This window comes from Nylanderia fulva, unplaced genomic scaffold (genome assembly GCF_048542155.1).
Source record: "Nylanderia fulva isolate GAGA-0341 unplaced genomic scaffold, ASM4854215v1 Scaffold96, whole genome shotgun sequence".
Taxonomy (NCBI): Eukaryota; Metazoa; Arthropoda; class Insecta; order Hymenoptera; family Formicidae; genus Nylanderia; species Nylanderia fulva.
The window spans coordinates 23,809-162,642 of record NW_028191090.1 but is presented as its reverse complement, the minus strand read 5'-3'; the positions used below and the strand labels follow the sequence as shown (position 1 = coordinate 162,642).

At 31.9% G+C, this 138,834-nt stretch overlaps 3 protein-coding genes and 1 long non-coding RNA gene across 12 annotated transcripts; 1 reads left to right on the top strand and 3 right to left on the bottom strand.

The window, feature by feature from the left end:
- Positions 1–28,817: 28,817 nt before the first annotated feature.
- On the bottom strand, positions 28,818–113,560 carry LOC146719518 (uncharacterized). Of its 3 annotated transcripts, XR_014926495.1 has the most exons (6): positions 113,322–113,560; positions 113,106–113,231; positions 112,973–113,004; positions 112,771–112,877; positions 100,436–100,673; positions 28,818–30,011 (listed from the first exon to the last, which is right to left on the bottom strand). It is a non-coding gene; the product is annotated as an uncharacterized LOC146719518 (long non-coding RNA). The 3 variants fall into 3 exon arrangements; XR_014926494.1 differs by having other exon boundaries at positions 112,973–113,231; XR_014926496.1 differs by lacking the exon at positions 113,106–113,231.
- LOC114930270 (uncharacterized) lies at positions 46,963–103,817 on the top strand. The gene is made up of 2 exons (XM_029302016.1): positions 46,963–47,881; positions 101,182–103,817. Exon 2 carries the CDS (start codon positions 101,370–101,372, stop codon positions 103,458–103,460), a length of 2,091 nt encoding a protein of 696 aa, XP_029157849.1. The 5' UTR covers positions 46,963–47,881; positions 101,182–101,369; the 3' UTR covers positions 103,461–103,817.
- Positions 113,561–113,964: 404 nt separating the features above from the next.
- LOC114939150 (uncharacterized) lies at positions 113,965–122,235 on the bottom strand. 4 transcript variants are annotated; one of them, XM_029313375.2, is made up of 7 exons: positions 121,580–122,235; positions 119,253–119,952; positions 117,527–117,654; positions 117,321–117,469; positions 116,911–116,970; positions 116,348–116,510; positions 113,965–115,724 (listed from the first exon to the last, which is right to left on the bottom strand). In XM_029313375.2, the coding sequence occupies exons 2-7, from the start codon at positions 119,695–119,697 to the stop codon at positions 115,587–115,589; spliced, it is 1,083 nt and encodes a 360-aa protein (XP_029169208.2). In that variant the 5' UTR covers positions 119,698–119,952; positions 121,580–122,235; the 3' UTR covers positions 113,965–115,586. The 4 variants fall into 4 exon arrangements, with proteins under 4 accessions (XP_029169208.2, XP_085346194.1, XP_085346195.1 ...); XM_085490068.1 differs by having other exon boundaries at positions 119,253–119,791; XM_085490069.1 differs by lacking the exon at positions 121,580–122,235 and having other exon boundaries at positions 117,527–117,651; positions 119,253–120,112.
- Positions 122,236–126,343: 4,108 nt separating this feature from the next.
- Positions 126,344–136,470, bottom strand: LOC146719517 (aminopeptidase N-like). Of its 4 annotated transcripts, none has more exons than XM_085490079.1 (9): positions 136,256–136,470; positions 131,056–131,134; positions 129,555–129,883; positions 128,495–128,772; positions 127,622–127,812; positions 127,181–127,480; positions 127,004–127,070; positions 126,792–126,857; positions 126,344–126,637 (listed from the first exon to the last, which is right to left on the bottom strand). In XM_085490079.1, the coding sequence occupies exons 2-9, from the start codon at positions 131,121–131,123 to the stop codon at positions 126,530–126,532; spliced, it is 1,407 nt and encodes a 468-aa protein (XP_085346205.1). In that variant the 5' UTR covers positions 131,124–131,134; positions 136,256–136,470; the 3' UTR covers positions 126,344–126,529. The 4 variants fall into 4 exon arrangements, with proteins under 4 accessions (XP_085346205.1, XP_085346204.1, XP_085346207.1 ...); XM_085490078.1 differs by lacking the exon at positions 136,256–136,470 and adding an exon at positions 131,455–131,596; XM_085490081.1 differs by lacking the exon at positions 136,256–136,470 and adding an exon at positions 131,455–131,595 and having other exon boundaries at positions 126,345–126,637; positions 129,555–129,676.
- Positions 136,471–138,834: the final 2,364 nt, after the last annotated feature.

The following is a 138,834-nucleotide window of genomic DNA, read 5'->3' as shown; positions in this document are numbered from 1 at the left end:
ACTTTCCTGGCCGCAATTAAGAGCGCGCAAAATCCAAAGCGAGCGGCCAATTAGATGAAAATGGAACACGCCGCCATCGGCCGATTACGCATTCTTCTCCCGCGGAATTCCGCAACAACGGGCCGAAACGCAATTCCGCAATTTCCCCGATCGTTCGATTTCAATTTGATTGCAATTAACGACAAGGACATTATATATACCTTCGATGTTAACAATTTCGTATGCATACATGACTTTGCATTAAAATTATGAAATTATAAATTTCTAAATTGTATATTTGTGATAGATTTTATACTTCAATTGTATATTTTTAATGCAAATTTTATTTTATTTTATATAGGTTAATTATATTTTATATAATTTTATTTTATTTTATTTTATTTTATTTTATTATATTTTATATTATATTTTATTTTTTATTTTATTTCCTGTATAATAAATTATAAAATTTAATAAAAATATAAAATATATATAAAATATAAAATATAATAAAAATATAATATATATATATATAAAATATAAAATTATAAACCAAAACAATAAATGTTTTTGTAATTTGAATTAAAATTACAAATAAACATATTTTTTTGGCGAAAAAAATTGCAGGATTAAAAATTAAATAAATTAGTCGCTTTCTCAAAGACATGACTTTTACTTTGAGAAGGTCGTTTACTCGAGAATTTCTTTTAAGGTCTTAGCTGAGGTCATCAATGGTTAGGTTCAAGGTTCCTCGATATAATAAGCGATGGAACGAGGCTCTGGTCATTGAGGAAAAAGGAATCATTAAGTGGCTCATCCTGTGGAACAGGGCGCGCATGAATTATTCACGTGTTCTCCTCTCTTCCCCAATAGTTTGCTCGAGGAAAGTGAAACCTTCGGTCAAGTTCAACGACATCGACAACGAACCAGTCAAGATTGACGTATCATCATATCGCGTCTCCTCTTGTCTTTCATTTCTTTTTCGTTTAAAAAAAAAAAACAATGCATCGGCCCCGAGATGACAATATATTTTTCGACATTTTCAAAAAAATATTTTTAGATTAATTTTTATAAAATATTGCGATTGGGAAAAATTTGTTGACCCGAGAAAAAAAATTTTAGATGATTGATTTTTAAAAAAATGTCAGATTAATATAAATTACGTTTTGAATATAGATAGATTCAATTTTTATCTTCTGCATATAGAAAGTCGCGTTCCAATTTCGCATAGGCTTAGCACGGAAGATTATTTTCACACATACACACACACACACTCTGTTGGCATAACTTATTTTACTCATAATAAATCTTTTTTCTAAAAAAAAAAAAAAAAAAAAAAAAATAGCATGTTAGCTGTTAATGGGTCAAAGCGCGAGGCGAGAATATACGCGAGAACCCCGGCGGCTGTTTTACTTTCATCTAAGCGTCGGGGCCGAGAGAGGATCCGCGCGATTTTCTACGAGTTCGCTTGAATTGATGTAGCTTCGTACAAGCGGCAATTCGCTCGCGCGCGCACAGCGCGATTTATCGAAATCGCGCGACCGTGAAACGCTATACGTGAGCAGCTCGAGCGTTTCTTTTTAATCGTCCTGCGCGCGGGTTCTGTCTCGATACACGAACAAGATGCACCTTCGCGACCCGTCTAGAAAATTTCCCAACATTTTTCCAGATACGTGAATTCCGATTAGAACGTCCGAATTTATATCAAATATATTATAATAAAAAAAATTATATGGTTATTACAATTTACGATATTAATTAGGAATCTCATTTAAATAAGATTAGAAATAGAAATAGAAGAATGGAAAAAGATTTAGATTTATCTTAATTATTTTTTTTAATGTGAAATAAAATTTGGGTCTAAATATAGAACAAAAAGATTTCATTAATATATTTCTTGATTCTATTTAATTTAGATCTTCAACAAAAATAAAATAATGATACGAAGAAGAGAGATTTCTACAATTTATCTAAAAATTTTTCAAGATTTTCCCAGAGCATAGTTTCCAAATTATATTTATTAGAAATCCCATTTAAGGTGATCCTAAACGTCCTTGAGAAGTCTGTCCTATTTTATCGACAAAATGTGAGGTTAGATAAACTACGAATCTATTTATTGGCTATTGTGTTTTTCTTGAAATTAGAACGCTTTGCCCTTTGTTAATATTAATACTTTAATTTGTACAGGAAAAAGATTTATTAATCTGTATAGTCTCATATATCTTCGTTACAAAACTATGAATTCTAAACATTATAATTCTCTAACCGAAATGTATGAAACTATACAGAATGATAAATCTTTTTCCTCTACAAATTAAAGTATTAATATTATCAAAGAGCGAAACGTTCTAATTTCAAGTAAAAAACGATCCGTATAGCCCATAAATAGATTTTTATATAGTTTATCTAACTTCACATTTTGTCGATAAAACAGGAAAAAAACTTAATTTAGGCTTCTCTTAAATAGGATTAAAATAGAAATAAAGAATAAGAAAATATTCAAATTTATCTTAATTTGTTTTCAATGGAATAACATTTTATTCTAAACATAGAATACTTTTATAACAATAAATTCTTGACTCTATATTTATACCAGATTTTTTAGAGAAATTAAATATCAATCAACATTACTTGGGTTGTTAAATTTTCTCTATGCGCAGTGTTTTAAATAGTCTGCTTAATTGGATGGAAATTGGAAAAGAAATTAAAAAAAAAGCATCAGAGAAAGCAAATAAGATTTCTAAAATATTACATTTCCATTCTAGTTCTTTTATAGATTTTTCACTCGAAATCTATAATTCTTTCGGACAATCTGACACTGGATTACGAGTCAAATCCCAGAAATTTTTCTACACGCATTTCAGATGCACTTTTATAAGATGTTTACGCGATCTCTCGTGCTCGCACGATGCAAATGAAAATTTCAATGCGTAAATAATAGAGTAACAGAGGAGCGGAAAGTTTTTACAAGCCGCAAGTATATATTAGTTCGCATTTATATATCGCGCGGTTTAATTCTCTCTCTGCGCTGCGTGAAATACGGATTCCGATAATAGAACCATTAATTATATCCGTTATTATATCGCGGAGCAATTTAATTTTCGCGCGAGCAAATCTTCGTGACAAGTTCTCTCAATACATATTTATAACCAGGCTAGCCCGGCTAGTCCCGGTTATGTAAATCGAGTTGTATTTATAGTCACGCATAGTAACAAGTTGTAACTATTGTACGCCGTGCGTTTAGTGGGACAACAACAAGTATTGACTTCGATATAATTTATTTAAATGCGATTTAATACCTACATAAAGTCAGCCTCCCCCCAACATTCGAGATAATTAAATTTTAATAAATGTCATTCGCTTAAGTATGTTTTCTATTAATAACTTTGTTATTAAAGGTGTACAAGTAAACATCTATTGATCAAAAGTTAATTAAAAATTAATTTTTAAAGAGTTGAGACTACTGAAGCTTCTCTAAATTTTTTTATAATTATTTTTTAGAGATATGCAAATAAAAATTCAAAAAGGCCGCAAAACAAAAAATGTGCAAATAAATGACGTATAGAAATTTCATTATTTCGAATCTTCAAGCTATAACTTACATGTCGATCGATTTAATCTCCCTTGAAATTAGCGCTGGCGAAAGTAAAATATTAAAAGATATGTTAAACTCTTAAATTAAAAGATATACATCAAATATCGTGTTAAATCGCATAAAAAATGAAATACAAGCATTGCAATTACGATAGATCAATGTGCTCTCTTGTTAATATGTCTTCCATATATTTAAATCTAAGTATACGAATAATATATAATTTCGTTGCGCTCGTAAAAGACGTGCATTAAAGGGCACGGTCGTGCGATACGTTCGATAAGCTTATTCACACGTTGTGTCCGTGCGGCGATTTAATTTCGCTAACTTATTTAACCGGGATTTAAACGGCGATATCGATTACGACATACGCATACCGACACAGGAGCCTCTGCGCCGCGCGTTGATATCTCTAGAAGCGCGTAGCGGACACCTCGATGCTTCGGGACCATGTCAACCGTGCGGCCGATGACGTAAGCGACGCTCCCTATGCGTTTCGCGGAGAGACTACAACGTGTGGTTGGGTCGCTCGCGTGGAAACTTCAACGCTTCGCGTCGGCGTTATTGCATGCATGCCGCGTGTTGCTTCGTCCGCGTAATTGCATTCGTGCTGTGCAATTTCGTGAAAATAAATTCGCAAAGAATCTAAATTTCGAGATTCTCAATCTAAGAGTTAAATTCGAAATCTAATATTACATAAAATAATATCTTACAAATATTTTTATATTCTATTATATTATATTATATATAATTTTATATATATAATAAAATTAAATATAAATAATATAAGTATGCTGTCTTCTAAGCTGGGCAATAGAGCCAAGGAAACGAAACGAAAAATTAATTAAAATTAAATATAATTTAATTGTTATACATATATATGTATTACTTTTTATATATTATTTATATAAATAAAAATATTAATAAAAAATATTGTTGACTATATAGATGAGTCTTTTACATATTTTTAGATGAAATTTATAATTCAAGATAATGCGTTGTGTCTTAATAAATAAATTAATAATTTAAAATTCCAACATAATTATTATTATTTGCTTTCTAGTTAAGTAATATTCCTATCCTCCCTATTTAGCGCATTATATGTCACGGCTTATTGACGCGTTATATGTGACGGTCGTAAAACGTGACAAACTCATTTAAATAACACAGAATCGATTCCACGTAATCGTAACTTTCCCCGCATCGGCGAGGAAAATGTTTAATTTCAGCTTATCTCGCGCGCATCATTGGCCGATAAAGTTTATAATTTTTCTTTGTAGTATTTTTTTCAAATTTTTAAAATAAAACTCGAGAGTGTAATTTCGAGTTTATCGAAACAATCTCTCAGAGTTCCAATTATACGTATCGCTAGAAAATTGTAAAGATCTAATTTCTCTCCTGGAATGCTATTAATTTATGTAAAATAAAGTACAGAAATTGATATTTTATTAATTTATTCAAAAAGATAGAAGGACGCCTGCAAAAATGACAAGAGACTTTTACAAGCCTTCACTGGAAAAGTCCATGTACTATTACATGGAAATTACTTGTTCAAAACTGGAAAAATTACTTTATTATCACTGTAATTTTTTTCTAAAATTTTTAAAGTGAAGATACATATTAATGTAAATATATTATATATATATATATATATAGGATATATATATATATATATATATATATATATATAATATTATGCAAAAATATATATATATATATATATATATATATAATATTATGCCAAAATATATATATATATATATATATATATAATATTATGCAAAAATCATATGTAATTTTAAAAAATTAGTATTTTTACTTTATTAGAATTTTATTTTATAAACATTTATCTATTATATATAACATTATTTTATAACATTTATGCATTACTAGTATTTCCTATGTGTAATTCCATGTTCAGTGAAATATTTTTAATCTTGAAAATATATAAGAATATATTTCATATGAAATTACATATAATCTGTAATCTTCCATATGAGTACCAATATTGCATAATTATGCTGGGTCGGAAAAAAACCCAGCATAATCATATAATTTTGCACAAGAATTTTTTTCAGTGGTTGTTTAAAAGATTTTCACATTTATAAATTATTGTTCAATGGTTCTCATTCCAAAAAAGCAGCACACTTAAAATTTGGAAAAAAATAAAATTTCAAACGACGGTAACTTCGTAAATAATAAAGATAGAACGGTTTCTAAAAAACAAAAATAAAGCTTCGAACCTCTACTTTAAAGATCTACTTATTTCAATGTTGCGAGATAAATTTAGTAAAAATGGCAGATGATGAAACGAAAACACGCAAAATTGAAAATAATGGCTCGAGTTTGCCAAGGCACATGGCGTGAGTCAAATGTCACAACTCAATAAGATAAAAAGCATATTATAGTACAGAGTTTCTTCTTTAAAATGCTTTTTTATTCATCTTGGTACGGTGATTTTTCTCAGAGTTATTCACATTTAAAGTAAAAAACTGCCTTTTTAGTCAAATGCGAATATCTTGGCGAAAAATCATTGCATCGAGATGAATAAAAAAGCATTTTAAAGGGGAGACTCTGTACTTTCATATGCTTTTTAGCCCATTGAGTTGCGACATTTAACTCACGCCATGTATCTTTGCAAACTCGAACCATTATTTTCAATTTTGCATATTCTCGTTTTGTCATCCGCCATTTTTAATAAATTTATCTCGCAACATTGAAACTAGTAGAGCCTTAAAGTAGAGATTCCAAGCTTTATTTTAATTTTTTAGAAACCTTTCTATCTTTATTATTTATGAAATTATCGCCATTTGAAATTTTATGATTTTTTCCAAATTTTAGTGTACCGCTTTTTTCTAAGTGAGATGTATATAAAAATGTTAACTTATTAAATTCAATAAATAACGACCAATTGCTTTTGTTGTATTTATAATTTTGTTGTATTTATAATTTCAGAATTATTTAATAAAAACCTAAAACACAGGTCATGAATTAAATTATTAAAAAATTTTTTTAGTTCAGAATTGGTTATTTTATGAATTTAATAAGTTTTAATTTTAATTTTTAATGGCGACTACGATACACTGTTAATCAAGTAACAAATACATCAAAATGAAAAATTTTGTTGTGATATGAAATAAAATATGAAAATTCTCCTTTTTTCTCTCTTAATAGAATCTCTCTTGCGTGAGAAATTCAAATGGAGAGATATCGAATCGTCTCGCGATTATAATCCGACATTTTGAAAAAAAAAAAGAATGTTAAGTAGCTCGGACATATATCCCGCAATTAATTTCTCGCTCGCGGCGTGCGAGAATAAGTATCGGAATAAGTGGATATTTCGCTATATATATACTATAACGCTGCGATTCCTCGCGCTCGCCCGTTTTAGAAATCGCGCGTCGTTAATTCAACGCTGTTCGCATAGTTGGGCAGAGACTATTTGAAAGTGGCGATCGTGTGTAAGCTCGAGGTATGATTTGTAGACCGATATGAGGGAGAGAAACAATGTCCGGCGGCTGCCATCCGATTGGAATTGCAAACCGTTTTCGTCTATTTGGTAAAAAAAGCCCTAGGCATTTATCTCGCTTCTAATTTGTGGAAATTATTCCAGGAACTTTTGCATTTATGTCGAAAAAAATTTTATTCTCGAAGTAAGAGAACTGTATACTAGAAAATTCTTCTTAAATGATCTTAAATGTTTCTAAAACATAGTCAGAAATTAAGAATAATGTATTTTTTGTTAATAAGTGGCTCAGAAAAAAGAGGGAGAAATATTAGTAAATAATATAATAGTTTAATTGATTCAGGATCAATAATGTCTATATTTTCTTTATAATTTTTCCTTGTTTGTGTTGTAAAATAATGTATATACTTTTATGTTAATGCAAAAGTGAATTGCATTTATTTATATTTTTATAAATTAGAAATCTAATCTTTCAAGGATTAGAATAAGAAAATCTTTTTAGCATCCATCTATTTTATAAAACAAGATATTCTAAAAATAAGGAAACCATTTAAAGTGAAAGAATATAATTTTTGCAGTCTAAGTGTCGTAACTTGGAAAGCATGTTTTGCTAAAAGAATTAATTTGTGATCATAAAAGCAAAATTTTATGAAGTCATATGCGACCACCACAGTCTGGATCTTTATGAAATTTTATTTCGTGCGCATTGGAAGATTCTTCGCGGGGCGGAGTAAGAAGTTATCGGCGACCCGATTCCGCCGACGATAAAAGGAGATAAATTGCGGACGCAGGAGGCTACGGTTTACGACGAGTCCCGGAATGATCTCTAAATGACTGCAGAGCGATCCGAGACTTTCTCTCTTATGCGTCTCGTAAAATCGCGCGTTTTATGTAAAATCGCGCCGCTCTCGCGTTAAAACGCCGGCGCGAGCAATAACGTACACATCAGGATCATCGAAAGCGCAGCTCTTTCCCTTTGTCTCTCTTTCTCTCTCCGTATACGCTCTTTCAACTCGTGTACAGCTTCCGCCCCTATATATATATATATACAGATATATAAAGAAGTGTCCCAAGAGTAGCGCGCATTCTCCTCTGGACGGCTTGCATTTTGCGATTTTCACGCAGGATATCGCGAGAGTATCTCCTTGACAACCGGTACACACCACTCAAGATGTGTACTTGCTTCCAGGAAATCTGAGGAACGCCGCGAGCTATTTGAAAGAGAGAGAGAGAGAGAAATGAATCTTCGAAACGGTGTGATAATTTTTTCAGTCGTTTCTTTCATCTTTCGTCACGCTTTCCCATAAATAAATAATCAAATAAAAATTAATAAAAATATAAAGGTATAATTAATATAATATCAATATAAAATATATTTAAAATAATAGTATTGATTTAAAAAGTAATTTGCTATTAATATAATTAATTGAATCAATAGTAAATAATATAATAAATGATGTAGTAAATATATATATTATATAGTCACTATTATTAATTTATTATTATTATCAATCAATTAATATTATTTTTATTAATATCCAATAAAAACTATTCCTAAAAAGGAATCAATAAAAAGAAATAATTTGATATATATTTGATTTGATTTTTCAAAAATGTTATTTCTTTAATTTACAATTATTTTCTAATGTTAAATTAAAATGACTTGATTAAACATTATTTATTATTCTTTTTGTTTTAACAACATTATTATAAAATATTAGCATTTTCTGAATTAATACTATCAATATTTTTTTTTTTAAATTAATACTTTTAATATTATTCATTAATTAATTTTTAAGTAATTCTGACAGAAGCAAGAGTCGAGAGCTCTTCAAGAACAGCTGATTATGAACTCAACAAACGCGATTACCTTCTTCCGTTTCACGAGAGGTTTCGATTTGAAGAAGATAGAGAATTGGTGATATTCGCAGATCACTATTTATCTTTGTCAAATTAAAATTGTTCTTATTTCTTTGATTTATTACTATTTTTTCTAATAAGTCTAATATTATACTCTAAAATTGCTTGAAAATCGATATTAATTATTATTCTTTGCTGTCAATCATATTATTATAAATACTAACGTCGTCAAAAAATTAATGCCATTAAGGGGACCCTAAACGTCCTTGAGAAGTCTGTTGTTTCTTTCTTGTTTTATCGACAAAATGTGAAATGTTAAATAAACTATAATTCTATTTATTCTTTTTATTGACAGTGTGTACATGCAAAATAAGACCAGGGCGGATTTGATATTGGATAAAGGAATATAAGTGAATGTTTAGATATCATTTGAAAGCCTAGAAAACGAGAATAGCTCATCTTACATGTACACACATATGCATGAAAATGTAAGATGAGCTATTCTCGTTTACTAGGCTTCCAAATTGATATCTAACCATTCACTTATATTCCTTTATCCAATGTCAAATCCATACTGGTCTTATTTTGTATTATACAAATTGCCAATAAAAAGAATAAATAGATTTATAGTTTATCTAACCTCACATTTTGTCGATAAAACAGGAAAAAACAACAGACTTCTCAAGGATAATGTTTAGGATCCCTTTAAGAGGATGCTGTTTTACCGATTTTGAGTTCAACTCCTTCTCCACAATTAAAGTACTGATAATAATAAACAAGGAGCGCTGTAATTTCGTATAAAAAACCAATAAAAATTGAAAAATTACAGTTTTTTTTATTAGCCTCTTGCATCAGCTCGTAACAATACTTATTTAATACAAAAGTTCTGCAGTTTATTTGTGCACAAAATATGGCGCTCCCAATAGAGATGACGTGAAAGAATAATCCAGAAGTAATAAAAATGAGATTAAAAGCCTGTATCAAAAGATTCGTACTTGAATTAATTACGTAGGTATATTTAAAGTCGGTAAAACAGAACAACGACAGCATCCCCTTAATATTATTAATAAACATTTTTAAATAATTATGAAATGCGACACGTCGAGAGAATTCTGAAGGAAGAGCCGACCCCAACAAACGCGATTACCCTCTTCCGGTTTACGAGAACGTTGATTTGACAAAGATGGATAGAGATCAGCGATAGACACAATGTTGATTCTCGGGGCAGAGACGACGCAATCGGACCTACGGATGAAATCATACGTTCGTCTCTCTTTCAGCGTATGCGGTCGTACATATACGTATATAGTGGTGGTGCAACGTTGCACGCTGCATTTCAATGATGAATGGTTGCGAGCTCTCACGGATGGGCGCGCGAGTTCGTCTCGCGGAAAAGAAGGCGGAAGAAAAAAAAAAGAAAGAGACGGAGAAAGAGAAAAAGAACGAGATGGAGGAAGGAAAGAAGGAAACGCGGACCCGGAGTCGCGATCGACGACTTACATCGTAATTGCATTGAATGCAATTCGCGCGCGGCGAACATTGTACGTGTATGTTTATGTATATGTTGTTCCGCGGACAGACGGAATATTACGGCGATTATGGTATGCGCGTATTTGCACCTTGCGGGCACGAACGTGATCGCCCAATTCCTGTCTCGTTCGGAGTCCTAATATATGACCAGGGAATAAATAAATCCCTCTGTAACTTCGGCGCCTTGCGCGAGAGGCCTTGAGAGAGTCGCACCGCGATTCTAATTCCCGAGATAAGCCGAGAGGCGGTTCGCCGCAAAACTAACTGCGTCTCTTTCTCTATCTCTGTGAATAAGGGTCAGGCGTTAAATAGTATACCGATTTAAGTGGAGCAATTTGTCGGCTCGCTGCGCACGAAACGTCCAATTCTGAAAGTTTCAGATTTATACGGATCGATATGCAAATTATATATCTGTTGTAAGAAATATATTAATTAATATTATTAATTTTTGTGTGAATATATAAATAATATATATAAATAGAAATCATTTTTATACAAATATACATATATATGTATAATATCAATTAAATTTTAATATTAATATTAAACATAAATAAAATACTATAATATAATAATGTCTAGGGAAATTATATTTAAAAGAGTAAGAGAAATCGATTAATTCTTAAAACCTGATTGAAAATTCAAATATTATTTTGTACGTTTACTCCTAGATACATAAATTATATTTCAAAATTATATTACCGAAATGTAAAGGTAAAATTAATTATTTCGATTTTTAATTCTTTTTATTTAGTATTAATTGAAAAATTGAATTAGAAAATTTATTCTTCTTTTAAAAGATATAAAAAAATTTTTATTATTTTAATTTATTTCACTTGAAAAATAGAGTTAAAAATAGATTCTTCCTCTGAGAAACAAAAAATATTAATGAAACACATTAAAAAGAACGTTCCGTTTCGTCGGAAATTGCCTGAAAAACGCCGACATAAAAGATCGACATACAAATTCCTTTCGTGAAATTTTTTGTATTCTAAATATAATAAATTATCGATTATTGCATGTTTTCCCGGGAGAACGATCGGCTGAACGATCGGTTAAACTAAGCAACGATGTGTTAAAATCATCGTAACCGCGAGTGTTTAGCGGCATGCAACACGATCGGCGTTTACGTCACTCGCTGTTCGAGTTACTAAATTGTGGAAAAAGTGAAAGGTCACGTAATCGCCGCAAACTCCTCCTTTGATAAAGACCCGATAATTGCTCCGTCGAAGTCTATACCCTAGTTCTGCAATTCCGTTACTCCACCCACTATTATACCGGAAAATTATCCGAATGACTCTTCTACCGATCCTAAGTGGTTATTCAAATCCGAGCTTAATTGGGCTCCGTCGAATCTCCTCATATTTTTCATGACCGCATTCCGAGACATTTAACGTCATTAAAATGTTGCTTCTGACAAAAAAAAATTTTCACGTCAGAATATCGTAAATCTTATTTTCTGAAAAATTACGGAAATGATGAAAAAATCGCGTAGGATATTTTATATAACGATAAAATAAAATTCGAAAATTTAAATATTTAATAACATCGGTTTATCTCGCGATTTATCTCCGTTTTGTGTTCCCGATTCTTTTTCTTAGCACAGAATCTCTTTGTGCGAGCAGCTCGAATCGTCCGTCGAGAATCGCGAATCGATTCGAGTGTTTATAATTCGCGCTCTGTGAATGTTGAAAGGAAGGATAATTAGATTTTCGATCCGATCTCTCAAAAGCGCCGATTGCGCGCGCGCGCGCGCGAGAGAGAGCAAGATCGACGGATCGAATTCGTTATCTTTTTATTCCCGGACGCGCGTGCGCCTTCGCGTCGGTCGTTCATTAAGTTGCAAATGAACGTTCAAGGTTTCGCGGGCGCGCGCGCGATCGATATCCGCCGCGGAAAATCGATTATGCGCGCCGTATGAATTGCACCATGCCGTATTGTCAGTTTATAATTGTGGTTGCAAAGTCACCGTTTATTCGATTATTCATTTATTTGGAGTGCAAAACGTATGTAAAAATCGTGATTCAATCTCAAAACCGCATGTTGCGGCAGTCAACAAAATTATCTCGGCTCTTCCCGAATTCCAGAAATTTTTTTCTGTGACTCAAATGTGTTCTCTATTTTTTTATTTTTCGCATAGGATTTTTTATTCACATTTTTATATTATCTCGATATGCAAGATCTATTTTATTAAATTCTCTTATCAAAGCATTATTATATATTTAATATTTATTAAATAAATTTAATTTTAAAACAAAATTGTTACTAAATCAAATAATATACTATATTGAATTGAAGTCTTTTTTCAATATTATTAAATGTATCTATTAGTAATAATTTTATGTAAAATAAAATAATTATGTCAGATTCGATTTCTCTAACAAAAAGATTTAAAACCTTTGTCATATAAAAAAACCGTGCTAAAAAGAAATTAATTATCAATGACTATTTTAATCCATAAAAATTATTCTGTAGACCGCAAAATTAATTCGATTATTCGCCAATTTATGTTTGCCTTCCAATAACGCATAAATATAAATCATTCGGAACAGAGAAAAGGAGAGAGGAAAGAAAGAAAATAGTCTTTACGCCACGAGAAGGACACGCGAACCGAAAGGGTATCCGTGACTGCGTTATTAACGATATTCCACGGGACACGATCAAATGTATTATGCTAATTCCCGGGAAACCTACTTCTCTCGCAGAGTCCCTGAACCGTGCGAGATCATTGTCCTGCGAGACCCGCCCCCGCGAGATTTTCAGGATCTGCGTAAATGTAAAATCGGGCGAAAATTCATCGTTAAACCCGCTTTATCTCGAACCTTGTAAAAAAACATTGTCTTTTTAACTTAAAAAAAATCTTCACTCATCACTGGCGACTTCATTAATTTTATCGGTATTAAAAAAAAAAATAATTAAATTACGATCATATCAAAGTTTCAATGAAAAAAAATTTAATTGATAATTAATTTTAATTAAAAGATGTGTTTAAATATTTTAATTATTTTTCTTATATATTATTTGATCAATATTAAATGATTTTAATGTATAAGAAAAATAATGGTTTTGGTGAATCAATCAGACGGCAATTCTAAAAAAAAATCTAGGAAGGATTAATTTATAATCGAAGTCAATCATGCCTTTTTCTTCATAATGACATAATTTAATTATGAAACAAAGCTGAGAGATAACCGAATAAAATTTCAACGTCATGTCCTATTAAGTTAGTAAATCAGTCGTGGACTGTTAATTATACGAAACTCACATTAACAATAAGTGCGCTTATACTCGTTTGAATTCTCGAATACATCTCGCAAGACGATCGTCGCCGTTTTTAATAAATATTCTGCATGTTAAATAAAGTATATCTACATTAAATTTTAACTTTTGTATTATTATATACTATTATGTTCTAGCAAAGCTGAAAATATTCCTTATTTCGAAATTCACGTTTATTCATCATCTAAAAATATATATTATATTTCCATAATCGTTTTATTCCGATTTATTTATCTAGATAATTTTAAATATATTAATATATTAATATATTAGCATATTTAAATATATATATATATTTTTTTCTTATTTCGTTTAATCTAACTGAATATTACGCGCACGAAACAAAGTTATATTATTTTTTAATAATAAAATCTTAAAAATTGCAGCGCATGCATACAAATTATTGCAATCAATGCATAAATAATATATTAATTAATTATGCAATGCATAAAAAATATATTAATTATATGCAATGTATAAAATTCAAACAAAAAAATACTTTAACAAAAAATAAAATTATCTATAAGAATCTTGATTAAAATACCTATACGCTCTCATTAGACACACGCGTCTCCATACGCCTGCAAGTTGCGCGCCTCGCGCGAGACTGATCATGTGATCATCAGTCTCGCAATCGCGATATCTCGCACGAGAATCAGTCCCGCGCGAGATGCGCAACGTGATGGACGTGAGGGATGTACTGATCTAATGGAGAAGATAGAAAAAGAGGGATGTATTTGTCGGGTTTGCTTCGTTTTTAAGAGGATGCTGCCGTTGTTCTGTTTTACCGACTTTAAGTTAGGTTAGATTCACTTTTTATTGATAAACAGATTGAAAAATTTTCCATAATAAAAGTACTGATAATAAATGGAGAACGCTGTTCTGCAAATAATTTTTGCTGTTTTATGCCTTGACATCGACTCCGCATGCAAATATACGTACATAATTAATTCAAGTACGAATCTTTTGATGCAGGCTTTTAATCTCATTTTTATTACTTTTGTATTATTCTTTCATGTCATCTTTATTGGAAGCGCCATATTTTAAGCACAAATAAACTGCAGAACTTTTGTATTAAATAAGTATTGTTATGAGCTGATGCAAGAGACCGATAAAAAACTGCAATTTTTTTACCTTTTATTGGTTTTTTATACAATTGTGGAGAAGGAGTTTTCAATCTGTATAGTCAATAAAAAAAAGCCCTTGAACACAAAGTCGGTAAAATAGTCATGACCAGCATCCCCTTAACTGTGAAAGTTCGTCCTTTACTGTGAAGTCAGGTTTCGCCGTTAGTTGGCGACATCGTTGCGCAGAGTCTTGCAGTCAGTGATGAGGATTAGTCTCGTGCGCGACATGCAGCGTGTATGTACAGACGTGCGCATTTAATGAAAGCGTGTATGTAAATATGTATATATATATATATACTTTTTTTTTTTTTTTTTTCAATTGAAAGATTCTTGTAGAAAATTCTATTTTTTATTAAAGATGTTAATATTAAATTTTATGTATTGCATAATTAATTAATATATTTTTTATGCATTGATTGCAATAATAATTTTTGCATGCGCTGCAATTTTTGATGCGGATATATTGATTGAAAGATTCTTGTAAAAAATTCTATTTTTTTTTGTTCTCTGTAAAAGATTTAATTATTGAATTTTTATGCATTGTAGAATTAATTAATATATTTTATACATAAAAAGAGATGTACATATGTACATAAAAAATTTAGAATATAATAAGGCAAAAATGTTATTTTCTGCAATATAAAAGAGAGACAGCTCTTTAATATATTTATAATATATATATATATATGTATATGAATTTTTTACATTCTATTTTAAAAATTGATTATTCTTTCATATTTAAATATAACATGATAGAGATTTGTATGTGTATCCTTAATTTTTTTTATGAATGCATAATTTTTTATCTTTTTATTAGTGTAAGATTACGCACTATCAACTGCATATTTCTAACACATTTTTAACATTTAAAATTGCTTTGAAGATCAGGGAACCTCGTTCATGACATTGACAGAAGAATTAAATTCAATCGGAGCAATTTGCCGAAATTTCTACGCTGCGGACATATTTTTTCCAAGGAAAAACGATACGCTCTTATCGCACTTGGAAGCTTTGTACTTTGATACATTGCGTAAAATTGCATCGGTTAGAATTGAGTGGATCGAGTTAGCGCAATCATCGACGCGGCGACGAACGACACGGCGAGACGCGCGCAAAAAGAGCCGGCTTCCGGAATTATACCGCAAATAACCACCGTTATTTTTCTTGCTAACGCGTCACGTGGATGTGCGCGTTAATTTGCTCGACTTGTTCCTTTTTTCCGGTTTCTTTTTCCTCTCCCGCGAGAGAGAGAGATAGAGAGAGACTAACGCCTCCGGTCGCGCGTTCCACCAGGAAGATTTAATCATCGCGCGCACATTTGCATAACGACGATAATTATTTCGATCGCATTTATATTCGCTTGCATAACTCGCGCGACCTCATCAGCGCGAACACGATGTCTTGTTTTATTGCCACCTTCGATCAAGAATTTTGGTTACTCTCTCTCTCTCTCCTTATTTCTTGTCCGCAATAAAAAAAAAAAAATAAAAGTTTAATATATAAATTTTTTTTATATGTATATACAAGTATTTGGTTTCATATCATTTCAATAAATTAGAATCTGTAATATTTAAATTTATCTTAATTTATATATTTAAATTTTAGATTTTAATAGCATATTTACAAGTTACTTTTACAATATAACAAACATTTTTCTTTAATATAATGTATACATATACTGAAAAAAATTAAGAAATATTTATTTCAGTACTGTCTTATAAATCATTTATTTGAAACAAATAAATATTTATCTGTCTTGAAAAGGATTTTATTATATCGATAAATATTTTTTCATATCAAATCAATATTATTAGTTCCAAATAAATGATTTATAAGGCAGGATTGAAATAAATATTTATCTGAATTCAATAATTTTTTTGCACTGTATGCATAGAAATAATAATTTATAATTTATTATATTCAGAAAAGACACTTCAATGAATTGTAATCTAGAATTCAAATATAAGTAGTTTAAAAAAAATTAAAAGAGAAAAAATTAAAATCTTTTTTTACGATAATATATAAAGACATTGTTCTTTAATAAACTATTTATTAATAATTTATTTGATCAAAAGAAGCTTTTTTGATAGTATCTTTCTTTCTAAAAAATTATCTAAGAATACGACAGTCATGTATATCTTTGCTCAGGCGAATCTTATTGTGCGAGTCTCCGAAGGAGAGCGCCCGATCGATTCTCGCAGCATGATTCGATTCAGGGTTCGCGAACCCGCGCGTTTCGTAATTGGCATCGCTTCGTTTCGAGAGAATCGGTCACGCTAATCGGATCATTTGTGGAGGAGACGCGCGATGAGCGAACGTCGAGGAGCGATCTCCTCCGCTCTCGGTTCTATACTGGATCTCCTCTGCGTTCCACTATCGACTATTATCGTGACCGATAACTAATGCAACCGTCCCGGAATTAACCGGGGACCGTTCTTCTCGACGCTCCCCTTCATCACGTCACCGTCGCGATTTTGATTCTAGGAGAGCGCATTCCATTCGATGCATGATCGCGCGATCATTAATCTTCTCCATTGTTCTTGTTTCAACATAAGTCGGGATCGAGAGATATGAATATATAATAAAAGTACTTTTATTTCCAATTCATTGATTTATTTTTCTTATTGAACTAATGGCGATTTTAATAATCTAGTAATTTACGAGCAGAATAAAAATATTTTTTTGAATTTTTATTATTAATATATATATATATATTCAATTTGTTCAAAATTATTGTTGCATTTTTTAATAAAAATATTATTGAAAAGTTTTCCTCAGAGACAAGTTTTTATTCGCGGAGATAAATATTTTCTCTAAGCTAATTTAATTTTTATTAAGGTTTGATTCTTTTCTTGCAAAATTTTTTTAATTTCTGTTATCAATATATTTAATTATTTTAAAGCAAGTGTTACGCTTTTCAATCTTCAGTAACGATTTTTATATCTGAAAATTTCTCTTTGCAGACATTCGCGATAATAAATTCTTTCCAATAAGCTAATTTAATCTCAACTAAATTTTCTTTCTCTTGCAAAAATGTCAACATTTTAATTATTATTATGAATATACAAAACAAGTGTTACGTTTCTCAATATCCACTATTTATATCTAAGAATTTCTCTTTGCAGATGTTCACAAAAATAAATTCTTTCTAAGCTAATTTAATTTCAATTAAATTTTCTCTCTCTTGCGAAAACGTTAAAATTTCCCAAAAGATTTCAGCTTCTGTATTATAAATTTAAGTTCTTTAATTCTTTCATACAAATTGCAAGAAATTTTATTAAGATATAAATTTCCTACACAGTTGAAAAATTTCTGCTAAATTTAACAGATATCACATGTCCCAAAAATTCCACAGAAATTTCTGTATTAATCTAACATAATACAGATATATGTATGTTAAATGGAGACATAAATACTGTCTTCAATACATAATAAATGCAAAAACTTAAAGTAATTTAAAATAAATTTGGTGTCAAATGAACATACATAGTTTTAATGTAAAAATTAACTATAAAATAAAAAATCAACATTTTTTCAGTAAATTTTAACAGATAAATCTTGTCACTAATAAAACAGAACATATTTATGTAAAATTAAAAATAGATGCATATTGTGTTATTTTTTCAGTTGTTTTAATAATTTAACATTTAAATTTAATTATAACCCAACAGTAATACAAATGTGTAATATAAATATTTAACGCAAAAATTTTAACGGCGACCGTTTTCAACAGGAAGACAAATTTCTCTACTGTGTAAAATCTTGGTTAAAGTACATTTTAATTTTCGGATGACAGTATTTTTTGCACGTGTCATCCCGAGCGCGAACGAACAGCTGACAGGTGCGCGCTCGCGTTGCCGCCTCTCGTAGGAAAGGTCGGTCATTTTATGGAACGACGAAACAGCCTGATCCTGACGAGGCGAATAATTAACGGGGCGCGGTCATGATCGCCTCTCCGAGTCTGTAATAATGGCGCGACGTGCACACTTTCGACGCGAAGATGAAGATGCGGTCGCCGCCCGTCCATCCCGTCGCGTAATTTCGCGTCCAGCTTTCGCTTAGATAATCTCGAGACAATTATAAATAAATAGAAACGGGATTAATGGAGAAGAAATCTAGAAACTGTATCTTGCAACCGGAGCCGATTTTTCTCGAGCGACATTGTTCTTTTTTTTTTTTGTAATTTCCGACGCCAGTAGGTATCTTTTATAAGTGCGTCTTGAATTTATCAAGAAAATTAAATGCTGCAATTTAATGACTTACTGTTTAATTTTTTTTATTTCTAGAAAAATTTATGAATTTAATTTTATCAAATTAAATTCTAATAGAAATGAAGAAAATTAGAAACTGACAGGTAAATCAGTAAAACAGAAACTGATAGGTAATTAAATGGCAAAATTATGATTCTATGTCTTCAGAAACTATAAAGATTTTTTTCTTTTAAGAGAAAAGGATGTGATTTCTCTCACGTATTGTTAAAAAAAAAAGATTCTCTCAAATGTTCAAGCTGTTTTCTCGACTATCCCATACGATAGTTTGCTCTAAAATTGGATTTGTGCTGCGGGATATAAGAAAGAAAGGTGGTATGCATTTTATTTAAATGTTATTACTATGTGACTCGCACAGAGATATCTTCTATACGGCCGAAAATAATTTGTGAAATCGGCCGAGGAGGCTTCATGCATCGCTGATTGTTGGTCGGACCTGTTTTCTGCATCTCGAGAAGAGGCGCTTTTGTGTTTGCTCAACCACGCCTGAGGATCCGAGCCGCTCGATCGGACCGTTTCTACTTATAAGTATGCCCCACGATATATCAAATGTACTTCACCGTCTTTTGCATTGGCGTCGCTTATGGCTTTTGGATTAGATGCACTAAGTATCTAAGTAAAGTGCACATCTAAATTAATGCAATTTTCTTTATTAAAAGAAAAATTTTAATAAAAATAGGCTGCCAATAATATTTTCCAAACGGACAAGAAAATTTTGCAGAAATTTATAGCACGTACATCAAAATATCTATATAAAAATTTTATTTGTTGTTAATAATTAAATTAATAACATTAAATATTATTATGTTTTTAAAATTAAATTAGAAATATATTCTACTTCAATTTAATTTTATATTTTGTGTCAAACTATATCTCTCTTTTTATTTAGACATAAGAGTAATTAATAAAACCAAATGTAATTAAGGGGATGCTGACCATAACTGTTTTACCGACTTTGAGTTCAAGCGCTTTTCTTTTTATTGGCTATACAGATTGAAAAATCCTTCTTTACAATTAAAGTACTGATAAAAATTAACGGAGAACGCTGTAATTTTGCATAAAAGAATAAAAGTTAAAAAATTACAGATTTTTTATCGACTTCTTGCATCAGCTCATAACAATACTTATTTAATACAAAAGTTCTGCAGTTTATTTGTGCACAAAATATGGCGCTCCCAATAGAGATGACGTGAAAGAATAATACAGAAGTAATAAAAATGAGATTAAAAGCCTGTATCAAAAGATTCGTACTTAAATTAATTATGTATGTATATTTGCGTGTGGAATCGATGTTGAGGCATAAAACATCAAAAATTAGTTGTCGGACAGCGCTCCCCATTCAGTATTATCAGTACTTTTATTGTGGAGAATTTTTCAATCTGTATATTCAATAAAAAGTGAATCTAACCTAATCTAAAACAGTCGGTAAAACAGAACACCGGCAGTATCCCCTTAATAACATTTTTTTTCTTAAAAGCTATTGATTTTACGAAAAAAATAAAAGATATAAAAAAGTTTCTAAAGTAATCAAACTTTTTAACACATATTTTTTGATGATCATATTCCGGTCTGTTAAAAAGTTCTGGCAAAAAATAAAATAAAGGTTATCAGCTTCATTTCCTTATAACGATACAGGGAGATAAAAAAATTTTACATATTTTTTTACAGTGGTAAATCTGATTGTGTAATTTTACATATTTTTTTTACAGTGGCAAATGAGAGCCGCACTTCTCCGCCAATGCGAAGGCAATGACTCGGTGACTATCTAACCGGGGCCGATTTCAATCGTTAATAGCGTCTAGCTAGCTAGATAATAACAATAACAATGATAACAATGAGAACGGTAATGGCGGAGGCAAGCACGGTAACGACGACGACGACACAACGGGGTCCTATTGTGCGTCGCACAACACGCGGGCACCGATATCAAGCACGAGCTAGCTCGAACAATCGAAAAACGCGAGAAGGCATCGACGACGACGATGGTCACACTCTGCTGCTTCGATACATAAAGAGAAGGGGAAAGGTGCTCCGAAATTGTAGAATGTTCCCTTTGTGTTTCTCTCAGACTACTTCCGTCAATTCTCGCGATCGACTTCTCTCGACAAAGATTTCAGCTATCGAAAATCAGAGATTTTTGGTGAATTCGGTTTCACGAAAAACGGAATTGTTTTGAAGATTTTTGTGGGGGTAATTTTTATAATCAATTGAAAAATGATGAAATACTTTTACAGAAGTGCTTACGAAATATTTTTGATTTCTCAAGTCATAGTAAATTGATAGAGATAAAAAACACTGGAAAATTATATGAAACATTGTTCTGTGTCTTTAAAAAACAGACACAATAATATGAAATTCTTAATTAATGATATATGATTTAATAAAAAAATTATTTTAAAGTCACATCATATTCAGTTAATATATGTCAATATCAATGTTTAATATTAATATTGAATTTAAGAAAAAATATGTAACAATCATATTAAAGTTATATATTAATATTTAATATTTAAAAATTTAAAGTTATTATATTATAATATTAATATTCAATTAATTCAATATTAAAGAAAAATATATAAATCAAAATAAATCCAATAAAATAGATCATGAAATTAATATTAAATAATATTAAATTTAAAAAATATATATAATAATATACAAAAATTAACATCTTTGCGACCTTAAATCTGAGAGCGTATGCCTATCTGATTACCATCTTTACGCTTCTTACATTTGATGATAATGGGAAAAAAATGGCTGCTCATTCTGAAGAAAATTACCGTGAATCTTTTCAATCGTATATTTTTTTCAGGAATTACTTGCACAGATCTGTCATTAAAATCTATGCGATTCATACAATAAGCAATGAAAGAAAGATTCGCCAAAATAAAATCATATTCGAATTAGCCGTCGTCTCTATACATGTCGCCGATTCTAGGACATCCTGACGGTGACATCGCACGCCGTTCACCGTGCCAACATATTTTATCCTCCCTAGTCGTCCCGATTCCTGAGGCCAGAACTGCCCTAGACATCTCTGTTCGTAAATCAAAAGGCGGAAAGATCAATTACGCATTCAAATATCTTCCCGACGCAATTCTGCGAGCTGCCGACTAGCCGAATCGTCGAAAGCTAAGTCCGTTATTCGGTGATCGTCGCACAATACACCCGGAACGATGCATTGGACTTGTGATTAATCGGAAGGCGAGTCCTCTATATAATAGTTACACGGCCAGGAATTTCAGACGACGTCGAGTCAGACATGACAGACGCTCTTTGCCTATATTAACTCGTAATTAGCCGCGTAGTGGACTCAATCCAGGACTATAGTTCTTAAATTCGCTTTGATTCGATCCGCTTTTTTTTATTCAATTTAATAAGCATAGCGTGTCCTCTAAATTTTTTTTCTTTACTAATTCTGATTAAATATTTTAATTATATTTATTGTACGTTGAAAAAACGTTTATTGAATTCGAATAAGTATTTATTTCACCTAATAAATCATTTATTTGAAACTATAATAATATCGATTTGATATAAAAAAATGACTCAATCCAGAACTTTAATTCTTCAATTTTGGTCCGATTCACTTTTTTTATTCAATTTAATAAGCATAACTGTGTCTTTCAAATTTTTTTCCTAATTAAATCTGACTAAATATATTAATTATATTTATTGTACGCTGAAAAAAAATTATTGAACTCAAATAAGTAATTATTTCAATATTGCCTAAATAATAGTAATAAATCATTTATTTGAAAATATAATAATATTGATTTGATGTGAAAAATATTTATTTGGTATAAGAAAATCCTTTTCAGCACGGATAAATATTTATTTGTTTCAAATAAATGATTTATTCGGCAGTATTGAAATAAATATTTATTAATTTAATAATTTTTCAGTGTATTAATACTGTATAAAATTATTTCACTGTCACTTGTATTATAAAATATACTAATCAAAAATAACATAATTTTGTTAAAAAAGAAAAATATACAAAACCGATTATTTTGTGAAAAATTAAATCGCCATACAATTCTCTCTGACAAAGAGAAGTCCAGGATCCGGAAGAATTCGCGGACTCGATGGACTCGTCTCGAATTATTGGCTCGACACGGGAATCGATCGATCGATCGGTCGATCGGTAACGAAGAATCGGCTTTTAGAAACTCCCGAGAGAAAGAGAGAGGAGATTGCACGCGGCCGATCATCGTCGTCGGCTATTGGTTTTGACGAAAATTGTTGTTATTAGGTCGACGCGAGATAGCGATCGCGCAAAGGTCTCTCGCGGACTCCTCACGAACTTTCTAGGCTGGCGAGCGTCTCGTCGCGAGACCGATACCGAACCGAGACCGATATCGGTGGCAGAGATCTCTCGCAAAAATCCTCCCGTGCGCTCGAGCGCGTAATTAGCTGTTAGTTAAAGCCCAGCTAATAACGTGACGACGTTAACGCGCCGATCGAGAATCGATCGCGATCGGTACTCACCGATATATCGAGCGCGCGCGGTGAGTAGACGAGAGTCACGTGACTTGCGGAGGCTCGCGAAGGACGGAAGTGATGCGCCGTTAGTCGTCACGCGATTTATTCTCTCTTCTTCTTTTTTTTCTCCCTACATAATTACGTATATCGTCCTTTATTTCTTCTTTGCGCTATAATTACGTGATAAAGCGAAGATTAGCGCGAGAACGAAGGATGTCGAAGATACCACGGCATGTCCGCGACAGCGTGGTGTCGATAATGCCACGTTATCTAGAGATCACCTGCTAGTCGTGAGACAGAATGTAACCGTAAGGTAAAAAGTCGATTAATGAGAAAGTGCTAAAGGATGTTGCGATGACTAATAGATTGATATATGATATTATCGGATATGTAAAAAATTATTATTAGTCTAGAAATTATACTTTGTGAATATAGAGAAAGAATCTAGACGTGAGAGACAAGTTTGTATAGTTAATCTTAATGGAAATCTTTCTATTCCAGACAATAAATGGAATAAATAGAAATTTCAAATAAAATAAATCGTCGTAATAAGTGTGACACTAATGTCTCGGAAAATCATAAGTGTTGCTTCTTCAATTTTATCTTTTATTTAATTTTTATTTTATTTTTTTTTTTTTTTTACAAAGATCCATTTGTAACGCGACTACCTAACAGTAATGTTGCAATATTATTAGAGTTTATAATATGAAATCGAGATAAAATAAATAAATAAATAATATTCTTTCTCGATAACTCTTTCACGCTTAAAGAGTTTATAATTGATAATGAGAAATGATATTTCAAGTACAAAGTATCTTATATACGAATTGCCGAGTAATAAAATATTTTATCCAAATTTTTTTGCAATATAGAAAATTAATTATTTTTACTTTAAATTTGTATAAAAAAAATGTATTAAAAATTTAAAATTAAGTATGTAATATTCAAAAGACGACCAATACTGGGCAATAATTCCTTTATTAAAATAGAAATATCATGACGTTTATTTCTATTTTAATAAAGGAATTATTGTTCAGTATTGGTCGTCTTTTGAATATTACATACTTAATTTTGTTTTATTTTTTACTGGCAAACTGATTCCTCACACCAAAAACCAATTAAGACATTTTATTTTAATTCATTAAATATTTATTCAAAATCAAAATTACAATTAATCTGACAAGATTTAGCGAAATCAAATATTTCATCCAAATTATTTTAATTTTAATTTTATTTTAAATTTACGTAAAGAAAAAGTTCCAAAATATTATATGTATATACATTTGAGCAAAATAACTTAGTAAAAAACTTATTTAGAATTAAAACTAGAATTAATCTGATAAGCTATTAATCGGTATCGATAAATCACCGAAGTGTAAATACTATAATCGGAATTTTTCGACCTGAATTCTCGGTGAACGACGTAAAAATTTATCGATCACCCGAGATCGTGATCGGAAGTCGAACCGCCCCTTTCTTGCCGATTTCTCGCGAGAGGACGTTTACACGGCAGATACAATTACGAGATTCGCTAATGATAATGAGTCGAACGAGTCCTCTTCCCATAAATACATCTCTCGTGTCGAGATATCGGGGCGAGATACGAGATGCCTGTCCCCGGATCGTTCGATCGAGGGTTGTGAAAAAAACGGGACAAAGAAGGGATGGGATGAAAGAGAGGGAGGAAAATGAAAGGATTTCCCGCTGCGACCGGATTTTTCCGACGATGCTTCCAACGACGATACTCTCGCGATGCTTATTATTAAATATATGTATATGTAACCGACTTTCTCTCCGCGCGTTTACTGGCCGTAAAACGCGTTTACGTCGATATATCGGAACGCGCCGGTTATGTATCAGTCCGCTAATTAAGGCCTAAACGCGCCCGAGATGAGATATGCGCTTACGTAAAAGCTCGAAAGCACCCTCCAAGCGGAAAAAAGGAAGACGTTATAATTTTCTGTCACACGAGATTATCGACACATTTTTTTCAATGAGCTCTTGCTCACAGATAAATTAAAAATAAAATTACAATGAAAATAATTAATTTTTTATTAAGGAAAATTTAGAATATTTTGTAAAAATTTTGAATTATTTTGTTCGAGAATTTTATCAAATTAATTGTAATTTAATTTTGAATACATTTCTCAATAAACTTTTGCTTACAGATACATTGTAATATTTTGGAACCCTTTTCACGTATATTAAAAATAAAATTACAATTAATTTTGTATGAAGAAAAATTTAGATGAATTATTTTGTTCGAGAATTTTATCAGATTAATTGTAATTTAGTTTTAAATAAATTTTTTAATGAGCTTTTGCTCATAGATACATTGTAATATTTTGGAATCCTTATCACATATATTAAAAATAAAATTACAATTAAGATAATTAATTTTTTATAAAGAAAAAATTTAGATGAATTATTTTGTTCGAGAATTTTATCAGATTAATTGTAATTGTAATTTAATTTTGAATAAATTTTTTAATGAGCTTTTGCTTGGATACGTACATCTAATATTTTAGAATTCTGTCACCTAAATTTAAAATAAAATAAAAATTATAAAATAATGAATTTTCTATTACGAAAAATTTAGATGAAATATTTTGATACGTATAAGATATTTTATAAAGTGTAACTTATAAATTACTTGAGCAACTTGAGGGAAAAAATATCATTTGTCATAAATGTTTAATTTTTAATATTTTCAATCTCTTTGTACTTTCTACTCTTTAAGTTAAAGAATCATTAAAATGAAGTTTATTCGAATGAATGAAAAGAGGATTTAGATTTTGTTGCACTCAACTCTTTCTTTATATCCTCGTGAGATTCAAGTTCGTAAGAAACGTCGTTTCATTTTCAATCGCTTCTAGCTTAAAATTGGTTCTCCGGTTTTTCTCTTAAGAAATGAAATCTTTAATAAGAAAATAGCGCTAAACGTGGTTTTATGCCGCGTAATTATCGTCTCACGCTATAATTCGCGGCAGAACGAGAGTTAAGAGGATGATGAGTAATGATTGGCAGATTATCGCGTCGGGTTTTCATTTAATTTCAATGTAAAGTTATCTATTATTGTCAGCGCGATATATCGAGTGCGCTACGTGATCGCTTATCTCACCGGCAAAGATGGAGGAGACGATAAGAGCTTGTAAGAAGAGATCATAACGAGTTCTCGATAGAAATCGCGCCGCGTCGCGGCAAGAGAGTAATAAATCGTTCGCGTCGAGAGAAAAAAGAAAAAAAGAGGAAAAAATAGCAAAAACATTCGCGCGGCAAAAGTCAGAGAATTTCGCGAACACGTTAAAGTTTTCCCCAAGTCAGGGATAAATCCATGTCGCGGCTAATTATCCGCGCGTTAATTAAACGCCGCGCTAATAGCCGTTTACGTAGCCCGCCGCATCGTATATCATATCTCTCGCGAGAAACGATCCGGTAAACGAGCAGAATCGAAATATCGCGTTCAGGTTACGTGTTGTGCAACGGGTATCGAATTAATGAGCACCCTCTAGAATTAATGAATGCCTCTCCAGTAAATCTAGTTGCAACTCAATGTCGAATCGAAATATATACGCAACATGATCCACATTATATACATTCGCATTATGTATGTAACACTTATAAATATATTAATATATTTATAATATCTACTTTGTAGAAGAGATATTATATTATATGCAATATTTTTTTATATATATTTATGTTTTTATATTAATATTTATAATATATACATATATATATATATATATATATAATATATTATTTTATAAATATATTATATTAAATTAAATTATATTATGACATATTTATTATAACATACTTATTATAACATATTTATTATATATTTAATAATTTTCTAGAAAGAAAATAATTAACATTTACGTATAAAAATATATTATATTGCATATATGTATATATTTGTTAGATATAATTACGTATAGATATATTTATAGTATATATTGTGTGTAATTTATACGTATATGTAATTATACAAAATGTAATTAAACAAAGGTATACAAAGCACATCATCGGATGCAGGACGACACACTAAATCGGAAAGTCCTGAGCCGTTTTTTAATCTGAGCTTTATTTTTGACGCTATAAGATGTTAAAGTTTGCCAATTAGCGGTGACTACGCCTTAGGCCACGCCTACTAAGGCGTGGCCAACGCTGTTTTCCGTTGTAGCCACGCGCTAATTGGCACACTTTAACAATTTATAGCGTCAAAAATAAAGCTCAGACTTAAAAATTGCTCAGGACTTTTCGATTTAGTTTGTCGTTCTGCATCCAATGATGTGCTTCATATACCTTTGTTTAGTTACACCCTGTATATATAAATTAATATATAAATTAATATACATATAATAATTTTATATATTATTATATATAAAGTATATAAATTATAATTGTATATAAAATTCCGACGTTACACACGTCTGCGAATCTAATTCGGAGAGATAATTGGGCGTTTTAAGGCTTCTCTCGATGAAATGCCACGGCGTGTCGATAGCGGAGCCTTTCTGGTCTCGCGGGGAAACAAAGAGATAGTTTATATCAGGCCGGTCCGTTACACGCGTTCCCGTTATCAAGGACAATTACCGACAGATATATATCTGAAATGAAACGATCTTACGATTTTTTTCGGAGGTCCGGCGATGACCTTCCGCCGATGTGTAAAAGGTGTATAATTTTCTCGCGTGCGCGCCAACTCGAACGTTTTGTTGTTAATTCAACGGGAACATCGATGCCGCTGTTTACTTTTGCGATCAGGTCGACAAGAAATCAGGATCAGATTTTCTGAGTCATCGAGATTTTTCTCCCTCCAATTTAATGCAAGCGAAATTTTTTAGCGCAAAATTGCTAGGAAATTTTGCAAAATTCCAGGGCAAGAATTCTGAAAACTTTTTCCGGAATTGCGTGCAAATTTTTAAGACGATGATGAGATTTTTTATAAATCTTTTCACGAGAATGAGAAAAGTCATCTAAAATGTGGGAAGATAAAAGAATTATCATTATGATTTTATTTTATCGCCATATACTTCATTTTCGTAATTCACGTGTGACAAAAATTATAGCAATAATTATATATGTATAACAACAATTATATATAAATAAATAATTGATATATTTTGTATTGTATTAATTATAATAGTTATATATTAATTATATTATATATAATGTATTATAATATATTATATTAGTAAATTATATTAATAAAAAATTATCGACGCTTTAATTGCTTATAAATTCTCGACTCTTATTGAAGAACTAACATTAATTTTCGATGTTATGTGGAATTTTTGTATGATTTTGTATTTTTTTAATAATTACTGTAATATAAAATACTGAGGAAGACCGCGTGCGGTTAAAACTTTTATTTTATAATGATTGTAATTTTCGCTTAAGTTTGCGTATAGAATGTTTGTAGCTTTCACATAAATGTTTTATGTTTAGTTTATACATGGAATAAATTTTATTTGACAGAACAACTCTAATAATTGCTCGATAAGTTGGCCTTTTTATCTATCACTAGTTGTATTTACAATATACGAGCGAAACTTTGTATTAATTGAATAAAAAATTATATTTTAATATACATTATATTAATATACATGCGCATGTATATATTGATATTATATAATTTTAAAATATATTATATTAAAATATTATATAATTATATTATATTAATGTATTGATATATTATATTAATATATATTGCTATCAATCATTTGATCGATGACTGAAAGTAGAGAAAAGAAAGAACAATTTGCTCTCCTTCGAGATGACGACAGAGCGCTAATCGCGAATGACGGGACCGGTCTCGGTTGTAAACTGTATATCCGACGCGAAATAACATCTATTCAACGGAATAAAAACATCGTGTTTCGTTTCTTTCTCCTTCGCCGTTAAATTCGATGTACTATATCCGGCCGTTTTACGGCGCGCGTGCAAGAAACCGGCGAGCGCCCGACCTTTTGACGCAACTCCGGCTCTAGCTCCCAGGCACAAAAATATTAATGCAGACATTAGAAAGTTTCCCGCGTGCGAGAGCGCGCGAGATCCTCGCCGAGAGTGTATATCTGAGCCGCATATACTCTCTGTGCATTTGGCGCACATGCATAATTCGCACATATATATACGATAGCCTTCGATTTCCTTCTCGTGAATTTTTTTAACGAAACGAGGTGTACAATAGAAGCTTTTTCAAATAAATAAATGAGATGGATAAATTCAACCCTAGTATAAAAAAAATGTTTGAACATTTGTATGCAACAAATAGAGATTTAATAAAAATAAGAAATTAAGAATTGCAATGGAAAATATTCAATATTATGCATAATGACGTCTTTTTTATAAAATAAAAATTTTTTGACTCATTGTTCGATGTAACAGCGAGGTTGATTAAGTTGAAGCGCTGCGTTGATCTGTAACATAAAAATATAAAATGCAAATTATTGCAAAAATTATTTTTTAAATTAAATTTTTCAAAAATTTTAACAAAAACTCTCGTCTTTGTGTATCATTTAATTAAATGAAGTAAATTAATGAGCGTTTGTGATGAATAACAATTAATGTATGAATATAAACTATATATAATAACTATATATAACTATATATAATAAACTATTATAATTTTTTATAAATAAGAAAAATTGTGTCTACATTATAGAATATTTACGCTATAAAATATTTACTTGAAAAAAAAAGAAATAAAAATGATAAAAATTAATAAAAAGTAATAAAGATATAAATATAATAATATAAATTTTAATAAAAATAAATATTATAAAATACACACTGTAAAATTTTGTATAATATAAATGAATATATTTTGTTCAAAATAAAAATTAATTATTCATTAATTGATTCTTGAATGGTTTAGGAAATAATTATCGCTCGTAAATGAAATGTTGCGGAAGCAATTTACAATTCTCTATCGCTTCGATTTCCACTTCTAATGAATAAATTACGCAAAATGTTTGTTTCGATAAATAGCAGCTGTCTAGATTTACGAATATTTAATCGTATATACGAACTGATAATTACTAAATATTCATAAGAAATAATCGCATATCGAGACACAACACATACAAATTTCTGTTCAAACTTTGTTAAAATTTCATTTTACGCGTTTAAAATAATTGTCAAATTTTCGGTACATTATGTTTTTTTATTTTAATATATATGTGTAATTATATCTATTGTTAATTTATGAGATTTATTTATAAATTTTTATTGTAATTTATTACAATTAAATGATTAGATATACTTAATAATTACAATGAAAAAAGGCGTTTCCCTTTCGCGATCAAATGTCTGCATAAAGTTATGAAAGTCAATTCAAATAGAAATTTTGTCTTCAGTCCGTTGCATATATGAAGGACTTTTCATAACATATTACATGATATCACAGGTGGAACTGAGAAGCGTCTAAAAGAGATTTTTTTTAGGAAAGATCAGGAAATATGACATAATAAATTATTCCTCTTATAAGATAAAGTTGAGGTTATATATTCTTGACTCATTTTTGTATTAAATGTTATATTCTATAATAAAAAAAGTCACAATTTGCAGTCTGTGTATGAAATAAATGTAAAAATAATTATGTACAAAAATTCCGCTAATATGAAATATTAAGCGTTGATAAAAAGACAGATTTTTTTAACGAAATTAAATCAACGTTGTGTCACAATTCGTCATTGAACAGTTTTTTAAGTGCTAGATCGTTTAATTTTTTTATTAATTTTTACCTGCGATCCTGAGTTTAAAACAAAATATTTCATGTGGTCTATAATGCAAAACGAATTTGACATACACATAAATATTAAGTTTAAAAGTACACAAATCAGTTATACATACTATGAGACAATTACATTGATGTAATAGATTTGTAATTACTGCGTCATGATAATTATTATCTATGATTTTTTCTTACGTGATTCGATGACTTTTGACGATTTGAATAGACATGTAATTAACTGTTTTTTCGAAATTGTTAAAGAGTTAAATTGATTTTGGTTTTCACCACTTTGATAAATATTTCATTTTTAGTTGTACACTGTAAAAAAATTTTGGAAAATTACATTAAAAATATGTAAAATTACATAAATAATAAATGTAAAATTACATGATAAATAATGAAAAGGTAATCATTTTTATTATTTATCGTGTAATTTTACACTTATTATTTATGTAATTTTACATATTTTTGTGTAATATATTACATATTTTTTTACAGTGTATGATTAAAATATGTTTACCTCAAAGATTTCTCTTTCAAAATGTGACTTTTTCATTAATAATAAAACTAATAATAAAACTATCACTAATACAAAATTTTTTTTGAATTGTAATAAAATTTTATTTTAAAAGTTTGAAATAATTGTCAAATAAATTTCAGTGCATTATGCGATTTTACTATACGTTTATATCTAAATTATTTAATCTTGCCGGCGATTGATGTATTACTTTACTCTCCTAATCCGGAAATGATAATGATAACAGATAGTATATCAGAAAAATTTCAACCGCGATGCGAGATATATTCGAGAGTCATTAAAAAATTAATTGCCACTCGTAAATATATATCTGGCGACAGAATTTAAATCTTCATTTTCCCATCGCTTCGATTCTTACCTCAAATAAAATACAAGTCGCGCGATATATCTGCTTGCCCATAAATCTACATAAATTTCTTAATAAATTTTTTAAGAAATTTATTTTCTCCTTTCAAAATATCAAACTTAATTTTAATGTCAATGTACAATAATTTAAGCAACTCCGGAATAATTTACATACAAACTCTCTTCTGTTTCTCGATGAAATATTTATGACTCAATTTTCATGTTATTTTTCATTTTGTTTCAAATAAAATTACTGGTAAAAATACACAGATAAATAAATTATTTTTTTTATATATACACGACTTTTTAATTTCGAGAAAAAATTCAAGATCATTTCTCTTTTATTAAATTTATATTAATACTTGATCAAAATTATAAGAAGCTTCTCGATACAAGAAATGTGAGAAACATTATAAATGTTCCGTTTTGTTAAAAATTGTTATATAAAAATTCGAATATTAATGACCGATTTATCGCGATAAAATCTCCTTATAATTTTTTAGATTATCGTGTTTCGCAAACTCACGCACTCGATGACCAAGACGACGTCTGCGAGCGTCGTCCACTAATGCCAAAGACACGTGGATTTTTAATTCGCGATTTAATCTTCCGATAAATGGCGCCGGACGAGTCGTTATAGCCTGGTTGTTTATGCGCGAAGCATTCAAGATGAAGAAAGAAAAAGATCCGCATCCAAATAAAAGTAAATTAGTCGAAACCAATGTCTCGTTTACATTAACAGCTGTTAATTATCAACCGAAGTATCCTTCGACTCTTTTTAGTTTCTTGGCATGTTTTTCAGCATAATTTAAATGCAGAATCTTGTATGTAGTCTATTACAGAATTCAAAAAACATTTTATTTCAAATAAATATTATTTTATAATATAATAAATTATTAGCAACACTTTCCAGTTGTATCAGCAGTAATTTAATTCTTTAATTCAAAGAATGTCATAAGTATTAAAAATCAATATATATATACATATGTATATATATTTTTATATGTTACATATAAATAAATTATATTATATATATATATATATATATATATATATATATATATATATAATATATTATACATTACATATATTATATATTTAATTAATATACTTTTAATTTATCGTAATAATTACTTGATTTCAGAAGATAGAAATTTTATGAACTTCTCATAAAATAATTAATTTAAATATTTAAAAAAATTCGAGTTTAAAGATTTTTTTTATATATTCTGGCTGCTATGATATTTTTTATTGTCAATATTGCTTCATTGACAATTTTTCGAGATTTGTCTTGTTTGTAGTTTATATACACTCGTAATTATATGTATATTTTTGTGATTCAGGAGAGGATATCCTGAATCCGAGGAATTCGATAAATTTGCAATTCCCGTATTCGATTACCGCTTGTATTTTTTCGCGGTTTTGAGAGCGAAGGCGAGGCGCATGAGATATAATGCAATTAGGATACGGCGAAATTAATCTCTCTCTCTCTCTCTCTCTTTCTCTTCAAGGAGATTGCATCCACCTTCGCAAGGTGCGACCATTTTTCAATCGTGTAACATGGAGCAATAAACAATCTCGCATTCGGGTCGAGTCTATCGTCTTTGTTATTATCGATCGTTAACGAAGCATCGCCGAAGGAATCGGGCCGCAATAAGTTTTGATATCCCGTAAAAGGAATCGTAAATTTTCCCGAATGTATATTTCATCGAATTTTTTCTCGGATCGATGATATTCTAAATTTACATCGATTGGTTAAATAAACTCTCAGATGTAGGTTTAAATATAATTATAATGTATATTTAATTATATATAATTATAATTAAATAATAATTATTAAACAAACATAAATAAACGCGAGTTGTCGGAATACATATATTTCTCCAAAAGAGAAATTTTCTAATTAAAAAAATGGGATTTGGTATACATTTAAATATTCTTCTCATTTCTCAAAAACTTTCTAAACATTTAAAATTAAAAATTTATAAAATTGCAAGATCAAATATTAATTTAAAATCTTCAGGAAATTTTTCAAGTACTAAAAATTGATATAAATTATTTGGTGGATAATAACAAATTTATCAATTAAAAGAAAAATTCTGTAGCACAAAAAATAATTTTGTTCTTAATGGTTGAAGAATACATATAAGAATCTTTACAATATCAATTGAAAATTTTTAGAAATGTTTTGCTTAAATTTATCAAGCACTAAAAAATTATATAAATTATTTGATAGATAATGACAAATTTATCGATTAAAAGAAAAATTCTGTAACTCAAAAGACAATTATTCTTAATGTTTGAAGAATATAAAAATCTTCACAATAGGTGATATTTCAAATCTTTGCAATTTTTGTAAAAACTTACAGCAATATAATTTATAATATAATATAATTTATTTATAATATAATATAATTTATAATATAATATAATTTTTAAATATATTTTAATTATATTAAATATAATATATTTTTTAATATATTTTAATTATATTAAATATAATATATTTTTTAATATATTTTGAAATATATTTTAATTATATTAAATATAATATAATTCTTAAATATATATTTTTAAATATATTTTAATTATAATAAATATAATATAATTTCTAGATATTTTTAAATATTAAATATCGATCACGGGATAGAAGATCGAAATTTTTGTCTACCTTTTCGATCTCCGATTCAGTATAAAAAATCCCGCGAAAATCTCTCTATTAATCTCAAATACTCATACATCGTCGGCGATATCTGAATAAATCTCGCAATCGAATATCTCGATAGCGCTCTCTCGCGATATATATATTCATAATCTCGCATCTCTCGCGGACGGAGCGAGCGAGCAATTTTGTAGAGCGCAACCGAGAGAGACTACAAGGAGAAACAAACTTTGTGGAGCGCGCGCCGCACGATCGGCGTTATAGTGGCCAAGAAGAGCTTCGCCGGGGCGATCCCCCGCGGCTACATGGCCCGTATATTTATTATTAAAGTCCCGGCTACCGAGCCGTCATCTTTCAACGCCTCGAATGTTATTCGTCTTCGCGCGCTCTCCTCGGATGAAGCGCTGCGCGAAGAGCGGACGCGTTTATTCACTCGTTTATTAGAGAGTGTGTGTCCCGCTACACATACCGCAATCGCGCGTCGCTCGTCGCTCGTTACGTCTTCATATACGGTTTTATAGATGTAAATCTACCTTATTTTCAGCTTCTTTCTCCTTTACCAGGGAATTATGCGCGTTACAAAAAAAAAATTAGCAAGCTCTCGCATATCCAAGCTCTTAAAGTGAAGAAAAAATTTATTAAATTTGAATATATAATATTGATTTGGGGTGTGAAAAAATATTTATTTGATATAACACAATCTTTTTTAAAACAGATAAATATTTATTTGCTTCAAATAGTATTGAAATAAATATTTATTAATTTAATAATTTTTTTTTCAGTGTACAATGAATGAAACGAGAAAATAATTTTTTTATATTATTTTATTTTTAAATATTATTTTTAATATATCATTTTTGAATACTTTTAAATATATTTTAATTATATTATATATAATATAATTTTTAAATATATTCTAATTATATTAAATATAATATAATTTTTAAATATATTTTAATTATATCAAATATAATATAATTTTTAAATATATATATTTTATAAATTAAACTTCGGCTCGTATACAATTAAAATATGTGATATAATAAAAGGCCAACTTAACGAGCTTATATGCTATTAATTGAAAAATTTATTTATTAATTTACGTCATACTATACAAAAGTTAAGATAAACGTTTCGACTGTACGACAGTCTTTCTGTCGTACTTTTTTAAAAAACAAATCGATATCTGTCTATGTGATTATGTTAAGTAAAAAGAAATAATTTTTTTAAAAAAAGTGTTATGTACGTTGACAAAAAATGTCGTTACATAATATAACAGCATCTGACGCTCTAACTCATGCCAACAAACATGAATTTTGTACTGCGTTCGTCATATAATCTCATAATTGTTGTATTTATAATAAGGTCGATATGACTAAATTAATTTTTTAACAAATTTTTAGGATATTGAGAAAGACTGTCGTACAGTCGAAACGTTTATCTTAACTTTTGTATAGTATGACGTAAATTAATAAATAAATTTTTCAATTAATAGCATATAAGCTCGTTAAGTTGGCCTTTTATTATATCACATATAATTTTTAAATATATTCTAATTATATTAAATATAATATAATTTTTAAATATATTTTTAAATATATTTTAATTATATCAAATATAATATAATTTTTAAATATATTTTAATTATATCAAATATAATATAATTTTTAAATATATATATTTTATAAATTAAACTTCGGCTCGTATACAATTAAAATATGTGATATAATAAAAGGCCAACTTAACGAGCTTATATGCTATTAATTGAAAAATTTATTTATTAATTTACGTCATACTATACAAAAGTTAAGATAAACGTTTCGACTGTACGACAGTCTTTCTGTCGTACTTTTTTAAAAAACAAATCGATATCTGTCTATGTGATTATGTTAAGTAAAAAGAAATAATTTTTTTAAAAAAAGTGTTATGTACGTTGACAAAAAATGTCGTTACATAATATAACAGCATCTGACGCTCTAACTCATGCCAACAAACATGAATTTTGTACTGCGTTCGTCATATAATCTCATAATTGTTGTATTTATAATAAGGTCGATATGACTAAATTAATTTTTTAACAAATTATTAGGATATTGAGAAAGACTGTCGTACAGTCGAAACGTTTATCTTAACTTTTGTATAGTATGACGTAAATTAATAAATAAATTTTTCAATTAATAGCATATAAGCTCGTTAAGTTGGCCTTTTATTATATCACATATAATTTTTAAATATATTCTAATTATATTAAATATAATATAATTTTTAAATATATTTTTAAATATATTTTAATTATATCAAATATAATATAATTTTTAAATATATTTTAATTATATTAAATATAATATAATTTCCAAATATTTTTAAATATTAAATATATTAATTTCAATCACGGGATAGAAAGTCGAAATTTTTTTCTACCGGAGGTACCGTAAAAGTACCTTCCTCCTCGAAGATCGCTCTAAGGTTTACGCTTGAAAATTTGGCATTAGATAGACGTAAGTACGGAAAGTAGGATAGTTCAAATCGATGCTCTCCGGCATGAGAGAGTTAATAACGAGACGCGATTTATCCGTTATCTTACATTGCACTCGCATGGTTTAATTCGCAAGAACAGATTCTATATACAGTATCCTCTCCCTACCGAGCTCATCGCATCTCGTCGGGACGTTGCAATCCCGCCGAGGGAAAATCGATTACAAATTCGCCGATATGTCGTCGATAATTGATGCAGTGTTTGCTCGGCTATCTCTCCATGCATCTCGCGGGTTCCATAACAGAGAGACGGCGGCGTAATCCGAAAGTAGGTCCGACTAATCTGCCTTAATCTATCGACAATGAGGCGCGGAGATTGACGCGCCGTGGAGCGATAACGATGCTGATGCTGCGCTTTTCCTAATCGTGCCCGAACGCTGTTTATTCTGCGGTTGTACACGGCGATTTACTGTACGCGCAACGAGAAATGACAAGCTGGGCAGCCGTGACTGTTAATTAATCAAAGCCGACCGGTACCTTCGGTCATTTTTCATGAGATTAGTCCCGGGAATGCGTCAGATATTGTTTCCCATTTTATCCGCCTTTTCTCTCCTTTCATCATTTTTATTATTTTTTTCCAGTCTTTTTATTTATTTTAAGAGAATCCTAAACGTCCTCGAGAAGTCTGTTGTTCTTTTTTTATTAATTCAAATTAATCTGCTGTTTTTAATCAAAAGATTTTTATTTTTTAATATAGTACATATATACGATTTAATTGATAACAATTGATATACCATTTCTTCTTTATTCTAAAACTAATTTACTTTAAATATTAATTATAATTGAATAAAATTATAATATTATAAATATAAATAATAATATAATTATACATTATAATAATAGACTCTTATTATATAACATAATTATATATTATATATATTATTAATATTATATTTTATTACTATTATATAATTTGATTGTATTATAATTGATTATTTTAATATTTTAAAATATTAAATAATTAAAAGAACAATTTTTGTATTACATGTGCAGGCAAAATGGCATTTTGTGTGCGTGTTTTCTGTGCGGAAAGCGGCCGATTTCCCACGCCGCCATCTAGCGGCAACGCGGTAAGTGAATAAGCCGTGTTCAAAGTCATTGCCCACGACTTTAGCCGTGGACAATAACTTTGAACACGGCTATTCCCGCATCGTGCCGCCGCAAGATGGCGGCGTGCGATCGGTCACCTCGCGCACAAAGCCACTTTGCCTGCACTTGTAATACAAAATAGTATACTATTTTATTAATAGTAATATACTATTTTATTATTTTACTACTTAGAGTTCGTCACTCCCTCCTAGTATTTTATTTCATAGAATAGTCAGCACGATTTAATTCGTAAATTTGCAACATCTAGACGACAGTAATTATAGTCATACACATTACAGCGCGAATTTCAGAACCCGATTTCAGCAAACCAGCGAAATAAAATAAAACAAAAAAAAAAGGTCGCGAAACGAGACCGACAGCCGGATCAGCGGGTCGAGAAGATCGACGACCTGTCGGGAGGGGGGCAAAATATTCCGTCATGCCGCCCCCGATATGCCCCTGCACCTCGGACTGTGATTAGCACCCAAGCGTCAGTGCATTTCGAGAACGAGCGCATAACTATGCGTGCACGATGCATACACAGTTGCATCTCCTCGCGAGGATGAGTCGGGCCCTCCTGATTTTTATACGCACGTGTATATCCGCGATAGGATTGCATCTCTCCCGTCGTCTCTCGGAGGAGATGTGTCGGCGGATTAAAACAAAATCTCGCGCTCCGCAACTTCCGCTACGAACTAGAACGGTAACGCGACGGGACACTTGAGAGCCCGACTTGTCATTTGAGATTCCCGTATAATGCATATTCGAAGTCTCGTAATACATTGTAAGCACGCGATGCAGAATCGGACACGCCTTATCCGTTGCGTTTCTCTCCCCACGACTCGATTTTTTTTTTTTTTTTTTTTTTTTTTATAGAAGAGCGCGTTTCTAAAGGACCGTTTTAGCTTCTTCGAAGCTCCGTCGATCGATCGTAGAAAATCGACGACCAGCTGATGCCTCCTAATTGAATTCACCGAGAGAGGAAGAGAGAGAGAGAGCAACTGATCTCTTCCTATCAATTATATAGTAAGTCGACGAGTACACATCTAGCATTCATTACGGGATCGGTTTGCACAACGCTCGATTTATGGAGCGGATACGAAGTCCTGCTTGAGATCAGGACGGAATTATCGCGACGGACCATCTCAGTTGATCGCGCGTGTCGTTGCCGGATGGGAATGTAGAGGTGACATTGATGAATGCATCGCGACAAAAATAAAACAATGAAATTATCATAGAAAATTAAAAATGAAGAAACGAGGGAATATTGATCTCTAGGCGATGATAAATTTGTAAAATCTCTAGAAGCTTGTAGAAAAATTGTTAATCTCTTTAAGATAATTATTGATGAAGTTCACTTAATTAATGTAAAAAATATTTTTTTTAATTTCTAAAAATTTTCTTCAGGTTTCTATAATATAAAAAAATTTTTAGGAAATTTTTAATCCTCTGAGAATTTTCAGAATTTTTAAAAAAATAATTTTTGGAAAAACTTTACAGCGAATTATTCCGAAGATATGAGCAAGAATGCTCGCAATTTTGCAACTCTGGCGATGAAGCCGCAAGAAGATTTTTATAGAGCAATATCTGCGATATTTTTAACTAAAAAATTTTTTTTATTTATAAATATTTAACAATAAATGCGTAAAAGTTTTTAGAATAATCCGCTATGCAGTTTTTATTTTAAAAATTCTCAAAAATCATCTTATTGTCAGCTTTCTAAAGCAGGCACGCTCTTTAATTCTCTAAAAATTTTCCTCGAGTTTCTACAATATGAGAAAAATTTTTAGGAAATTTTTAATCCTCTAAAAATCTTTTGATTTTTAAGTTATACATCTATAGACAACTTTCAGAAAAAATGCTGAAATCTCAAAATAATAAATAAATTTCCCAAGCAAATTTCCAAGCTCTGTGCTCTCTCATCTTCCTCTACATTACAAATCTATCGCAATTGAGAAAATCGCGAAGAAAATTGAAGAGCGCTCTTGCGAAAAAATCATCGCGGTCGAACGTGATATGTTCGAACGATCATCCGGAAGATTACGCTCGATCACCAGAAGATTACATCGTGTGGCTTTTACTCTTAACAAAATTTCACCTCCTATATCAACAAACACGTCCGTCTCACAATCGCTGCGGTAGCCACTCTGAATTGATCTATTCAAATTAAATTGACGAACACGCGCGCAAACGAAAAAAGATACACGCGAAGGAGCTCGCACGAAGAATGGAGAACGCGTCTCTGGGTAGGGGTTTCGAGGCAAGAGGCGATCTTTAGGGATACATCACATCGCGCGGAGGAGATCCAGTGCCAGATCCAGCTCCGAAAGAGTTCCAGCCTGATACGCGTCAAGTTGCGCGCGTTAACGGGATCGAGAGTTACGCTGAACCGGTTGTAGTCGCGCTCGGTGTCCTTAGGTAGCCGCGGGTGGTGGAAGCCTCTCGTATGTAGGTCTCCTCCTGGGATTGGTCGAGCCGACCTGGCGGATAAGCGCCGAGCCGTGTCTGCGCTCGGGGAGCCGGACTCACCTGTTGCACCTGGCTCGCCTGGCGTGTTCGCGTACCGGAACCGAAGTCGACGAATTCGGCTACGGTGACCGGCCACGCCGTATGTACGTATGTATACAGGGTGTAGCTAAATATAAGTGCGAGAAATTTTGGGAGATGATTCTTGATCGAAAATTAAGAGGGGTTTCTTATATCCCTTCTTGAGAACACTTTTCTAAAGAGGGAGATAAAAATTGAGTTAATTTTTTTTATAAAATTTTAGACAAATTATAAAAAATGAAACCTAGTGAATATTGCTCACTAATAAAAAGGATATTTATTAATATTTTTTATCTTCCTGTATCGTTATAAGGAAATAAAGCTAATAACCTCTATTTAATTTTTTGTCAAAACTTTTTAACAAACTGGAATATGATTATCGAAAAATATGCGTTAAAAGGTTTGATTCTTTTAGAAACTTTTTTATATCTTTTTTTTTTCTCGTAAAATCAATAGCTTTTAAGAAAAAAAAATGTTATTAAGGGAATGCTGCCATAGTTCTGTTTTACCGACTTTAAGTTAGGTTAGGTTCATTTTTTGTTGAATATACAAATTGAAAAATTCTCCACAATGAAAGTACTTGATAATAATTAATGGGGAGCGCTGTCCTACAACTAATTTTTGCTGTTTTATGCCTCAACATCGATTCCACACGCAAATATACATGCATAATTAATTCAAGTAATTTTTATTACTTCTGTATTATTCTTTCATGTCATCTCTATTGGGAGCGCCATATTTTGTGAACAAATAAATTTTTTATTATTATCAGTACTTTAATTGGAAAGAAGGATTTTTCAATCTGTATAGCCAATAAAAATTAAAGCTCTTGAACTCAAAGTCGGTAAAACAGACATGGTCAGCATCCCTTTAAGAACGCACTCCCTTTTTAGAAAATTGTAACTTCTCAGAAAGAGATATATAATAGTATATGTTTATATATAGGTAACGCCCCTTAATTTTCGACAAAGAATCATCTCCTAAAATTTTTCGCACTTATTTAGATACACCCTATATGTACGCCTCGGCCGGTTCTCGGTCGGCTCCCCCTGTTAATTCCCCCCTGAGAAATTTCTTTTCTCCACATTTTGGTAATTTCCCTTGTTTGCTCTTGTTTGCTCTCTCGTTCGCTCTCATTTGCTCTCGTTTGCATCAAGATATCGTCACACTTTTGAAGTCATAAACTTTCATTAAGCCTTCATCGGATCTTGGCGGATTTACATCTCCGCATTTCGAAGTGTCAAACCTTTCAGCTGTCAAATCTCATTTTGGTAATTTCTCTCGTTTGCATCAAAATGCCACCGCATTTTTAATCTTTGCCTTTTGGGATTTTGAGGATATACAAATCTGAATTTCGAAAAATTTCAAGCCTCCGAACTTTCAAATAAAATTTTGATTTAAATATTGGCCTTTAAAGACTTACAACTAAATTTCGAAACTTTCAAGTCTCCGAACTGTCCAATTTTAAATCGCAAAATATATTTATAATTATGTATATTAAAAAAAATATATTTATTATTCTTTTCATATTTTTTATTTTGAATTTTGGAGATTTGAAACTTTTGAAGTCATCAAACGTGAGAGGATAGAACAGAAAATTGAGGATTTTTCCTCGCATTTTCATGATTTAAAAATTTCAGCATAAAAAAAGATAAATAAATAAATAAAAGCGTAAAAAAGATAAATAAATAAAAGCGTAAAAAAGATAAATAAATAAATGAATAAATAAATAAATAAATATATAAAGGGAGAGAGAGAAAAAATACTTGTATATACAATGAAAGTAGCTTTTGGTGTCATGAGGGTTCTCCAAGCAATCGTTGTTACTTAAAATTACCGTACAATCCCTATACGAATTAAACGTTTAAATTCTTTTTCGTATTTCGAGGCCTAAAAATGGTACCGAGAATAATTTCCGGTGACTCTTCGGCGATGAAATTGCACTTCGCGTTTTATACGCGCAATTAGCAAACACAGGATGCAACCGAATACTACGTAGTTTCGTTAACGAGCTTCACCGGGGCACATCGGGTATAATGATAATACCGGAGCGATATTAGTGCGACCAAGTGAATTAATGATCATAAAAGGGATCTCGAATGAGCCGTTACCGTTATTAAGAAAATATCAACATCCTGTTGCCTTCTCCATCACATTAACAATAAAACTAAATCATCGTACCTATATAAATATTACATCATTTGGACATTCATAACGTCATATCATCATTTAAAGAAAATAATTAAAGAAAATAACATTTAATAAATATAATATATATAATACACAATTTTTTAATAAATACTATTTATAAAAATGATTTAATAAAATTTACTCATATAGCAAAGTGTATTGCAATTTAATTTGTATTACACGTGCAAGCAAAGTTGCACTTTGTGTGCGTGTTTTCTGTGCGGAAAGCGGCCGATTTCCCACGCCGCCATCTAGCGGCGACGCGGTAAGTGAATAAGCCGTGTTCAAAATCATTGCCCACGGCTAAAGCCGTAATTAAATTTTCTGACAAAAAAATTTCGACATTTTAGAATCAATATTTAATTTTAATTTCAACTGTCAAAATCTGCACTCAAAGGAGACTTTATAATCCCTTTCTCGAGTCTCGGGCCTGTTTAGAATAACGAGAGGATTTACCGTGGTCAGTTATCGATGCGTTATCATTTATCGGAACGGTTTCCAGCCTATATATCTCGCTGTCCGTCGTGTCGTCCGTTTTTTCGCGTGACTTCGTGCTGGTCGACTTGCACCGGGTGTGCACGTGCTACGCGAGAGATGAGGGTGGGCTGTCAAAGAAGAGAGAGAGAGAAAGGCTGCTTAATTGCAGCATCCCAGCGCACGTGCAGACGTCGATAAGCAGCGCATCCTTCTGACATCATCGATCAGAACCTGTCGGCTCTCTTTTCCGTTTCGCCGCTTCTTCCGCGCCACGTTCCCATCATCCGCGCCGAGATTTATATTTTTTTCCAAGACCGCCCCGTCGACGTTATTAGTCAGGGGCCTTTTTTCTCCCGCCATTTTTCCGCGATCGGCCAAATCGAATCGATCTCCCCGAGCTCCGTTCGATCAAATTTATTTTCTCGCCACAATGAGAGATCCGGATTTCCAACGTGGACCCGGATCTGGTGGCCGAATGTAGGTTTCGACGACAAAAAGAGTCCGATTTACTCTTCAGAGATTTCATTTAATTTTTTTGTAGTTTATGTAATAAAAAATAAATTATAACATTTAAAGCATAAATCAGGATAAAGAAATTGAAAATATGAAAAAATAATGAAACTATAATATTATAACGTAAAAATATTAATATTTAAGAAATTAATATTATATGATAAGGTTTAATTTTATTTTAAATTTTGCGAAAATAATCGATCGCGCCGCTTTCAAGTGCATTATCGGCGATGATTTTAATAGCCTCATCAACTTTGCGGCGGATTCCGCGGTTTCGCGTTGAAATTTTATATCATGGAATGTTCACGGTGGAAAAAAAAAAGACAGCGAATCACGCGAGTTCAAGCGGATTCCGAAATGCATTCGGAGTTGTCCAATTAATTATTATCCGCCGATCGATTACTTGGGCGCATTTACATTTGCACTATTCTCTTTGCGCATCTTCGCAAGATATATGTGAAGAGACCTTTCCCGCCATGTCCATTCGCGAGAATATATCAATACATCGGCGAGTTGTCGATTATAGACATAACAGTCTGTCCTTAATTGCGGAGTATATCAATAAATCATAATAGATTAATATAAATCACATCAAAATGAGAAGTAAAAGCAGAAACAAAAATTTGAATTGAAGAGAATATTTAAAAATTTTAATGAGATGGCATTAACGAAGGATATTTCTATTTTTATTGTAAAATAATATTTTTTGAGTGTCTTTCCATTAGTTTCGTCTTCAGAGAAGCGTTTTACATAACAATCTTTAGTCTGAAATTAATGATACATAAAATATGTTTTTTTTGAAAAGAAGTCTTACATTTGTGCATTAATTTAAATAACTTCGAATATTATTTTATTTTCAAAGAAATAACAATTGTCGTTAAATAAATAATAATAAGTATAAATCTTTCTGAAAAAGTTGCAGAATTTTTAACACTGTTCATTGCTGTCACACGACTTGTGTGAATTTTAATTTTAATTTTAACTTTTTTATTATATAATACAATTTATAAATTTTATAAATTTTAATTTTAATTTTAATTTTAATTTTAACTTTTTTATTATATAATACAATTTATAAATTTTATTAATTGTATACAATATTATAAATTTTATGAATTTTAATTTTAATTTTAACTTTTTTATTATATAATACAATTTATAAATTTTAATAATTGTATACAATATTATAAATTTTATTTAGCTTTAGTTTTAAAAAATAAAAAAAAGGAGAAGTTGGTATAAGAAATTAAAATGAATAAAACTTTTACGACGTGTCTAGATTGGATAAAATATTATTAGTGTACGGCACCGTTACTACCATTACCACCACTGCTATTATCAACACTAAACTATTCCCTTGCTCCGCTCTCTATTAATCAATTACATCTTTCGGGCCCGGCATGATTTGCAATGATTGATAATCGCGCGTGTTCTTTCCTCCTCGCTGAACTCGATGAACATGTCTTAACCCCTCGTCGAAGTCTCCGGCGGCAGTAGGTCGGTGCGCCTAGGCTTAGGCCGAAAAGCCACGTCCTTGAAGCTGCATCGGTTCCCCCGCATTAGCGCGGCGAGGAGAGCCCTCTCGTGGAGTCGTGTGTTAGTGACACGTGCAGCGCCGCGGAGAACCGCCGGTTGGAGAACCTTTGTGCGCTCTACGACGAAGAGGAGGTGGAGGAAGGTGGTTGCGAGGCACGGAGGAGGTAAGTGCGGACCCCAAAGGGGAACTGGGGAGAGATGGGGTACCCAAGTACCGCTATACCTGGAGTCGCCGCGGGCGAAATACATACCTACCTACCTACCTAGTGCGTATTCTCTCTCTCTCTCTTTCTCTTTCTCTCTCCTTCTCGGGCCCCGATCGCTCCCTCCTCGTCGTCTCCTACTCCCTCCCAAGTCCCCCTCGGGCCCCGCTCGAGCAAGCTATACCGCTGGAAGTACACGCCATGATGCACGCCATAGAGCCTCTACGGCGGGGACCGACCAGTGGCTTGCCTCATCTCGCCGACGACGCGCGTCGCGACGTCGCCGTCGACCTCCTTCTCCTTTTTTTTTTCATTCTCTCTTTCTCTCTCTTTTTTTCTTCACTTCGTCGTCCTGCCGCGCACGAGAAGGAGTTCATTTCGTCGTCCTGCTGATTCCCCGGGGGTCTCCGAGGGACCTCTAGAGGGATCTTCGAAAATTGTGGCTCTCTGCTCGTACAATTCTTGATAGAGTCTTCGATCGAGCACTAGATCTTCGAATTCTCGAGTGTGGACAAAGAGTTGCTGAAATAGCGAGTTTTTCGCGGTGCGTCCGGTGAAGATCCAATTTTGGTCCTATACCGTGCTATAGCGTAGCTGACACAGTTGGCACCAAATATTCGTGAGACGATTCCCGAGTCGGCGAATCGAAGACATAAAGTGTCGCAGAGACATTTTGAAGTCGATTATTCATTGTCGAAAAATTCCTCAGCGTCGCGATCCATTAAAATACCGAAGAAATTCCAAAAGTGTCGAAAAAAAGATTCCTTTACGTCTGTTTAGGCAATTGCGATAAATCTACGGTGGTCGTTGAAAGATATAACGTCGCTTGAAATTGGCAGACTAAGAATCGCCGGAGACGATCGCAACGACGAGGTGGAAGAGGACGCCGCGAAGAAGGCTCTCCTTCTTCTCGAGTAGCTCACCTACCTACCCTACCACTTCCTCCTCCTTCTCCTTCTCTTCCTTCTCGTCCTCCTGCTCCACCACTACCATCGCGTCTACAGTCGTTTGGTCGCCGGCGAGCAACACGGTTTACAATCGCGTCCAGAAAACAGCTGGTACCAGCTGGTCGCGTTCAGCGTTTGCCAATCCTCGAGGACCACCTCGTAAGGACCGGTCCCAATCTGCGGGACAAAAACACGGATCCCGAAGAACGTCTTTGCGCGAGTGAGAGTGATATATCCGCGCTGCTTCCTGGTCTTTCACAGACACGATAAGTCAGTGAATCGAGCTCGGTGTATTGCGCGAGTGCAGAAGACAGTCAAAGAAACAAATCCAAAGAAACAGGATTCATTGCATCCTTAAAGTTCAAAAGTCACAACCAATCTTGGTTCACATCCTCGAGAATCAGAAATCCCTAAAGGGAATGAAAATCTCTAAAGTTTTAAAGGGAATGAAAATCCTAATAACTTAGATCTTCAATTGACATTGCTAAGGGTTCGAGAGGGGTCAGAATCCAGCGTGTTCCAAGGGTTCAAAGGAGAACATACGCGATTCTACGGCTCGAGCACCCGCGCGCCAGAATCCACCAGGTTCCCAGGACTCGAGAAAATTAATCGCCCATCGGGAGATCGAGGAATCTACGTAGGAAGGTCGCATGGCCACCGCGTTGACGTGTCTACGCGGTTTATACTCCGTACGAGGAGCGTCGAGCCGCGACGACGTCGTCCAGCGTGTCGTGCACCACATGATCGTCGACCAGTGAACGACCTCTCTCGTCTGAGAGAGTTTCGGGAGCTTCCTCCAGAAGCGTCCGCCGAGTGAGAACGCGCGACCGCGTTGTTAACCCGTCCGAGGAATTTCGGGGGAGTCCCCTAACCCGAACCTCTCTTCTGGAGGGATCCTGCGGAGAGGCGCCGACCTGGTGGTATTAAACCTGGCAGAGACTAGTCTCCTCCTCGTCTCTTCTATTCACAGAGGTTAGTCACTCGCTTCGTTCCGGTATCGTACACACGCGTGTGTGGGCAGGAGTGTGGGTACGCGATGCAGCGCATGCGCGTATATATATGCATGTGTATGTGTGTGTCTGTGTGTGCGAGCCTCGTGCAGGTATATATTTATCCGCGTTGCGAAAGTGCAGCGAGCCGCATTATTTGCGGTCAGCGAGGTGTGAACTTTTTCGGCGATCGATCGAGAATATCGTGAATGCGACCCCTAACAGCACACATATCCCGAAAACGTTCAGAGAACATCCTGAGAACGTCCTCTGGATATTCTCTGAATATCCTCTGAATATCTTTCAAATATGTTGTGCTATTATGGACACTGCTCTCTCGAGAAGATTGCGGATGCGACCCCTAACAGCACACATATCCCGAAAACGTTCAGAGAACATCCTGAGAACGTCCTCTGGATATCCTCTGGATATTCTCTGAATATCTTTCAAAGATGTGCTATTATAGACACTGCTCTCTCGAGAACATTGCGGATGCGACCCCTAACAGCATACATATACCAAAAACGTTCAAAAAACATCCTGAGAACGTCCTCTGAATATTCTTTGAATATCCTTTGAATATGTTGTGAATATGTTGTGCTATTATAGACACTGCTCTCTCGAGAACATTGCGGATGCGATCCCTAACAGCACACATATCCCGAAAACGTTCAGAGAACATCCTGAGAACGTCCTCTGGATATCCTCTGGATATCCTCTGAATATCTTTCGAAGATGTGCTATTATAGATACTGCTCTCTCGAGAACATTGCGGATGCGACCCTAACAGCACACATATCCCGAAAACGTTCAGAGAACATCCTGAGAACGTCCTCTGGATATCCTCTGGATATCCTCTGAATATCTTTCGAAGATGTGCTATTATAGACACTGCTCTCTCGAGAAGATTGCGGATGCGACCCCTAACAGCACACATATCCCGAAAACGTTCAGAGAACATCCTGAAAATGTCCTGCCTGGATATCCTCTGAATATCTTGTGGATATGTTGTGCTATTATGAACACTGCTCTCTCGAGAACATTGCGGATGCGACCCCTAACAGCTCACATATCCCGAAAACGTTCAGAAAACATACTGAGAATATTCTCTGGATATCCTCTGAATATCCTCTGAATATCTTTTGGATATATTGTGCTATTAGGGACATTGCTCTCTCGATGTTGCAAAAAGATACGTCAAATTTCGTTCCGAGAGTTTCAATTTTATGAAACACACTTATATGAAAAAAAATACTTCTCTTGCAACAATAATAATAATAATAATAATAATACATTACTCTTTTAGAGAGTTATAAACGCTGTTGCGTGTGGTTTTCTTTTTGAACAGGAACATATTTTTTTTACGCTTCCTGAAATATTGGGGAGAGGGAAGATTGCAGAATAATGTTCTCTCTAGAATGATTGATTCGATCATTACTGTTATTGCTGTGATAAAAATCGCGGCTCTACGAAAGTTTGAATAAAATCCAGTTCTGGATACCTGCAGAGATGGACCGCGCGATTGATGCATATAATCCTATAGATAGAGTTGTATATTATATACATACGTATGTATATATACAATCGCTTTGTCGATCGCGATCGCGTGTAATCCTCGTGGAGTTATACTGGTTTATAAATCGACGACGAAGGTGTCGCCGTCTATTTCGCGCGCTAGAGATCTTTGAGAGATGACGCAGCCTCCGTCCGCGTGTCGAGGTAGATTCATCAATCGCACCGGAGAGAGATTATCTCGCGCCCACGATTCACGTTTCGCAAGGAAATTACACGGCAACTAGGTTCAAAAATTTATATATGCATATATACACATATATATAAAATTAATATATACAAAAAGTATATATAATAATTTTTGTACATATTATATTACATCGTATTATTTTGTATATATATTAATTTATGTTGTATACATATTTTTCGTATAAATAAATTAATATATACAAAAATAATATATATGCATATATTAATAAAAAAAATAGTATATAGCATTAAAAAATATATATTATTTTTAATATATGTTATATTAATAAAAAATTATATATATGCATATAGAAGAAGTAAGAAAGAGAGAGTATGCTACATTATACTGATGCTGTATTCCGCGACACCCGTTATCGGCCGCTTATCGCGCGGAATCGTGATTATAATGGAAAAATATTTTCAAGGAAATCGTTATTAAGTAACGATTTCCTTGAAAAGTTGATATGATATGTATTCACGCTGCTCATTTTCGATGAGAAATTACGATACGATGCAAATGAGCGCGCGGGCGCTGCGAGGAGAAAGCGCGCGCGATCGCGATTATCGTCAAAATTGTATTTTTTCGTGCGCGCATCCCGCCAAGAAAACACGGAAACTCGCTTCTCGACACGCGGTAGTGCCTGAGAAAAAAAAGCAAGCAGAAACTTACTAGTATCTATACGGAAATACCTGAGTGGAAAAATAAGGTTTCGATAAAAAAAAAAAATAATTATACCGATAAGTGATAAGTATATGTAATTTATTACATTTAAAAAAATAGAAGAAGAGAGAAAAAGTGCAATGTGCATGCATGATAATCATTCAGAATTTAATTTATTTATATATATAATATAATTTTAATTGCTGCATACGATAATTCATTTATTTACGATTTATATATTAGAATAATATGTTGTACTATTAAATTAAAATATATTTGGTATATCAAAATATATGTCTATATAATTAATATATAAGACACGTCAATTAAATTGATATTGATAAAATGATTAATTAACATTAGAAGCGTTTTTAATGAGATAATTAAAAAATATAATTAAATGATGAAGTCCATAGTTCCCTCGCTTCTCGTATTATTTTCCTTTCGTCGGCATTTCGAGAAATCGATTATTTTTCTCTCTTCAAATCGTATCCGTTTTAAGCTATACATGTACATGAATCGCCGCGATGGCCGCGTTGGCCGCCTACGAAACAAATAATTGTTGAAAAATTCCAGCTGCTCACAATACCGCGACCGTGCCGCAGTATTAATTAACTATAAAATCGCAGTAATGGCGACCGTGTCGCGCGCGCGACCTTTCCGCGTGTCGCCGAATAAAAACCGGTCATGCTCGCGCACGCGGATTCCGCGTGAATCCGGAAAGTTGAGGAAAAGAAGATTGAGGATTGTTCAGAGAGACGCGCGAGTTTTATCTCGAATTCTTCCTGAAATAAATCGACCTCGATGCCAAAAGAGCGTGATCTCGTAAAATCAAGTATTTCCGGGGAACTAAAGGAGAAACCGCACATTCAGAAAAAATGGAAAGTTTATGTTTTATGAAAATCGTGTTCCAAAATGGAGAAAAAGTGTGTTTTTTTCCCTTTCGACAAAAATCTTCATCAGAAATAAAATATTTTTTTTTTTTTTTTTTTTTTATAAAACTCGTTATTAGGTGTATATCTCTTCCAGATTTTTTTTTCAAGAACCACGTTCTTTTAATATATCTAGCGCGATTCAAAATAAATCTGCTTCAGCTTTTTTACCATCTCGAGTAGACAATAATTTATTTTGCAGAAACACTGAGTTGAGTTTAAAAAAAAGGGCGCTTAACGAACCGGATTCGATCCTAAAAACGATTTTTAGAGTCGGTTTAGAGGTTAATTTTACGACGGGAGAATTCGCCTCCCGTCGTTTGTCGCTCGTGGAATTTGGATGAATCTGTTATTCCTGTCCGGGGAAACACACCGTGCATGGAATTTTGATCGTTCATTCGATTCCGGTCTGGCACAGCGGTTGCGAGAGAAGAGTGTCCAGAAACGGCGCTTGTTTTTTCGAGAAAAACGCGGGACAAAGACACACGTGGCTCATCGCCCCTTCTTTATCTGCGTGCATAAACATGTCGGACAAATAAAAGCGCATCTAATAAAAGCTTCGTCTAACAGCGCTATTTTTGGCGCCGGCAAAATCCGCGGACTCGCATTCCTCGCTATTTTGATCCTAATTTAGAACCCCCATAAAGTTTGTGATTCAGCCGTAAAAACTGTCCTTTAAAAACCTTGAATCAAGTTGAGGTTAATTGAAGTTAAAGCATCCCTTCTCTCTAAAAATTAAATTTATTTAATACAAAATATACAATTTTTAAATTAGAAATCAAAATTTTGAATTTAATTCGCTAAATTAACATATGAAAGATCTCTTTGTATTCATTTATCAAATTTCTTTATCCTGAAATTATTTCTCTTAATTTTCATCTGGTTAAACAAATTTGTATTGTTTTAAAAAAATTGCAAAAAAATTTTATTAAATTCTCAAATTTATAAAAAAATAAGGTTTTAAATATTTTTTTCTTCGAGAAGATGAATTAGATTAAATGTCGCAACTCTTTCAACAGCGTCCAACAGACTCAATGAAAAAATTCCTTGACTTTTTCAGATTTTCCAAGATGAGAAATTAATTTTTTCCTTGACTTTTTAGTATTATTTTTTCCAAATATATAATTTGTATATATCTATATGACAAATCAATTAAATGTTAAATCATGCAATTCTTGAGATATTTTTGTCAACAATGAAAAGGGTCTAAACTATTTAAATAATCACTATTTTTATTTATATTATACCAAATTTTTTAGTTTTATCTCTATTAAACACATTGAAATAAAATAACACGACGATAAAAATATAAATTTAAACGATTTATATTTATTTAATAAAAAATTTCAAATTTTCCTCCACTATTCCAGATTTACAAAATTCCCTTATCAATGCTCTATCCCCAGATTTCGCTAGACACCCTGTTCAATAGCAAGGATTCCCCGAATTCTCTCGATTTTCGAAAGAAACGTCGCAAGAGCGCATATCGCATCGATTGCGCTCGATTGCGAGATGAAAAAGAAGGAACTTACGGAATACGGCAAGGGCGGAGGAATAGAAATCGGCGGGAAGACATCGTGCCGAAACAAAGGCGAGGATCGGAAGGAGGCAGAGACGCAGGAGATACGCATCTCCGAGCGTGGGATCGCGTGCGTGTATATTGCCGGAGCCGAAGTCGCCTAGCCTGGCGTTGAAGTCGCCTAGCCTGGCGTTGAAGTCGCCGCGAGCGGGAGATATCTAGGACGCGGGCCGCGTCGCGACGCATAATGACGCGCCGACGCTTTTGTAATCCACGTGACTATCGTGCGCGACGTGGGCTAGTAATGCCGAGTATTGTCTTCGATTGAATGCCGCCTTTAGACGCGGCTATTTCAAAACGCGCGCGTACGGGTATATCTTTTGCCGGCGTGATTATTTTCTTCTTAAGCCTCTACCCGCGACATAAATAACGAGATTTAAAAAATCAAACGGTGAAAATCATGAAATGTCATGGTTCAATAATAGCAAGCGTGCGATTCGCGTTTTTCAATGCATGGAGTTTAATTTAGAAAAATGCAGGGCTGGGTAAGTTAATGATTTTTTAAAAATTTTCATTAATATTATTTATTTTATTAATTAATGTTAAATATTAATATTATTAATTTGATTAATTAATGTTAAAATATAGTTGCTTATGAATTTAGTTGAGTTAAAAGTTGCATGAACGAAAAATTAACTCAGTTCAAATTAAGTTAAGGTTAAATTAACTGAATTGAAGTTAAATCAAAAATTAATTTTTAAAAACATTATTTATATATATAATATTAAATTAGAATTTTGTTTTTGTTAATTTTTTTAAAATTTATAATAACAAATAACAAAGAAATTTTGATTTTTATATAAAAATATATTTTTTGATAATTACAATAATTGATGACAAATGAACATAAAAATTATAATAATACTTTAATTTAAAAATAATACGTTTATAACTTATAAAAAAAGCAATACTAGTATTCAGTTAAAAATTAATATATTTTAAATTAACTAAGCTAATAAGTTAAAAGTTATTAACTTTTTAATTATTTTTTTTAACTAATTAACTAGTTATTATTCAACCCTGAAAAAATGTAATAACATTTCAAAATATCCTATTTAACTCTCACTCATATTAATAAAAATATTGTCACAATAGCATATAAAAAGTAAAAATAATGCGATTAATTCTAATTAATGTTATTTTCTTGTCGGTAAACTAATAAATTAACAATTTTAACAGTCTTAAAACAAACTGGAGTTATTAATACAAGTTGTATATAGAATCATAGTAACAGAAAGATTTATGGTACCAGAATCGTAATAAGATCATTCCTTTCATCCAAAGATTTAGAATAATTAAATGTAATCACATATTTAAAAGATGTAAATATATAAATATATAAATGTCATTACGTAATACAATATATATAATGTAAAATAACGTATTCTTTCCGGTTACAAGGATAATAATTATCGAACATCTTGCGCGTTTCATTGAAGAGGATGAGAAAGCAAGGCGGATTATTAATAGTCCTTTTTGTGCCGGCGCGATGCCCGGAGGAAGACAGTGGAAGGACACGTGAGGTCATCGCCGCAAAATACACCGAGGATGCCCGTTGAAATTCTCTCCTTGACGATCCTAGAGCCGCGAGGAAGAAGGAGAAAAATTGATGTTCGAAGAAGAATTACCACGCGGATTAAATCGATCGATCAGGCATCGCTAATCAAACGTTGTAATACAAAATAAAGTTCTCATCATTTTAACTGTGGTTTCGGTCTTGATTTCGACTTTTTATTATATATCGATCTCCAGATAACGATGTAACGTTTCGGCCACGATCGATCAATCGATCCATCTTTCTAGGCGATAGTATAATTCAATTATCCCTACAGCACGAAATATTGACGGAATATTGTTTTGCAAGATTGAAATATTGCATGCAATATTCCTGAAAGCTTGCCACAATACATAGATATGTCCGCTGCCAAACTATATTGTGCAACATTTCTGCAATGATGCTGATTTATTTCTGCAAACGTGAATATAATATGGATTTATAAAATATTGCAGAATTTTTCCTTATTGTTTATTTTCTTTATTTATTCAGACACTTATTTGTCCGATTTCTGAGCAATCAATTTAATATTTGCACAATATATTGCTGCAATATTTGTAATATGGCGCAATATTGAAACATTTATGCAATATTTTAGCCATATTTCGTGCTAAAGCCGTGGGCAATGGCTTTGAATGCGGTTTATTCACTCACCGCGTCGCCGCTAGATGGCGGCGTGGGAAATCGGCCGCTTTCCGCACAGAAAACAAGCACACAAAGTGCCACTTTGCCTGCACGTGTAATACAAAAATTTTCCGACGAGCAGCATCGATCCTCGATTTTGACGAGAAAAGTTCCTAGCTGAGTTAGGTTATCCCTAGCTGAGTTAGATTAAGTTATCCTAGAATCGCCAATTCTTCGAAGAACCAAAGATTTTCGATCGAGCAAAATCTGATCGTAAATTGTAGGACAAAGTTACCGCTGAGTGACTTTCATCAGTTTCTAGACGCTGTTAAAATACTCTACGAGTAGTCATGAGTCACCGCTTTCTATCGGAATGTTAATGGCGAATGCACATGTGTGTTCTGGACGGATGGGAGGAAAAAAATCCGATTTCTCACTCTTGTTTCTCTCTCTCTCCTCGTGTTATTGATAACAGAGACGTCCCCGCGAGACACTCGAAGTGCGAGATTAACGAGAAGAACGGGGTGCGAGAGAGAGAGAGAGAGAGAGAAAAAGAGTAGTCGACTTCTTGTAAAAAACTTGAAATCTCGTAATTACGCTTATTTACTTCGTTGCGAAAGGCTCGATCAAATTTTAAATCGCTCCGCACGCATACACGCATAAATAAATTCCTCTCTCGCGATGACGAAGTTGTTCAGCTTAATCGAGGCAAAATCTGTTCCTTCCACTTCGTTGATAAATTATCGATTTATCGAGATGAGTGATGTACGGCATAATTCAATTCCTTCCCTCTCTCTCTTTCTGTCGAATTAACTAATTAAATTATTTAAACGTTATACATTTTGTTATATTGAATTAAGTGTTAATTTGACAAAATCTGTCATTTTTAATTAGGCCAAACTATCTAATTCAATTTTAAATTTTAATTTAGAATTTTCAATACCGATTTATAATAAAATTACAGATTTTTTAAAAATATCTTTGATTTTGGTATATTTGATCAGTATCAAAAATGTAAAAAAAATTCTAAATCAAAATTATTTAAAAATAAAATTTCGAGAGTTTAAAAGTTAAAGGAAATTTAAAAGTTTGTATTTCCTTCATACTGTCGAGAGATTTTAAATTCTTTAAATTCTTCTTAAGTTTTCAATTCCATTAAACTAGGTCAAACGATAATCTCCAACGGGATCTATTATTCACACATCTATTAAACGCGGATTCTAATCGACTCTGAATTATGCACCGCGTTGCAATAATCTACACGCTGCACTTAGTTGCGGGTTTCGCGAGGTCTAATATTTTCCGCGCGCCTGTACGAGTGCAGGACAGGTTCCGACGACGACGACGACGACGGCAGGATACTCTGACATTTGCCAGGTTGATAGTCGAGTGGTTCACCTATAGCGAGGTGCACCTATCCGTTGCGTTATACCCGGTGTCCCGGAATTCATCAAATATACCAGGCATTTTTACCATTCTTTCGCGAATAAAAAAATTCTTTATTTATTCGCACACTGTCTAATCTTCGCAATACATTGTATCTCTTCGCGATTTCGCATCAAAATTGACCGAAAAAAATTATTTTCGAATGTTTAGATTAATAAATATAATGTGGGAAGATGGAATTTTTCTACTGATTTATAATTAAAAAGAAAAGATAAGAGTTGAGAGAGAGAGAGAGATAAAGTTAATTATGCAAAATAATTAATCATTCATAATATATATATATATATAATATTTCTCCCTAAATAAATTTAATTATTAATCAATAGTTGTTCATAATATTGTTCTCCATAAAACAATAAATAATTCAAATAATTTCTAATTAATAAACATTTATAATAAATACTTTTGATAATTTCAGTTACTCGAGTTATTCATAATATTTTTCCTACAAAATAAATCAAAATAAATAAATAAATAAATAATAAATTAAAATTATGAATAATTTCCAATGTACGATATTATTACTGAAGAAGGCTCGATTCAAGGATCGAAGAATCCCCGACTTCCGGTGGGAGTTTTCGGGATAGCGGACATTCATCGGACGGATCGCTCGTTAATTCCTACGCCACATTTCGAGGGAAACGAGTTGAAAAAGCAGGCTAAGGCCCCGGGATGGCAGTGGTACGATAATTATCGGCTAGAAAACGCGGGATGGCGCATAACGCGGAGTCGCTATGTAGTCGCGCGATTGCAGAAGCGAGCTTAGAGCCGAGGGCAGGTTTGCAACCGCGCTGCTGCCAAGAGAGAAATTTTCTACAGAGTTGCTGCGCCGTAGCGGTCGTTTCGACATAGGTGCAGGCTCGAGGGGACCCGCGAATCGGGCAGGTGCGAATACAACATCGTCGTGCCGTTGGCGAGCGATTCTCGAGTAATTTCCGCGGAAATAAGACGGATGTATGATGATCGAAACGTTTCTCGGACGTGCGCGTCGCCATCGCGAGAACGTGAGGCGGGAAAATTGAGCGAAGAGAAAATGATTATTTTTTTCTAGCCACTTTAGCGGATGTCTTAGGTAATTTTTGAATTTTAAAAAGTTTTTAAAAATCTTCACGTTCTCTTGGCTGTTACTAAGATGCGTGACTTAATTTATTCAAGAATTCAACGTTATTTTAAATTATATAATATTTTTCACATGTGTGTTAAATTACGATTTAATTTTATACACCGAAAATTAAGGTTAAGATTTTTCTGCTTTGAACTGTCACGTTGAAATGTTTGTTAATTTACACGCTGAAGATGACCGAAAAATCGGTCGAAACGTTCGTGATTACTAACTAATAAAATAAAGAATTTATCTTCACTCTACCATCTGTGTTCAGATTCCTACGGCATTGATTAATTTATTGGAAATTTAAGGAATCTTACTTGATAAAAAAATTTTTTTTTTTTAATTTTTTATTTTTATTTAATTAAAATTTTTTTAAATTATTGAGAAATAAGTACTATATTAACGAATTAAACCTTCACGGATCTAATGAATACACTCCTCGGTTAATTTCAGGTGAAGTTCATGTCTTAATGGCATTTTAATTTCAGGCTTGCAATTAGTTACAGAGATATATGATGCAAAAAGTTGAAAAAAATTGCGTCAATAATTTTTGAGTAAAACAAAGGAATATTGCTCGCAAGTTAAATTTCTAGGAGAGCCAAGTGAAGATTAAAAAGAACTGTTCAATTAAATTTTTGGCAAAGTTTATCTTTAATGGAATCGAAAGTTTAATTATACAAAAATATATACGCGATGCAAGAAATTGGAAAGTTTACAAATAAATGATGATCGCCCTCGATTTTTCGCCGAGGAAAAATCTTGGAAAATTAATTCACGATTTGAAAAATTAGATTTATTACGTTTTCTAAAATAATAGGTTAGGTCGATCTCATTTCGATGAAGAAAAGTTGATCTCATAAATTTAACTTTTAATAATATTTAAGTAAATTCCAATTCCCGAGATTTTTCATTCTAAATACGTAATATCTAAATTTCCGGAACTTCTTCCAGATTTTCTTCATCTTTATAAATCTCGCGCGAGAGAGGAAATGACTTCATGCCGGTGAACAGACTTCGGGCCGCGCCATGAAAAGACTTCTCGACGTGCACGTGTAATTAAGGGTGTAATTAGAACACCGGATAAGAGCGGTTTAGAACATTACAAAGGCGGACCATTACGGTGGTTGAGAGAAATGTATATATACTGACCCAGTATTTTCAAAAGACCACCCGATATCATTCAAATATTTATTTAAATTTTATCATTATACTTAAAGTCAATAAGCAGCGTAATAGATATTAATATTTAAAAAATAGAATGATGCTATTTTAAGAATATATATTTGTAATGTCTAGTTTAGAAAGCATACATTTCTTTAAACTATACAGGGTGTAACTAAACAAAAGTATACGAAGCACACCATCGGATGCAGGACGACAAACTAAATCGAAAAGTCCTGAGTCATTTTTCAATCTGACTTTTATTTTTCACGCTATAAATCGTTAAAGTTTGCCAATTACCGCGTGGCTACAACGGAAAACAGCGTAGGCGCCGCCTTAGTAGGCGTGTTAAGATCTTAATACGCCTGTTTTCCGTTGTAGCCACGCGCTAATTGGCAAACTTTAACAATGTATAGCGCGAAAAATACAGCTCAGATTAAAAAATGGCTCAGGACTTTTCGATTTAATTTGTCGTCCTGCACTAGATGGTGTGCTTTGTATACCTTTGTTTAGTTACACCCTGTATATCTCATACTCTTTGAATGCAGCATTATTCCTTTTTATAATCAGAGGATACACTTGAATAAGTTTCCATAAAAGATGATACTGCATTGAGAAGAGAGAAAGCAAAGTATCTCAGGATAATTTTTTTATTTTCGAGCACATTTCTCGAACTGCTTTTATTCGAAATTTCAATTATATTTGCATTCAATCTAACAAAACTTGAATTTAATTTCTATTATGCTCGATTGAAATATTTGTGCATTCGATTTCTCAAACTAATAGCCTCTCGTTTGATTATATACAGCTTCTATAAAATTATCTCATGTCCATATTCGTATCCGATATTTATATGCAGAATCTTTTCATCCTCCTCCGGTTAATATCACGCTATGTGTCGGAGATGTGATTATATAGGCGTAAAAAAAAACGCGGGATCGTCGCGGAAGCCTCTCGCTTCGAGCCTCCGTCTCGGTTGTCAGAGAGCTAATGCAAAATCGCGAACGTGCCGCGAATATAGCACGTATGTATACCGCTGCATGCACCTTAATGACGATGTCGCCCCGCGTTACTACACGGTGTATTTATTAGCGCGAGTCGCGCTTAGGATTGTACGCGTCTTAATTAGCTTCGGCGGTTAACGAGGTTACTCGGGACGATACCGTTTCGACGATGAACAACGGAGGAAAAAAGCGCGTAAATCGACGCTTAAGTGCGCGAAAAAAAATTCGATCGTAAAAGTGGTTAATTGGATTTTTAATCGATTTAATCCGACGGACCGAAAACTGGATAACAGAGAGTTCAACTTTTTAAAGCTACATTAAGAATCGTAAAACAAAAATTTAATTCAATTTATAATAATTCTGTTTTTTGTTTGTCAGTGTCAAATTAAATTTTTTTTTTTTAATATATTGTAATTGCGCAATTAAATTTAATAATGGTTTTATATAAATTTTTAATATTCATAAATAAATATTAATTATAAATATATATTAACATAAAAGATAATTATTATATTTTTTTATAGTATAATCTATTTTCAAAAACATTTTTATATACGTACATCATAACTGATATATTATATAATTTCAATGATTTGTTAATGGTAGAAACTTTATATTATTGAAGATTCATGGGATTTTAAATAAAAAATTTCGAGTGTTTAAGAGTTTCAAGATGCCATTCCCTCTCTCTCTTTTCGGTTGCACAAAGATGGTTTTTCTGTTCGTGCAAAAATGCGAGACGTCTCGCTTATTTACGGCGGCATCGTATCATACGAATTTCTGTCATACCGGAGTCAGCAGCGAGAATCGCATAAGTATCGCGAGTTTTACTTATACCGGGTGGCCTTTGAACTGGCGTTTCGACAGCATCGGCTGAGCAAAAAATTGAGCTAATGCATAACCAATGGAGCGGAATCAAGACACGGCGGAGCCGCGCGATTTACGATCACTGTCGTGACACACCGCCTTTGCGGATATCGATATCTCGAATTCGAACGACAATCGTGGACTTAGATACGATTATCGTCGTCGATAAAATTGTCATCTTGTCATCCCTAATGTTCTCGAAAAAAAAAATGAACAAAATTTGTTTCATTTCTCATACAATTTTCAATAAAAAAATTTCTCCTTAGAAAAATGCTCAAAAAATTAATTTTTTATAGATTTCGTTATTTATTTCATCATTTATTATAATTCATTATTTATACATTTATAAGAAATTAATTTTATAAGTATTTTTTTAAAGAAAAATTATTTAAAATTGTTACCATAAAATATACATATGTGTATATTTAAAACTAATTTAAATTAATCACTAAATGTTTTTATCGACATTTATAAGAAATTAATGTTTCAAGTACTTTTTTCGAAGAAAAACTCTTTAAAATTGTATTAAAATATAAAAATAAAATATAAATCTACATTTAAAATTAATTTAAATATCATTAATATTACTCAATATACTTATCAAAATTTTTTTAAAAAGCGAACCGACAGAGATTCCTCCATAATGTCAGAGCGCATGTAATTTTATTGCACAAAACTTCGGCGAATTTGCGTCCGCCTCGATTAGCTCGAAGATGTAATGTAGATTCGCCATACAATTTGGCCGGATAAACGATAGAGTGGCGTGTTTTGACTTTCTCCACGTGTCTGTCAAGTTTCGTTTCGATCCCCGAGGCTGGTTCGATCGGTTGCGCAAATCGGTGCTCGCTCCTCAGTGCGAACTTCCGTTCGTCAAAGAAAACGGGGACCGGCCGCGCGGCTGACCCAGTTTGCGCGCGCAAGGACGCCGCGAAAACAGCGCGGACGGCTCGCGCGCGCGCGCGCGCGCAATATACGTGTCTCTCTCTTTCTCTCACACTCCGGTTAACAAACCCGATCCTCGAGAGGGTGGAGCAGCGCGCTTTCGAAACGTGACGGTAATTATCGGTTATAAAGTAATGCCCGGCCCGGTTGAGTTACACCGTTGAGATCGACGCCTGGACGTTGAGGATAATCCGTCTTCGTCTTCGAAACGACGAGGAAATTGTGCGCCTCTCTCTCTCTCTCTCTCTCTCTCTCTCTCTCTCTCTCTTTGTTGGACGTTTAATTAGAGGAGCCGTCGCAGTTGTTCGATGACCGTGTATTAAATGTAATAAGCGATATTGACTTAACGGAATTGAGATAAGGCCAGTCAATATTATTATATCCCCCGGCGCTTTTCGATTTCAACCAATAACCCAATATTTCAGGAATATGAAATTATCTTCATTAAGGGAGAAGATAATTGCGTGCGAGTGTGTGTGAAACAAATATTCTTCCTTATACTTTGTTAATGATGATTATAGAGAATTTAATTTTGTATATCAATGTTTATATTGTTTCACTACTGTACAATATGATTATTAATATTGGATATTAATCAAATGATTAGAGAATAAAAAAGGAGAGTAAAGAGGAGAACGAGAACGAATAAATTTGAAAATTTCTAATTTGAATCTAGGATACCAAAAGATGATAAATTATATAATTAAGGAATAGAAAGGTAGCGAACGAAAATTAAATATAAGAATGACAGATCTAGAAGAGAAAGAGCGTTGAACGCATCGTTGATTTTAGCGGTAATTAAATTCCTGAGTCAATCAAAATCTGACATGTTATGAAATTATATTATAATTAAGGAACAACAAAATATAGCGTAAACGAAAATTAAATTGCAAACTGCCAGATTCTATAATAAATAATGCAAACTCTTTCACAAGAACAACATAGAGTCTAAATGTCCTAAATAATCTATCTCCCTTGTGTGTGTATATATATATACATATATTTAAGTTCCTTAGGTTATTCATGTAACTTAAGTTCCTTAAGTTATTCATGTAACTTAAGTTTCTTTAGTTATTCATGTAACTTATGTTCTTTAAGTTATTCATGTAATTTAAGTTCCTTAGGTTATTCATGTAACTTAAGTTCCTTTAGTTATTCATGTAACTTAAGTTTCTTTAGTTATTCATGTAACTTATGTTCTTTAAGTTATTCATGTAATTTAAGTTCCTTAGGTTATTCATGTAACTTAAGTTCCTTTAGTTATTATATATATATATATATATATATATATATATATATAATAACTAAAAGAACTTAAGTTACATGAATAACCTAAGGAACTTAAATTACATGAATAACTTAAGGAACTTAAGTTACATGAATAACCTAAGGAACTTAAATATATGTATATATATATACACACACAAGGGAGATAGATTATTTAGGACATTTAGACTCTATGCTGTTCTTGTGAAAGAGTGTATATATATATGATCTATTATTAATTAATGAATCTTGTTTATATTCATACACAGAGAGCGACAAATTGGAGAGCAAAAAAAATGATTAATAAATCAAAGTATTAGGTGCTGTGGTTGATTGTCGAGAAATGAAGCCCAATTAACTCTTCTGTCAGTGCTTTTATTCACCTTTTACTCAATGGGCCCTCATTCATTGACAGAAGGATTAAACTTTTTTTGGACACTCTTTGACAGAAGGGTTAAAGTTGCTTTGGGCAGCCGGGTATCTGTTTATTGATAAAAGAGTTAACGCTATTAAAAGACGCGCGACACATGACAAGCCAGGGCCGAGAGTCGACGATTAATGACGCCGGCGTTTCTCGCGGTAGCTTATTTGGATCGCCTCTAACGATCGGTCACTGTAAATAGGTTGAAGGCGAAGCCCGGAGGGGGCTATAACGCGCCGACATCGAGACCGCGTTCCATCGCATTAAAGTCTCCAGGCCGCGGTTTCACGGAATACGCGTTTCGTGGGTTCCCCTCGCGGCGCAGAAATTCTTATAAAGCCGCGCGCGAACGCTCGGTGTCACTCAAACTCAAGACTGGATCGCTTCAATTTCATTGTGTTGCACGAGAAGGAGAAAGAATGGAAGGAGGGAGGGAAAGAGACCAACCGAGATACCGATCGTTCCGTGGCGAAATAGCCGTTCAGTTTCGTCAGCTGCGACGTCAGAGCGATCGATCGATTGTCAGAGGTAATTTATGGTGGGAACAGAGTCTTTTATATATATATATAAAGTAGGGAGAAAAAGAGGCAGAAATCTTTCTTGTGTTTCAAAATAATGCAGCGCAAAATTCTCTCTTGCATTTTTAACTTATTGTTTGTTCGATGATTCATATCTAAAATACCATCGAGTATTTCGAAATGTATCGTAATGTTAATTGAATTTAAATTACCAATTATATAACAACATTTTTTTATGCTACAACTTAAAAAGGAGAGAAGAACTCTTCTCTCGTTATTGCCTCGTTGAGAATTATGATACTTAACTCGTGAGCAGAAAGTTGAGAGAAATTACTTAAAGGAAAACCGGTACACGAGATTCACGAAAAAAAGAACCGGTGTATGTATATATATACATATAAGTTTCTATAAAATTTATTTACGGTTCCTAAATCCAAGATATGTAAAACAGCTCTTAATTGGCCAGAGGGTCCCCTCTTTCGTAAAATTCGGGAAGGAGAAGAAATCGCGACTCACGTCCTTATATGTCTAACATGACATTTATTCAAACTATTTAAATTACCTCAGTTGATCAAATAATTTCAGTTCTTTCAGTTATTCTTTAAGTTTATTCAAGTTCCTCTTAAGTTATTCAATTAATTTAAGTTATTCAATTAATTTAAGTTATTCAAGTAATTTAAGTTATTCATGTAACTTAAATTCCTTAAGTTATTCATGTAATTTAAGTTCCTTAGCTTATTCATGTAATTTAAGTTCCTTAGGTTATTCATGTAACTTAAGTTCCTTGGGTTATTCATGTAACTTAAGTTCCTTAAGTTATTCATGTAACTTATGTTTTTTAAGTTATTCATGTAATTTAAGTTTCTTAGGTTATTCATGTAACTTAAGTTCCTTTAGTTATTCATGTAACTTAAGTTCCTTAAGTTATTCAAGTAACTTATGTTCTTTAAGTTATTCATGTAATTTAAGTTTCTTAGGTTATTCGTGTAACTTAAGTTCCTTTAGTTATTCATGTAACGTAAGTTCCTTAAGTTATTCAAGCAACTTAAGTTTCTTAAGTTTTTCAAGCAACTTAAGTTCCTTAAATTCCTTCAGATATTCAAGTATGTCAAGTCTCTTATAGAATAAATCTTTCGTCTTCCGAAATTGTTTGACGAGTTGTAATATCGCGACAGTCTTCTTCTCAACCGACCCTTGAAAAAAAGTCGGCGCTGATTCCTCCAGGCTGCCAAGCCCTCTTATAAGACGTCGAGAGAGCACGCGGTTGCCTCGTCGTTGGGGCAACCGCGGCACTCTAGTACTAGGTATAAGAGAACGTGCCCCTCATACGGGGCAGAGGCAGCAGGCAGCCCGGGGCGATGTAGGCGTGCAGGATACTTCTATCTAGTCTGTCTCTCTTTCTCTCTCTTTCTCTTTATCTCTCTTTCTTCAACATCGGTCGGTTCGGTCACGTGGTAACGTCAGCGAACCGACCGACACAGGCAATCTGATTGCGCAACATCAGGCAGTCTGAGACGACGATGACGACGTCGACGACGTCGTCGACGACGAGAGAACGATGCTTCGTTTCTGCTCCGTTCCTTCGTTCGCCATGGTAAATAGGCTAAAAGCGTATCCGTCTGGTATGTACCTGACACCGCGAGACCGCATTCAATCGCAATATATGTATAAGAGTCTCGATATATTTTCTCTCTTCTCGACTCCCACTCGCCTCGCCTGTCGTCGTCCGCTTCGAGAGCTCGACCGCGCTTTAATTGAAATACTAGCTATCTCAGGTAGAGTTTTCTCTCTCATTCTGGTGCAGGATGTTTCGTAATAAATTTTAAAGGAAGATTATATTTTTCACGATCAAAGATTTTTGCGTATATAAAGATGCCAGGTCTTATCTTTATTAAATTGCTATAAAAATAATGAACGATTTTATTACACGTATAGAAAGTCATTTGCTCATTTTTCTTCAGAATCTTTTAATATCTTCAATTAATTTCTTTTACCTCTGCAATCGTATAAAATCCATCATATCCGAGGCGTTAAAATTTAATTCGAACAGATTAATTAATATAAATTGAAAGAGCAATATAATTATAAGAAGATTAATTAATTTAAGAATCCTCTCAGAAATTTTTTATCTTCCTCGACTCTTCTCAATCTTGGCAAAGTATAAAAAAAAATCTTAAAAAAAAACTTCGAAACAAAAAATGCATCAACGACCGGATAAAGATGTTCTCCGAAAAATGGTCTCGAAATTCGCACTAGCTATAATTACATAGAATTTCTGGAGCATCCTATAAAGGATGAGACTAATTACATCGCGTAAGGAAAGATCAAAGGTAGAAGCCTTGCGTCGCGAAAGAGAAGGAAAAAGTGCAAGAGAGAAAGAGAGGGAGGGAGAAAGAACGAAAGAGAAAGAGAAATATGCCGTGCCATTATAACGGCCGTGAGGAATTCCGTGTTCCTGTCTGCCTGTGTGATGTCGTGATGCTCGCCGTAGCGAAGAAATCGAGATGAGGGCCGGGAGGATTGGAAATGAAATTCGGCACCTCTCGGATGCCGGATGCTATCTATACACGGATGCGGAAACTGGGTCGGCTAACGGTGAAATTCGTGCCCCGGCACGAAAATCCACTTTGTATATCGCGGCCCTAGGTGCCGGAAATCTTCCGATTTAATCGCGAAATTTGTAGACGATAGGCTCGATAACAACAGTCGGTCGTTTCTTATCAAGCATCTCTCAGAATGGATCCGAATTCAGAGTCTGTGATTTCAAATGAATTCTATTGCATATATATTTGCACATTTATTCCTAATAGGTAATCTGTATTAATAATTTTTTTTTAGAATTTTGTTAGATTAATTCGAATAGTTTACACTACTAATTAATCTAAATTGTTATAAATCCAGAATTTAATTTTTTTCTACATTAAAAATATATATATATATATATATTCGCACAAGATATATAATTGAAATAAAAAGTGATCTTTTGACTATTATTTTCATATTCATTAACTTGGCATTAATTAGAAACGGGAGCTATTTAGACAAATTATCTTAATGCTAGAACATTTATTTTTTTCCGTTTTTTTACATATTAATTTATTTGATTTTTGTGATGTAAAAAAATTCCCGAATTAAAGCTTAGATTAGTAAACTGTTCGAATTGATCTAATAAGATTCTAAATAAAATGAAAATAATTATGAAGCGTATAATCCCGAAAAATATATAATATTATCTCTTAATTCCTAAATTTTATAATAATTTTAACACATATTTTAACCTCGAGATATAAGAAAAACGAGTTCGCCTAGATAGTTTTTGAAATAGACCTCGCAAACTAAAGAGCGAGGTTATTATAAATTACAAGCAATTATTGGCGAGTAATTAATAATTAAAGACTATCGCGTGCGATCGTTAATGACCGAAAAAAATAAAAAAAAAAAGCCTACTTTTTTCTTTTCCACTCGCGACGCGCGAATAATAAATGTCGTGACAGCGTTCGCTCGGTTTTCCTGAGAAACAGAGAGAGAGAAAACTTTAAAATCGCGCACGCACCTGAATCCAGTTACGGTCTCGCACGACTGAGCAAACTGGAAATTTTCACGGAACCCGGCGTCGTTGCTTTTGCACGGTTGATATTTTCCCTCAGCATCGGCACGTTTTTATACGGACGACCGGCGTTGAGCAAGAAACCGCGAAGAGCGACGGTAAAAATCTGAAACGGAGGTAACGCGCGATCTGCGCGCAATGTCGATGGCGAATGGATTCGCTCCTGTTCGCCAGCTGGTTCGTAAAGAGACAAGCATATAGGTACATAGCGAGAGATTCGCTGCGAGAACTAAGATCTAAATCGTTTTTGGTTTAGAAAAGAAGAGAGTGAGAAAATTTGACTTATTTTTAGCAACTTAAATCTAGATCAAATGTCAAACATGAATTAATTAAGATCAAATGATATTATAATAAAAGAAATATATGATATTATATAGGTATATATAATCCTGATAATCTTAATAAATTAATTAATTAAAAAATTTAAATAAATAAATTGTTTAATTGATTACACTACTAATTAATCTAAAACTGTTATAATTCGAGAGTTTAATTTTTCCTACATTAAAAATCAAATAAAGTAACCTAGAAAATGTAAAAAACAGAGAGAAAGTCAAATTTTCAAATATTAAGACTAATTTTCCTAAATAGCTCTCGTTACACAAATGCCAAATTAATGAACATAAATATAATCAGGATAATAATAGTCAGGTCACTTTTTGTTTCAATTGTGTATCTTGTTCGGATTTCTTTTTTTTTTTAATCATTATATCTCAGTTCTGGAGAATAAGACCCAATTAGAGAAGTAGTAGTCAAAAACAAGAAGAAATCGATGTTACGTTTTACTTTAGATAGCGAGTAGGTAATTTTGTTCGCATAAATTATCGTAATTGCCACTTAATGAGGCATTTAAGCATTTCCTGTCTTTTGCACATCGAGAAAGAGAGAGAGAGGGAGAGAGAGAGAGAGAGAGTCTCTCGCGATTAAAAATATAAAAACAATTCCTTGACGGATGCGCAGGTAACTTCTTGGGATGCTTCTTACGGTTCGTTCAGTTTTTATCGCACAGGATATATCGAAAGTCGTCCATTTCGATCGCAGAGCTTATAGTACATTTTTTAAGACCATTCCTCCATTTATACTTGCTTTCATACAGTTAACAATAAATATATTTAATTATTATCTTTTCAACTAAAATATTAATTGATTAAATATAAAAAATATATGTATAAATATATAAATTATAAATAAATAAGTATATACATATATATATTTTTTTTAATTCTAAATATATAATTATAAATATTCATGTAACTTAAGTTCCTTAGGTTATTCATGTAACTTAAGTTTCTTAGGTTATTCATGTAACTTAAGTGCCTTAGGTTATTCATGTAACTTAAATTTCTTAGATTATTCATGTAACTTAAGTTCCTTAGGTTATTCATGCAACTTAAGTTCCTTAACTTAAGTTTCTTAGGTTATTCATGTAACTTAAGATCCTTAATGTAACTTAAGTTCCTTAAGTTATTCAATATAATTATAAATATTTGTTAATATTTTTATTATAAATATTTAAATAGAATTTCAAATAATTTTCTAATAATATCTCGATACGACAAAATAAAATATATAAGGAAGTTGTAAGTCTCTCATTAAACGTCACAGTGTAAAGATGATTCCGGGACAACGTAAAAGTGTTGCGCGTGTGCGCACGTATCTACCTACATCTTAACGAGAGAAGCAGTCGACCGACAGTTACAGTTACCCCAGAGTGTATATCGAATTTTAATAAAAAATCGCGCGCGCATCTCTCGACATCGCGAAGGCCGGCTCGTCGGCCTAGAAACATTCGCGCGAAGGCTCGAGTTCATCTTGTTTGCGCACGCGTTAAAGCGTAGCTCGTGCGAGACGCGGCGTTAATACTTTAATTAGATGCTCGAACGGGTTTTAGTCGCGGAAGAGGACGAGAGTTACGTTTTCTCAGTATCGCGCATCCTCGCCGATCCTGCGATCGTAACGAGGGAAATCGACGATTAGCAACGTTATCCGATCAGCGCAGGATGCGAGACTATTTTTCCTCGAGGATCAGATGGAAAACGTTCGAATAATTCTTTTTTTTTTTTTTTTTTGAGAACCAAAAACATCACAGAGAATTATTAGAATTAGAGAGAGAGCGCGCGCAGGAGAAAGAGGTATCATCCTATACTTATTGATTATTTTATTTTCTTTAATATTATTTTTCAATATCCTTTCTCTATACCTCTCTTATGGAAATTTCTATTTTTTTATCCTTTTATTATTATAATATTTAATATCTAATTATTATTTTTAATTATAATAATTATTTTATGATTCCTTAATATAAAAATAAATTAAGATAAAGAGAAGAATATTAAAAATCCTAAATTTTTAAAAATAATTTATTTTTCATCATACTTTTTACTATTTTATTTTCTGCTTGTTTTCTTATCCATCTTTTTTATTCTCATTTCACTATTCTCTTTATTTTCTTTAATTTTCGGTTCACCGGATGCTAGAGATTATTATGAAAGAATTCAAAATTCCCAGGATACTTATATCCATCCAAGGATATACAGATAAGCGAAACGGAAAGAGAGATGCGTTATTCCTCAACCTTGAGTGATTTACATCGCTGCCGGATATATTCCGTGTAATTACATGATCGCGCAAGTGACGTATATTATAAATAATTTCAAGTTCTTATTCATCGAAGAGCTTCATTGCATTTCTCGCCTCTTGACTAGACATATTCGAGCCACGTCGATCTGTCCTCATATAATGACATGTTTTAATACCAAACATCCAGAATTTTTTGATCCTACATTATATTGATAAATAAATTAATTAGTATCCGCAATAAATCATTACCTGTCATTGACGGATTTATGCTAATAACGACATCGTTTTCGATTGAAGTGACCTTTTATATCAAATCGTTAACCTTCCCCCTTCTCACAGAACAAAATATTTATAATATGGTAAAGTAGGATTAATCATATTACTCATAAATGAGCTTTTCTCAATTTAAAATATTTCTTGAGTACTTTCACGAATACTTTTATGAGTACCTATGAACAATTTTATGAGTACTTTCATAAATACTTTTATAAGTACCTATGAACATCTTTTAGAACTTTCATGAATACGTGAATTTCTGAATTAAGAAAAAAAGCTTAAATCAATATACATATATAAGAAAAGAGAGAGAGAGAAATTTTCAATTAAATATTATTTCTTACTGTCAATAAAAAATCATACATTATTTAACTGTTTGTGACAAAAAGTAATAATTTAAATTTGTATTCTTGTAATTTAATTTCCGCGAGGTGCCAAAATTATTTTCACCTCGGCGAAGAGATTTGTCGATTAAAAAAATTGAAAATTAAAAATACAGAAAATGTGTTGTAATTTTTGGCCCGTTATTTCGAAACAAATCCGAACATCATGACAAGGTCAATATAAGCCTTTGAGCACCGGTGCAGGTGCTATTTAAAGTACTTACAGTACTCCTCTTGTAGTACACTTCTCGTTCTCCGTAGGGGGCAGATCCCCGATAGTAAATACTAGTTTCGACCTTTACCGCAAATTCATTATAGCACATGCACCGGTATCCAAAGGCATATATTAGCCTCGTCATCGCGTTGTTCTTTATAAAAAACAATTTTTAATTCAACATACGTACAATTCTCTCTTAATGTTAACCCTTCTCTCAAAAACAAATTTTTAAATACGTCTAAAATTATTTTAATCCTTCTATCAGCAAACGAGTATTTGAGTAAAAAAATTTAAATAATAAAGTACTCGACAGAAGAGTTAAAATAATTTTAGACGTGTTTAAAATGTTTTTTTGACAGGAGGATTAAAATTAAGAGAAAATTGTATTTAAAATTTTTTTAAAATACGTCTGAGGGTTAAAATAAATTTAAACATGTTTAAAATTTTTTTTACGTTTACTCTTTTGTCACCGTAAAAGTGTTTACGCCGCGATGCACAACTGTGACGAAGTAAGTATCTTGCGCGAGCATCTTATTATGCAAATGGTCGCGACCGATACGTCTCCAGATGCTACACAAGTCCGCGCTCTAAACACGAGGTAATCCTTACTACGAGCGGTTTGCTTTCACGAGAGGTCTCTCGATAGAAATCATCGGACTCGCGCTTTTCTAATCGCTGATTTACGATATTCCGCGGCGCGTATAATTATCGACCTTTTTTTCTTTCTTTCTTCTCAACCATCTCTCTCTCTCTCTCTCTCTCTCTCTCTCTTTCTCCGCGTTTCGCGAGATTAATGATGCGCATATACTTTTTCGCACGCGAACGCTCTGAAAATTATCCGCGCTCTTAGCGGCGCGTAATTACGCATTTCGTCACGCCGCCGGATAACAAATTGCCAGTGGATCCAACCAGCCTGTATCACGGCGCCGGGACGTTCCACGATCTTAACGACTCACCGTTAAAGATGGGATCAAGTTCGATACGTAAAAATCCGAGTCGAATCCAATAATCAAGTATCATTTTCCAGAATTCGAATGATACTCCTAATATAAGATATAATATAATTTCATATATTGTACTCTTGCCAATCGCATCTAAAACAGTTATTCGAATTTTAGTTTGAGTACCTGCAAAGTTCGGAATATAGTACTTATAAATATTTTCCGTCGTAAAGAATAGAACATTTCAGTCAAATAGTGCTCGAACTCTGAAATAAAAAATCTATAAAAAATTTTTCATAAGTACTCATAAAAGTATTCATGAAATTATTCATAGAATTATTCATAGATACTCATAAAAGTATTCATGAAAGTACTCAAAATTTTTCGTACGTGCTTATAAAAGTATTCATAAAAGTACTCAAAATTTTTCGTAGGTACTCATAAAATATTTGTGAAAGTATTCATACAAGTATTTATAAAGTACTCATAAAATTCTTCATAGATACTCATAAAAGTATTCATGAAAAATACTCATACAAGTATTCATAAAAGTACTCTAAATTTTTGATAAGTACTCATAAAAGTATTCATGATAGTACTTATGCAAGTATTCATAAAAGTACTCATAAAATTTGTCATAAAAACTTATAAAAGTTGTAAACATTTCTCATAAATATTCATCAAAGTACTCATGACTTGCAAATTCGAATACTTCGTACTTGGAAATACCGCTCTTGATCTTGGTATTTATGGAGACTTCAAAATTCATGCAAATAAATTCGAATCTATTTGTAAGATGCTTAATTCCATCGTTAGTCGCCGTCGTTCCTCAAGGCCCTTATCGACGCCTCGTTGACCCTTGCGAGTCCTTATTTCTCGAGGAGAAAAATCAGACTCTCTTCTCGGCGCAACAATTAACTCTCCGACCGAGAGAGAAAGAGAGAGAGAGAAAAACGGTCGTTAAACGTACATGAAAATTACCCACGGGAGAAATAATTAATTATTTTCTATATTTATCTAGTGTCGGGAAAGAAATCATCAGCGAGAGACAAATGACAATGTCACTTGTACGCAGAAATAATTAATCTCAAAGTCTCTGCGTGAATCACTATGACTCACGATATAAGAAGAGGAAAAATAATGATGAAAGAAAAGCTTGTTCAATTTTCTCTCTTCTCTATTTTTCTCTTGCACTAATAAGACGGATTAATAAGATCGAATCTTGCTGCGCTCGCTCGATCAATCTGATAATTTAGGGGTTGAATAATATTTATATGTATGTATATATAACATGACGTTAATTTACGCGTGCTAACACACATATACACGCGCAAATAAATGAGCGATAAATAATACTTTAGAAATTATAACCGAGAGGAAAGTTGATTATACATTATGCGTTCATCCTATTAAATTAAAGGCGAGTTATAACTGAGAGAGAGGGAGAGAGAAAAGCGACCCTCTAGTATATCGCGAGACTGACCCATTAGCGGGCGTAAATCGCGCGGACGTGTTTACGGCGGTTGAGTTGTTTGCATCTTCCGCTTTACATAATATTTAATTAAGGAGGAGGTGAGCGAGAGACAGGGGTGAGAAAGAGAGAGAGAGAGAAGCAGCGACGATTAAGGGAGCGATTTATTCGACCCATCGTGGCACTATTTATCACTCCACGTGACCATCCACCACATCCGACAACAGGACCGATATTTTTGGAATATCAGAGGTGGAAGAAAGCGTGCGCACATACACGAAGAGAAGAGGTTCGAGGTTCGTTCTACGCCGCGAGCAACCGCACTGACTCATCTCGCGATTCGAGGACTCGATTTATCGTCCTGTCGGAGAAAATTCAACGCTCATGAATATTTATCGCGCGCGTAAGACAATTTCTTGGTCTTTTTTTTGGACCTCCTCGCCGGCGCACGTGCAAGATTTGGGACAAGCTTCTTAAATGAATACAAACTTTTTTACTTCATTATTCATAATCAAGATTATATATTTCTTATTTCGTAATAAAATATTATTGCGAGTAAAAAAATATAATCTTCTTTTCAAGCTTTAAACCCAAAGTGACAAAATATTAAATTATCGACTATTTAACAAGCTTTAGCACATATCTACATAAATCAGAATCCTTCACGAGGTAAAAATATTTTGATTTTTGTTTTCATAAAGAATTTAAATAAAGTGTGCAAGTAATTAATTCCTTAATTCTTACAAGTTATTAATGTCCTGTTTGAAAGAGTTTGTTTTTACGTCTTTTGCTATAGGATTAACTAAAAAACAACTTATAATTAATTTCGCATTGTAACTTTGATTTATCAAAGATAATCAAATAATAAATAATAATGATTAATAAAAAATATAATAAAATATTTAAAAAATTAAATAATATAATGCAGAATAAAAAATAATAGTAGGAATAATAATTAAATAATTATAAAATTAAATATAATTGTAATAATTATATAAAAATAATAATTAAATAATCATAAAATTAAACATAATTGTAATAATTAAATAATCAATAATTGCAACAATTAAAAAGACTCTTGCGCGCGTTCATCAATCACAATTTTTGTGTTTGGAGATCTCTGTCGAATGTTCTCTAATTGTAAGATTTCGTTAGATTTTGCAAGCGCCATTGCGCTACGTACGCAAATACTGTTATAACGAGGAATTAAGGATAATCTCGAGGAAGGAGAACGAGTGGAGGGCGGTTCAAACCGGAGGCCCGAAAATGAGACGACCTGGACCCGTGAGTCCCCGGCGCTTAACTGTACATTATCGTATTATATTTTTTCCTTTTAGTCATTGTTCGAATTAAGGGTCAGCCTGCGCGCTCATAAAATTACACCGAGACCTACTTCGACTCGCGTACCAAACTTTCACGTCGTTAGTTTGTACCCTTATTTTCTTGATTGCAGCATCGCGCGGACGGGTGGGAGAGCTGGAAAATAGGGTGAACAAATCGACGAGACTTATATTTGACCACAAAAAAACAACAAGACGGTCTCTCAAAAAATTTCGCAGAATATAAAGTAATAACCATTAAAGCGAAAGCACAATAAAATACTAGCAATAAATGAAAATAATAATATTCAATTATTACTATTTAATGATATATACTTATGTGTTAATAATGATTAATAATTAAAGCAATAATAATGATAAACAAGTTATAATTTCTCGAATAATTTGTAGAGAAATATGTAGACACAAATAATGAAATTCATATGATTTTTCCTCTGAGGAATGAGAAAAAAAATGACATTTAGTTAAATATGCAATAAAACATTGTAGTGCAAATTGATAAAGATAATAAAAAAAAAAGATAAATGCTAATTAATAAAAATCCACGATGCATAAATAGATAAAATTATTTTTCATGTTTCTCTTGAGCTTGTTTTCATGCTACCTGTTCTATAATATAATTAATATACCGTAATATTAATAGCGCGTGATTAATGCCATTCAAACGATTGATGATTTATCTGCGATCGAGTCTACATTAACTCTTTTTATTGCGTCGGCGATAAAAATGTTTCGGTATCGATTAAAAAAAAAAAAAAAAAAGCTAGCAGGATAAATAAACACGCGCGCGCATACAGAAGAATTGAGAATCGCGCGGCAATCGCGAAAGGCGTATCGCGCAATCGAGCGTAGCCGGTAATTAACCTTCAAGGACGTTGCAACTATTTTAAAATAAGCAAATCCTGATCCTGATATCGCGCAGCCGATCGAAGCCGACCAACGTTGCCGTTCGATCTCAATCGCAAGGCTATACAATTTGGATGCTTCATCCGACGAGAAAACTTCCGTTAAACATTCGATCTAACTATACGATACACTAAAATGCAACAAATTTATCTCTTAATACATTTTATACATACATATATTGCCTTATATTTTTTTATTTTTTTATAGCTTGTAATTATATAATTATATAATATATATATATATAATTATATATATATAATTATTATATATAATATATATTATATAATTATATAACTTATATTTATATATAATATAGCTTATTTATATATTCTCTCGCTGGGGCAAGAATCCAAATATTTAATTGATATAGATGGATTAATTTATATTTCGATTTGAATCTCGATAGCCTTGAAAATCACATCCAAATTTGCTCGATTTCATCTCGAAGGCTCTTTTCTTATTCGTGCACGAAAACGTTTTCGTGCACTCGTGAGAAGGTTGCGCGAGAGGGTCCTTGGGATACAGGATATCCGCGTCATCGATCTGATCGATTCGATCGGCTACGTTAGAAAAAAGGCGTCACGAATATACGCGATGCATCGCTAGGATAAAAGAGAGGCAAGAAATTAAAAGAAGGAAAGAAAGGACGTATCGCATTGCGGCTGTAACGGGTCGAGAGTTCCTTTATTTATTTATTTCGTTGCGCACGCGCATTACCCTCGTCCTTGGAGGAAGTTACGGAGAGGAACGGTCCGTGAGTAATGATCAATGTCGTTGATTGAGTAATCGTCTAGCGGTATCCGATCGATCCGCGACTCGTTTCTTGTCACCGTGGCTAAAAATAAATTCGCGAGCGTGTGGATCGCGGGAGGGAGGCAGAAAGGAGAAGAAAATAAATCGCAGTCACCAAATGCGACACCTCGATCGATTTCTCGAACTGGCTCGTTCTTGTATCATAAATGTGCTATGTGTGTGTATTTTATTTACTCATATTTGCTATGTAAACATTTTTTCCTCTCTCGTTTATATATACATTTTTCATTTATATACGTATATATATTTACATATTTATTAACATATTTTGTAATTATTTAAGATAGTTTTTAAATATATTTTTAATATATTAAAAATATATTTTATATATATTCTAATATATCACATATATTAAATACATCTTATATATTTAATATATTTTGTATTACACGTACAGGCAAAGTGGCACTTTGTGTGCGTGTTTTCGGTGCGGAAAGCGGCCGATTTCCCACGCCGCCATCTAGCGGCGACGCGGTGAGTGAATAAGCCGCATTCAAAGCCATTGCCTACGGCTGAGCCGCGTTCCAAGTCATTGTCCACGGCTGAAGCCGTGGGCAATGACTTTAAACGCGGCTATTTCCGCACCGTGCCGTCGCAAGATGGCGGCGTACGATCGGCTACCTCGCGCACAGAAAACGCGCACAAAGCCACTTTGCCTGCACTTGTAATACAAAATATCGTGTGTATCAAGTGCGGATTGACAATTGTCAAATATACTATTTTAAATATATTTTGAATATATAAATATATCATATATATTTATAATATATCTTATATTAAAATTGCTAAAAAACATACATGAAATATTATTTGATATATGTACATGTTTGTAAGGCGGAATATCAAATATCTCTATTCGATCGGTTACTGACTGTCATTAATTAATTCTCGGAGATAAACGCAAATGGTAAACCGTATCGCTGTTTTAAAGTAAAAAAAGACTACTGCATAATTCATGAACTCCGTAAACAGGATTACTCGACGCGATCGATATTTACCGTATTTAAGTGTTGCAGCCGCTCGCGGTTTTACGCGATCGCGTTGCAGATGAAGACATTTGCATTGCACAATCGCGATACGCGGACGAAGGAGGAAAAAAACAAGACACTTGGTCTACATTGAATAAGTTTAATGCGACACGATTGCTAATTGCTGGCGTGAACTAAGTTATCACCGTCTATTATATAAATGCGCCGCAGATTCCGCGAAGTAGGTCGGAGATCTGAATGAGCGCCATAAGAGGCATCTCTTAATTAAGCATAAGATCAAGTTCAATATGTACTTAAAAATCCTAATCAAATCTACGATTACATTAAGTAAATTTGAAGAAAATATATTTATACACTTTATTCATATATTTATGTGTATATAATAAATTATATTATTATATAAATATTTGTATATTTAAATTTATATATTTATTAAATTTATATCCTATTTTGCTTGAAAATTTATTTCTTTCGCTTTGTTTTTTGAAAGGTTAACGGTCCAGTTTTTTCCCTCCCTCTCTCTCTCTTTCTCATTTTTGTCATTTGCCGCGGACAGACAAGCGTGCATAAAATACAGCAAGCATGTTTCACTTTTCTCAGGTGTCTGCTTAATACTTATAGCGGTATGGAAAGTGTCACTTCTGTATCGAAACGAGAAATATCAGGCTGTTTAAAACTCGTTCGACACCAAATTTCCGTTCGCGATAGGGAAAAAAAAACAAATAAAGTTTCGAAACGTTCTTAAATTTGCTTCTGTTGGATTTATTAAAAATAAAACAAATATTAAATGAACTCACCAATATACAATTGATAAGAATAAAAGAATTGACTTTATCATTATCAACGTTTAAATTCCTTTAATGTTTATTTTACAATTATATATATCTGAGAGAAGAAATTGATGAGAAACAAAGATAACACAAAATGTTAAAATTTGTCAATCACTTGGTAGAATTGCATTAAAAAATTATAATAATTATTATACACTTAAACAAAATAAAACAAAATAAAATATATATGTATACAAATTACGTAAACTGTATCTCATCTAAGATTAAAAATAATTAAAAAGAACCTAATAAAAAGTAAAAAGAATATATAAAAATGTGAAGCGGTATAACTTCCGATTAATAATCTCTGCTCGCTTTTGTCATGTACATATACTTGTGAGAGAAAGAGCGCGTTAAAAAATTAAGATCCTCGAGAGAATTTAAAAGACAATCATGAAATTAAAATTATGCTCTTGCGTGGCACAATAAAAATGCGGAAGGAAGAGGGGGAGCAAGGGGAGTTCAAGGTCGCAAACAGCAACACAAATCCATCCAGATCCGCGTACCCGTGATACCTGTTCCGACGATTTAGGAATTTGCGTGTATATACAGGGTGTAACTAAAGAAAAGTATACGAAGCACCATCTGATGCAGGACAAGAAACTAAAGGGAAAAGTCCTGAGCCATTTTTTAATCTGAGCTTTATTTTTGACGCTATTAATTGTTAAGGTTAGCCAATTAGCGATAACTACGTCTCAGGCCACGCCTACTAAGGCGGCGCCTACGCGTTTTCCGTTGTAGCCGCGCGCTAATTGGCAAACTTTAACCATTTATGGCGTCAAAAATAAAGCTCAGATTAAAAAATGGCTCAGGACTTTTCGATTTAGTATGTCGTCCTGCACCTAATGGTGTGTTTCGTATACCTTTGTTTAGTTACATCCTATATATTCTATAAAGTCCACTAGTTATCGTCGAGAATAAGCAATCGCTAACACCGGGACGGCCTTAATACGACTTTAATGCATCTCGAAGGCGTTCACCCCGCGAAACTCCTTCCACTTTTCTCCCTCCTCAATGTTTTCTTTGGAACCTAGGAAATTATGTCAGCGGTTGATTTTTCGGTTCCCTCGTCTTGCTTCGTGCTTGCGAAATCGCGTATACAGACGTAAAATAGAAAACCGGAATCGCTGGAATTCGGACAGGTGTTCCGGCCGTTTCGCCCAGCGAAATCGATCGCCGCCGGAGATCGATTCCGGTAGAACAGGTATAGCGATTCTTTCTTTTCGGCCATGCTTTATATCCTGTAATAAGATATGTGTTTAAAATTTAATGAAAATTTCAAATTTTCAAATTTTTTGAATTTTTTTAGCTATCACATTTTAGTTCTTTCGATATTCAATAAAATATTAAAATTCTAGAAATAATATTAAGATTTTCAGATTCAGAATTTCTAAGACAAAACAATAAAATTTACACAAATTTTTTGAATATCGAAAAAAACTAAAACGTGATAGTTAATAATTCGAAAAAAATTCTATAGTTTCAATAAAGATGATAGAGTTCGATATTATTGTGATTTTTAAATTCAAGATTTCTAAGACAAAACACACCACAGCAAAGTTCGCAAAACTGTTTTTAATATCAAAAGAATTAACTAAAATATAATAATCCCAAAATTTCGAAGAAGCTCGAAACGCAGAAGAAAATTTTAAATCTCGGAAGCTCAAAGATTTTCGAGAAGAATCTTTCAGAAATTGACTTCCACATTTTGTGGCGTCTTTGTATTCTGAAATAACTACAAAGGCCAGTACACAATGGTGACCGTGGGATTTCGTATGCAAACAGAGGGACACGAATTCCTACGCTACCAAAGACAGGGATAAAGCGGATGTCGAGTTGATTTCAAATGCACCCTGCGTAGCCAGTGCACATCTCTCTGTCTCTCCTCCGTTCCGCTGCAATGTATCTTTTCAGGAGACGCGTCGCTTATATCTCGTATGGTTGTCGTGATATTTTTGGAATCTTCAAAACATTTAATTGTACCGAACGCGCGCGCAACTGAATATATAATATAAAAATAGAAGTGCATTTTTGGTTAATATAAATTTATTTTTAAAACATAATTTTTTATTAAACTGCGTATTTAAATTCACACACATTAAAACATAAAATATTCTCTTTTCATTTTTTTATTTTTTAAATACATAATATATTCGGACATTTTTTTTTGGAACACATTAAAAATAATTGTTTTTTAAATGTGATGCTAGACTTAAATTTGTAGAAATTAAAATACAAAGTTCTCTATCTTTTCATAAATTTTTCATATTATTAATCTATAAATAAAATATGTAAAAAAATATAATAATATATTATGTCAAAAATGAAATATCATTTGGAAACGCAACTGATGTGAAATTGGTAGATATTGTATTTCAAGTCTTCCTACCTTTCTTATAAATATTTATAAGTCTGTATGATAATTGTACAAACGCACATTTATATTAATATACCGCGATTAATCATGTTGATTATAAGCTTGATGTTAATCGAGTCCGATATGGGATATTTTAGAAATCATTTTGCGAGAAGCGAGAGCGTTTCTCTGCGCGCGAAGGGGCAAACGAGACGGAGAAAGAAAGCGAGTCTACGGATCTTTGGCGGCGATTTCCCGAAATTCCGACGCGTTCAATTAAAGCATCGGACATAATAACGCTCCGCTTTCTCTGATTTTGGCGCTGCCAGAGCGAAGCGCCGTTGCTCGCCTCTCGGAAGAGAGATCGTTAATCGGGAGAAACAAACGGGGAAATAAGACCGGTAACGAGGACTAATTACAATGCCGAGTCACTTTACTGGTGGCTTCCGTCCTTTCGGCATTGCGTACATACGCACCTTGAGACTGAACGAGAGATGTTTCGCAAAAACTCCGAGGAAACTCCTTTCATCTCATCGTGTGAGATCGTTCAGCAAAGTAACAAATTAGCATAATGGATAAAAGAGCCGAAATAAAATTAATATATATTACATACGTTGTTGAGATATTATTACATCGAAAAAAAATTATTAAATTAATCAATATTTATTTTAATATTATTTGAAACAAATAAATATTTATCTGTTTTAAAAAGAATTTTTTTTTGTATTAAATAAATATTTTTCACATCAAATCTTTCTACATTTATTTTTTTTCCTAAAAATTATTTATTAACAATAATATGCATAATAAAAAATAATAATATGTAAAATAAATAGATATAAAAATATTACCAAAATGTTTCTAAATAAATTTCAATTAATAATACTTTTTATTGGATAATATTTTGAATAATATTTTTTATATTGTACTTATAGCGTTTTATATTGCCTCTAATAAATGTCACGTCTATTTTGAATATTTATGTCGTTATAATTTATTCCAATTTCATGCTCGAAAAAGATCCAATAATTATTAATTTTACATTTCCAATAAATAACTCTAATTAAATTTGAAATTCAAAATAAACTCAAAAGATTTATATATTTTTTAATTGTGACATTCAACATATTAATGTTCATTAACGTAGAATGTTGCGAGAAATCGCAACTTCATGTTCTGCTTCAAGCGTGATTATTTTTAAGAGGACAATTTTGAAATAATTATTGAAAAATAGTGAAATAGAGAGGAGCTCTCATTTCAAATTGCTATATACAAAGGCGTGTACGTCGGAGGCTGTGTCCAGCTTCCAGCACGAACGACGATTATGTTGGAACGCGACAATTTCAGGCCACAAGGCACTGATTTAGAAAAGCGTCTCGGCACGGCTTTATACGTGGGTCTAATTGCTAATTACTAATTAGCAAGTACAGTTCCCGGCTGTGCAACGAGCAACTTGAATCCCGAAAATTATTGCGCTGGAGATAATGTCCTTCACGATTTACGTCGGAACGTCATTTATCTCAATTATAATTATCCCGTGACGCAAAAAGGATTCGTCCTTAGAAGTGAAATTCTTTAGAATTTAATTTATTTGTGAATTATTCTAATAAATTATTTACAAGCAATTTCGAATCTCACAATATTTTCATTAATTATATTAATTTCTTGACAAAAAAGATTTCAATAAATACAATAAACAATATAAAAATATAAAATAAATAAATATATAAATATAAATTAAGAGTTTAACAAGGCTCTGTAATATAAATATAAAATTTTTCTGTCTTACACTTTAAATTTATATATAAATATAAATTACATAATATATAAATAAAAATATAAATTTTTATATTTTTATAAAATTGTGTGACACAATAAAATATATGATTTAAATTTTTTTAAATTTTGATGACAAAACACTAGTATTTAATAATTCTAATATCGCGAGTGTCTTGGCGCAGAAAATTGACGGATAATTCTATGCGAAGATATATGAAGGTCTTTCGCTTTGATTGAAGGATCCAAGGATCGAGTGGTGCTTATCGAGGCGCGTATTTTACAAGCTTTTGTTGGTCGGCGCGTTCGTTTTAAAAAGGCACTCCTACTCTATCCGCACTCTCGTCTAACGGCCCATAAAGAAGACAATTTACCGAGCGTACTCAGACATTGCTCCACGCAGCGAGAAGTTCTCTCGGCATAGTTTATCTCGAGTCTCTCGCGCCGTCGAGTGTATTTGTATCTTTACTTAAATTACTTAACCGGCATCTCTCTCTCACAGAATATACCTGCCAGATACTCGACACGCACGCACGCATTCGCTCAACTTGCTTTGCGTGCGAGAAACTCGGCTGTCAAAAGTAGTTAAAAAATGGGCGAAGACATCGTTCGGGAAATTTTATGAGACTCGCTGACAACACGTGCTGATTTAAGCGTCAATTTGTCAAGAGAGAAGATATGCGGTCCTTGAAAATAAGAGCAGAATATATGTATAAAAGCCAAGCTTGAAAAAAAATTAACTTTCCTCTCGCTTGCATTATTTCCTTGTATTTTTATTTATTCATTCATTCATTCTATGCATCCTGATGTTTCTTATTTTTATATAAATTTTAAAATATTAAACATATATTTATTATTACTTTTTAATATATTTTTCTGCGGCAAACATAATTTTCAGAAAATATGTTTCTGTCCCGTTCTCTCTTTCGCGAGATTAAAACGCGTTGACGACCTGTATCGATTACGTAAAGCAATCTCCCGGAACCCCGGAATAAGGAGCAGCCCTGATACATGAGCGTGTATCACTTCAGCCTCGTTGAGACTGAGCGAGCGAAGCGAAACGAAGAGACAGAGAGAGAGAGAGAGAGGCTCGAAAAACCTGCTCGTTCGCCGTTTCCCATACGAATATGGAAATCGCCCGGTAACGGATGAAACGCATTCTAAACGCGACAAGGATGCATCGCCGGCCGAGCACGTGCCCCGATGCACGCGTGCATATAAACCCCACAACCACCGTCCCTTTTCTCGCGTGCGACGCAACGCGGTTCTTCCTTTGAATAAAAAATAAAAACAAGTGACACAAAATAAAATATTCAGGGGATGTTGACCATGTCTGTTTTACCGACTTTGGGTTCAAGGGCTTTTCTTTTTATTGGCTATACAGATTGAAAAATCCTTCTCCACAATTATAGTACTAATAATAATAAATAGGGAGTGCTGTAATTCTGTATAAAAAACAATAAAAAATTACAGTTTTTTTATCGGCCTCTTACATCAGTTCATAACATTAGTTAGTTAATACACAAGTTCTGCAGTTTATTTGTGCACAAAATATGGCGCTCCCAATAGAGATGACATGAAAGAATAATACAGAAGTAAGAAAAATGAGATTAAAAGCCTGTATCAAAAGATTCGTACTTCAATTAATTATGTATGTATATTTGCGTGCGTAATCGATGTCGAAGCATAAAACAGTAAAAATTAGTTGCAGGACAACGCTCCTCATTCATTATTATCAGTACTTTTATTGTGGAGGATTTTTCAATCTGTATATTTAATAAAAAGTAAACCTAACCTAAAGTAGTTTAAAGTCGGTAAAACAGAACGATCATCATTCCCTTAAACTGAAAAAATATGCACAAATATATATGAAACAAAACTTATTTTGCTCAAATTAATTAGTCAATTTAAATTGATATCAAAATTAATTAGGAGTAACATATGAATTAACCAATCTGATTTTAAAAGCTAGTTACGACCAAATAAAGAGACTAAGATTTATTTTATTTCAAAAACTATAATATATATATATGTATATTTTTTCAAGAGGAGAAATTTTGAGAAATAAATAATTTGTATTAAAATTATGTATTATAAAAATTATTAAAATTATTAATGTAATATTAATAATATTACTTTATTATTTATTTTTATATTAATAATTTTATATATTAATATATAATTTTATAATAATTAAATAATTAAATAATTTTCACGCAAGATTCGATTTTTACTTATATCAGCGAATAATATTGTGAAATAAAATTAATGAAAATCTACACTGAAAAAATGATTAAATTAATAAATATTTATTTCAATACTGCTTTATAAATTATTTATTTGAAACAAATAAATACTTATCTGTTTTGAAAATAATTTTCTTATATCAAATAAATATTTTTTCTCATCAAATCAACATTATATCATATCAAAATTACTACTTTCAAATAAATGATTTATAAGCCAGTGTTAAAATAAATATTTATTTAAATTCAATAAATTTTTTCCAGTGTACGATTAATATTTTACTGCCGTGCATCCTGTATCATATATTTCAAATTACTTATGTATCATTTCTAGTATTTACATACTTCCAAGTGTAATTTCCTGCATTTATGTACAATATATACACCTGGGATTTGCTTCCTGTATCAACTCCGAGATTTTATCTATGCGTCTATTAAAATTCCCAGATGACCTATTCTGCTATTCTAAACAGTGTACTTCTGATAACGATCCATCGTGTTCTCCTCGTGCACGAACGGAGCCGTGAAAAAGTGCAACGAGGTGATATGTAACGTGACGGATATGCAACGCGGATTAAAGCACAGTAGAAAGAGAAAGAGAGAAAAAGAGAATAGACACGTTGTCCCAAATAGCTTAAAATTCCAAAAGACGTGCTGTTGTAACAGCGGGTCATCTCTCTCTCTCTCGATGCACTTAAAAGAGAAAGACAGAGAGATCCGCCAACGTGACACGATGAATAAAGCGGCGGTGCGAAGAAAATTTGCAGCATCTCATCCTCTCGAAATCGAGGGGCCGCGGATCGTTTTCTAACGGGATTTAATGCAAACCGCGAAATGCGCGTGAGCGCGCCGCGATGCAATGCAAATGCGTTTTCCAGTTTTGATGAATTTCGCGATAGCGCGCAAGAAGTACCGGAGAGGCGAATTCTTCTTCTGACGGGGGCGCGCCTTCTTTAAAAACCATCCTGCAAAAACTCTCAGCGCGGCCCCGCTTTGTTTGTAAATCGACACACGGTTGCGTTATCGTTCCGCCGGTTATTTTCCACGGTAGCCGACTTTCATATTTAACGAGGAAAATTCATGCTTTTTATTCATGCATTGTGTTCGAAATTAATTTCAGGGAAAACAAAACGTACAAAAGAGATCGCCTTTATAATCGTGAAATGAAACCTAAAGTAAATTATGCTATATTTATACAGTGTAAAATTACATAAATAATAATTGTAAAATTGCACTGTAAATAATAAAAATTTATACATTTTTATTATTATGCAGTATAAATAATTAAATCTATACTACATACCCCGTAAAAAAATATGTAATCTACTTTACATAAAAATATGTAAAATTACATAATAATAATAAGTGTAAAATTACACGATAAATTAATTACTATTCAAAAATTCTATATACATACATTTTTATGCACTGTAAAAAAATATGTAAAATTACATAATTAATAATTGTAAAATTACACAATAAATAATAAAAATATATACATATAATAATAATGGAAATGTATACATTTTTATTATTTATTGTGTAATTTTACAATTATTAATTATGTAATTTTACATATTTTTTACAATTTATCGTGAAATTTTACATTTATTATTTATATAATTTTACATATTTTTATGTAAAATATATTACATATTTTTTTACAATGTATGTAGTATAGATTTAATTATTTATACTGCATATATATCTAAATAATTTATTTAATAGCAAGTATAGATTTAATAGTGTAATAATTATCTCTTTTTCTCACTTTGTAATTATATATATATATATATATGTATATAATTGATATATAATTACAGAGAGAGAAAAATCTTAAATATAAATATTATATAAATACTAAATATGAATATAAAATAATATAAATATGAAATAAAAATATTCTACTTTTGATTTTAATTTTATTCAAGTAAAATGCGAGATCTTTATGCTCAGTAGAAAAAATTGCAAATTTTGCTAATTAAAGGCAAATTAAAGCGAGGATGCGTCGGAAAAAGCAAGTCGACGTCTCTCCTTTCTTTCTTTCTTTTCCCGCAGGTCTATCGTACCCCGAAAGCAATTTCCATTTAATCCCCCTCTTTTTGATTCAACAATGCTGCCGATTTCGTAAGTGTAGCGTGGCGCGCGATCGCGAAAAGTGTTTCAGCGCGTTTTTTTACGCGCGCGTGCAGCGGGAATTGGGCCGAGCATCCGCTTCTGCCTCTTTTCGCGGTGGAGATGTAATAAAGAGAGACACGACACGCACAAAATGTTTTCTCTCTCTCACCCATCGCTCGCTGATTTATTATTATTATTATTTTTTTTTCGCAGAGTAACGCGTCCGATATTATTTATTCGCGCTTCCTCGCACGCTGCCTGCCGGTTAAATCTCCTGCGCGTTTTTGCGATTTATGTATATGTCTGCTGTCTCTCGCATCGTTGCTCCCAAATATTTTTTTCCCATCCTTTCTCCGCCGCGAACTTTTTTTCCGGTGAAATTTTTCCGGTTTTTTTACGCAATGCGAAGAAGGATTTTTACACGTTTATTGCGATATTGTTTTATTCAACGCGAACATATATATTCTTCTTTCCTTGAATATTCATCGCTATTAATAAGGTAATATAATAATTTTAAAAGTCAATTATAAAAATTCTGATTTAATTTTATAAAAAAATAAAAAAAAATTGATATATATATATAAAAATTGTGAGAAATTTCTTTTTTTTAATTGATTCATATTATGTCTTAAACTTGTTATAATTAATTATTTTTATATTGCTTATTATTACATACTAAATTTCGCATAAATCAATTGATCAACTATTATTATATTATAATTGTATTTCATTAAATTGTGTTCAATTAAATCATAATTTTTCATTATTTTATTTTTAATGAACTAATTTGTGTAATCGTTTTAACTTTTTACATACATAATGTATTTAGAAAAAATCGATTAAAAATTTTATATAAATTTTATATAAATATATAAATTTTAAATAAATCATAATTTAACTGAACTGTCAATTAATTATTTTTACATTGTCTAATTTTAACAGGCAAAAATTGTATACAAAATTTCATATAAATTTTAAATAAATCCTAATTTAATTAAACTGTCAAAATGAATTATTCTGACATTGCCTAATTTGAAGACGCAAAATTTCTGATAAAAACGAGTTGATCAGAAAAAATCAATATGATATTCAGATGAAACGTGTCGAGGTTTTTGGAGCACTTTGCGCACGAGGTATAACGAATACTTAATACGCTAATATTACAGCGAACTGGTTGTGGGAGAATATATTAACTTCTTTATATATTCTTTACATGTATAATATAACACTGGAACAGAGTGTTTATACGGCGAGCGCGCGTGCAATCCGTTATTAGCCGCTCGCAAGTAGTTTCGCTTGTCGCAGCGAGATAATTTCCCGTCGATAATATCCGAGAGAGAGAGAGATACAGTGTATCCGTCACACGGCCCGATCATTAGGGCAAGACACATCTATGCCGGTAATTGAACGCCAGTTTTACTGTTATAGGAGAGCCGGACCGTTGAATTTTCAAGCGACCCGATCGTAAAAGGCGTCGATTAAGAGCGACCACGCGTCGATTAAGCGAAAAAGATACAACACGAGATCCCGAACTGACATTATTATTTTTTCTCCCTCCCTTAACGGCCAATAAAGTTTACATATATAAAATGTTGCATTTCCCTGCTAAGTGTATCGACTTAATAACGTCACGTGCCTCGAGAACACGCCCGATTCTATGGCACGCCTTATGGAGAAATACCGTAAACTTATAAATTATTAATATTAAATATGTAATAAATGTTAAATACACACTGAAGAAAAATTTGTTCAATTAACATGTATTTAGTTCAATACTGTCAAATCAATCATTTATTTGAAACAAATATATAAATATTTATTTGTTTTGAAAAGGATATTCTTATATCAAATAAATATTATTAGTTTCAAATAAATGATTTATTTGACAGCATTGAAATAAATACTTATAAGAATTAACTAAATTTTTTTCAGTGCAGAGAGCGTATTAAATTTATAATTATCAAATTTTTTTAAATACAAGAAAGAGAATAATTATTTTCCATAGTTTCGTTTTTTACACTGAATAAGATTCCAATTTTTAAATTGCTCCGATGGAGCAATTTTGAGAAATTCGCAAAAATGTGCTGTTATGACTTGTATTTTATCTTTATTATGCTATAAATTTGTGATACATTGCAGAAGTTTTCTAGTTAAAATTAATTAGGATTTTCAACCCTCATAAGATATTGTGTCAGTTCTTAGTTAATGATATGTTTGTGGTTAAGTATGAGATTTATTTCAAGAAAAATTCTTAATTAAATATAACAATCTACTTCATAATTTTTAAGTATGTTTATTCAAACTTGAGAATTTTTTAAATTGCTAAATATTTAAATTTGACGAGTGAAAACAGCAAAATTAATATGACATTGGATTCGGCATTAAAAATTTATGAAAAAGAATTATTTTCTTTTGCGTGCTCAAAAAATTATTTTTTGTTTTGAACTAGATTATATAATTAATATAATAATTATACTAAATTTAAAAAAAAAAAATTAAATATAACATTAAATAAATTCGTAAATAAATTATTTGGTTGATTTACTATATATGAAAAATTGGGGAAGAAAAATGCAAAATTTTAATTGCACCGAAATTACAAAACGCAACTATTGAACTAACAAGAATAGTGCATTAAACTCGTTTTTGAGATGTCAACTTATTTTTTTAAATATTAATTTTTGGCTGATTGATTTTAATGGCCGGTATACTTGACTTTTAATGCTACCTCTCTCTCTCTTTCTCCTTCTCTCTCTCCTCGGCTCTCTCGCATCTAATTGTTTGCGGTAAGTGGGTTAAGCGGTCTTGCTCCCTTAATTACCTGGCCAGTTCCATAATTTTTTCTTTTTTTTTAATTGAATCGACTCCTTTAATTGCGCGCGACAGAGGAGCTACGGACAGAGAAAGCTGTCGTCGGTTTAAAAGGCTATCTTCTCGAAATGGCTAGGCAGTAAAACTAGCCATAAAACACTCCCGAAATATTTTTGTCCGTCAAAAACAGAATCTTTCTCCTTCCTCACCTCGCTGCTCTTTGAATACGACTTAACGTCATATGATTTAACCTTGTATGTGATCATCGGACATTCGAGATTTAATATTTTCAAGAGATTTAAGTTTGTCTTATTAAAAAAAAAAAATATATATATATATATATATATATATACATATAGCACAGAAAACCAAATTTTTACATATAGTAAAAATTCAAATATTATATAAATTAACTTTGATATTGTATAAATAAATATTAACTCTCTAATATATTTAATTTTAGAATTAATATAAATAATATATATTATATCTAATAGTTAATAGAAGTTATAGAATACTCTCTATAAATTAATATATTAATTCTAATATGTTAAATAAACAATATTAATTTTAATATATATTTAATAAAAACTAATTTTAGAGTTAATATAAATATTATAATATACATTAAATGCTAATAGTTAATAAAATTATAGAACATTATATAAATAATATCATATTAATTTTAATATTATTTATGGGATATTATACGATTCCAATATATTAATTCTAAATGTTAAGTATTTTTATGCGGTTTTGGGCGATACTTTATTCATTATTGAAAGCAGACTTGACTTTATAATTATACACAGAAGAACGTATCGTGGAACTAAAATACTCGGAACACCGCCGACAACATTTTAACGTATACCGTGACCCGATAACTTCCTTTTTCCTCCTCCGAGCGCGAACGCAACTACCAGAGTCTAGTTACGCAACGCGCTCCAATTTCTTCGCAATCTATTCGCTCCGCGAGTAAATGCTCTATTAATACCTGCGCTCGTCGTGTCTTCCCTACTGAACCTGTTTGTTTCTCTCAACGTTACACAAACATATTCACACACACCGTTACATCATAATTCTCGGACAGCATCATCGGGTGCCTCGGCCACTCTCGGCGAGCTGAAGGACTTTATTGCTTCATTTGTCCAATATCATTTCGCGATCGCAATATCCCTCCGCGATATTCCCTCGCAGCGTTTCCATACTTCGCCCTCGTACTCCGAAGAACGAGGGGGAAAAGGGGGAAATTTTGCAACCAGTTCGCCGATATAACTCGCTCGCGTTTCGCTTCGACGACATAAACGCCGGGCTCGCGGCCGAGTTTCACAACGAGAGGATAATGCGCCCCTTTTTATGTCTTTCCCATTATATACACTCGGGAATTCAGGTCCGTATTATATTTTGTTTTTTATAAGATTCTGGATTGGAAAATTAAAAAAATAGTATATTGTGTATCAAGTGCGGAAAGTTGACAATTGGTCACGAGTGCGGGGGATGGACGCACGAGCTGAAGGCGAGTGCGACCACCCGACACGAGTGAATAATTGTCAATCCGCACTTGATACACACGATATTTTGTATTACAAGTGCAGGCAAAGTGGCTTTGTGCGCGTTTTCTGTGCGCGAGGTGGCCGATCGCACGCCGCCATCTTGCGGCGGCACGATGCGGGAATAGCCGTGTTCAAAGTTATTGTCCACGGCTGAAGCCGTGGGCAATGACTTTGAACGCGGCTCAGTCGTAGGCAATGGCTTTGAATGCGGCTTATTCACTCACCACGTCGCCGCTAGATGGCGGCGTGGGAAATCGGCCGCTTTCTGCACAGAAAACACGCACACAAAGTGCCACTTTGCCTGTACGTGTAATACAAAATATTTTTTTAGCAGCAGCCTCGTGTCAGCGCGTTTGAAAAAGTTAAAACTTTATACAGGGGCTGAAAGTTAAGAAAAAAGCTAATTTGAAAGAAATTTCAAGTTTCTTTTTTATGTCTTTTCCATTATATACATTCGGGAATTCAGGTTCGTATTTTTTTACAGGATTCTGGATTAAAAAATTAAGGAGATGTTGCCGTTGTTCTGTTTTACCGACTTTAAGTTAGGTTAGGTTCACTTTTTATTAAATATACAGATTGAAAAATCCTCCACAATGAAAGCATTGATAATATTTTTGTTACTTCTGCATTATTCTTTCATGTCATTTCTATTGAGAGTGCCATATTTTGTGCACAAATAAACTGCAGAACTTTTGTATTAAATTAGTATTGTTATGAGCTGATGCAAGAGCATCGATAAAAAGACTAATTTTTTAACTTTTATTGTTTTTTTATATAAAATTACTACGCTCCCCGTTCATTATTATCAGTGCTTTAATTGTGGAGAAGGATTTTTCAATCTGTATAGCCAATAAAAAGAAAAGCTCTTGAACTCAAAATCGGTAAAACAGACATGATCAGCATCCCCTTAAGGGGATCCTAAACGTTCTTGAGAAGTCTGTTGTGTTTCCCTGTTTTATCGACAAAATGTGAGGTTAGATAAACTATAAATCTATTTATTAGCTATATATATTTTTTTTATCTGAAATTAGACCAGGGCGGATTTGGCATTGGATAAAGAAATATAAGTGAATGTTTAGATATCAATTTGGAAGCCTAGTAAATGAGAATAGCTTATCCTACATTTTCGTGCACTAATTTCAGGTAAAAAACAATGCATATATAGTTTATCCAACCTCACATTTTGTCGATAAAACAGGAAAAAACAACAGACTTTTAAAAAAAATATTTTTCCCTTTAATATTATCCCCTTAAAAAAATATTGATTTAGCGGCAGCCTCGTGTCAGCGCGTTTGAGAAAGCTAAAACTTTATACAGGGGCGCTGAAAGTTAAGGAAAGAGCTAATCTAAAAGTGCTAATTATGACACGACATCGAGAAATTTCGTCACGTTTTTATCAAGACAAACTCTTTTCTCCTAGTGTCTTAAATTTCGAGATTTGAACAGAGAGAGGGAGAGGGATATAAAATTGGATGTGAAATTCGCGGGCTGAATCACTCGGAAAGAAAGAGAAAGACACGTGGCGTTGTGGGAAATTATATCGGCCAAATGAAGCGATAAAATCCAACCGCGGACATGTTATTATGGAATATAAAGACGCTCGTAAAATTTTACCAATTCCTGTGCTTATGAAAGGAGGATGAAAAGATGAGGCCGGCAAAAAGGTGAAGAGAAAAGAAAGGCGCGGTTTTTTTTTCTCCATTCAATACGAAAATTGACTCGAAATTCGATCGATTGAACCCCGAGTGCCCGATGATATTCGTGTTCCCAGCACAAAAAAGATCTCTGATCTCTCTTACGAGGAAATATATTCAGGAGATGTTTTGCTTACACGCAAATAATCTCGCGTGAGCATGACTTACTTTTTCCTTCCCTCCCAAAAAAAATAAAATTTTTCCTAAAATTCATGAAATGTACTGATAATCTCGCATGCATTTTTTTATTCGTTATACATTTTTTTATATTTTTTAAAACATTAACTCTTTTGTCAATGAATGAATATCTGAGTATCCAAAGAAACTTAAAATGTCAGAACTTTTCTCCGCTTTTTTCTAAAACAAAATACAAAGAGCTTTTATATTCAAAAACCTCGTAAAATATAACGAAAGAATTTTACCTCCTACATTAAAAAAAATTATTAAATTAGAATAAATATTTATTTCAATACTACTTTATAAATCATTTATTTAAAACTAATAATATTGATTTGATGTGAAAAAAGATGTATTTGATATAAGAAAATTCTTTTCAAAACAGATAAATATTAATTTGTTTCAAATAAATTATTTATAAGGCAGTATAGAAATAAAAATTTATTAATATAATAATTTTTTTCAGTGTAAAAAAATTGTCGCAGTGACAATGTGTCAAACTCACGCAGTTGGTATCCTGGTACCGATAAATTGAAGAAAGACTATGTGCATCGACAAAAGATTAACAATTTGACATCCCGATGTGGTACTTTATTCTATTCAATTTTTTAAATAAATAAATAAATTTTGTACAGAATTTAAAATTTTGATACCTATAACGTAACCAATTCCAACTCGCATTTAAATCTCCCAAATTAATATCGCGATCGGCAAAGGAGAATCGACGACTGTCTGATGAAGAAAAAGAGGCAAGCAAAAAAGAATTAGGGGCGAAAATAATCGGGGCCGGAGATCGCGGAAGGAAAGCGGCTGGGTGTTGCCGGTCGATCTTCAAATGAATTCGCGGAATCGGCGAAATCATCGTCGTGTGATCGGTCGGGCCTCATTAGCCCGAACGATCGATCTTACCGCACGTGGATCGCGATCGAAATCCCTCCCTCTTTCTCTCCCGGTCTTCCCCTTCTTCCCGATCTTTTTTTTGCCCCCTCGGAATCGGCGTTGCGAGATCGTCGAACTTCACGATCCGACTTCCTCCTCGGGCGACGAGTTGCTCAAACGCGATGCTCGCCGATCGCATTCCCGGTTCCCTGCCGATCTCGCGAGAGATCGAAACTAGATCGCGTTGCACAAGCGATCGCGCAGTCGAGAGGTAAGAGAAAAAATCGCTGCGGGGAACAATTGCATTGTGACTCTTGGAAACCTATGTTTCTCGATTTTTTCAGGAATCGTCGACATTCTGAAAAATTCCTCTCTTGATCTCTTCGAATTATAATTCTCAGATTTCAATCAAGATTTTAAAAAATTTTCAAATATTAAAAAATCGAGCGAAAAACGTGAGAGTCCTCAGTTTAAATTTATGTTTAAAAAAAACAAACGCTCTATCAATTTGTTATTTATTATTTTTACTTGTTTGAACTTATTGATAATTTATTTTTATTTTATATAATATATATTACATCTAAATAATTTTATAATTTTTTATAAATAGAAAATTATATATTATAAAATCATTAATATACATATAATATAATTATAATCAAATTAGACGTGCCTGTGCTTAACTTTTAGTACCACTTTCTACCTCAATTTGATTATGGTATATTCAAAAGAGCCTTTATAACTAGATTGTTTAAAATTTTAATTATTCTACAAGATCAGGATTATAAATTTTGATTAATTACACTGTTCAATAAAAAATGACTTTTTGAATCTGGTTTTTAAATTATTTCATCATGTTACAATTTTGAGAAAAGTTTATTTAAAGTTGCAAAAAAAGGCTTTGTTATATTGTAGCTACAATAGGTGACCATTTCCTCTATTTTGAATATGACAATTTTGACACTGAATTTGTATTTAGTGACCTAAAAAACCTTTAAGATAATTGAAATTTATTTCGTAAATTATCAATGATTTAAGTCACAGTTAACCGCAACACAACTCACATTTAACCATAAATATCTTATTAATTATAACCAAAAATTCCTTTTGAGGCTTAAAAGTCCCAACAACATACTTTATTTTGATTGAAATAAAACTTCTCCGACACGTCACATATTGTAGTTATAATATGACAAAATTCGTGAAAAAAGCTTTTTGCAACTTTAATTTAAAATTTCTCAAAATTGTGACGTCACGAAGCAATTTGGAAATCGATTTGTAGTCGGCCCGAAAAACTATAAAAATTAATTAGTCTCGTTTTGATGAATTTTCTTGTCAAACAGCGTTATTATACGAAATCTCGAAATTTCCCTATTCCCTCCAAATCTTCATTCTTAAAAAACCGCGACAAATCCTCGGATTTAATTAGCCCCTGTGAGAATTTTCTCGGATCTCTGCCTCGTGATTTCGTACATAGCAGCGCGTAAAACTTTCCTCGGCGTCGTTCGCCATTAACCGATAAACGCGCACAATGGCGTCGCAGAGGGCTGACCTAGATTTTCCCGGGTTTTCTCGCGCGACGCTTTGCTGCCTCGGTTACATCGGTTACATGCGCGGGATCGTTTGGTTGCCCGAAGAGAGCCAGGCTCTCTCGCATGCTCTAAGGCGTGGGAACGCACCGCGGTCGTGTATAAATTCGCTCTGGCGAGATAGAAGCGGGACGAGAGAATAGAAGAGGGAGAGAGAAAGAGGATAGTCAAGACTAGGCGCGCGTGTACGACGCTGAATGGTATGAGCAACGCTTGTGCAGTCGCTTGCGCAACTTCTTTTCCGCGCTCGCTTATCCCGCAATGCCGCGGCAACGCACTGTACCAAATTAATACAGTCTGTAGATACACGCGGTGTGCAAGAGCCGAGGCTCGAGCTCTCGCGTTAAATGCCAACAACAACGCAACACGTACAATTGATCACAGCCCGCCGCTCCCGGATGTCCGAGAATATCGTTCCTTTTCGATCCCTCCTGTCGTAACGCGTCATTTTTCACCCTATTCCGTCAATGTATGCACCAGGACAAAATCTTGTTGCGTTAACAAAAATTCGGTTTGATAATTGACGAGACAGAATTACTGGTTGAACTCCTTTTAATGCAATATATATCTTGTTTGCACAAACAATTGATTTGTTGCATTAAAAGAGGTGTTTCCTTTTAATACAATAAAAACTCCTTTTAATGCAATAAATATCTTGTTTGCACAAACAACTGATTTGTTGCATTAAAAGGTGTTTCTTTTTAATACAATAAAAACTCCTTTTAATGCAATAAATATCTTGTTTGCACAAACAACTGATTTGTTGCATTAAAAGGTGTTTCCTTTTAATACAATAAAAACTCCTTTTAATGCAATAAATATCTTGTTTGCACAATCAACTGATTTGTTGCATTAAAAGGTGTTTCCTTTTAATACAATAAAAACTCCTTTTAATGCAATAAATATCTTGTTTGCACAAACAACTAATTTGTTGCATTAAAAGGTGTTTCCTTTTAATACAATAAAAACTCCTTTTAATGCAATAAATATCTTGTTTGCACAAACAATTGATTTGTTGCATTAAAAGGTGTTTCCTTTTAATACAATAAAAACTTCTTTTAATGCAATAAATATCTTGTTTGCACAAACAACTGATTTGTTGCATTAAAAGGTGTTCTGGTGGATCCAGCCAGTAATTCTGTCTCGTCAATTATTAAACAGAATTTTTGTTAACGCAACAAGATTTTTTTTCCGATGCATACATTAACGGAAAAAGGTGACAAATGACAGAATTACTGGTTGAATCTACCAGAACTTCTTTTAATGCGATAATATCTTGTTTGCATAAACAACTGATTTGTTGCATTAGGCAAAAGTGTTCTGGTAAATTCAATCAGTAATTCTGTTTCGAACATTTTTGTTAATGCAACAAAATTTTTTCCAGTGTGGATACCAACTACTTGTTTTTTTTTTTTATATTGTAATGTGATGATTTTTTGGAGAACACTGATTGTTACTGCAAAGCAGAGATTTTACGTTGGAGAACATTACGATTAATATGTCGTTGATATATTGCGAGGTTTAAATAGCTGGGATTTTATATTGGAAAAGGTCAGGAAATCTTGTTGGACTTGTAGTATTGTATATCATTGAACAAAGAGACGCGATTTCTCAAGTTGGAGAACATTTAACCCTTCTGTCAATGGATAATTTTTCACGCTTTTCTGTCAATGTATGGATGTCAATTACGTATTCTTGACATATTGCACTGCAAGAATTTTTTTATAGGCATCAAACATTCTTTACCGTTATATTTTGATTTAAATTCCTAAATACAAACTCTTTTGTATTTTATGTCAGGAAAAAGTTCACATTTTTAACACTTGAAATTGCTTCGGGTATCCGTTCATTGACAGAAGAGTTAATCGATTTCGTAGAACATAAAAAGAATTAAAATTTCAATATACGAAGAACGAAAATTTCAAAAATTGGAGAACACTGATACCATACTATTGAAAAGCGGAGATTTTAAATTGGAGAACATTTAAGAAAATTGCGATTAATATACCACTGGTATATTGCGGGATTTAAATAGCTGACATTTTATATTGGAAAAGGTCAGAAAATCTTGTTAGACTTGTAGTATTATTGAAATAGTTGTGCAAAGAGATGCGATTTCTTAAGATGGAGAACATTTAAAGACATTGCGATTATGATAACCTTGATATATAACTTCATATTGATATAATACAATATTAGCATCAAATTAATTATTAATATTGTATATAATATTGCGTTATGATTACTCACGTTTTTTCAAAAATTTCATATAGAAATAAAAATTAATTTAACTCAACAAGTTATCATAACAATTGTTTTGTAAAATTTCAATAAAAAACATTTAAAACTTTTATATAATTAGTATTTAAAAAAATAATTATCGTGCGTATGACAAAATTTTAATTTATTTCTTTAAACAATTATTCTAATATTGAAAGAAATTATTTTAAAGATTTCCGATAAGATTGATTTATATATAAACTTGTATAAAAAATATGATAGATAAAATTTCAATTCATAATAGTTTCCATGAATGATGAATAATCATAAATTTTTAACAAAATCTGTAAATATTATTATATACATATAATATATAATTAATAACTATAAAAGTATATTTCATTAAATATGAAAAATATTTTAATAAGATGTAGAATATTTTTGTTACGTGTATTACATTATTAAGTTGTAAAATGAATCACCACTATGTAAATAACCAAAGCATTTTTATGAAAGAGAAATACGACCGACAAAATATTAAAACTTACTCACGCCGTAGCTGTTTTCCTCACCTTTGTTTGTCCTTTATCGCTCCATCACTTTTTTGACACAAATATTCGCACAACACTTACAAAGGAATTTATGATTAATTATAATCGCGCACATCCACATACCACTCATCAGATGATCGCGATACTTTACATATCACTCTTGACGCTAATTGCGCACGACGCGCGCTTTATTTTATATTCCGGAAAAATGCAACTCACATAATGCTTACAATACGAGCTCCGTAACAACTATACTTGTTAATTAAACGCGTCGCAATCACTCAATCTATTTCGTATCCGGGATGTCTTATTAATGACGGAGAACTTCGAGTATGACATCAGCAAAACTTTTACTCCAATACTGCGCGTTCAATTAATGGCTAATTCAGACGCGATAATCGCGAAAATTAATTGATTGTGCGATTTGAATAGCCAATCGTAAGAAATGATAACGCGTTTGATAACTAGTTACGTCGCGATTATATTATGAAAGATTATGCGATAACACACGGAGCATTTCGCAATGCTGCCTTCTCGGTCGAGATTCGCGGCGCGACTAAAATAAAGTCACCTAATTTGAAAACACCCTACAAGACGCCGAATTTCTTGCATATTTTCGTTCAATATGTGTGTCCTTCGTTCGACTTAATATGTTTTGTTTACGTGCGCGTTCATTCTTGTGCCCGTGGAATGTACAATTACGTCAAATAACTAGGAAGCATCACAAATTTTGAATTCTCGAGGAATTTTACACAGATAAATTATTAGATTATTATTATTATCTAATACTTATTACAAAAAGTATTAGAGATATTAAAAAATGTTTTATACAAGAGTTTCATGAATATCTCTATTTGACAACATTAATAAAATTTTGATAAAATTTTTCAAAGATTAAAAAATTTCTTTTAAACTATTATTAATGTCATGTTAAATAGAATGATTCTTAATGAAATTTTTGTGTAAAACATTTTTTGATATTTCGAATACGTTTCAAAATTTTAATTAATAAGTCTCGCGGGAAAATTGCTGTATTTCCGTATCTCAATATTTATTAATAGCATATATCATAAATTTGACATTTGTATAATATATGGATGATTCTTAAAAGGCTTCAAGTAATTTATTCGATCCAAATAATCATGCGAATAGGCAAAGATATGTGTTTTTAATCATCGCGGATTTTCCATTTCTAATTTTAACTTGTATATTTATTCTAATTTATTCATTTTAATCAATATTCATTTCAATTTCAACTCGTACATTCATTTGTATTATAATGAGAGATAGTGAAGTTGCCGTAAAATATACGCGCGTGTATATACTATTGATTAGCAACATTTAGATAGCATTGTGTAAATTGGCTGCGCGATTTTTGTGTCGAGCAGGAATGGTAGCTTCCATATTAATCGACGCGTCAATGGTTGTGGTATGTAAAGTGCACGCGAACATTGTACTTCGATTAGCGCGATCGTAATTAATCGTGTTTTCGCAAATGAGTGTCAGGAAAAAAATTTCAAAGGACAAACAAGCAAGGAAAAGGTGGTCCGGGAATGCACGCATAGGATAATCAATTTATAATCACAATAATAATATTTGTTACTTGTGAAATTAATTAATCGTCTGTCCACGCGCTTGTGATTCATTTTGTAGCCTTTATATGTAATATAATTTTATGTAAAATATTCTGGATTTTATTTCGAAATATTTAAAATATTTAATAACACATATTTATAATTAACAATTATATATATATATATATATATATATATATATTCGACATTCTATATATAAAATTTTTAATTTTTTACCCATTTTTCAATACCTATTTTTTAAAAATATATAAAGTTTGTTTAAACTCGATTAATATTTTTTGACAGAAATCAGCTGATTAAAGCGTAAATTTGCTGATCACATTTAAAAATTAAAATATGTTATAAAAATTAAAATAATTATGTAAATAATATGTTATAATGCTTAAAAAATTTTAATAATATTTTTTTACAAAATCAACTGATAACTGTCAAGTATATTAATTAACGAAGCGTTAATTTCCCATTTAAATTTTAAAATAAATTTTTTTGGAGAGGAGGAATTAACTCATTAAAGATTAAATTAAGACTCACCGATACGAAGCGCAGTACCTACTGGAGTTGTAATTGCACATATTGATCAGCAAAATAAAAATATTAACAAATTATAATCGGTGTCTAAAATAATTAATATTTAAAAAATAATAATTACATAAAATATTAATGAAACTTTTATTGAATTTCTTGACTATTTTTAATTCAATTTTTATTTACTGAAATAATTATTGTAAAGAAAATGTTACACAAAAAAGTATTAAATAATTAAAATATATTCACCTCACTATTGCTCCGCTGTTGCCCGATGCCTGCTCAGGCCTTCTTCTCCTCTCTTATTGTTGATCATCTTTCCTTTGCACTCACGTAACACTCGTGAAAACACGATTAATTACGATCACGCATAAAAATCAATGAATCGCACGACACTTTATACGGCACTTCCGACGTAAATTACTTGTATGCAACGCGTATTTTATGATTATTTTGACGGAAAATAAACGGAAATTTCGCTCGGCATCTGAAAAAAAATCAAATTTTTAATTATTATTAACTATTACATCATTATTTGTAACAAATATTTTTCTTAAAGATTCAATTATTATAAAAATTATATATATATATATATATATATATATATATATATATATATATATATAACTTTTAATCATTTCGATAATAATGTATTTTCTTTACATTATAATTCTCTATAAATGTTTCCTAGATATAGGAATATTAGCTAGTTTTGATATAAATATTTTTTCTATTAATCGATAGAATTAATTCGAAATGAGAGTGATATAAAATGAGCAATAAATTATCGTTTAATTATACGATCCGAAGATGATTTTTAGCGTCAGAATTTTAACGAAGATTCCAAAAACGCCTGTCTCCGAGATATATTATTTCTATTTCAAAATTCATACACCTAAACCCTTTATGTGGATCGCGGAGAGCTATGGAGCAGCTGAAACCTACACATTAAAATCGCATTAAAACCTCATCTAATCTCCCTTCTTCTCTTCTAGGTAACCCGCAGAATCTGAGGATGCGGTGGCGAATGGAGCGGAGTCGAGGGCGCTGCGTTTGACGAGAATATCCAGCGCAGATCGACGTCGTGCGGCGCACTTGGGCGAACAAATCTCGACGTCAACTTCGGGGTGAAAAAAAGGAAAAAAACGGGGAGGCCGAGAACCGAGCACAACGAGCGACCGTCATGGACCTGACGGAGGCTTTCGCGCCGGGAGGCGGCGGCGAGGACCTGCCCAAGACGGACTTCTTCGACTTCGTGGTGTCGCCGCCACCGCATTGCGCCTCGGCCGATGGCGTCGTCTCCGACGAGGAGAGTTTCCTGCACCGTGGCGCCGGGAACTGCCGCACCATAGCCGGCTACCTTCAGCAGAGCCACGAGGACCACGAGAGCACGCACGGCGGCTCGCCCTTCATCAAGGAGACCAACAACAACACCCTGACGGCGCTGCCGCCCGTCTCGACCATTACCGGCTCGCTCAGCCACCACCATCATCATCATCAACATCATCACGCGCATCATCACGTGCGCGCGCAGCACGGCGGGGTCCAACCTGGTGGAGAAACCACCGCCATGGATCAGTCCGAGTGCGACTATTGGGGTCAGGAGGACGACGGGAAGGAGCAGACGTGCAACATTCTGTTGGAGGATCTCAACAAGTACTGCTGGTCCTCGAGCGCGCATCCCAATGACAGCGTCATTCATTCAGCGACTGGTCCCACGGATCATCATCAAGCTGTCGGCTCAGTCCGTCCTGGTTGTGCTTCCAACGACCGACAGAACACGGACGGTGCTATCTACACTCTGACGGTGCTGAACAACGAGGCGAACTCGATGGACGCGTTGGATTGCTGCAAAAGCCCGGCGCCGGCGTCCGGCGACTCCTGGACCCTGCGACCCAATCTCGATCTGGACGCCATTCTAAGCATGGAACCGTCCTCGGGCGAGCAGGAGCACGAACAGCAGACCGGCGGCGACGTGTCCAGGAGCGTCAACGACAGGTTTCACGGGCCGGACGGTCGTGGCTTCACCGTACCCTCGTCGCAGTACGCCACCGACGACAGCGGCTTCGTCGAGAGCAAGGAACTGTGCGCGCGCGTGTCCTCGGCCAACTGTTCCGGGGACAACAATAACGATTGGAAGCTGTCGGATCAGAATCTGCAGGAAGTCGCGGCCGCGGCCGCCGCCGCGGTCGCGGTGGGAGCCGGGGATTCCGCCGAGAGTCTTCTGAGAAGCGCCCTTCAAGGCAAATTGTACACCGGAGCGTCCCAATCGGTCTCCTCCTCGTCACCCGCTTCTCAAACACCCACCATATCGATGCCGGTCCCGGCAAACGCGGCTCTTTTAGTGCCCGATCAGCCGCAACAGCAGCAGCAACAACAGCAACAGGAGGACTCTATGCAGACGTGTACCGATGAGGACCTGTTACTCTCGCAGCTGGACCAGACCACCTACAGACCAGGCGACTACGAGAAGCTGAAAAGCATCGCCAACGAAGTGGTAGAGTCCTACTGCAGCCTGGAACCGGTCTGCAACGTGTCAGCAACCACTACGGTGATGTACACGTTGGATCCCACGAGCGGAAGTCTGGGGACTATCACGCTACCGGCCGATCTGGGCCAGGTGAGCACGGTAACGGTGGTCACGGCAGCCCAGCAAGATGTTCTCCAGCAACAACCGGCCCCACGGACCGACGTAGACCAGCAACAGCAGCAGCAACAGCAGCAACCGAGTCAGCTGCAGCTGACTTCCGCCCGGGTGGGTGTGGGTACCAAACCACCTAAGAAATACGTCAGACGAGCCAATCGCAACAACGCAAACGGGGCCAGCAACGGTGGCGCCGGGTCGGATACCGGCAGCAACGCGAACCAGCAACAGTCGGGTGGCTCCGGTGGATCGCCCGGAAGCGTGCAGCGCAAGGAGCGTTCCCTGCACTACTGCAGTATCTGCAGCAAGGGTTTCAAGGACAAGTACAGCGTGAACGTGCACATCCGGACGCACACGGGCGAGAAGCCGTTCGCCTGCTCGCTCTGCGGCAAGAGCTTTCGCCAAAAGGCCCACTTGGCCAAGCACTACCAGACCCACGTGACCCAAAAACCGGCCGGCATCCAGCAGACCAGTTCCGGGACCGGCGCGGCCGCCGCCCCCGGGAACAACGGTAATGCCAGCCCGACGGCGGAGACCAACGCGACCCCACCCGCTGCGTCCTCCGCGATCGCCAGCAGGACCCAGGTCGCCGTGGACCCCACGGGGACCGCCTGCAGTCCCCCCAGTTAGTTTCGCGAAGCGCGGAGGAGCTTGATGATACGCACATCCGTCCGTATTCTTCTTCCGTTTCGGAAAAGAGATAGCAGCCCCGCGGCTGGTTTTCTGCTTTCTCTCGTGTTCTCCATTTTTTTTTCTTTCTCTCTTTACACGAATATAATTTCCACGATGGAAACGAGAGCCGAGCTTGCGAGAAAGAGCGAACCATGACGAGCAATTAGATGAACGCATATGACGTATATGTGTGTGTGTGTTTGTGTGTATCGGGTGTTCGAAAGCCAACTCGCGTATAATAATCTTGGAAAATAATTTTTTCAAGAGACGAAGTTGCTCGATTCGACGAAGTTTTGATTTAATTTGAATTGAACATCGTTAAGTGGATTTCCTTGCTTAACTTGTTATTCACAAATTAATTTAATTTTCTATTTAATACTAAAATTTAATTGAGTAATTAAATTCAATTCAATTGTTGGAATTATTTCTTACGTCTACTCGATTAATTTTATTCGATTATTTGCAAAATCAAATTTAATTAAATTAAAATTCAGGTCGAATCAAGTTCAAATAATTATCATCATTGAGAAAATCGATTGCTAATTAAAGTGAACGATGGCAATTATTTTCTGCGACATCCTGCGCACGAAGCCGATCGAGTTTCGCAAAGTTTTGACGAAACCCTGCGCGACACACACCATAGAGTTATTAATTAAAAAGTTAATTATATATAAGAACCCCGATCTTTGTTTGCGAGATTATCTATCCTAACGGCGGCGTTTCGCCGCCGAGTTTTTATATTAATTATTAATTAATTATTGAGAGAGGAGAGGCAATCGCACTCCCCTTAAATTAACATGACATCCGTGAAATTGTTGTTCCTACGATCATCCAATTACCCTTAATGACAATGATGACGAAGACAATGACAGGCGACGGTGATGACGACGACAGAGAGCGACGAATGTTTATAGGCTAATTGACGATATTAATTATATTTAATAGCCACGAGATATTTGACGTTAAAGATGTTTTATAAAATAATATTTTATATATATTATATATATACACACATAATTATACAAGGTGTTCCAGAACCGTCGAGTCCTTTCAATCGAAGTATATTTGTGGTCGATGAAAATATTTTTTCTCATTTTCAAATTCTTAATCAATTTCTCATCGTGAAAATATCAAAGATCGTCGTATTTTGAATACTTCATATTTTTATAGTGAATTTAAAAAATTAAAATTACTTCGATTGATTTAATCGAAATATTCCAAATCGGCCAAAGAATCTGCGAGAGAGATCTCCGACGGTCTTGGAACGTTCCCTGTATACAGAGAATAGATTTAGGTAGTAACTTAGAGCAAAATAAGTGCAGAGTATCGAGAGGAATACCCTTTAATAAGTAATTAGTAGCATGAGCTGTGATTTAGGTACGTACACAACGAGCAGTTTAGAACGAAACGTAACGGGATACTGTTTTCTTATACATTGCTACTTTTTTCATTCTCTCTCTTTCTCTCTTCTCTCGCGTATAAGCGCAGCTAAAAAAAAAAGGGATCAACCGAGTAGACTATTGTCGATCCATTACGAATATCTTATCGAAAGCTACCACAGGATAGATGTATCACGCAAGAATCGCTTGTATTTTTAGACATTTCTTGCCTAACTTTGTTTGCAGAACAAAATCTTTCATGGAAGGATTTTTTTATTGATAAAAAAACACTAATAATGTTAGAGAGAATGATATATAACAAAGTTACATTATTATAATATAATTTTTTTATCGATGTTAACTAATAAGAACACTAATGTTAGAATTCATTTTAATGAATACGTTTATTTGAGATAACTTAAAATTTTTTATTTTTATTTTTAATTCTCTCAGAAGAGATTTAAGATTAATATATATCATATAGTTTTTTTTTTGTAAAATATATCCAACTTGCGTATATCAACTCTTCGTAGCCGAATTTTTATATGAACAAAAATATATTAGTCCATCATATCCAAATTTCTTGATAACAATTATATATAATATGACAAAATCAAAATAAATATAAAAAATATATAACAGATATTACTATTAATGCATTAATAAAACTGATAATTAAATTATTTTAGTATTCATTCAATATTAATAAAATCGATAATTAATAAACACAAAATTTTTATATGGAAAAAATATATTGGTCCAATCATAAATCAAATTTTTTAAATAATATATATAATAATATAAAATCAAAATAAATATAAAAAATTATAACTAATGCATTAAGAAAACTAATAAATAAATTATTTTAGTAATCATTAAATATTAATAAAATCGACAATTCATAAAGAAGCTTACACAAAATGAAAAATTGATCACTGCTAAGTTACAATAAAAAGGCATGTGAAGAGTTAATATTCGCATTTATTAATAAGAAAACTGCCCTCGTGTGTCAACAATAATTATATATCATATACTGCCGTAATTATACCGACTGTTTGAAGCTCGTTAAAAAACAATTAGCGATTATATTTCACGAACAACTTTTTTTCGAACGCGATTCTTTCGAATACGATCTCAAGAAGCTGCGCTGAACATCACGCAGTGCAAACGCGCGAATGCGATATATAAAATCGGGACGAAGAGAGAGACGCGCAAATTTTCGCACCTAACCTAACCTAACCTAACCTAACCTAATCTTGTATACGCGTGCTACATTTTCCCCCCGGCGACCCCGTAATAACGACCGCGGAGGTCAAAGTTTCCGAACACGGGGCCCCTCGGGCTATATCGCGAGATTCGCCAGCCTGGTATACATAATTACACGTTGCGTCGATATTGCGTTACGTGCATGCCCATCAAACACGCGCATGCGTGACGTGACGTTGCGTCGCGTCGCGTCGTGACGCAGGTGGCGATAAATTTCACCTCGAGGGATAAATTTTACCTGTCGGCGATTTGTTATCGGAGATAATTAATTATCGATTAAGTAAAGCGAAAGGCGCGTTTGAAAAGTGTTCAACGCGCTCAACTCTTTCCGAGGAGAACAGAAGGTCTAGATGATGTCAATTTGACGTCACATTGATTAAATGTTGACCAAAAAATGACAAATTTATCTATCTAAAAAATTATGTTTTATGAAATTTGCCCAGATAAGAGTTGAGAGTGTTTAAAGAGGTTTTCTCGAAAGGGAAAAAAATCTGCGAGCGCGTTTGCTGGAAAATTCGTATGATTTCGATCGTTCCCCACCCAATTTGCATAATTAATCATGTGCACAATCGAGATTATTCTTCCACTAGAGCCGATACTCAATCGACAACACGACTTAAGTTTGAAAAAAAAATATTATCAAGCATATTTTTTATAATTGAAAAAATTAGATTAAATTATTAATTGAGAAAAATTATACCGAACGAGATTATTCAATTTTCTTTTAGCCGTCGTAATAGTCGCATTTTAATCGCGATGCCGAGAAAAAGAATAAAAATTAAGATTTTATATTTATTATCTTATAATTTATCAAACAAAAAGAAAAAAATGGACGGAGAAACTGCAAAAGATTAACATATCTATCTCTCTGCTGCACGTTACTCTAATTAAAACAGGCAGCAACAGCAGATCATCTTAATTATAGTTCTAAACATCTATAATTTTACGGTGTCGATCATATCTTGCCCCCCTTTCGTGCTTCACTATTCTAATTAAAAGCAGGAAAAATCCATAAAGAAGTCGAAGAGATTGTAAGATTTTTTTTTCCGTTCACAAATTATAAATACTATAAATTATACAGTTCATCTTTTATCTTTACTGCTGATATAACTTTACAATTTCGCTCCATGTTATTTTCCAATTGCAGCGCAAAATAAATTAAAAAAGAAATAGAGAGAACTTTTGTGTTTCGTCTTTCGCCTGTAAAAGAAATTTGTCTCTCTCTCTTTTCCACGGAACGAGAGTAGCTCTACGATTCTATACATTATTTTTAATTACCGGACAAAGTAAATTCAATCTACGGTACGGAAAAGGGGGCCGGTTTTGTAGGGCACCTCGATATAAGGGCGTTATTACCGCGGCGTTGTACCTCATCACGCATCGGTCTAGGGTACTTAAAGATCGCGATGATGAGAGCGACCTTATAAGGGGTGTTTAAAGTCACCGCCGTCGCGGCTTTCACCAATCTCGTCGAATCGGATCGCGATCCGCCCGGCTTCTAATCAGCCTCGCGGCGAATTGACCGCGCGATCGATCCCCACCCCATCTCGCGATTGCGAAAGGAAAGCGGCGTCGTTCATCGGGATCCCTCGGATGCGACGACTTTCGATCGTCGCGGAGACTTTATGGGGATCCTAAACGCCGTCCCGAATTCCGATAAGTTAGCACCACACATATTACACATATACACAATATTGGCAGATTGTACATATAAAATAAGACCAGAGTGGAATTGGTATTGGATGAAGGAATATATATATAAGTGAATGTTTAGATATGAATTTTGAAGTCTAGTAAATGAGAATAGATCATCCATTTTCGTGCATGTGTGTATACACATCGTTCATTAAACATTCACTTATATTCCTTTATCCAATGCCAATTCCGCCCTGGTCTTATTTTGTATGTACAAATTGTCAATAATCTATCTGAAAAGAAATAATCGCTCGGCCGAAAAAACAGATCCGTTTATTAGGATCATTCCCTTCAGGGGATTCTTGAGAAATCTGTTGTTTTTCCTGTTTTATCGACAAAATGTGAGGTTAGATAAACTATAAATCTATTTATTGGCTATACGGATTGTGTTTTACCTGAAATTAGACCAGGCCGGATTTGGCATTGGATAAAGGAATATAAGTGAATGTTTAGATCTCAATTTGGAAGCCTAGCACACGAGAATAACTCATTCTACATTTTCGTGCACACATGAAAATGTAGGATGAGTTATTCTCGTTTACTAGGCTTCCAAATTGATATCTAAACATTCACGTATATTCCTTTATTTAATGCCAAATTCGCCCTGGTCTTATTTTGTATGTACAAACTGCCAATAAAAAGAATAAATAGATTTATAATTTATCTAGCCTCACATTTTGTCGATAAAACAGGAAAAAAGCAATAAACTTCTCAGGGGCGTTTAGAATTCCCTTAAGGATTAATGAGATCCTTGAGTTTCCTCGGGTCCGAGAAATTTCATATTCGTGAATACTTTCTGCATTTGTGATATAAACATTTACTGTAATTTATTGTAATTTTATTTGTATTTTATTTTAATTGTAATATTTTTGTAATTTTTATTGTAATTTTTTTGTGAAAGAAGAAAGAGTTTAAAAAAGATTCAAGATTATTTACTCATCTTTTATTTATAATTCTTATCTTATTCTTCAACTCTTCCTTCTTTTATGAAAACAATTTTTTTCAGAGTGCAAATACATTTTATGAAAAATATACTTTTAAGTAAAAAAATGTATGAAACTTGAAATTCTTGGACTATAAAAAACTCGAGGATTTCGTAAAAAAGTTTTGAGATTTAAAATTATAACTCTCTAATATCTTTCTCAATTAAAAATAGAATATTTGCAGTAGTAATTACACGTGTATATAATTATTATACTAATATTCCATTATATCTGTTTTTAATTAAAAAGTATAATAAAATAATAATTAAAAATTATATTAAAAAGATTAAAAGAAAATATTAAAAAAATAAATAATATTAAAAAGATATAATGTTCTAATTTTTTAATTCAAAAAAATATAATAATATATTAGAAAAAAATATTTAGAATTTAGAAACACAATTTTAAATAAAATTTTTATACGCGCGTTCCAAATATTTTATTTTTAATTAAAAAAAGATATGAAAAATTTAAAAAAATTTTTTTCGCTTCTGAAATTCGAAGACAGTCATTTTTGCTGTTAGTCTAGGAGTCTAGACGACTCCTTAAGAATTGCGCACAAGCCTGTTAACCTTCTGAAGGTAGGATGAAGAGGTGTGGCTCGTCTTACAACAATGATCTCCATAGATGGAAGATTGCGCGAAAAGAGCAACGTAAAGGTCGCCATGAACGAATCGCGTGTCGTAAACGCAGAGAAAAACGAGTTATCGGATTAGGAAAAATCGCGAATCGTACGAAGCAATCCTCCCACTTTGAAAATTAAAATATCCCACTTCAGAGAGGAAGATAAAACAAATAATCTCCAAATTGTTTAAATACGAAAGAAAATTTCTCTGCCTCGTAAAATAATTTGCCTATTGCGCGAGGAAGAATAGATTTCGAGAAATAATAATAATTTAAAAAAATTGTTCTTGAGAAATTCTACACAAAATTCTCCTTATATCAAACTTGATTATAAAATTAATAATCGCCTGATATTCGGGAACGAGAAACATCTGCTGTGTATAAGAGAAAAAAATAACTGCTTCTGAAGGTACTTTACTAAAATATTATTTAATTTATCAATTGTAAAATTACGATATTATTTATTTCCTGACAATGTGTTGATCGCGTCACGTGAGAAAAAAAAAAAAAAAATACTCGTCGAAGTCTTCCGATTCTCGGATCCTCAATGTTCGAGAACCATGAGATCTTTCCCAACGCGTTCGAAAGAGAGAGAGATGCGTTCTTGAATTCTTCATATTATTTTCTTCTCAAACCTACATACATATACAATATATATATACTTTGCCTAGCGTGAATGTACGTACGTAAAGCTAATCCTAGGAATAAATCGTGGCGGCTGTCTCTGAGCCTTTATTATAAGGATACGAATCCGAATCCCGAGGTTACCATGGTAACGAGAATGTAAATGTAGAAATTCTCTACTTTCTTACTTTCTTTTCCTTCTTTTAAACAATATGCGATGCAATAATACTCAAAGCGGTCGAGGGCCGCGCGAAGAAAAGATGTATAGAATATTTCGACGCGTTTTATATATAGCTACACGTGGCTGTTCGATTTCTTCCTCCCGATCGATCATCAAAGCTAGAGACTCGAACAGTTCCGTTTAGTTCCGGACGCGTGCGAGGAATGCAAATCTTTGTACTCTCGCAGAAAAGTTGATGAGATATATTATGTATTATACAGGGTGACCGAATATACTAACGAAAAATATTTCGAACATTATCTTTGATAATAAAATCGATTTTTCAAACACAATGATAACTTACTAAATATTACGAGGCCATGTGAAACGAGCAATAAAAAATTATTTTAAACTTGGAAAAATTTTAATTTAAAAAAAAAAAAAAACCAATTATAATACAAACTCTAATATTTTTAATTACAAACGATTTTTCAAGTTTGCCATTCTAATCTTTTGCTGAATCGTTTGTTCGATAAAATAAAATAAAGACATGTGAGACGAAAATTGGCTATATAAGTATGTAATTATATTATAAATTACATTTAAGCTTAATAAAGATCCAAAGCAATTATAACATAAAAAGAAAAAGAAAATGTTATTAATAAAATTATTTATATTATAAATAATATTTTTTTATTGCTGTTTCATACTTCTGAAGCTTATTTGATGAATATATAATATAATATTTTATTCGCCTAGAAAAATCGATTTGAAAACTTTGAAGAATCTATCGTTGAGATACTTTTCCGTACATTGTGCGAACATCCTGTATATAAAAATATGCGCGTCGGCCTATCCAGTACAAAAAAAGCAGATCGTTATAATGATATATTATATTATATCACGGATTATTGTGTTATGTGAATAATTACATTTTATGTTGTTAACGAAGTCGTAATATATATATATATATATAAATATAAATATAATACAATGTTTCTATATACGTACAGATATACGCAAATATATATGATTTTATATATATATATGTATATGTATATGTATTAGCGACGTATTTTCATACGTCAGCAACGTCGATGTCGACAGTTGTATATCGCTCTCTCCTTCCCTGTATTTTTTTTAAGGACCTGCGTATAAGAGCTGTTTGTGTTTTTTAAAACTTTGTAAGGTTCCCTTTCCTCTTCCAAGTTGTGCGTTTTTTATGCTCTAGTAATAAAATGATCGTTCAAGTTTCTCTCCTAATTTCAGCAATCGCGAAGATCGTCGAACGATCTCTACGATACGAGGATGATTTTTTGATCAAAGAATAATAAATTGCTAAGTGCAATATATGCGTGTAATATATGAAAATTTTCGACTAATTTATCGAGTCAACGAGATTATTTAATTATGCATGTATATGTATTGATATGTTGCGAAGGAGGTTTATTTCAACGAAACTTTCACACGCTTTCGTTGGAAAATCGGCTCCGAACTCGCCGAAGATTTCACCGAAACGAAAAATGACGTTATCGTCATTAAATGAGATGCTGCGTACAATCGTGTTGAAGTAAGGAATTCGCTCGCTTTTCTCAGATTCTTCAAACTTATTGATCGATCATAAATTAATTAATTAATTAATATTGACGCGAGATCCAGAGGTTTCTGTTAGTTTGTCACGTAACGTTTTTGAGAGAAATGGCGAAAATATATTATATCAGAACAGCCTTTCATATGACACAGGAAAATATATCCTACATGATCATCTTTAGGATACTCTTCGCTATTGCTCACGAGTGTATAATGATTGAAATAATTTTGGATGGCGCAAACCAGCTGGCATAATTTAGAGATTTAGACAAGACGACGAAGAAAATGTACCTATTATTTTTGTACTTAGTTTTAATAAAGGTTTATATGCTTTTTTATAAAAAAAGAGAGAGACACTTGAAATGCCTGCTATTTAATCGATTATATCCGTAATTGTTTTGAAATTTTATCTATTGAAAAATATCGCTGAATATTTTTTAGATATCCTATATATGTCTTTTATACTAAATAATCTTCGTTATTAAAAAGAAACAATATTGATTAAATTATTAAAATAATTACATATATACATATAATTAAATATCATTACATAAAAAAATGCAATATATATACATATATTAAATAATAAAATCTGTATATTAAAAATTATAAATTTGTTTTCAATTGAAAGATCTGTCGTTTGCGATTATAATACATTTTCGATATATTTTCTTTAATTAAAATTTTTCATGAACAGATAGTTATATAATGAATTACATATATATTATAAATACAATTTTTTATCTAATTAAAAAATCAATTTTTTTTTGTTGCATATTTTTGGGACACTATATTTTATCACCGATATAATTCAATAGACAATAGATAATATTATATATAATTTTTAGGTTGAAGTTTGCAATTTTATTGTTACATTCCTCGAACAATGAATGATCTCAACAATAATAAAGCATGATAATAGGCTAAATAAAAACATATACACTCACCGGTGCCGGCTATGTCAACAGGATTTCCTGTTCCTGGATTCCTGGTGCGGATTCCTTTTGTGCCGCTTCCTTCTGCGAGGATCTGATCTCCGGAAAACATTTCTTCGCTGGAAACAGAAAAAAGGATCTGATTATATGTTTGTACACGCTAATTAGAATAATGGTGAATAAATGTGCTCGCTAATATCATATATATACGTACTTTTGTACTTTCTTCTTCTTCGCTGATCCTCACTGGAAGAAAATCAAAGATATCGCGAATTTCCGTTTCATATTCACTCAATAATAATATAAACTAAGACTACAACTTTATAGAGTACGCGATAACGACTTACATTCATTCTTAGACACTTTTTATGACTATAAATACGAGGGGAAAAAACGCGAACGCGTTGGCGCTAAATGAGTAATGGGCGATTTTTTGCTTCTTTTTTCATCTTCGATCCTCGTTGGAAGAAAATCTAAAATATTCAATTTTATTTCACGCGCGCACATTCGACGATATAGTATAAACTAAGATTACAACTTTAGAGTTTGCGATAATTACTTACGTTCGTTTCTAGACACTTTTTATATCTATAAATAATAAATACGAAGCAGCGATCGACGGCGCGACGTAAATGCGTGAGCGCCAAAGCGCAATGGCCGACTGAGGTGGCGCCACCTGGAAATGGCGGGAAATTTAAACGCGAGTAAATAAGCACGTCGATCGCTAATAATGGCATGATAATTATTGATTGTCAAAATTGTGTCAATATTAGAAATACAAATAATCGAAATAATAAATAATTTAATTAAATTTAAATAAATAATTTATATCTAATCATTTATTTAAATAATTAAATGTAAATAAATAATTTATATCTATATAATTTTTAATGCTAGAAATAATGTTATATAATATATATTATATATATTATAATATATATATAATATATATTATCATGCAATAAAAATAAAATTCAAACTAATTAATTCTTTAATTTCCACTTTCTGAATATTCAAGTACAGAAAGATTACTGCATAATCTTTCTCGTTGTTCAAAGTGTGAAATATTTGAGATATTATCCATGGTATGTGTGCATTTAATTCCTATAATTATATTAAAGTAAATATATATATATATATAGGAAAGAAAAGGAGAGGAAAGAAGAATTTTGTATCCTTTTTTGGTTTTCAAGAGACTTATTATGATTATTGGCGTTTCGTAAAATAATTTATTTATGAACAAGAAGATTATGCAGCAAATATTATCGACGAATCACGGCAATCAATCTTTGATTAATCATCACATATCGCATGTACACATACGGGTTTATTTTGTAAAATTTTACGCCTTTTCTAACAAAAACAGACGCACCGTGCGTCGTCGATAGTTCTTTCATTAAGCTAAAATACAAAATATCTCTCGAATTTCGTGCTAATTTAATGAGATTCGCGCACTTAAGTCATATTTATCTAACAATAAGACTGAGAATCACGAGGAACTGTTCTTCAATTTCAGTTATCTAATATTATCTCTTAAAAACGAGTTTTATATTTTCAGACGAAATTTTCATATTTTAATGATCTCTTATCTACAATTTAATAATATTTCTACGTTATAAAAATTACAATAATTCTCAGTGCGTAGAAAATTCTTTTATCGTATTATCGCGATTGTACTTGACTTGTCTATATAAGCTTTATTCGCTTGAAATTTATATCATTTTTCATCAACAGATAATATTTCATTCGAGATAACTAATTCGAGAGATAATTTTTCATCATTTTTATTTAAATTATTTATATATATTAAATACATAAAAAATAGAGAAAAATTCATATGTTCCTCGAGACTTCAATTTGTCTTATGACAGATTGTACATGTTTTGAAAGGCTTGCGCTAATCAAGTTTGCATACATAAGTAAGAAGTTTTGTATACACGATGTGTAAAGTATTGTCGACGGACGGGTTATTTATCATAAATCGTTGAAAATAATTTTTTTTTTTTTTGGCAGCTCTGTCAGATCGATTCAGGACACCGATAATGTATGATAAAATTTCGAATGCCAAAAATTACAAGTATATGCAAAGTAAGTGCAAATTTTTTACCCATGTAATTAATTTCTATTCATATATGTATATATTTATATATGTATATATATATATATATATATATATAAATATATCATTAAATAGTTACATCAAAAGAAAAAACAATTAAAAATGGTAAATGGTGCTAAAGTGAAAATAATCGGAAACTATTGCAGTATTTCTCTTCTTTACAAAATTGTGTATTACTACCAACTTTAATGTTTAAAATTATATTTTTTTGCGGCGCATATATCAATAATCAGCTCCACAATTCGAGCATAAATTTTTTTATTATAATTACAAATCAAAAATAATTGTCAAAAGAAATTCTATACATGTCATTGTTTAGAAATATTGTTTTTTCTTTTCTTCTTTTAATATAGAATATAGATATAAAAATTACAAGAGACGTTTTCCGCTACGTCTAAAGATGTCCTGAATATGGCCTAGAAAAAGGCAATCCTGCGAAGGAAAAGGCGTGGAAAGGGCGTGCAAGAAAAATATATATTTTTTTTATTAGATATAGAGTTAAGATAGTACTTGAACGATTGTACCCGAAGTGTCTTGATTCCGAAGCTATCAAAGTCAACGAAGTTATCGATTCATTCGACGTGCACGGATACATCGCCGTTTGGCCCTCTATAGCGATTGCAGTAGACGAATGCAATAGTGATATAGTGCATAATCAGCACTTTATATCGTGCGGTGAAGACGCACGAGCTTCGGGCAATGTTGGGCTCTAAGAGAGCAGTTTGTCCTCAGGAATGGTCGGGCTGGTGACCGACGGAGCCGCAGATGCACGCCTCATTGCTTCGGATTCCCGGAGAGCCTCGTCGAAGCTCTGCGTCGAGGTGGATCTCGAAGGCACAACTTTCGTCTGCAAAGGAGAAAAAAATTGAAATTTCTAAATAAAAACTCGATAATTTGATTAAATTTTTGTAAACTACACATCTTTAATGTGTATAATAAATTATTTCTTTATATAGTATATATATATATATATATATATATATATATATATTTTTACAAGATATTTTACATTTTGTCAAAAAATTTTTTGACATAAAATGTAAAATATCTTGTAAAATATTCAATTTTCGATAATCATGCCTTTATACTTTTCTGCACATTATTATAAGATCAATCACTTGGTATAAAGAAAACAGATAATTGTTTTAAAAAGAATATGCAATATTCAACTTGCAGTTGCATACTTTTTTTTATAAGAAACTATGTGTTTTTTGCAACTATATGCAACTATGTGAAAGAAAAGGGGTGTACGGGACACCCGGTATATATCGTTCATTTTATAATGCATAATTTTACTTATTTATTTATTTGATATATATTAATTAATTAATTTAATTAAGAAGACTTTGATAAGAAAGATTAAAAATATCAAAGACATATTGCATTTACCTAATTTAATTATAAATTATTTAATTCAAAAAAATTAAATTTGGTACTACTTTTTTAATTAATTTAATTTAATTTTAGTACCTTAATGTTCTCGCAAGCGGATCCAACTCTCTCCTCTAAGGACCGGAAGCTGTCGGAATTGCGCATCTGGCCTAGTTTCATGGAAATGCCACTACCAAATCCACCCAGGATACTGGTTGTCTTTTCAGCTGTGGACTTGAGTACAGATTCTGTTTTTTGGTATCTGATTTGACAAAAGAAAAGAAAGATTCATCAGCAAACCAGTAAAAACATCGTAATAGTGCTACAATCATAAATCATCCACTACAAAAACAATAATTATGTTAATTAAATTTGGTTTTTGTTTCAAGCAAAATGTGATTTGATAATGATAGCTTGTATTACGTTGGCGATACTCGTCGACACACACTTCAAATTATCAAATTATTAAATTAAAATATCGACAAGAACACAAGAGGTCTCCAAAACAATCAAACTTTGACAATAATGTGTTTTATTTGATTTAAGAAATTTTAAAGCGTGTCCTATGTACAAACATCTATCGCTAGCATGCAGAACACAGATCGATAGAGGAATAAGATTTGAGTCATCACCCAGAGAAAATGAGATGATTATGTACTTACAAATTGTTCCCGGAGACTGTCCTGGTTATACGACCGAGTGTCTCGCCGACATTCTGATAACTGAATGAGAAACCCAACCGAAAGTAAAATAAAAGTCAATACTTCTATGTATGGAGAACAGAAGAACAGAAGAAGTGGAGTATCAGCCCGTAAAAGAGACGAAAAATAGAGAGCAGAGGTGAACATAAAGATAGAAATTAGCAAAGAGAAAATTGAAAAACATACTTCGTGCATTTTTCGTCGATAAAATATTTCGTGCAACGAATTTGAAGATATTTCGCAAGCCTGCCACGATGTTTCATCCACTTCCCCTTTACATAGAAAATATGACAAAGCGTACAGAGTGTATATATAAAATGTACATAGATAAGAGAGATGCAAAAGAAGCGAGTAACTTATAACACACATACACGTGGCTTTCCTTGACATTTTTGAGACCCTGATTAACATCGTCGGTGAGCTCTTTCCAAACGCTGATACCCAGCTTCCTCTTCAGATCCTGCGAAACCTTGATCTTGTTAGCGAGGACGTGTCTCAAAGTCTGTATTTCCTCTTCGACCTAAAATCAAACTATGTTATTCCTCGTCTTCAAGATTGTCGATTTTCCGAGACTTACTTTAGCTAATTGAGCGCTCCATTCAGCTTTACGTTCTTCTTGCTCCTCCAAGGTGAGTCCTTGAAGCTCGTTTGTTACACTATCCGAGGGCGATAGAGATCCAGCCGAGTGAAGCGAGGCGTCTTCTCCTTGGACAAAAGAAAACAGAAACATTAGCCACAGTTATACGACACTAAGATATGCTGACTGGTCGGAAGTATAATTTTCTTGACAACAAGTTGTTTATCACAAATAAATAATTTATTATCTATGTTTAAATGTATATATTTCTCTTTTTATTTTTATTTTATTTATTTATATTTGTATATAAAAATAATTTTACAATTAAATTAAAAAATAAAAATCGAATTAAAATTTAAAATTAAAATCAGAAATTAAGATTGAGTAATATTAAATAGAATATATTATCTCATAAAAAAGATATAAATAACTTATACTATAAACTTATTGGTCTTTCAATCTATCTAATTCATCAGTATTAAATCTAACTAACTCATCGATCTAGGCTAAGATAGTTGCTGAGGTTGTTGAACGTCATAAAACCAGTTATAAGTACATATAAAAAAAAGTCGAGCAGCTCCAAGTAATTTGTACAAGAGAGCGCTCTTCAGATATTTTTAGAGCAATGTAGATTATATTTTTTTCTCTTTTTACGATATTTTTTAAATTAAAACTTCTCAAATTAAATATTCTTTTTATTAAATTAAATATTAATCTAAATTGAAAAAAAAAAAAAAAAAAATTTTTTTATCTAAATAATAATTAAAAATTATGTTATAATATTTCAAATGTTTTTCCTCTGTTTAGATTGAATAAATTATTTTTTGTATTAACTTTAATTTAATGTTTAATATTCCATATTATTTCTTTCATTTTTAATACAAAATGGCAAAAATTGGAACTTGATCGATCATAATTTTTCGATCAGGAAACGATTGCTTAAATTCCGAATAAACACGATTGTGTTTCGTCAGATTGAGAAAAAATGCGCAGAGTTTCGCAGTTTCAACAGAGCGAAACGTCATTCGAGAAAAATTGAAAGCATGCTTTGCTCGATCACGATTCTAGCGAACTCTTTTTTTGTACATTTTCACACGTAAGGAAATAACTCGATATCGAGAAGCAACTGGAAAGCAACATAAAAACCGCTAATTTTTCACAATAAAAGATTATAATAAGAAATATTTCGTAAATTTGAAAATCCGCGAATGTATTTTAAAAAAATTCCATAAATTCAGAAAATCTAGAGTCATAAAAAAGCCAAAAATCAGTGTAAAACATTGATTAGATTTTAAGATCGATGAACAAAAATCTTTCTGATATAAAATATCTTTGATAATGTAATGTCTTGATGAATTCAAATTTATATTAATAACAATGTTCAGTAATTTGATCAAATAATATTTCTAAGAACACACATATAATCTTATTGAGCGCAATAATTTTCTCGATTAATTAAACAAATAATTCCATTATTATCTTTTATCTATTAAAATATTCGATTATTTATCTACTCTATAATCTCGACTAGCCGAAATTCATTCGCTCGATATTCAAGAAATTAATTCCACAATCCGCCAAAGATTTTGTCGAGAAACAGCCTATCAAATTATCGACAATCGTCCTAATCTTCACGAAAAGCCTTTGAGCGAAGTCTATAACGAGCTCTCTTTATCGGAAATCATGAGATGCTGCTAAAGCAATCTCTCATCTCTTCTCCGAGCACCTTTTACCAGCTCCAGGAACCTCTTGTAGTTCTGACTGTTGCTAATCTTGGCGAGGTAGGGCTTCGAGAGGTCCTGGAAGATCACGCGGATCGATCTCCTCTTCTTCTTCTTGGCTCTTCCGTCGTGCGAGCCCGCTTCCGGCGGAAGTTCCGCCTCCAGGTTGCCGTCGTCGACGACAATCTCGTCGATCTCGCCGTTCGAATCGCGCCAGCAGTGGATCACCAGTTCGTCCACCTCATCGTCATCGAGCTCGTCGATGTCGTCGAAGCTCGGCGTCGTCGTCAGCTTCGAGTAATAAACGTCCTCCTCGTATTCCAGCGACTCGAACTCGCGCTCGTTCTCGCTCGGACAGTCCTCTTCGGCGTGTTCTTGACAGACCCTCCTGTGTCCTTCGTTGCTTCTCGTGTTCGCGGATTGCTTGGGGCTCGCCATGTTGCCTCGCATGATTCCTCGGAAGATTCACGAAGAGTTTTTCGTCCCGAAATTCTGCTCCAAAAGCTTGATCCCGAGGAATACTTGGCAGAAAGTTCGTCGAAACCTTATGTAAAATTAATTAAATTTATATCCGCGTAGAATATAAATTTAATGTTAGTTTATTCAACATTGTTTTTTGAATCTGTCACAATTTTTATATAACTTTAGTCTTGTGATTTATCTATTGTAGCCTGATGAAGAGCCAATACTGTGATCGAAACGTAGCTGACAAATAAAAAATATGATATTGAAAATTAATTAAAAAATATAACATCCTTAGCCAGTTGGTCGATTTAATACTATCTAATCTTGGTTTTTATTTTTACTGGCGATCAAACCTTTTTACTTTATTTAAAATGTAGAGATATAATACTCGATACAAGGAACTATGTATTTAAATAGTTTTATTTACACATTTATTAGAAACAATATTTTTTTCATGACAAATCAATATTATTAGTTTCAAATAAATAGTGTATTATAAAAGGCTATTTGAATAATTAAATAATTTTTTTTTTCAGTGTACGAAAGTTTGTTGAAAGCTTCAAAATAAATAGATAATAATTGATGAATTTAAAAATATATAGATTCAAAAATTGCACTTCGAGATTCTGATCCGAAAAATAATTCAAAAGATATATTGAAAGTCTCCGAAGATAATCATGTTGAAAGTTTTAAGAATATAATATAATAAATGTAGATTTAATAAATATAGATTAAATATTACGATAATTTGCAATTTATTCTTTTCTTTAACAGATCTTGTTAGCAAGTAACGATGATGAGATTAAGTAGGTTTTAATTTGCATGATTTCTCTTTATAATTACTTCGGAGGAAAAAAATTGTATTTTCTGCATCAAGAATTTTTTCAGTAATTATAAAAAATGTTACATATGTAAATATATAGCAAATATAAGTAGATATTTTTTATCTTGTAGTTCGAGTATTATTTGTAAAAGATTCGATTCTTTCCGTAGAAAAATATATATTTATAATTATTGTTTCAAATTTTATGCTCAAGCTAAAATTCAAATACAGCGTTCTAGATTTGCAAGGACAATTTATATAAAATACTCTTTTTTATAAATATTATTTAAATCGTAGAAAATTAAATTTGATTATTAGATTCGGATTTTTAAGTACACATTAAACTTGATCCCATCCTTACTAGCACGTCAAATTGCTCTAAAATACTTCTTTAAAATTCTTCAAAATTTTGCTTTATTATCTCTTGCTTATTCAAATATACTTATACATTTTATAAATAAATTGAAAATTGTCTACAATTTTAATTAGCAAGTTGCCCCAAAATATTTTGTTTAAAATTCTTCTAAATTTTGCTCTGTTGTCTTGCTTTAAATATATTTATACATTTTATAAATAAATTGAAAATTGTCTACAATTTTAACTACCAAGTTGCTCCAAAATATTTTTTAAAAATTCTTCTAAATTTTGCTCTATTGCTTCAAATATACTCATACATTTGATAAATAAATTGAAAATTGTCTACAATTTTAATTAGAAAGTTGCTCCAAAATTTTTTAAAATTCTGTAAAATTTTGCTCCATTATCTTGTCTCAAATATACATTGTACATTTTATAAATAAAGCAAAAATTGTCTATAATTTTAATTTCGCATATATGATTTTGCACTTTGTACTTTGCATATACGCATGCAATCACAACAAAATGTTGTATCACGTTCGAGGACTACACTATTACACAGAATTCACGGTAATTAAAGAATTAAAAAATTAGAGAAATCTCGACACGGAAATCTGTGAATCGAGAAATTCGGCGCAATTAAATTCCGCATTCATGATTAAGAGATCACAATTAATAGACACTCACGTTTCACCGAAAATCACTAAAAAAAATCGAGTAAAATCACTAGGAACGACAATTTCGAAGGTTCGTTCTTTCCGGAATTGATTCCCGGATCTAACACATTCGCGGATTTAACAATTAGATATTACTTTGTTAAATCCGCGAATTCGCGAGACGAATCCCCGAAAAGCGACCACGTGCGCACTCACGGCTGTAAACAGCTGTTATCTGTCAAAGAACGACGCGAACGCGAGGACAAATGTTTCGGAGAAATCAAGACGCGAGTCCTCACTCTGCTTTAATGGAAAATGGAAGAAAGAAGGGGAAGAAGAAGTAAGAGGGATCGACAAGTGGCCTCGGTTCAAGTCGGTTCTTCAGAAGAAGGAAAGGCTCCCAGTAGCGGCTTCTAAACGGGTCCCATATCGCGTAAACACAAATTTTGAGATACTTTATTTCAGTTATTGATTTTTTTATATGTGACGATCGATATTTTTGCGTTCGATTCTTTCATCAGATAATTGATTTTCTCGGCAATTTTTATTATATTTGGAGCGCAATTGTAGCGAACGGATTTTTTTAATTAGCACTAATTAGGAAATCCTCGTTAATTTCTACCAACGCAACTCTCTGAACTCGACCGACTTTATCGAGAATTATTCTCTAAGCAATATTATTCTTGATATACTTGTTATGTTTAATTTAATTCTTGTATCGATAAATGGAAGAAGCAACTGATACAAAAAAATAATTGAATAATAATTATCTAATGTAAAATAATAATAAAATCTAATGTAAAATTAAATTTTATTCTATTTTATTACAATAAGAAAATTATGAAATTAATAAATATTCATTTCAATACTATCTCATAAATTATAAATCATTTATTTGAAACAAATAATTATCTGTTCTGAAAAAGATTTTCTTATATCAAACAAATATTTTTTCACATCAAATCAATATTATTATTAGTTTCAAATTAATTATTTATAAGGCAGTATTGAAATAAATATTTATTCAAAATTCCATAAATTTTCTTCAGTGTAAAACAATTAAATAATGATATAATGTAAAATTTAAATATTAAGCTATTATACAAAAAAATAATTAAATACTTAATAATAATGTAATATAAAATTAGATTTTATTTTGTTACATAAAGATTTTATTTCCGCATTATTATTTCATATTATTATTGATTGTACGTTTTTATTTAATTGTAAAATAAAAAGATAAATGTTAAAAATGTGTTTCAGGGAATTTTTCTCGAAACAAAAACTACAACTTTTGTATTTGAAAATCTCATCAAATATAATGAAAGAATGTTTGATAAAAAAATTATCACTGTGCAATATATCGAAAACATGCAATTGATATCCAGGTATTGAAAGATGAAAAAATTTGCATTGACACACTGAAAAAAAATTATTAAATTAATAAATATTTATTTCAATACTGCCTAATAAATAATTTATTTAAAACAAATAAATATTATTAATTTTATATAAATAATTTATTTGACAGCATTAAAAAAATATAAATACTTATTCTAATTCAATAAATTTTTTTTCAGTGCAGAAGAGTTAACTAGTTACGATTCAGTGTTCTAATTGGTTTGAATTGGGCCAAATAAGATAGTGTCATGGCAAAAAGTGAGTGCATTGTCTCTTATTTTCGCGATCGATTATTATGAAAGCGCGGAAGAGAACGTGGCATACAAAGACGTCTAATATAATAAAAGTTTCTAAAACTTCTCGCACTGAGAACCTTGAGAGAAAACCGGTTTATCGATTCGACCCAACAGCGGATTCTCGTCTGTGCTTAGCGACGTGTGTGTGTGTTTAGCAATAAAGACGGTTGTTGCATTTTTAATCTTTCCAAAGGGTTAATGTATTTTTTTTTTTTTTTTTTTTTGCGAGGAGATAACATCGACGCGAATATCGGATGAAGACAGAACAAAATTCCTTCTAACGAGTGTTTACGATAAACTGGAACAAATAAAAGAAAACCATCTTTGATTGAAGATTGTTCTCTTGCTTAATATATATTTATTTTCTTAATTAATAATTATTATCTTGATTTCGAAGAATTATTTTTCAAATTTGTTTCTTATCTTTAATGACTCACAATCAGTATCTTATCTCAATTTTTCTTCATACATATATGTAAATTTCTAAAAATCGATATTAAAATATAGAAAAAAATATAAAATTAAAAAATAATTTAGAATATGTGAAGAAAAATAATGAAAAACAATGTATGTTAAAAAATCAATGTGTTGCGATGAAATTCTATCCAAAGAAGAGTCAATCAACAATAGTAAATGCAGCAAATCGACCTTAATTAATGCAGCTGTACCCGCATCATAAATGCAATCTATGCATATATCACATATATTTATACTCTATTTTCTCTTTTCTAAGTTGAAAAAAAAAAAAAAAAAAAACGTAAAAAATTGTTATAATAATTTTACACAATTTAGCTATACTTATATATAGTTATATATATGTCATTAACATATGCGTTTAAAAATTAAGTACCAAAAAGTTTGAAAAAAAAAAAAAAAAAATAAGATATTAAAATCTTGAATATAATAAAACCTTTGGTCTCTCGAGAATATAAACAAGTGTCAAATTAAAATACTAAAGTGTAGTTTTAAATCGATATCACGGCCATATGATTTGCGCAGAATTTTGCTGTCGGAATTGCCGGTCACGCACACATATGTACACGTAAACAGACGACTTACGGAAGTTCACAAGGTCGCTGGAAAAGTCAAACAGCGCATATAATTATAGGTTAGAATCCGATCGACCCCTTTTAAATTCGCTCGCGTTCGATAAATCCTCGTCACTCTCGACAATTGATTTATTCCGTTTTCTTATAAATAATATATAAAAACGCATTTCTCGATCGGATCGAAGGATCCGATGGCGAGAGTCGATGATCTCACCTGTTGGCACATTACTCATGTTGATGATCTCGTGGCGTGGAATCTCGGGGCCAAAAAGTCGAACAGTTTTTCGATGATCCGTCGTAGAACCTCGATGCGAAGTCGCGATAACGAGAGCCCGTATCGGTTCACCAGGAGGCAAAAGATAATACGCGTTCTCCGATACGAAGAATATCAATCAGGCTTCGACTATGAACTAGCAAGACGGAGCGTTGCGCTTATTGGAAGCGCCGCCGCCGCCGCCAGCGCCATCTGGCGGCGCTTTAGAATTCTGGACTGTCAATTCGAGAAGGCAGCAAATTATTTTATAAAAAATATATTACATATTATACATATAATATAATGCATTCTAATAATATATATATTGATATGATTGATTAATTAATATTTTGTTCTCATGTAGAAGTGAAAACTATATTTCATTTAAAATACAGTAAAAGTATAAAAATTATATAATAGAAAGAATGACAAATTTTAACTACGCTATTAAAATTGCTAAGTATAAATGATAAATGATTAGTTTAGTATATTTTATGTTAGTATTATATAAAAATAATCTAAATCTATTTTTAAATTTGCAAGTAGCTGTGCAGTTAAATTTACAAGATTATTTATAAAAAACTTAAGGGAATTAACTTAGAAATTTTATTAATTTATATTCATTTCTCAAATAATAAAATTATATTTTTGAAATTTAAATAATTATGTATATAGCATGTATTTATTTACAGATATATTCGAGCGAAAATAAATATATTCATTAAAGTACAGAATTTGTCCAATCAATCGAAAACCGAGGATCTCTTCGTCCTGATTGGTCGATCGAGCGTTTCCTAGGTGAATATATTTTCGAACACAATCTAGAATGCTGCTGCCTGCTGCCCTCTAGTGCACTTTCGCAATTAAATGTTCCCGCGCTTACGTCGGTTAAAGTACGAGTATATGAGTACTAATTAGTGTCTTCGCGTCGTTAATTACTTTATTATCGTATAAATCCGATCGCGTCGCGTCTACCAACATCACGATCGCAACTGCATCCGCGCGAAATAAATTAATAAATTGATCTCATCGACCGCGAATCTCGCTCAAGGTTCAGTCCCTCGAAAGCGCGTGACGTCAGCTTCGACATGAGTCGTCGAAAGTTTGCGCGAACGAATTTACGTGCGTGGATCGCGAGAATTTTTGGAGCTTTTTGACGTTGTCGATTTAATAAGTGGGAAGTTACGCGATGAATTAGTCCCGTAATTTTTTTCATAAAAATTGACAGTGCGTGAAAAATGTGACAGCTATAAAATCCAAACATCGCGAACGAAACAAAAGAAACGTGAGTGCAAGTGTTTCGAAGCTTCTTCTACGAAGACAATTTTTGATGTAGAAATTGGTTTCCTACAGAAAAAATGGCGTTATTAAAATTAACAAAATATAATTAAGTTAGAATTCCGATTAACACATTTTGCAGTATTTCTATGTCTACTAAAAATATTAGTAATAAGTGCCGAATTAGATTGCACAATTTAAAAGTTATGTAAAATAATTTAATAAATATTAATATTAAAATTAATATTTTATTTAAATAACTTTATTGAAATTAAAATGTGGATTTACACAAGAAAGAGGAAGGAAGATAGGGAGGAAAAAAAAAGAGAGAGAAAGAGAGAGAGAGAGAGAGAGAGAGAGAGAGAGAGAGAGAGAGAGAGAGAAAGAAAGAGAGATTGTGTTATGTGATTTATTGTAAACTAAAAAATGCTAATCAATCACAAATTTTATATAATAACAATAAATTAAATGTAAAAGATATTTTAATATTGAACATATAAGCACATACAATTATAAATAGTTTATATATAACTTTATAACATATTACAAATTCTTATAGTTATACAAACATGTTTTATATATATATATATACAGATATAATTATTTATATATTATATTGTAGTAGATAATAAAGAAAATTATTAATATGAAGTATATCCACGTACACAATGCAAAGCTGCAATTTTTTTACTTTCTAGTATTATCTATTTATAATAAAAAATACTATCAAAATACTGTCTTTGTCTTTCGATTTGACTGTTGCGCATTGATATCTTGCTTTTAATTTTGTCAGAATTCTGCGTTATGATATCCTAATATATATAAACAAAGATTTGCACAATAAAATCAATATTATACTCTTTATATAAGAAACAAAACGAATATAGAATTCATATTCAGAAATTAATAAAATAGAACAATATTTCGTTTTCTTTCGCTTTCCAAAATAATATTTTTTAAATTTACCTTTGCTTTCATATCAACATTTATGTGTACAATGTCCTTCAACCGTTGAACGTAACTGTTTATTTCCTAAAATGTATTATTATTTAATATTATTAATAAACAATGTTGTTGTAACATTATCAAAATTTTTTAACATTAAAAAATAATTATTAATATCGTATTCTTAACACATTTTGTATATAAATACATATATAAACATGTGAATTTTTTACCTGAGTTTGATTTACGGAATATACGTTATTAATAATAATAATTATTGCTGCAGTGATATCAACATGTCTAAAAACAAAAAACAAATATACATATATATATGCATATATATACATATATATATATAAATCACATAATAAATTTTTGTAGAAAATATATATAAAAATATGTCAAATTACTTTGGTTTTACTTCCAAAAGATCATTTAATATGAAACGGAGTGTAGTTTGATTTTTAGCATGCCTCGTAATAATATGTAAGAGACTGTATGTAAGAACATATTGATTTTCTCGTTCTCTAATAAATTGAAATCGTAAATAGTCTCTAGTCATATTAGCATTATCAGGGCAAGCCAAATATTGTATAAATTTAGGATTAAATTTTTCATATCCTATATCATACACTAATTGCCAAATCTCATTGTTGTTAGTTATCATCAAACCGTTACAATATGTCCATTCCTGCCACCATGGCAAGAGTCTAAAACATAATAAAAAATTGAATTTTTTCATTAAAGATTAGCATATGGATTTCTTGATCAAATCGTTTGAACATTGTAGGCGATACCTACAAGAGAATTTGATTATGTAAGAAAGGCTAAATATATATAACAAAATTTACTTGTGTTTTGTAGGATCTTGGACATGTTGTTCTAATTTATCGTTGGCTTTTTTCTTACATGTCGGGCTATCGAGAAAACATGCCCATCTTGCAGCTTCTTGTCGTAAACATATTCTAAGTTCGTCTGTATCATCAATTTCTTCATATTTGATTCTTTCAAGTACCATGTATAATGCGTATCTTAGTAAAAACTAAAAATTGTTAAATACATATTTATTTGTTCATGTTGTATGATATAGGATATGAAAGAGTCTGAATAGCTTAGTTGGTAGGAGCAGTCGCCCGAAAAGTGAAAGATGCGGGTTCGATTCCCGCTTCAGCGACTTTTCGGACCTATAATTTTCGCGCCTATTTTTCCATATGTAAGTTTCGAGATTAATTTATATATGGAACTTAGTGATCTCAAACCAAGAGATACAGTTCCGAAAAATTAATTTTTCGTGCTTTGGCTTTGTTGGCTGATTTAAAAAAACAGCAAATTTATATTATTTGTTCATATTATAAATGTATTTAAAATATATCATATTTTTTTATTATTTTCCCATAAAAATATGTTTAATTTTTTTTTAATTACAACATGTAATATTGATATAAAGCCATTATAATTGCATTCATTGAGAAAGATTTTAAGCACCTTGCTATATATCTAATAACAATGTTATATATCAATAATATTTGGAGTAATGAAAATCAGATTTTTCGGACAGTTCTTCGGGTGAGTGATTATTCAAACTGAATTTGTTTGTACATTTGTTTGCGACGCAACAGATGTAAATTTTTATCGTTGATGGACATATTTTTCTAATTTGTGATCAATGAGGGTAAGCAGATATTTAAAATGTAATATTTTCATTGAAATTTATTAATATTTACCGTAACATTTCCAACCATTTCTTTCCATAGAAAGGTACCATACATGTATTCCATAGCTTTAAACATAGGATACCATGCCACATAATCTTCTTCTCGATGTAAATACTCTATGAGATTCCAAAATATATGGCATTTAAGTTGGCCTCCTATCATTAAATGAAATGCATCATCGATAATTTGGGCACGATTAAGAACATGAATTTTCATGTAATTATCAGAGTTTAAATATTTTGAAATTCTTCGCCAATTCTCACCATCATAGTTAACGCGATAATATCCTGTCGAATAGGAAATAAATTATATTAACTTTTATTGTTTTGAATAATTTTATAATTAATATTTAATATTTTCAAACCTATTTTTTAATTATTTTCAAACTTACTTCAATTTTCGTTTTATAATTTGTTTATATAAATTATAAATTAAAAACATATCAAAATATTTATACATATAAATAAAATGCAAATACATATAATTGCTTCCACATAGAGAAAGCTTTGTTTTGGTGAAAAAAATTTTTTTCAGATTTCTATACCAATGTGTTTAGAATGTTCCAAAACATTGAAAAGACACATTTTTGAAAAATGGATATGTATGTACGGATGTATGTGCATACCCACATTTGTGTGTTTTTTTTATATGGTATTTCAAAAAGTATTGGACTTGGAGTGCTCTAATTTGGCATACAAGTGCAATAACAGTTTTATTTACCGCAATTTCTAGAAAAATGCATAAAGTATTTTATTTTTAATAGAATTTTAAATTTTTTTTAGAAGTGTCCGTGGTTCAAATCAAATAATTTTTGAGATATAAAAAAACACGCAAATGTGGGTGTGCGCATACATCCGTAAATACATACTTATTTTTTAAAAATGTATTTTTTCGATGTTTTGGAACATTCTAAACACATTGGTATAGCAATATGAAAAAAAATTTTTTCACCAAAACAATAAAACTTTCTCTATGAGGAAGTAATAAAATAGATAAAAAATAAAATTGTCATTATGTGTAAAATAAAGACGAGAAATAAGTCATAATAAATCCATTTGTCGATATTTACCAACTCGTTGTATATTGAATATCATCCAACCATTCTCTTTAAATGGTAATGATAATTCGAAATCCTCGAACGCGTATAGAATATAAGGAGTGAAATTGTTAAAATCGGAAGATGATTGCGTACTAAAAGTTATAAGAATTTGACGAATTACTAATATGTCGATATATTGTATCGATACGGTTGTGTGGCTTATAGGATCTATATAATTTCGTTCTACTTTAATGAAAGGACAATGCTTTTCCGCAGCCCACTTTCGCATAACAATAATCTCTCTTATTCTTAAATGATTATTCCTCATAAAATTTGTAGAGTCTAGACGATGTGATAGCCTAAATTTACAAAATATGTAAAATATATAAAAAATAAATTGCAAATGTGTTAAAATTATCTGTATAATGTTAATATTATAAAAAATTATGGTAATTTTGAGATATAGGGAGCCAGCTCCGATTTCGATGACCTTGACATTTGTTGTCAAAGTCACTGACCTGAATAATATAATATAAAATTAAAATTTATTTAATATATATTTTTATTTTATTTTACTATTTATTTATATCTTTATCTACAGCATACATACTAGCTATTGTATTAAAAAAGCATCTAAGCTTTTATCAACATCAAATATCCAAGCTAAAACCTTTTCATGCTTGTTCAGGACAGTGACCTTGACAACATATGTCAAGGTCATAAAAATTGGAGGTGGCTTCATATATCTCAATAATTACTAAACATTTAATAAACACTAAAAAGCAAAATATAAAATCGCACTTCTAATTTGCAGATATTTATATATCTTATATTTATATTATAATAATAAAGAATATTACACATATATAACTTTAAATAAAATTTAATAATTTTATTTATTTTTTTAGGTATTTTTAGCATTAATACAGATTATATTTGAGCAAAGTATTGAGAGAGTATAAAATGATTAAAAGAAGAATTAAAACAAATAAGAAGTTAAAAACAAAACAAAAATAATATAAAGGACATCGATTTACGGAAGAAGAAAATAAAAATATAGAAAGTAAATGAAAAGAGACACAAGTGTTATATATTTAAAAACCTGTTAAATAAAATTAGGAAACAAATGTAACGTAAAAATCCAATTAAAAAAACAGATATAAGAATAATTATAGACAGAATTATAAAAAAATAAAGGAAATAATAAAAAGAAAAATAATTTTTAAAATTATTTAAAAAGATGATAAATCATAAAACAAAAATAAAACAACAATGAATATGTATATGAAAAAATTATAACGATAACAACTTCTCTCTATAGATTTTCATAGGAATAAGAATAATAAAATAAAAAATAATTCTGATAGAAGATCAGTAAAAATAGAGGAATTGTAACACTAAAAAAATGAAATAATGTCAGAAGAAACGAAAGAAAATAAGGGACATTATAAAATTTGTATATTATTATAAATTATTTAAGATTTATATAAATTTATTTTTTTATATTATATTCTATGTTGTTTTTACTCACGTGCTATTTGCATATGAACGAATGTTATTCCAAGAACTTTCTTCTAAGGAGAGTTCCATCATGCGCATTATAAAGGGTGCTATAATTAACATAAAAATTATAAATTAGATATTTTATAAATGTATATTTATTATAATGGATACGTGTAAACATAGTAATTTTACAAAAAAAATTATAATATATATGTATATACAGGATAGTAATCGCGTAAGAGTGAAATGTTTTTTATTGCCGCACCGTTTATCATTCTATTTTATAAGTACATTTCTCGTTAATACTTATGAAGATTTAATTATCATAAAGATTTAAAAAAGAATTAATTATCTTTTAATTTTAGACTTATTTTAAATTATTAACAGTTAAAAATTTACGCAAACTATTTTATTATATTACATATACCTCTGATAGAATTGGGAATTTCCGATATACTGTTATCTTGTAAAGTAGAATTCCACATATAGTAACCACTATCCAAATTAAAAGAGTAATGTTGATTTTGAACAACTAATAAATTTTCTATTTGATCTATTTGATTATAATCTCGATAAGTCTAAAGAAAAAAAAAATTAAATATATTGATATAATTTTTTTAAAAATAAATCTGCATTAATACAAATACTAATATTATTAATGCTACTTCATTGTTAAAACAAAACATTCTCATTTTGAAAAACACACATTAAAATAAATATATAATAATAAAATATACAATTTTGTATTAATATAACTAGCAATTATTGCTTATTTTTAAACTATTGTCTCATGATATTATATTGCAGACTTCTCTTTATCGAATTTATTTCAATAAATATCATGTGTACTGGTTCTTGATTAATTTATTTCATTTTATATTACATAAAAATTTAAAAATATTTAATAAAGTAGTATTAAAAAAATAAAAATTTTTAATAAATTAAATTATAATTATATACCTATGCACGTAAACATATAAAAAAAATGTTTTCTCAAAATGAGTTCATTATTTTAAAAAATGCTATATATGTTTTCAAGACAATTTACAAAGAATGCATATAAATTTTGTAAAAAATGTTTGATTTAAGAAAATCTTGCAATATAAATGCTTTAGTATTATATCGTTTGCGAGAAGGTGCGAGCAAGATAGCGTTGAAAATATTTAAAATAACGTACCATCTTGACTGCATACGTTGCAAGATATGTAATAAGTCCTTTTTTAAACCAAAAATCCGACACTAACGGATTGTTCAACATGTTATAAAACCATTGCTGTGTCACTTTACGTCCTACTAATTGAGCTACTTCAATTTTTTTAGCAATAGAATGTAAATTTTTATCGTAGATGATATCTGTATCCCTAAAAATTATATTTAAATGTTAAGACTCAGAATTTTTATAGAAAATTAAATTTTATTTTTGTTACAATATTTTAATTTAATTATTATATGTACGATTTACAAAATCATGGATACAATTTAGCGAATCAGTATTGTAAATTGTACCAAATAATATTTTTTTATTTTTTGATTTACAATATAAAACAACAAAAAATTTCAGTTAATATGTATATCGTTGACAAAGAACAATAATTTCAAATAAATTAAAATATGTTATTTCTTTTACAGCTTCATTGCAGTTTTAACATTTATCTAATTGTAAGAGGGTACGATTTAGCATATATGTTTTATCCTTTATGTACGTATTAAAACGGTAGACTTATTAAAACGGTATACTTTTTAATATTTAATATATTTAATATACTTTGTAATAATATAAATAAACTTAATTTCATTAAAATTGTTTTCGCAATTTCTTATACTTTCAAACGTTTACATAAACAAAAAATATACTTGTTTTTAAATTTTTTAATTTTGCATACTAATATAATTTTATTTTTAATGTAATTTTAAGCACTCGTACTCACTTATAAAAAACAATTCCGAAATCTATTATGTCATTGTCATGGAAATTTGGAATTGCAACGTGAGTCACCTTCACGTTCGAATTCCATTCATTTTTAAGAAACAACGTGATATTTTCAGCAAAATTTATTGCAAATTTCATATAAAATCCATATTTGTTATTGCACCACATTTCAATGTTTCGATTGTCATTATCAATACGTGAGAGGAAATTAGACACAATCATTCTTATAAGATAAGGCGACATTGCAGATGTGGTAGCAAAGTGTGTCCATAACATTTTGTACTCATTTTCTTCCTCATTTTGCAATGGCATATTTGATAAAGCCGTACATTGATTACATCCTATAGACATGTTAAAGGTTGCTTCTAACAATAAATTTTGTTCATCCCTACATGAAGACCTTTGTTGCGGCCATATTGTATGGAAATGAATAGCAGCTACCCAGCTATACATTTCAAAGAATATAAATTAATGAAACATTTTTAGCAAGCATAAAAATATTGGAAATTGAAAAAATTTATAAATGTAATATGTAATATTATGTACTAAAGGCTGATCGTCTTTATATTTAAATTCCATGATATATAATAATTTTCAAAACATTTAATACATAAATAATATATATTAATTACAATGTTTTATGTAATTGCACATCGTACTTTTTTAATAAACATGTATATTATTTACTTACGCCATTTTTCCTTTTATGTCGTAAATTTTAAAATCTTCATTAGAAGTACTAAAATATTTTATATTTAAAATGTAATTTCCTGGTAATAACTTATTTATAAACAAAATAACAATTGTGTCTTCTCTAATATCACGTACCGATTCATAAACTGTATCATTATCATTCTCATGATTTTTTTCTTTATTTTTAAATAAAACTATATCTTGAATACTTAATTTTTCTGATTGTAAAAATATTCGTTGCGTTAGGTTAAGAATGCTGATGCTGATATTATATTCTCCATAGAAAATATGTCCTTCAATATATGTTATAAGCTTGATATCGTAATGGATTGGTTTTATATATTTTGATGGTTGATAGCATAAAGATGATTCATTACGGATAGAAGCCGTTTCAGGGATAAACATTAATCCACTACTTATTAATAATAGTTTTAGAAATATCATCTTGTCGGAAAACGAATATTTATTTTAGATCTGTAAAACACACTCCCTAAACAAAAAGATAAATATAGAAATTAAATATAATTTTGATGTCTTTTTTTAAATCACTAAACGACACAAGAGTGCGCTTTCTTTTATAGAAAATTATTTCTATTATTTATTGTACAATGGTCATTGTTAATTTTTGCGATGATAATTGCTTGAAGGTAGAAATATGATCATAATTTTAATTCGCCGAATTTCTATCTTTACAACTATTTTGTATATATTTATACATATTTTCTATGTTATTATTTATTTTTTTCTTATTTTGTTTAATTTAATATCAAATATAATTACGTGCGCGAAACGAATTCTTTGATAATAAAACTTTAAAAAATGCAACACAAAAAATTATTATTGCAATGCATGTATAGAAATATACTTATTAATTACGTGATTCATTAAAATTCAATATATAAATTTTTTACAGAAAACAAAAAGTATTATGTTCTGCAATCTTTGATTTAAAATATCTGCGCTTCTATTTTAATTCTCGAATGTCTTTATAATTATATACATATTTTAAATTTGCTGAATTTTAATTATGTGTATAACTTTCATTTCTGAATTTTTGTAATGTGCCAGATAATACAAGCGCGCGCTTCGCGCGAGTTATTGATATTGATTTATCTACATGAAAACCTGTATGTTTATTCAAAATAAGAAGAAGACAATAAAAGGATAAGAAAGACTAAGCAGCGGTGACAGAGAGCACATATTTATTATTATTTTCATTTAGAGGTCTGTGTTATTTCATTTCTTAAATTGTGTATTATAAACTCCAAACGAACAATCACCGAGAATAAAACCAACATAAAATCAATTTTAAATTTTATAAATTATAAACTTAATAATAAACATTATATACATATATATAAGGTGTCCCGGAGCTAGGAGTTTATTTTAGATATTTCAAATTAAACGCATCAAAATAAATGTAGAGTTAAAAATGCTTGAATTCTATAATATTACGGATTTTTTATTCGATTGACAATTAGAATGTACCATCATTTTACTTTATACATAATTTATAATTAATAAAAAATTATTATAATTTTTTGATACATTGACTCAATTTCTTATCATAATTTTATTTCGGTATTAAGTATTAAAGCTATAATGTTTATCAATGTTTATTTTATTACAGCTTTCTAATTGAAATAATTTTATATTTTTTTACATATTATCATTATCAATACACATGTAACATTACTATTTTTGTTTATAAAAGTAAAAATTAAATTTTAATCATTTTTAATTTAAATATTTAAAACGTTTCAACTTTAATGGAATATCTTATTAAATAGATATAAACTATTGTTTATGCGTTTTAAATATTAACATGCGTTTTGTATGTTTTATATAAAATATTTTATGTAAAAAAAATTTTACGTAAAATATTTAATTTTCTGTCTACTTCTAACTTATATGATCAATATAATTCTACTTTCTACGATAATTCTATTTATAAGTGTTGTTTTTATATTAATTTTTTTATATTTATTTCTCTCTTAACAAAATTAATTTTTTTAAACTTTTCATAATTATTGCCCTTATAAGAAGATATATCGAATACAAATTAAAAACAATTGTTCTATTTTTTATTTTTTTTAATTATGTACATAATTTTCAGCAACAAAAATTAGTATTTGATTCTTCTTTTTTATTAAAGTTATTTTACTCAATGTCAGCACATCTTAAAAATCATTTGAAATATTAAATTACACACAGATATTTCTCTTATAAAAAATAAGTACGACTAATTGTAGAAAATAAAATTTTAATAATCTACTAATAAAAGGACAATTAAAATTGTCTATTATAAAATTTATTATCTGTTATGTAAGTTGCAGTATTTTTAAGTTTTAGAAATAATTTATCTGATATCAAACTTTTGTGAGTTCCAGATTATTTCAACATTACAATTCTTAAAATATTATATCGACATTATGTGAAATTATCTCTGGATTAAAATTCAAAGATAGTTTTGAATAAACTTATTTTCTTTATTCCTATACATATGTTGGAAATTATTTAAAATGCTGTTGTACTTTACGATTAAATTTTTTTTGTATTTATAGACAAATGTGTGTTTTTATATTTGAAATTAATTTTGACTTACCCAATATTTTGAAACAAAATGTTAATTGCAAAATTATATATTTATAAATTACTACAGCAAATTAATGCTCTAGCAGTATGCACTTTAGCAGTATGCACTGTTCGAAGAATATAATTATTCACACACACTTTATTACAATTATTATATCTACCATGATACAGTTCGAAAGACCATGAAAGACTGACTGATTCTCTGTACGGGTCATTATGATAAACATGATGTGTCAGATCAACAGAACTTAGAGGTTGTTATATATATATATATATATATATATATATATATATATATATATATATATATAAATACATATGAATATATACAAGGTGTACGGTAACTAACGGACCAACGATTACAAATGGATTCTTTGGTCAATTTGGGAACGATTTTTTTTCAGCGAAAATGTCGAAAAAACTCATCATTTTTTACAAGTTTCCAATATTTGTCATTATGTATCTTTATAACTAAGCCTCAAATTAAAATTTTATTATAGTAAACTCTACCTGAAATTAACTGAAGAATGTAATTATGTTGGACTTTTAACTCCGAAACGTTTAGTTTTCAAAAAACCCATTTTTTTCAATCGCTTATAACTCGAAAATTATTTACTTCTCAACATTTTTGCTAAGGAAAAATTATCTCTCAAATTGGCTAGAGAATCCGCTCTTAATTATTGGTCCGTTAGTTACTGAACACCCTGTATATATATATATATATATATATATATATATATATACAGGATGTTCGGTAACAGGTGGGCCAAAATGTAAGGAGTGATTTTACATGATAAAATAAGACGAAAATCAAGAATGACAAAATTGCGTCCGAGACTTCGTTCATTAATTATAAATATTTTAAACTTCGCATTAAGAGCGCCTGACGCACGGCAATCTGCCGATATCTGGCGTGCGTAAGGTACATCGGTAGAGTTGCCGTCAAAATACACTGTGACGCATAAGTATACAAAAGCTTACATCGTAACAGTTGATGTATATTATGCAATATTTAGCTTGGAACAACATTCCTTTCACAACATACATCGCGATTATCCCGTCCACAAGATTTATCCACAAAAAATTTTACACGAATTATAATAACATTAACAGTATAACTTCTTTTATTCTGTCGTAGACAGACCGCGATTCTTCTGTGAAAGTGCTATCTTTCGTTTTGAAAGTCAATCATCATGTTCTGTAATACATTTGATGCAAATTAAATTTCTTGTTATTTTTCCAGTATTTATTCAGTTAACTGCATGAGACATAGTTTTTAAATGTTCCTAAAAGAAAAAATCAAGAGGACTTAAATCTGACCCGCCGAGAAGATAATTTTATCGCCACGAGTTCCTGGCCAAATATTTATAAAAAAATGTCGCAATAAATTTATTTCTATCAGTGCTCTTTTAAAATATGCTACACAGTATTATTCCTGATTCGTTCTATTGCTGCAATTCTATCTTTTATGTCCGAGTCACATTGATTATGTCCACCGGATCTGCTTTTATCATTTTGGTATCCTGCAATCTTTAATGATGCTTTGAGAATATTTATTTTAATATAAAAAAAAAAAATGTTAATCTCGGCTCGAATTATTGTGTTACAATAAAAATAAAATCTCGACGGCAATCGGAGCCTGTGCGGATGACATGCACAAAATTAATAAATTAAAATGAGACCTCAAATCAAACTCATTTATTAAATTCTAAACGTTTCGACCCACTTCGGGTCTTCTTCAGTAGCTGCAAAATACAAAGAAACAAAAATAGAAGATAATCGGTACAATCAGAAAATTATAAACTCGTATACATACAATCCGCAAATAAATTAAATATCATTCTCCTCCCTATTCAAACCGTCCGGCCGTCGGAGTGTCTCCCTAACGGTGACCATCGTCAGGAAGGAAGCAGAGCAGTGACTCCCTTACCAACACTAATCAACATAATATAAATTAAACGTAGAACAATCCACAAGAATTAAAAATTAAAAACCGGGAAGAACACTCACCCCGACAGCAAAAACAGAGAGAAGACGATGCTACACGTGACACATCACTCTAACGACTGTGCGGTATTCTACCTCGACACAGTCGATACATATATACGCAAAAAACAAATATAAAAATAAAATATGAAAATAAAAATAAAAACAACTAATACTTATCGGCACTCATGTCAAAGGTCTAACGAAAAAATCCGGTTATGTATAATCACAAAGCTAGATTTTGGTAAATTTTTCAATTAACAGATCAAAATTCTCGTTTAATTTGTCGGTGTCGCTATGTAAATTTAGACTATTCTTCTGACGCTTTATGTGGATCATTTCGGATATCAAACGTTTACCTAAAAAAGGCTCCTCGTCCAAGACTTTTACATCCTCCCAATTAAATTCATGGTTCAATAATCTATGTTCCGATATGACTGATAATTGTGACGCGTTTCTTTTTATGTTGCTGCGATGTTCTTTCATCCTAGTTTTCAACAATCTACCCGTCTGCCCTACATACGACGCATCACAATCCATACAATCAATTTTATAAACTATATTGTTATGGAGTTCCCTTGGTAACTTATCCTTGTATACTTT

What these genes read in the sequence shown, in the direction of transcription:
- LOC114930270 (XM_029302016.1), top strand. Translation starts at nt 101,370, where the DNA reads ATGGACCTGACGGAGGCTTTCGCGCCGGGAGGCGGCGGCGAGGACCTG.
- LOC114939150 (XM_029313375.2), bottom strand. Translation starts at nt 119,697, where the DNA reads ATGCGAGGCAACATGGCGAGCCCCAAGCAATCCGCGAACACGAGAAGC. An exon ending in ACAGTCTCCGGGAACAATTT is followed by an intron (nt 116,511 to 116,910) that starts GTAAGTACATAA and finishes TTGTCAAATCAG; the next exon opens with ATACCAAAAAACAGAATCTG. An exon ending in CCGCTTGCGAGAACATTAAG is followed by an intron (nt 115,725 to 116,347) that starts GTACTAAAATTA and finishes TCTCCTTTGCAG; the next exon opens with ACGAAAGTTGTGCCTTCGAG.
- LOC146719517 (XM_085490078.1), bottom strand. Translation starts at nt 131,512, where the DNA reads ATGTGGAATTCTACTTTACAAGATAACAGTATATCGGAAATTCCCAAT. An exon ending in ATTCAATATACAACGAGTTG is followed by an intron (nt 128,773 to 129,554) that starts GTAAATATCGAC and finishes CCTATTCGACAG; the next exon opens with GATATTATCGCGTTAACTAT. An exon ending in CTTTTGGAAGTAAAACCAAA is followed by an intron (nt 127,071 to 127,180) that starts GTAATTTGACAT and finishes TTTTGTTTTTAG; the next exon opens with ACATGTTGATATCACTGCAG.